The sequence below is a fragment of the Centropristis striata genome, chromosome 9, assembly GCF_030273125.1.
Source record: "Centropristis striata isolate RG_2023a ecotype Rhode Island chromosome 9, C.striata_1.0, whole genome shotgun sequence".
In the NCBI taxonomy this organism is placed as follows: domain Eukaryota; kingdom Metazoa; phylum Chordata; class Actinopteri; order Perciformes; family Serranidae; genus Centropristis; species Centropristis striata.
The window spans coordinates 19524251-19651182 of NC_081525.1; the positions used below are offsets into that span (position 1 = coordinate 19524251).

Sequence of the window (126932 nt, forward strand, 5' to 3'; positions counted from 1 at the left end):
TAAATGTCTCATTTTAACTTGACGATCAAATAACATTATTTTTTATGCTGAATTCTTAATGTTTTCAAACCTATTTTCATGTCAGAATCTTTGAAATATGTAACTTCTTTATGTTGCAGTTATTATCTAGTTGAAAAGATCTCAAAAATGTATTTTAATCTACCAGAATGGCCATTAAAAAAGATCTATACTGGATTGATTCACTGTAATGTCCACCAACTAAACGGAAGGCAAATTATATTGTTGGCTTATTTCCATATTAAAGCAATAACCTTGTCTGTAAATACGTATATATATATATATATATATGTATATATATATATATATATATATATATATATATATATACGTATTTATATACGTATATATATATATATATATATATATATATATATATATATATATATATATATACATATATATAGTAGCTCAACATGTCTATGCAACATACAATTTTATTTATTGTTGTTTGCACTTAAAAAACATACAATCATAAAATAAAGAACAGTAGAAGAAACAGATAAAATGTGCAGGAAAGATCAAAAAGGGCAAAGGGTTTATAAGCGACCCTCCCTCTTAAACCTCATAACTATACTTTACTTAAATTACATAGCTAACATTGCCAATCTGCAATCATAACATATTTTCCCGGTACTTGAGGAAAGACAGTAATGTCCAGGGACATGTTGACACGAACAGGAAGATGACATCCGCCTGCTAAAAGACCCGCAAAGACCTGCAATAAGATTTCCCAATCCCTACAGTGTGTTCTTTGCCTGAACAAGACCGATGGTGTACATGTTAATTCTCCAAAGAAGATATCACTGCATGTGCTGTGTTCAGAGGCTTACGTCACAGGCAGCAATAAACTATGAATTTAACTGTTGATGACAGTAAACGCCTCATTCACCAGCTGGGAAATCAAGTGCTGTCTCTGCACAATAACTTCAACACAGACAGTGTTCCTCAAGGCGTTGTGACTTTCTTTTCCATCATGTGTTTTACTCACTGTGTCGACTCTGTTGACAGTCACTCATAGAGTCTCAACAGCCTCTATGGGCTTTGACTGGAGATGGTTAATCACTTTTATTGTTACAAGAAAATCTGAATACATTGCAACACTGATAATAAAAAAAAAGTGGAAAAAAACTGACAAGAATAGATGAAGTCTAAGACACAAGTAAATGGACAAAATATTGGAATTATTACATGGATTAACAATGCCATCTGCTGTCCTGAAAAAAAATGTGTATAAGCAACATGGCCTTTGCAGGTATAATCTCAAATGGCACATTTTAAAGGTTAAAAATGTAAAAACCTTTCCACAAAAAAATCTGCTTGCAGTCTGCTTGTGATATACTGGTATGTTGCACATTTATATCCATGTGGTATCTGTAACCTTATTCCATAATAAATATGGTTATCCTACTTAAGAGGTGTAACATATTATATGTATGGTACCTGGTACCTGAAACACCTGTATCATATACCTTTAACTTGTTATAAAGTTTGCATATTGCTGTACACAACTAAGATAAAGGCAACTGACTTTCCTCCATCTGTAGGACTCATATTACATAAACCTTGTTTGTAGTGCTCAGCTTGCACTGTATTTTAGTCCATCTCTAATTCAGTATTTTATGAATTGTTATTGCTTCTATAGGAGTCAGTTCATTCTGATAAATGTGTGAAAAAAGAGCAGAATTTGAGACCATGATGTAATCTGTTTTCTCACTCAGCCGGAGGGCTCACTTTAAAGAATATACTGGAGATACTGGTATGATGTGAAACTAGAAAATCTAAGGAATCTATAGGCACCATGCGCATCAGGATATCGTGTCGGGAAGTTGTCGAAAAATGCTTCAAAATTAGGCTTTTTTTAGGTTTTATTCAAAAAAATTCAGAGCAGTGAAGCTTAAAGTTGAGAAAAGTTTGAGAAAATGCTGCAGTTGTCGCCAATACATGTTTAAATTAAATTACATCAGTTTAAATTCAGTTTGACTGAATACTGTGTTGGTCAGTCTGTAGGTTTGATTCTCATTGTGGAGAAATAAAAAGACTGAAGTGAATTTTCTCTTATTTGACAATTATTTGTCGACACAAAATGCAGTTAAACAGTTAAATAGCAATAAATTGTATCGCAATACTTGCCATATTGTATCGTGACTCAAGTATCGGGATAAAATCATATTGTAGGGCTTCTGCCGATTCCCACCTCTAATAGGTATACATATTTTGGATATTTTTAAATTATTATAGTGTGAGGAATGTGTGGAAATGTTTTGTGGAGATCAAGGCCTATGTATGTGCCTATGTACTATGTCGTTTTAATATGTTAGAATATAGGCTGTGTGGTAATCAGTGGTGGATGAAGTATTCAGGTCCCTTGCTTAAGTAAAAGTACTAATACCACAATGTGAAATTACTCCACTACAAACAAAAGTCCTGCATTCAAAACTTACTTGAGTAACAGTACAAAATGTACTTAAAGTATCAAAAGTAAAAGTACTCAGAATGGACCCACTCAGATTGTTTTATGTATTCCAAATATATTATTGGATTATTATTATTATTATTATTATTATTATGATGCTTTTAAGTAAGCAGCATTTTAATTTTGTAGTTTTGTATTTTGTAATTTTGTAGGTATGTGCTCATATTATCTACTTAATATGCTGTTATGAGGTAAATTTAAAAAATAGTGTAGTCATTTTTAATTGATTATTTTTTTATGTTAAATCTTGACCTGAAAAGTAACTAAAGCTGTCAGCTCATTGTAGTGAAGTAAAAAGTACAATATTTGCCTCAAAATGTAACGGAGTAGAAGTATAAACTTACATAAAATAAAGTACAAGTACCTCAGAATTGTACTTGAGTACAGTACTTAGTAAATGCACTTAGTTACTTTCCACCACCGGTGGTATTTTTTATTAAACACAAATTACTATGTCAAAAGTAATCAAAAAAAGCTTTAATAATGAAGGTCCGTAGAGTAGATTTTGTCACAGACCACAAGATCAGGTTAAAAAAAAGGAGAAAAGTAATTTACTTTACTCAGTATACATAATGATACTTTTTAAAAGGTGTTTGTATAAAATCTAGGCTCCACAGGCCTGAAGAAGCTGGATGCCGCAGCACCGTGCTTCCTCTGTGGGGGGATCAGGGTGGATGTTGACAGTGTCCCGGTCACATGACAGCTCCGTCTGTGAACCAGGAAGCGAGAGGGCGGTGCTTTGCCAAGGGCTGGTGGGCTGATAAAACAAGGTAATCGCTGCTTATAAATATATAACGTTATCGCTGTCAAAATACGGATAAGATTGTATTTCGATTCAATATTCACAGTGGTTTGGTTGAGTATTTCGCTGATATAGTCAAAACCGTTGCCTGTTTTGCGCCACTAGCTAAATCGATGCTAACAGTGGCTAGCTCTCTCAGGCTAGCAGCCAGCAAGCTAACAGAGGACAACAGAGCATTTATTTTGGGAAGGCTCTCCGAGTCCTTCATTTCTCACAGTTCAGCATTTCCTATACAAAACTGGCAGTTAGCAGACTTGTAAAAAAATAATTTTAACACTGTGTTATTGTGTTTTCCGGCCCCTCTGGTGTTTAGTTAACGGCAAAAGGCGCTGATATTCTGTGTTTGAAGTGCCAATAACGTTACACAACGAGTATTAAGATAACTTGAAAATAATTTCCATCAGGACATCAATAATCTAACAAACCAAAGCAAACAGCGGTTGTCATGTCTATGCATGCAATTAAGGAAGTGCTAGCTTGATATGTTCGTCACTTACTTTATTTTATTTTATTTGCACAGTTAGAATTACATAAAATGACAAAGATAACAAATAGTGTAAAGTGCAGGGAGAGGCAGAAAACCAAGATGGGCTTATTTAAAGCCTCCACCTAAAATTTCATAGTTATAAGAAAGTAATAAACTGATAATAGAAAAAACGTATGTATAACATCAACAAGTTATAATGACCATAACAAAAACAATAAAAAAACACAAATGAATATGTTAGAAAAGTGTATTTGTGTGTGAATTAGAATTTTAAAACAGCAGTTAAATTAGCTTTTGGACTATGCTGTCAGAGACGTCCGCGAATGCCCAAATTACAGTAAAATTATGTATATTTGTCTGTTAAGGAGTAATACGTAAAATACACTTATGTTGCTGAGTTGTGTAGGTTATTTACATTATGCCAAACTTTTTCCAAACAATTTTCCAACCCAGAGAAGTGCGTAGTTCCACTCCTGGTAAAAAAAAAAAAAAAACTAAACAATGAACACTTAACGAATCCTAACTGGGAGAAGTTGACTGCAGGTGCTACAGGCTAGACCATATTGAAGCTCCGTCTTTTGTTATTATTTTGATTGTGAAACCCCAGCAACATAAAATGACATATTGTGCAGTTAAATGGTTTTGCTTACCTGATACAAGTGTTTATGCATGTATGATGGATTTGTGTCATAAAATGTTAAACACGAAATGCCTCCTATGACAGCATCCACCATGACAGCCATCAAGCATGCTCTCCAGAGGGACATCTTCACACCCAACGACGAGCGTCTCCTCGGCATTGTTAATGTCTGCAAGGCAGGGAAGAAAAAGAAGAACTGCTTCCTGTGTGCGACAGGTAACAGAAACAGTTGAAATTATTTATTAGCCATAAAAGATTAATAAAGGTTTCTGAAATAATGCGTTGTTCTTCCAGTTACTACAGAGAGGCCTGTCCAGGTTAAAGTGGTAAAGGTGAAGAAATCTGACAAAGGGGACTTTTACAAACGTCAGCAGACATGGGAGCTCCGAGATCTGACAGAAGTAGATGCCAAAGATGCAAGCAAGGTCAAAAATAATATCTTTTAATTTCACCCATAACCATGTTCAGTTGTTCTTAATGTTCCCTTTCTCACTCATTGAGCGCTCTTGATCTCTCTATCTGCTTATGGTTTAGGAAAATCCTGAATTTGACCTTCACTTTGAGAAGGTGTACCGCTGGGTGGCCAGCAGTACAGCTGAAAAAAACTCCTTCATTTCCTGTATTTGGAAGCTGAACCAGCGATACCTGAGGAAGAAGGTGGAGTTTGTGAATGTCAGTTCTCAGCTGCTGGAAGGTGTGGAAACCCTCTATCCTTACTGTAGCCACCTCTGTGCATGCCTCTTCTCATGATTTGATTATATTTGTTTAAAGGCTTGTTTCTTCCTCCTTAACCAACAGTGTTGACCCTAGTGTGTATTTGAGGTATACTTATGTAGCCCAGAAGTAAGAATCTCTGCTGGATTTTGGTTCAATTTATTTATTAATGGCACGTTTTTAAAAACAAGTATTCAACCTCTTCTTTGTATCTTGGTTTGTGGTATGCCTTTCTGTGTTAAATTCTTTATTCTCACTTTTTCTCTCTTAAACTTTCTCTGGCCAGAACTTCCTAAAGCGGAAGGTTGGTAGGACTTAACTTCCCCCTCCTCACTCCTCTTCATTGTTACCTCATGACCCCAAACCACCATTCTCATTAGAGACTCTCACCTCCTTAAAGCTCCTTCTGTGTGAATTTTCTGACACTAAAAAGGGATGGGCATGTTTCATTTTTTTTTCAATAATCATAACACACATTTAGGTCATGTTTTTACCTCACTTTTAGCTTTTTTATGTGTCCATTCCACCTTAATTCATAGGATTATCCACTGACATGTCTCCATGAATGTACTCTGTATGTAATTTGAGTGAAACTTGTAGCCCACAATGTTTCTGATTGTTCAAGAGCAGAGTAAAGTACAGTTGTATGTTAAGTTGTTGTACTTAAATTTAATTTTCAGATGTCTATCATTCTTCTTTATCTGCCAAAACAAATTTAGAGAAGTTTAACTGATAGCAGCCATCTCTGACTGTAGTTATACTTTTTCCATCACTGGTAGAAAATGAGTAGTTGGTGGTTAATGAGTTCAGTGCGTTTTAAGAATCTTCCGAAAATGCCATTGCCCATCACTCAATGTGTTTTTGTCCGTAGATGTTCTCACGAGAAGTGTGTAAAACCTGATGTGTTGTAAGATACCAGAATGTGTCTTGAATTCAATTTGTGCTCAAGTCTTCAACACACTTTTCCATCTCTGTTTGTGGAATTAGAGTCTGTGCCGAGTGGCGAGAGTCAGAGCGTTGCCGGGGGAGATGAGGACGCTCTGGATGACTACCAGGAGCTGAGCACCCGTGAAGAGCAGGACATTGAGAGCATGATGGAGATGTGCGAGTACGCCGTCTCCAATGCCGAGGCTTTCGCAGAACAGCTCTCCAGGGAGCTGCAGGTTCTAGACGGGGTGAGTGAAGCGACTAAAAACTGATCGTATTGTTTTTTAATTATCCATAAGCAGTTTCATTGTGTTTTTGGTTTTGTCACATTCTACTCACTCTGGCCTCATTCATTGAATGACTTGGTCTCAGCAGAGTCATTGATGGCTTCCCAGTTGCTCTGAGGAACTCAGAATTTGATGATTTTCACAGCATGTGTTTGGTGCAAAATTATTGTTTTGGCAAAAAAATTAATGAGACTCATGGAATAAAGTGACTATAAAATATCATTATTTTAAGCTTGGATTTTTTTTTCTGACTGAAGCGTTCATCACTTATTCTTCATTGAAGGATCATCAGAAATGTGAAAATCCAATGATAATTTCAGTTTTTACGGATCCTTGATAAATGGTGTAATTTTGGCATATTTTTAAAGAAAACATGGCTAATATATTAATACCTTTTAAATATTTCTTACTTTAAGGCCAATATCCAGTCCATCATGGCGTCAGAGAAGCAGGTCAATATCCTAATGCAGCTGCTGGACGAGGCGCTGGGTGAGGTGGACACCATCGAAGGAAAGCTGAGCAGCTATGAGGAGATGCTCCAGAGCGTCAAGGAGCAGATGGACCAGATCTCACAGAGCAACCGCCTCATCCAGATCAGTAACACCAACAACGTCAAACTGCTGGATGAGATCCAGTTCTTAGTGGTGAGGACCATATTTGAGTCCTATGATTACTGAATTGAGTTGCACATTGAAGGACTCAGCTGATTTTAAGTCTTATTGCACAAAAAGTAATTGTGACATTGATTTAAAAAAAAAATGTTGTGGTGCATAAATCTGTTTTCAGAGGGTAGATATTTGGGACCAGGCTCAATTTAATTTAATTTAATATAATTGAACTAAACTACAGTAAACTTATGTGAATTTCGATGAATTGGAATGTAAATAAACCATCATATTACAACATGTGAAGCCTTAAAAGTATACTAATTTAAATGCTACATTGTTGGATTTTGGTTAATGACTGCATTGTGTCTTTCCTTCTGTAGAACTACATGGACCTGTCAAAGGGACACATCAGAGCGTTGCAGGAGGGAGACCTGACCTCCCCTAAAGGTATTGAGGCCTGTATCAATGCCTCTGAAGCTCTTCTGCAGTGCATGAACGTGGCCCTCCGACCAGGTTAGTTTACACCTATACTTGATAATCACTAAATATGCTGTTTCTCACTATTTGTGAGCAACTCAAAGACGTTATAAATTATCTTCGTTGTGGTTACAAGCAGTTTCATACAATTGATGTGTATGCCGATTTCTTACAAATGTTGATGTATTTTCTTAACCTGTAAATGCCTTTCTGAAATTAGTGATCAAATGAGAGTTATGTCTTCTTCCTTTCATAGGTCACGACAAGTTGATGGCTGTGACGCAGCAACAGCTCCTGTTTGCTGAGCTGAGAGACACCTTCGCTCGCCGCCTCACCAATCACCTCAACAATGTGTTTGTTCACCAGGTAACAGAAGCACAATTTTTTAGGAAATCCTGCATAGTATGCCTTTACGGGTGTATTTCATCGACATTACATTTTCTACAAAAATCAGTGGTGACAAAACTTCGTTGTTGTCAATCAACTACATTTATGTGACAGCTGTAGTTTCTAGTCAAGTAAATTAAGCAATAGAATTATTAATTAATAATGTCATTTAAAACAATATATCAGTTACTCAAGATATTTTGCTGCAGAATTAGTATTTTTACTTTTGATACTTAAAGTACATTAGCCAGTAATACTTGTTTGCTTTGAACTGTGCAATTAAACAGGATGGTTAATTTTTGGTTTAAATTATAAAGTTTGTGTCAGCTAGTGAAGACTCAGAGCCTACAAAAGAATTGACTCTACATCGTTAGGTAAAGACCTTTAACTGAATTGTCTCACCAACAAAATGGAGGGAGCAGGACTTTAACTTTTTTTTTTTTTAGCATATTTAAGAGTAAGTCATCCTCACACCTTTCCACTGTTGGCCTGCTGCACCAAGCAGTCTCTCCTGTTGTTTTCTCTCTTTCCTTCTCCCACTTCACGGACTTCCTGTTCAGCTGTGACTCTCTTCCTGGGCTTCTGTGTGTTGTTCCCTTCCAGTTGTGTCACTCCTATTCTTGACTCTCAGTGTTGCTCACTTTGAATCATCCCACTCTGCTCTCTGTCTCTGTGTCTGTGTCAGTTCAACCACTTCAGTCACTTCAAAATGACCATCCCTCAGTTCTATAGGTCCTCCTGTCTGTCGCTTCCAGTGAGTACCCTCACAGCAACCCCCACGTGCCCCTCTTTGCTAATGTTTGACCTTTCATATCACTCCAACTTACATTTCATTACCTCAGAGACCTCAGGCCTTCCATATCCTAACGTAGCCTATTATTTATTGCATGGGATATATTTCTAACTACTTAACATATCTCATCTGATCTCAGAGCTAAAGAGGCATTGCTCATCTTTCTCCTTCATCAACGGTCTGCACTCAGCTGAGAGCTCTTTTTGTGTTTGGGTGTTAACTTGGCTTTGTTGCAAAAAGTCTCATATCATAAAATCCTGTGCCTGTCTGCTCTGCGTGCATGTCTTGTTGCACAAGCAGTAGATACTGAACAACATAACAATGAGGGGAAGTGAGGAGAACATCAGTGTGGCAGTAAGAGTTGAGCTGAAGAAGTGGTGGAATTCTGACTTGGACAGTGTGTTGTTTGCCTTGAAAACATCTGGTTTTGTGGTAATTTGCAGTAACATCCTATCTTCAGATGTTTGTGATAGGAAGATAAGTATTCCTCATGTGTTATGTGTATATTGCTAATTGTCTTCCCTTACTGTCATCCAGGGCCATGACCAGAGCTCCACCCTGTCGCAGCACACAGCTGAGCTGAGCCTGCCCAAACACAGCCCCCTCCACAGGGACCTGCTGCGCTACGCCAAGCTCATGGAGTGGCTGAAGAACACCCACAGGGAGAAGTACGAGGGCCTGTCCAGGGTCAGTACTGTTATCTGACAACATATTTTAAGTTATAGTAGAAATTAGGGATGGGAATAATTAATCGATGATCGATTAATGGTTGTTAAGAATTTGGTTGATCATGTGGAATATTTAATTGATCGGTGTATTTTTTTTATTTGACTTTTATCTATGACTGCGTATCAGTACTCACAGAACTGAAACACGGCTGAGCGTTCAGTTCTGCAGCCGTACATGAATAAGTCAATGAGCTGAGAATTAAGTTGGATAAAGCTACAGTTTGCAGTATCATCTCACTTGAGTTAGTTTTACAATCCACAGGAAGTCTCTTTTCGTCCTTTCAAAATAAAAGTGTCTGTTATCAAAACAGGCTTTTGCATAGAACTGTATATATATCTTTTATTTTGCCCATGTATGCATGTTTTTATACATACTGGAGTATGTATAAAAACATAGTGATTCATCGATTAATTGATCGTTAACGTTATAGATGCTCAAGTTGGCAGGTTTCTTCCAAGCGCCCATCCCTAGTAGAAATACACATATGCACGTTCTTGCTGAGAGTTAGATGAGAAGACTGACACCACTATATACTATATTGTGATCCCTAAGATTTTAGCCTTAGTTGAATTAGTGACATGCAGCAAGTGTGGTTTAATAATACAACCAACACACCTAGAGCAACTACTTTGTCATAACTTAAATAATATTTGTAGTTATAGAGTTAGATGGAATTAAGTGTATTTAATGAAAGACGGCTTCAAATAGCTCTAGTGAGGTTTTCTGAAATTATGCAAGACTTAGCATGCAAGAATAATTTCCTCTGGATTCATCATGTGTGTTAAGGCGGGAGTGACAGACTCTGCATTTGGCCTGACACAAATAGCATCAAAATGGGGCTTGATTTCATTAAAACTTAAGGATTATAACTTCAGACGTGAAGCTACAGGCAGGAGACAGTTAGCTCAACCTAGCATAGTGACTAAAGAGCTTTCCCTTAATCTACAGTCACCAGACACTTAGAAGTGTCTCATAGATTTAGCTTCATATTAACCATAACTGAGCTTCTCATGTACCTCGTAAAAGTAGTTTAATAAATGTAGAATTATTCCATTAATACTGACTACTCAAATTTGATGTTTTGCATCTAAACAAATGTCATCTCCTCTTTTTTTCTAGACCTATGTTGATTATATGAGCAGGTTATATGAACGAGAAATCAAAGACTTCTTTGAGGTCGCCAAGATAAAGATGGCGGGTACAACCAAGGAGGCGAAGGGCAAATTTGGTAAGAGCTTTGATTCACAGGCCTGTTGGAGCATGTTTGTCTTCTGCAGTTAATGTTATTTGTGGGTGCATTTGGGTTTCGAAGTAACATCTGTTTTTGTCTTTTTCCTCCCATTCATTTTTTTATACCATGTACTTTACTTAATGGCAATGGTTATTTACCTGCATCTCTAGATTATCTTGTCCAGTATTTGTATTGTACTGTCATACAGATCTTGATGAAATATTCTTATATAAAAAAGGAAACAAGGTCTCATTCTCATTCTTTCTACCTTTCGTCTGTTACCAAAAACTTTATCCCAACTAATTTTTGCTTCCAAAGTCCTCCCTCTTTGTTTTAAGCTTTTAATTACATTCCTTCTTCCGTTTGTACAAGGACTGTTGAATGTTCAATTCTCTTTTCTATGTTTAAAAAGTGAAGAGGACTCTTGGTTGAGCTTTGGTTTTTGGCAGAATTATAGAACTCTGCTTTCTGCATTCTGTATCACCTTTTCCTGCTGAAAACAAAAACAAAAAATTGTTTTCCAAAGGTTTGTCCGAGCCACAAGCATACCTGTGCCACTGCAGTGCACGTCAGCATATATGTAACTTTGTACATCTAACATCTAGCCTCACCCTCTTCCATGCTGCATGTTTAAGCCTAACCTGTCTCTGTCTTTGATGCCTGCCTTTCTAACTGGCTGCAGCCACGCTTCCGCGGAAAGAGAGTGCACTCAAACAGGAAACAGAAAGTAAGTAAGACATTTGGATAGAGCTATTCCACTGTCAGTAACTCACGCTTCTTCTTACCACTGTGCCTTAAATATCTGCACTAAATGGAATCCATTGCTAAAAACCCTTTGCTACCCTGATACTTACCACTTAAAGCCTTGCCAACCATTGCCTCTCCATGTACATGGTTGGTTTTGTGCTAAATCCTCACAATGCAGCTGAATGCATCATCACATATTCTGATTCTATGATAAATGCCTGAAAAAAAGCTAACCATTGATATCCAGATTTTGTTTGATGATTTGATTATACAATAATGTCATAATTGACCTCCATAAGCCTGCAGTTTTACTCACCCCGATGAAACACTTGACATTGAATCACTGTTTTTGTTGTGCTGCGTTAGGCCTTCACGGCAGCTCTGGGAAGCTGACAGGCTCTACCTCAAGCCTGAACAAGCTGACGGTGCAGGGCTCCAACAGCCGACGTTCCCAGTCGTCCTCCCTCCTGGACATGGGCAACATGTCCGCCTCAGACCTGGACGTGGCTGACAGGACCAAATTTGACAAGGTGACACTGCCAGAAATGCAAAGATTTCTTATTTCTGCCTGAGTCAAGTCAAATACATTTTGATCGGCAATGGTGCCTGTTAAACAATGAAGACACTCTGCATTTCAATGTGTAATGGAAATAAAACTTTGTCTACATATGATCTGTATTGTGAATTTAAACGGCTGGTGTTTCCTTTCTTCTTTGCAGATATTTGAGCAGGTCCTCAGTGAGCTGGAGCCTCTGTGTCTCGCAGAACAAGACTTCATAAGCAAGTTCTTCAAGCTGCAGCAGCACCCGACAGTTACACCTCCTCTTGCTCAGGTTAATCTGCTGTCAGACATTGTAAAAAGCTGTGACAAGGGCATCATAGAGTATGCCACCTACTGATGTGTAGCCTATAGAAAGCAAATTAAATGACCTATTTTCGTAGGCCAACCTGGACGTCGCATTGCCAGGCTTTCTATTATGAATTTTTGCATTGGATTTGTTCAGCAGAATAATCTTCACAAATGAACACCACTTTTATTAAGCCAAAAACATTAAACGAAAGTAAAAAGCTAACGTTATGCTTGCAAACTACTCCACAGTGGCATTACTTCAACTTCACTACTGTTATGCTTCAAACGATCTCCGACACACTTAACCAGCGATTCTGACAAGCTACCGAAACTGTAGCCTAACAAACTGTTTATTAACCTCATCTACAATCTACAAGAGCTTGCAAGAGCACTGAAAAACACGACTAGAGGCTGTGTTAGTGGTTGTGCTCATGTGTGGTGACGTCTGAATTTTTTCTTGCCTGAAAGTGTGATATAATACAGCAATAACAGGTGCAGCATCATTCATATATATACGTCAGCAGATGTTTGTTTGGATTCTTCACGTTTTATGTCACTTTTCTTCTCAGCCCGAAACTGAGGAATTAGATGGAAGCACGCCATCAAGAATGCCTCCCCAGGCTGAACACAGACACTCCCTGTCATCGGAGTGAGTAGTTTCACATCGTTGGGTTCTGCTGCAAATATAACCCATCTTCACTGCCAAAAACATTATTCATATTTCCTGTGAATTGCCCCATTCTCTGTGTTTCACATGTCACTGATTTATTTCCCCTCAACTTTCTGTCTTCGCTTTTTTTTCTTGACTCAAGGAAAGACATCGTGCGGCTGATGATGAATAAGATCTTCCAGAGCATCGAGACGGAGCTCAACAGTCTCATCGCTCTGGGTGACAAGATTGACAGCTTCAACTCTCTCTACATGTTGGTGAAGATGAGTCATCACGTGTGGACAGCAGAGAACGTTGACCCAGCTTCTTACCTCAGCACTACTTTGGGAAATGTGCTGGTCACTGTCAAGAGGAACTTTGACAAATGCATTGTGAGTAGCATCCAAATGATAAGGAAGATTCAAATCTTTTGAAAATTGACAAAATATGGTTAAAGGGATAGTTTGGAATTTTTTTTAGGTGGGGTTGTATGATGTACTTTCTTATCATCAATTTATTGCCTACAGTAGTTGGCGAACTTCATTCACATAGAAAATCTTTATAAGTGTCTATATTTAGAATATTTCTGCCGATTTACCTTGCCACCAGACAACCCAGTTTAAGGTTACGTGGGGGGAACTGATGCCATTGTCTATGCTCTCTACAAACCAGACTTCATTGACGAAAACACAAATTTTACTTTGCAGAACACAGGACTTGCTGGTCTACAGCTGCCTTATTTTTGTTCTTTCGCTTTTTTGTGTGACTTTTTTTATTTAAAGGGTGAGTTTGCATTCACCAAAGTCACACAATGAAAAAAACAAACAAATCAATTGAGGCAGCAATAGACCAGCAACTCCTGTGATCTGTGAGGTAAAATTACAGTTTTTGTCAAAGGAGTCTGGTGGAGAAAACATTTATGGATGTATTGGCTTCAGTTTTCACTTTCGTAAGCCTAAACAGGGCCGTCTGACAGCAAGGTAAAGCATTGAAATGATTCTAATGCTAATGTACACTTAATATGATATTATATATATATATATATATATTTTTTTTTTTTTTTTTTTTATTTATTTTTTTTTTTTCCTAAAATATGTTTAGCTGCTGCTCCACTTTACAACAGTACAATGCTTAGCTTCAATGCCTGTACTCCAATCCAAACTGCCCCTTTAAGGTCTAATACATATGCTATGAATTTAAAACAACCTGTCTTTTCTTCACAGTCTGGTCAGATCAGACAGATGGAGGAAGTTAAGATTTCCAAGAAAAGCAAAGTTGGTATCCTGCCTTTTGTTACTGGGTTTGAGGAGTTTGCTGAGCTGGCTGAAACAATCTTCCGTAACGCAGAGCGACGAGGGGACTTGGATAAAGCTTACGTCAAACTTATCAGGGCTGTCTTCATGAATGGTGAGAACACTGGTCAACCTACTAAAAGGCTATATATAATGTTGTATTTTATCGATGCTCAGAAACATAAATATTATTTGTGTTTTTAGTGGAGAAGGTGGCCAGTGAAAGCCAGAAGACGCCACGTGACGTTGTGATGATGGAGAATTTCCACCACATCTTTTCCACACTGTCACGTCTAAAGATCTCCTGCCTGGATGCAGAGAGACGAGAGGCCAAACATAAATACACAGACCATCTGCAGTCCTATGTAATCAACTCTCTGGGTCAGCCACTAGAAAAACTCAATGTAAGTCTGAACTTCTCTCTGAGTTATCATACAGTTTTGTCGGGTTCCTGGACATGAATAATGGTAAACTGTTTTCTCCCTCCTGCAGCATTTCTTTGAAGGAGTTGAGGCCCGTGTGGCTCAGGGTGTTCGTGAGGAGGAGGTGAGCTACCAGCTGGCCTTCAACAAACAAGAGCTGCGCAAAGTTATCAAAGAGTATCCTGGCAAGGAGGTGAAAAAGGGACTCGATAACCTTTACAAGAAGGTGGACAAACATCTGTGCGAAGAAGAAAGTCTGCTACAGGTGAGAGATCAAAGGTTTTATGGGATGAAACTGCTCAGCTGGTCAGAATTGTCACATTCCTTATCCACTCTATGAACTGTTGCACTTTCTGATTTACTCCACCAGGTGGTGTGGCACTCCATGCAAGACGAGTTCATCCGACAGTACAAGCACTTTGAAGACCTGATCGGCAGATGCTACCCTGGATCTGGAATCACCATGGAGTTTACCATCGGGGACATGCTGGAGTATTTCTCCAGCATTGCTCAGTCTCATTAGTTTAGCTGCTATGCACTTTTCAATAGTGATTCACTACTGCCTCAGATTGACTGATGATACACTAGCTTCTCACTAATTATCCTGTTTGTTTTTTGTACATTTCCTCTGTCAGTGAATTTCAATTAAAGGGATTTCTATAGCAGCGTATTGCTGCCATGTCAGAAAATGGTAAACGGATCAATAACACCTCACAACATGAGAGAAAGTTTATTGTTCTAATAAAATGTTTTTCACGTTATAACAAGATATTTTATAATGGCATTCAAACTCATTATGTTAAAATAAGAAACATTTTTGTTGTTAAATATAAGATTATACCATATATCTTATATATACCATGCAATGTTTCATGTTTCAACATAATAAATGATTGTTTTAACATAAAAGTTTTGATGTTATAACATGATAACTTACTGTTTTTACAAAAGTTTTAATGTTATAACATAAAAACTCATTGTTATAACATTAAAAAATGCATGCCATAAAATCATAACTTTTGAAGTTATAATAAAACTTTTTTGTATAATATAATGTATTATTATAAAACATGTCATGTTATAACGTGATAACTTATTGTTATAACTATAAACCATATAAGATAAACAGTATATTGTTATGGCAGGAAAGGTTATATGTAATACATTTGTATGTAGTGATTATAACATGAAAACATGTTACAACAAAGGTTTCATGGTAGTGAGACGGATCCATTAGTTTTCTCCTTTTTCTGTTGTGGCAGCAATGAGCTTCCATAACAGTGCTGCAGATATGTCTGCACTATGTGCCTGTTTTTTGAGATGCAACAACTCTGCTCTATTTGTTTATGTTCAATGTTTATTATTTCCTTTATGCCATATGTACATAATAAACTTGCTGCTGCCGGCCTATTCAATGCTATAGTGAAAATTTGTAGTTATTGTGTTCTTAACCCTCTGGGGTCTATGATCTTGCCGTCCTGATCAGTTCATGTGACGTTTAACAAAAAAAAAACTAGGTCACATGGAGCGATGCTATCAACTTCACTCCAAAGTACAGACTTGAACCTTTATCTCAATTTTTCTTTGACATTCCTAGGTCATGTAAAACCAAAGATATGAGTTTTAATTTGATATATTTGAGCATTGGTGTAGCTCTCTGTGTAATTTCGCGCATAGTTTGTTTTGAAGAGTTGCAGCTAACAAGCGGGAAAAAAACTAAATATACATGTTTTTATGAGACTTTTGTATATAGTTTTATTATATTTATTTTTTTACCTTTTCATATGTTTATATTTGTATCCTATGTTCATATTTTCAAGTTCCAAAAAAGTTCATTGAGCATATTGAGGTTTTTATCGTAGTAAATAGTATACTTTTTCAAAGTAGGTTAAAGTGAGAAAATAACTGTCAGGTCATATAGGTGAAGAAAAAATGGATACCAAATATGGGTATAGTAAACATTTTTATGTGGTACATGAAGGGCAAAATCAAAAGTATTCAAAAACGGCCAAAATAGGCTCAGACCCCAGAGGGTTAAGGACATGACACGGATATTTATTTTGCAATGGCAAAGTTAAACCTATGAGTTAAACCCATCTGTGCCGACCCCGCCCTCCGCCGTTTGTACGGACAACGCCGGTTCACAGATCAGGCTGCCCCGAACGTTCCACAGACTCACTTCCATGGTGACGAATCCAAACTGAAGATCATCGGCGCTCTTTTCAAACTCTCCTACCGCGGAAACATGTTCACTTCAAGAGTTGTTTATCATCAAACTTTAACCGAGACCTACATTTAATGTCGCAAGGAATGTAGTGTGAAAGTTGTTCCAGGAGAGACATAACGTTATATGTCGGTGATGTTTGAGCCAAGTTGACGTTCGGCTTGTAGCTGTCAGGAAGCACGGTAGGTTGATGCTAACTAGCTGCCATTAACTGGTTAACTATAAACTGGTAGCCAAATTATACTGGTTAATGCTAACGCTAAAGTTATTGCTTAAGCTAACTCAGAAGTTAACTACGTAGTGCTTATATTGGCTTATTAGCCTCTAAGCTAGCCCTGTACCGTTAGCCAATATTCCCTAGCTAACTAGATTAGCAAGCTTAACGTTAACTGTTTACGTTAATGTTAGATAGCCACTTCATGTTTATGTTACCTTCTTAACCCAGTTTACGTTATTTGTTTATTTCACGATAAAGTAAATCTCTTTCTGTATTAAATGTAAGCTAGCTGCTTTACTAACTAAGCTAATGTAACAGTTTGTGTTATAGTAACAACTTCAGTGCCACATCACAGCCATGAACAACAGCGCAGAGAGGAAATTCGTCAATCTGAGGAAGCGTTTGGATCAGCTGGGCTACCGACACACACTGGGGATAGAGTCACTGCCGCTAGTGGAGAAACTATTCAGGTTTCCTTCAATCCTTCTGCACCTGCTCAACTTCACCCCTTTTGTCAGCTAGTCAATTGCATTACAGTGGATGAGCTATAGTTCAGACTTGTCTTCCTCTGTGTTACAGTGATTTGGTCCACACAACAGAAAGCCTGCGCAATGCCAAACTGTCAGCAGGGAAAACTGAAAAAGAAAGCAGAAATGTTGATGCTCTTCTCGAGCCATACAGGGCAGAAAATGCTCGGGTGGTCAGGGAGAACAATGAGCTGCACCTTGAACTTCTCAAGCTGAGGGAGGAGAAGGATCGTGTTAGCAGAGGTAAGCAGTGATAACCTCCCTCCTCAGTCCAATCTGAAACTTTCTTGACCAGCACATACAAAATTGGGTTTGATATTACATATTCTTTTCTTGGTCCAGAGCTCAAGACCCACATCAGGAAGCTGGACCACGACACATCTGACCTAAAGTTTTTAAATAATCAGTATGTACACAAAGTTCGCTGCTTGGAGAAGGATAGCAAGGCTAAGGCTGAGCGCATCCAGCAGCTGCAGGAGAAGAACATGCAGGCTGTGGTGCAGACACCAGGTAATAGCAGGGGTCTGACCTTAGCTCTATGACGACATACTGAAAGCAACCAAAGTTTACCATAACTGAAGGTCTCTCCTCTCCTCTCACACACAATCACAGGTGGAAAGAAGCGCAGCATCCCTTTCAGACGACAGAGAATGCAGATTGATGAGCTCATTCCTTCCTCCTCTACATCAGCTTATCCTGTGTCGCAGCCTGATGATCCGTATATAGCTGACCTACTGCAGATGGCAGATGGAAGGTTTGTTTTATTTTGTCACAGCTGAGATGCCATTGATAGAGGTGCTAACTACTCAGTGGATGTGTTTATTGTTGATGCTTGCATTGGCATTACTACTTCAGTGACTGTCTGACTCACTGCAAATCTCATTTGTAGAATTCATGAGCTACAGGAAGACATCATAAAGGTCAAACTAGACATGGAAAACGCTCAAGAATATATAAAACACTTAAATACACAGGTAAGAAATGGATAAAATGGAAGCTTAGGAGGCTTTAATACTTTGACCATTAAAATGTTATTTTAAGACGTAACAAGATGATGTTTTACTAACATTTCTTTTAGGTGGAGGAGAGGGACAAAGAGATTGAGCGTTTAAATCACACTCTTCATGGAGGACGACCTCATGATGTAATTTCCCTTGAGGCTCAGAACATCAGCAACGAGAAACTGATCGCTCATCTTAACCTTCAGGCAAGCATTGCAATAATACAGGTTATTTACCAGAATGTATAAATGCATATAGCATATTTCTGAAACATGAGGTGCTCAGGGATACTTCAACAGTGGAGTGGTAAACTTGATCTTGAGCCTAGTTCCTGTGGAAGAAAATGGTCTGCATGGTTGCAAGTAGCCTCCTTACAGACTGTTATTCTTGCCGCTTTGTGTTCGACAGATTGAGTACCTACAGGAGACCAACAGGACACTGGAGGAGAAGGTACAGGGACTGCAGCAGAAGAAGAAGGACGTCTCCACCGAAGTGGCCAATCTGTCTTTAAAGAACCTGGAGCTGTGTGAGGAGCTGACACACATAGATGACCTCGCAAAGCGGCTGGAGATGGACAAGGAGCACGTGTTGGAAACTGCTGACATGGAGCTGCAAGAAACGAAAGTAAGAAATCAGGAACATAGACAAAATAAAAATCGTATGTATTAATTCAATTTTCAATTGCCTGAGAAATTCATCAAACCTGAAATGTTTTTAACAGAAAGAAATCCTAAGGCAACAGAAAATCATAGAAGACTTGGAGGATATTATCACAAAAACAAGAAGGGTATGTGCAGTATAAACAGTAAACTACTAAATTTTTGCATATAACTGACTTTCTTCAGTGAACATAAACTGTTGTGTCCTGCCAAAAACCTGTCCTATTACATAAGCTAAAAAACAAAATCTGTTGGAATGACTGAGTTCAGGAGCAGTCTGAAGGTGACTTTGAAAAAGACCGCCTCAGAGACCAGCTGGTGGAGCTCAAAGAGCAGAATGAGAAAATGGAGGGACTAGTGAATTTCCTGGAGGAGGAGAAAATCAGGCTGCAGGACAAAATAGAGAAAATGATGGCAGCTGGTAAGCAACTGTTGAAACTTCTTCTAGAAGCAGCTTCACATTGTTGGAATTAGTTTATTACTGATTTTTTGCTGTTTTCTAGACAAAGACCTGGTGCTGGAGTTGGAGACTATGCGGGCTAAACATGGTGTTTGTGGAAGGGAACGCTCTCCATCACGACTAGATGCATTTGTGAAGAGTCTAGAGGAGGAGAGGGATTTCTTTCGTCAGGAGGCTGAACGCTACAAAAGAGCCAGAGGGGCTGGTGGTCTGGATATAAGCCCCATTCGTAGTCCAGGAAAGGGAAGGAGTCCTTGGTCCAAAGCAACAAGGGTTAGAGACCACAATTTAAAAAAACAAAAAAACATCCTTGCTATTTATCTTAGCAGAAGATGATACTCTAAACTGATGAAAAGGTATCAAATGTCATCACATTTTCAGGGAGGTGTTGCAGAGACAGAACTGCTACGTTTAGTGCAGGAAAGAGACGAGCTGAGAGCTGCTCTGCTGGACTTTGAGAAGCACATGGAGGACATCCAGAACAATGTGAAGGGTCTCAGCTCTGAGAGAGACCATTTCAAAACACTGTTCAAACAGGTGAGTTTTTAAAAACTTTATTCCAACCAGTAGAGGATGTGTTATTTTACACTTTCAAGCACCAAAGTTTTTGTTTGCTCAGGCTCAGGAGGACTTGAAGCTGGCCCATAGCATTAATGTGTCAGCTGACCTCATGGAACTGAAGGAGGAGATCAGACAGGCAGAGATAAGAATCCAGCAGGTGACGGCTGAAAGAGACACACTGATGGAGAGGTTAAAGGTAAGTCCCAAAGCAATGTCTATACATCATTTCTGTGCATCATTATGGTTTAGAGCAGCAGCTCCCAAACTTTTTTAGCTGCGCACCCCCTTCTATGTCTCCACCAGGTTGACGCACCCCCAATCCCCCACACCTTCAAAAAAACAAAATGCAATAAGATTTTCTTATAGCCATATTAAAGGAGGCATGTTTAATCATGCTCAAATGTCCAGAACACACATATAATAAAATAATCACCACCACAACAATGCGCTCTCTTATTTGAATTAATCTGAAACACAGTTTCAATATAATGCAACAAAGTTATGTGCAAGTTTCCACTTTTCAGAGGAAATGGAAGAAGATAACTTCTTCAATGCTTCATTATAAGATGAAGTGCATTTTGGAAAAAAATGATCCCCCTAGCAGCAGCTCACGCACCCCCAGGGGTGCACGCACCACACTTTGGGAATCCCTGGTTTAGAGATACATTGGATTTTCTACAGTATAATGGTATACCTCCAGTAAACATCCAATTCTTTGATTTAACAACTACTGGTCAGGCTGTTAGAGATAGTATTGTTATTCATTTGGTCAGTCAGTTGGAGTTTAGCATATTTATAACTTTAAATTGCTGGAATCTAGCAGCTGCAATGATTAAAAATCAATTAGTGGATGGACAGAAAGTTAATTGGCAACAATTTTGATAGTTGACCAGTCAATGAAGTCATTATCGGACAAAACAAGAAAACATTATCTCCTGGTTGCTAACTGTTAGAAAACACAACAATTAAACTTCATCCCTCCTCCCCGACTTAACAAAAGTGGAAGTGAACCCTAGATTCACTCTCGTTTTGCAGCTAGCTCTGTCCAGTTGACGTTTCACCTCGCCATATTTGTGGTGCTGTGTCTACTATTTTTGTAGCTTTGTGCCCAAAGGGTGATGCCCAGAAACATCCTGAACACAGCCCAATAAGGGGATCATGGGTGATCATTGATGTAATCCTGCATAATACACCTTTAGTAATGATGAAAATAATCTGCAAATCTGTCCTTTGGCTCAAAAACCACTTTAGTAGATTGTAAACTAGTTTTATAACCTGGAATGTGTTGATGCGAACGCATGCAAAATTTTGCAGGTTGTCCAGTCTTCAGCTCTCAAAGACAGAAAAGAAGAAGACAGGAGGATTCTTGACCTGGAGAATGCTGTCAAGAGTGTAAGCCTGTTGTGTATTTGAGTTTATCTGTTCAAACGTGCACATAATATCTGAAATATGAAAGTCCCAGGACACGGTTATTTTTCACTTTGATCCTAAATGCATTTATGTTGTTGTATGTTTACCTGGCACATTGTGTGTTTTGGGGTGTAGTTGGAGCGGGAAAGGTTGGATCTGCGGTCACAGGTGTGTCTTCTGAAGGAGAACAAGGAGGCTGCTGAGGAGGAGCTTAAGGTTCGGTCTGCTGTTATAGTCCAGAATGCAGAGGAGGTTTCTCATCACAGGGCGGAGTCTAATGCTCTGAGGTTTGTGATGGAAAATGTCAAATACAAATATAGATTAATAGTATGACTATCAAACAAAGATGTGTCATGTGGAGTCCGGTTCATGTGTGTTAAATACATATTCTGAACTGAAAATGATTTTTGCCTGTCTGTAGGCTGCTCCAGGAGCAGATGGAGCAGTCACTGTCTGATAGCCAACATAGGCTGTCTGTGAAGATGAATGAGCTGCATGCTGCCCATGAGCAGATTGAGAAACTGGAGGAGACAATAGGTAAATATTTGTGGATTTTATGAGGTTGCCGCAGATGGTGTTGTACTGTTGTTCTTTGTTTTGTTTTTTTTCTGCTGCTGCTTGGCTGCAAGCTTGACGTTTGTTTCTTCTGACAGGGGGGCTGAGTCAGCGAGGCTCCAAACACAAGGAGGAAGTGGCTGTTCTTCAGAAGTCCATTTCTGCTTTGGATAAAGAAAAAGATGCCCTGCAAGACGAGGTGGATCAAAAGACTGAAAAACTGGTTGTTCTGCAGGACGAGCTGTCTAAAAAGGTAGCCACAACCATCAAACATTATCAAGATCACAAGCTTTTACTACAGGATAGGTTCACATTTGTTTAAAACCATACTCTTGTGTGCTTTTTGTACAATGAAAGTTATTGCTCCCTGTTATCATTCCTTTTGTACATAATGGGTGTCAAAAGATCTGCTGTTGAAGCAATTTTGATGTGCAGTAAGCGATGGGGGGACAGAGTTCTCAGTCCTCTTTCTCTCCTCCTCCTCCTTCACTTCCTCCCCCTCTTTTCTGCAGTCTTAAGTTTAACCAGGGGTCACATGGACCCTCAGCAGTTGATGTCAGTCAAATCAAGGGGGTATGGTATTTTTAGTTGACATTTTGTTTCTATCAAACAGTAAAAAAAAAAAAGGGAGATGCTTTTGCACTAAAATGACGTGAGAAGAACCCCACTTGACTGGATTTTAACATCAGATGAATATAGAATTTATTTCTACATGGATAGACGACTGTGGATTTTGTCCCCCATCACTTACATTGGATTCACATTAGTAGGGGATCTCTTTGTGTCCAGTATGGACTGGACGAATAATTACAAAATTATAATGAATAGTAGTACACACACTCATACACAGGGGCGTTTGCACGCGCAGGCATGGACTCACACACATTTCTACACTTGTTTTATTTTAATTTAAAATTTTAATATTATTATAATTTTGCTTTATTTTAATGGTATTTTTTTCTATTTCATAGTTACTTGTTTTTAATTTAACTTATGAATTTTAATATAGGTAGAGGCCCTGTATAAGCCGTTTTGGGTTTCTTGCCGCTAACTTGTACCTTTCTTTTGTTGTTATTTCTTTATCTTTTACTTTTTGTCTTATTATTGTGCAAAATAAAAACTTAATTCCTTAAATGCACATTTGGACAAGTAGGTATTGTAGACTTTTTAAAAATGAACAGAGGTTTCAAAAAAGATGATAAGTTGTGCTTAAATAGTACTTATAATGCATAATTACTTGGTGTTTACACAGGAACAGACCCTTGAAGATGTGAGGCTCACAGTCACAAACCTGGACAACTCATTGGCGTGAGTATTGTCGTTGGTTTAGAGATCATTGAATCATTGAAGTGGGGTTACATGAGGTGCTTACCCAAAGTCAGCTAGTTACCAACAGTATATATAAAAAATTGAACTATCCCTTAAATGAGCTGATGTGTAAATCGTAAATGTATTATCCTTGCAGTCAGCTGCAGGGGGCGTTAAACAGCCGTGAGAGGGAGATAAGCAGCCTGAGGAGGCAGCTGGATGCCTGTCAGGAGGAGCTGGCTGCACTTAGGAGAGACAAAGAAATCACAATCAGAGAGAACAGGAGGCTGCAAGATGACCTGGCTACTATGACTAGAGAGAATCAAGTATGTAATAAATCATACCGTCATTGATTGTTTCTTCTGTGTTAAATACGAAGGAATTAACAGCAGCTTCTGTTGTGTTTGTGCAGGCTGTACATGTGGAGATGGAGGAGGCTTTAAACGAGAAGGATGAGCTGAAGTTGCGGGTCCACTCTTACATTTCGGAAGTTTCTAGAATAGAGAAACTGATGGCCACAAAGGCAAGAGAAAACAATACTTCCGTAGCAGTATATAGTAAATGCTGTCATCCTGTACAGCCAGTTGACAGCTCTGTGTTTACCAACAGGAGCAGGAGAACAGGGACTTGCTGGATCGTTTCAAGATGGCTAACTCTGAGGTGGAGGAGCGGGAGCAGAAGTTGCAGCAGGCTGAAGGCCTCAATAACTCCATCCGCCTGGAGCTGCTCTCCTCAGACACAGAACGCAGACAACTCCGCGATACTGTTGGCCACCAGGGGAGAGAGATCCAACAGGTGAGGGGAATAAGCAGCTGAGGCATCTACATGGTGGAGTAATATGCACTTCCAACAGCTATTCCAGCTTCACTAGAAATGTAAAAGTAGTATACAGCAATGTGAGATCAGAGGTGTGAGTGTTTACACCAGAGTGTGATAAATGTACCTTTCACCCTGCTGTTTTCCAAGCATGTGCAGGCCCTGCAGGCTTATGAGGCTCAAGTATCGTCGCTGGTGCGTGGGATGTCCCGACTAGAGGAGGAGCTACACAAAGCACAGGACGAGAAGGCCGCGCTCCTCTCGGATCTGGCATCCGTCAGGGAGCTGTGTGTCAAACTGGACTCTGGCAAGGAGCTAACTGCACGTCAGCTCACCTCCAGAAGCATGGACCTGGAGAGAGTGAGGCCTGCTTTACTTCTACTCAACTTTGGTTACATCCAGTTGTAGAATATACAGTACAAAAATTATTAGACCACCATTGTTTTCTTCAATTTCTTGTTTAATTCAATGCCTGGTACAACTAAAGGTCCATTTGTTTGGACAACAACAAAAATAGATCATAAGAGTTTAATCTAAGAGCTGATATCTAGCCATTTTCCATGGTTTTCTTGATAATAACCAAAATCATTATTGAGAAAACATTGAAAATGGCTAGATATCAGCATCTTATTTAAACTGGTGTGAGCTGTTTTTGTTGTCATTATATTTCTCCAAACCAATGTACCTTTAGTTATAACAGGCATTCAAATGAACAAGAAATTGAAGAAAACAATGGTGGTCTAATATTTTTTTCCATGACTGTTCTTCATGTAGCAGTTTTTTTATTGGTGCTTTCTGTAAATACAATCTGCATGTCTTCTAGATCACTGGAGAATTGGAGGATGTTCGGTCAGAGGCAGAGCTATTTAAGAAACAACTTGCCAGTGAGAGACTGACTGTCCGTAACCTTGAGACACTTCTCTCCACCAATCGGCACAAGGAGTTCCAAACCCACCTGACAGCTAGTGAGAGAGAGTCGGAGCTGAAGGTCCTACGTGACAGGCTGACCTTGGCTGACAGCAAAACGTAAACAAATAGAGTTCAATATATCGGATTGAACTTGAATAAACGCCTTTTTTCAAGTGGTTGATTATGGTTTGTTTGTTTGCTTGTGTAAAAATACACTCAGTGTGGAGCATACCAGGGAGGTGTCCCAGCTCCGCGGCAAAGTCTCTCAGCTGCAGACGGAGATGGACGTTCTGAAAAGACAGTTGACCTCTGAGCGCTTTGAACGGTGAGCTGACTCTTCAACTCTGACCCCAGCACAGAAACCAATTAGTGCTATTTACATTAGTAGTAGGGCTGAACGATTATGGCCAAAATGATAATCACGATTATTTTGATCAATATTGTAATCACGATTATTAATCGCAATTATTCATAATGTCAGGGAAAACATCTGCATTTTTATTGCATTACTTTCAAACAAACAGTAAGAACAGTTTTTAGTGTGTGCACAGTGTCTGGTGCTTGTTGTAAACAAACATATCACTAAGTGAACACCTCCTGCAGCAGCACATACACACTGTACTGCTACAGAGCTAACTGTTAGCCTATTAGCAATTTGCAGACTGGATGCTGAGGGCTTAACATCCCCTCTGCAGCTGGGAAAGACTGCTGAAGGAGGACTGTGCCGCTTTGACTTGTTCGTACTAGTAGTAAGAAGGAGTCTCCAATAACATCAGAAAAAGACGCTGGATTTGTTGCCAGTCGCTTTATTGAAAAAAAAGTTGCTAAGGGGGTCTGAAAAGTCACTAAATATAGTAACAAAGTTGATAAGTTGGCAACTCTGCTTCGCCGGCTTTTACAAATGGCGCGTGTTGTTGTGGCGTCGAGTATGAAGTCACATCCTGCTTAGCGTTCTATCCAATCAGCAACCAGGCTTTTTTTAGGGGAGAAAAACGGCCCTGCCCCCTGGTGGTTGGTCGAGTACTGGTGTAGAAAGTGCTTGATTAGATATGCAGGAGAGCCGCATTTTAAAATGGAAATATCGCCGACGATCAGGTAAATTTAATCATGGCGGCCAAAATTGTGATCACGATTAAAATTCGATTAATTGTGCAGCCCTAATTAGTAGTGTAGCTGATGAAACAAACCACATTATTTTCCGCTTTTTAATTTGGAGCAGCCTGCAGAATCGCACCTTCTTGATGTTTGAAGTGGCAGATCATTGGATGCTTGAAAGAAATGTTGATAATTTTTTTCTTTAAGACAGTGGTCTGAGCTTAAGACTAAGTACTTATTTTGCAGCATTGTTTTCCAGAATTACATCCACTCAGACTTCTGAAATTTTTGCTTAAAAATGACTAAAACATCTATAATTATGTTTTATCAAAAGTGTGAAAGTAATTAACGGGTAATTAGTAGCTTTTCTACATGCTGTAATTACAAGGATGTAACAACACAGTGGAGGCACCAATAACACATTTTGTGACTGTCTAATTGTCTCTGTCCTCAGTGAAAGGGCAGTCCAGGAGATGCGCAGACGGGGCATGTCCTTCTCGTCCCTGCAGAGTTCAACGTCCCTCGACATCTCCAGCAGTCCTCACCACACCTCCCCAGAACGCTCCATCCTCCGAACTCTTAGCCGCTCCACTGACAAGTCAGCAGACAAGTGAGGCTTTGGACGTGAAGATGATTCAGCAAATTTTTTTTAGGGCTCCATTGTTTTTGGTTTCAATTTTTTAATCCGGGATTTAGCTGTTTATTTTTAGTATTAAACATGAAGCACATGCATTTTTCTGGTAAATACAAAAAATGATGAGCCATTACAATTTTTTAAAAATCCATCCATAACTATTATTAACATCCTCTTTTTTTCTTTCTCTTTACAGAAGTGTGAGCTTCAAGGATTAACCACTAAAGACACAGACAGATGAAGGATTTGATGAGTGAGTCCGAAACCACGAGAAGCCTGTGCTTTAAGTTTGAGTCTGGACGTGAATTGTGAAGGTCATTCATTAGCCTGTTACATACCTTAGTGCCACTTAATGCCCCAGTCCAGTCTGAGGCACTCAGGATAAAGTCCTGCCCAGGTGTTTACTAAAACTAATGACTGTGCTAACATTCAAATGTTATTTTTTTCCATCCAAATATCCAACTTTTCATTGACTCTACTTACATTACTGGATGCTAAGTTTCCTCTCTGTCCATATGTTACACAGTCCATGATGAACTTAGGATTCAGTTTGAGAATACAGTCATGGAAAAAATGATTAGACCATTGTTTTCTTCAATTCTTGTTCATTTGAAGGCCTGGTACAACTAAAGGTACATTTGGTTGGACAAATATAATTATAACAACAAAAATAGCTAACAAGAGTTTCATAATAACCAAAATCATAATCAATAAAACCATGGAAAATGGCTAAATATCAGCTCTTAAATTAAACTCTTTTGTTATTATCATTATATTTGTCCAAACAAATATACCTTTAGTTGTACCAGGCATTAAAATGAACAAGATATTTGAGAAAACAAGGGTGGTCTTATCATTTTTTTCCATGACTGTAAGTTACGTCTTCTGAAATTAATTTTGTTCTCAGCAACTATAACCTCATACATGTAGCAATAGAAGTATTCGTTCAACCCTGTGGTTATGTGCATTATGCCTAATATTCATGTTTTTTTGTAATGATGCTTAAATTATTAAATTATTCCTAAAATAAAATGATGCCAAATGACAGAAACTGCAGTTATTTACGTCACAAAATTTTAACTTCTGTTTTATTACAAGATAAAAAGTCCAAGGAAAGATGAGAGAGGGAGGGGAAGGAGAAGTTTTCAAAAGGTTGATTTTAGAAAGCAGACCCTGCGAGTTCATGGTTTGTTGTTTGTTGTTTTAGCCTGCTAAACCACTAAATGCCCACATAAGCTATTAACCCTTTACATTCTCAAGCAAAATACCAAGTTTGGTATGCAACAATCAATATATACTGAATTGGTTCATTTACTGTAACAGTGCATGACAGGAACACGTTAAAAAAGAGATTTTCCTTTTTTTTTATCTTTGTCTTCAGCTGATTTCCAGCTTTAGTGGTTTTGTAGTCAGGTGTCCATCTCTTCTAATAATCAGCATTTTGTGATGATATTCAAACATCTCAAGTAAAAAAAAATCCGTAACAGCTATCAAAATACTGTTTCTTCCCTATGAATAAAAATAGTAAAAAATTGATTCTCTATCAAAAATAATCTCAGAACTATAATACATTGCAAGTTTAATGCCGGCAGTGTTCAGTGGTTGTGTTGGGAAGAGGATAAGCAAAGAGGGAAAAGTCTAAAATGTACTTGGGCAGGAGTTCCCTCAGTAGCTTCTGTGGTAAGGTACACAAATAATAGTGTAACGTCTCCGTGGTGACCGGCTTGTACCACGTTTGCCTTTCTGGGAAGCGAACGTTAGGAGGCGCTCCAATACGCTCGAGCACAAAGTCAGAATCCCTCTCAAGGTGTTCATAGGAGCCGATGAAGTCGTAGGACACAGCACAGGGTTGGCACAAGTTGTACATCGGCATCCAATGCTCGTTCATGTGCTCCACGTCCTCATCTAGCAAGTAACGGACAAACTCCGCAAATGTCACATCGTTTCCTCTTACTGGTGCGTCCTTGGCCCGACCTTTTCTGTATCGCTTTACGATCTCCACACCGTACTTTTTCTGGTAGGACTCTATTTCTCCAAACTTGTTCCTGTATGCAGAAAGCATGCGCTCCATGGGCTCCCGCACAAACATGAACTTGAAATAGTTCTTGAGGCGGTAGCGGATCTCCTCTGGTTTAAAAGAGGACAAAAACTGCAGGTCCCTGCGGTGGTCCATCTTGATGTTGACTTCCACGTTCTCCAGAGCTCCGTTCAGAACCTTCAGGACCCTCTTCCAGTTGGAGCAGGCCACCTTGGGGACGTAGCAGTAGAGGAAACGGTACTGATCGTTCACCAGGATGTGCTGTAGAAGCGTCTTTCTCGGCAGGGGGGGCAGGGACCAAATGCTGTGTGGCATGTTCTTCTGGCTGCACATGGTCCTGATGGTCCGGTTACGGATCTCCTGGAGGATCTAAGTGTGAACACAAATCAGTGACTTTAAGGTGCATTCTGCCAATATTACACATGGTTTGTGTGACTGTGAAAACTGCTGAATCACATAAAATCTGATAAAAATCACCCTGACTGTCATGAAAGTCTTCTCATCTTGAGCTTAAAAAAATGACTTTTTTTAAAAGTGCGGATATTTTGATACTGATAACTTTGTACATTTGTACATGTACGGCTCTGCAGCTGGGAAAGACTGCTGCAGGAGGACTGTGCCGCTTCGACTCGTTCTTACTCTTCTTAACAAGCCGCCGGCCCCCGCGGCTCCTTAAGAAGAGTAAGGAGTCTCCAATAACAACAGAAAAAGTTGCTGGATTTGTTGCCAGTCGCTTTTTTGAAAAATAGTTGCTAAGGGGGTCTGAAAAGTCATTAAATATAGCAACAAAGTTGATAAGTTGGCAACTCTGCTTCACCGGCTCTTACAAATGGCGAGTCTTGTTGTGGCGTCGATTACTACGTCACATCCTGCTTAGCGTTCTATCCAATCAGCAACAGGCATTTTTTAGGGGAGAAAAACGGCCCTGCCCCTGGTGGTTGGTCGACTACTGGTGCAGAAAGTGCTTGATTAGATATGCAGGAGAGCCGCATTTTAAAATGGAAATATCGCCGACGATCAGGTAAATTTAATCGTGGCAGCCAAAATCGTGAACACGATTAAAATTTGATTAATTGTGCAGCCCTAATTTCAATCAATATTTAGTGCAGTGATATTCTTTACCTCTCACAGATCATGGTTCTCTGAGGATAATTCACTTTTTTTCATAAAAAGTGCATGTTAAAACTTTTTATGTACGTTAAAAGGACATGCATATAAACATTTTTTTTTTACTTTGAAATGGGTCAATTTGACAAGCAACATTAAAGGAGGGTGAAGTAATTACACTTTATTACACCTCATTTCTTTGTGATTTAGCCAGAATTAGTTGGTACACCTGCCCAGACAAACTGATTCTTGTTCAGTGTCTTTTTCTGTACCACCATGTTGTGAAGAGGAGGGGGGAAAAAATCTAATTTCTGTGCCTAAGGAGTTTCTGTGCCTGTTACCATAACCGTCACCTTAACAGAAAGCCGGATGTGGGCATTTGTCAGGCAAAGGGGGTCTGATGAAAAGACTATGAAGTTGTTCAATAGTTCAATTTTAACATCTATTTTGTTTGTTTGTTTGTTTTTGGAGTTGCCCAATGTCATGTAAGTGCAATACTTAACCGCTGGAGTGGCCACTTTAAAGTGAGGTAATGTTTGCTAGAGTTATAAATAGAAAATGAAACAAAACTTTATACACACTTCTTTAGGCATTTATAAGCAGTCTATGGATTTTTGATTCAACTATTAAGTCTTGCATGAATTTAAACATTCTCAAATTAAGATGACAAAATAGACATTAGTATTTTTAATGAGAACAATAAAGCATAACGTTTTAGAAAGCATGTTGTGCTTGAGGTTTCCCTTTAATCACCAACTTGCAGTAATTTTCCCCCACTGCATACATCAGTTACGAAATGGCTCTAGAGCCGTTAATCCTGCAGTTTATGCCTCAGATATTGTAATATTGTGAAATATATCGAGTCACGAGAGGAATTAAAATCGCCGCTGGCTACTCTAAACCTATTCGCTGAGTATAATTCACCCATGAAACTCCCAAGACTTGATGGTGTAACTAACACTGCCATACCTGGGAGTCCACGTCCTCAGCACCCGGGCTGTGCTGCCCAACCTCTCGGATGAGGTCCAGAGTCTTGCCGTTACCCCGGGGTGGAGGCGTCCCCATGCCGTTCAGCATTCCTTTCTCTATCATGAGCAGCAGGCCTCCGGATGCTACGATCACCAGGAAAGTTAGCACCGACGGCAGCACGGTGGAGCTGCGGCGGACGGAGCCCCTAAGGTTGAGAACCGAGCCACTGCGCGGTTCTCCGACCCTTTTCACCCCGAAGTCATGCCTGCGAGGAAGCATAGTTTGTGTCCTGTCTGTTCAATACCTATTGACTTTTTTAAAAGTTTACAGTTATCTCACGTCACTGCGTAAAAAACAAAACCGGTTACCTACCACCACGTACCATACTTAAATTACAAAAAAAGGGGTGGGGGCATAAATTCTGCTCGCGTAAATATAGCCATTTCCGTATGTACTGTCAAAATAAAGTCGTTTTGACCAACACGTTTTAGGTTCCTTGATTAACACAGATGCCCTTACTTTCCTATCACAGGATTATCTTCAAGTGAGGAAACTAACGCAAAGTTAACTTCAATAAAAAAAAATTAAAAGACCCCCACTTTCAAAATAAAATCCTCCCTGGTGCGTTCATTACATTGATAAAGCATAAACAACTTAATTAACAACTCGATTTAATATGTAGGTCATTCACTATACTTCACGATTCACTCTTTTATTTTATTTTTATTTTTTAAGCAAAATGACTTGTTTTCGTCAATGTGTGTGAGCCTTATGTTTACAACAGGGTGTCGTGAACGGGCTTCTCCTCAGCACCTCCTTCTTGGATATCTTGAGGTACCCCTATGCCCGCTGGGAAATGTAGTTCAGCTTGCTTGCCTCAGCGGTTAACTATAGCCCAGCGGATTCAGTCTCCCATTGGTCCTTACTTTAAAAGTCTTTCAATAATTAAAAAAGGCCACTCAACGACTATGGAGCAATTCATATATTTATACAGTTAATACGATAATGTTAAGCACAATAAAGTTGTATACAGACCTAATATTCTTCAGATCCACATTACCTGACTCCTCTCAGTGAGGAGGAGCAGCAGCAGCTGTCTCATTCACCCATCCTGCTCGCTTGGGTGTTCTGTTTAAGGGTGTTCAGAAGACCGATCATTTTCTCGTTAAAAGGCCAACAAAATGCCTCCACAATTTTTCACAAACAACAAATGTAGTAATGGTTACTACACATGTTAATAACTCTGCACACTGTGTCCAGGTTCAGGCTCTTTTATCCATGATAATACACAGGGGATATATTTTGTTTACTATAAATAATCATAAATAGGAATACTAGGTCCACAACTCTAAAAAGCCAAATATCAACCATTGTGTGTCATAACACTTTTACATCATAGCTGGGGCTAGCTCATTACATTAGCTGTATTTGGTGCTGTATTTAGTCTCTTCCTTGAGTTCATAAAGTTTATTACCATAAACCTGGAAAAAATGTCAGATTTTGATATTAATCCTTCCTTAATCCACTTCATTGAACTGTTGGTTCATTTACATTAGAAATGTTCTAAATTTTGCCATGTGCTAAAATGGTCTCTTAAGAGTTAAAGGGGCATTTTTGAAATATATTTTCATTACTTAATGTAATACAGAAGTAATGGGTCAAATTATAAATCTTAGTTTATGCTTTCAGGTTTGGAGATTATCCTCCATGCAGTCCTTTCATGCAGAGATCTTTAAATCATGACTAATATGTATTGTTTTGGATGATATTATTTGTTATAAAACATAAAACAACGTCCACATTTTGAGAAGGTTGGGGGGGATGCATGCATCAAACAAACAGGCCTTTCACCCAGAAGAGCAGTAGTCATGTTTCCATTAACAAATTCCTCTGCACATTTTAAAGATTCACATGACAAAGGCTGGACAGAAACCCCCAAATTTGATAAAACTTTCAAAAATAAGTGTTTACTCTTACTTGAGGTGGTTTTTGTCCCTTCAAAAAAATTGCTCATGTGCTAAACGGGAGATGGAAATGATTTACCCTTATTCTATTTTCCTAGTTCTGATGTCGCAACATTCAACTCGTATGACTGATCCGCTGTTTCAAAGGTTGTGAAGTAGATATTTCTCTTTCGTGCAATCTCTTCTTCTTCTATTGTTTACTGACGGATTAGCCTACAGCAATACATTACACTGCTATCTTCTGACCAAAGTACATTTATGCAGCTTTGTTTATTCACTCTAAACCAGTTGATGGAAATGTCCCTAATTTGCATTTTCTTTAATGCAACATTTCAAAATTCTGCTCCGTCTTTAATGGATGCACGGCTAGAGTTTGTGTCTGGTCTGAAATCAATAGTCAACACTGAATAAGTTTAGCTTACATGTTACTACATTAGTACATAACAAAGTCTGGTAACTAGGTCATGTTACATCTGTAACAAGTGTACTTATTTTAACCCAAACCATGATCTTTTCCTAAACCTTACCAAGTAGTTCCGTTTCACATTGTTAACCACGTTTTTAAAACTGCATCTGTTTCATGACGTTAACAGTCACAGCCTATATGTAGGTTTGGGAGTTACTTGAAACCTATTCTTGTGTTGCTGAAAACCCAAGGTGACATGGCGAAATGTTTTGTGTGACAAAGAGTTTAAAACCCAAAGACATGTTTGCAATAATATAAATAAAAGAAACGCCTGACAGATTATAGGCTGGAATTATTTGGAGCATTTTTGCCCGAAAAATGACTTGAAAGGCCATAAAAACGTTGCAGATTATTTTAATGTTGATCGAGTGGCTAATTGCTGCTGCTTCTGTATCTGTATGATGAAGACAGGTGAACCTAAAATGAAGATTCTTCTCCAGCAATTATTGTTAATTTAAACCAGCCTTTTCACTGGGATCTTCAATGAACTTTTGATGTGGCTCTCGTGTGTTGTAGCCAGTGCACAGTACAACCAGAGAATATCCTGCTTCATCCTTTGGACGGTTGTTATAGGCTACAGTATATCATCAGCTGCAACAATGTGGCTATTGTAGATCTTTTATACAAAACAGACCAAGTCGCAGCAGTCATGGTTATAAATAGGCCTACAGTTGTACGATTAGGTCACAACAGTCCCCACACAGTAACCCACAGTCACAATACACCCCAGTAGGATTAACTCTTTCAGGAATACACGGTGTTTTTCTCTCCTCGGGGCGGTTACGGCGTTTCCATTCAGCTCCTCGTTTCTTTAATTACTTCCGAAAATGACGATCTTACGTTACAGTAACGTGCTCGCATCGTGACGGGAGCTCATGTGTTGGCGCTGCACTGTATGATCGCCTTTCTCTCGCAACGCCACACCCTCCCCATCTCCATCTCGTGCAGCTGTGCGGGACTGACGGTGCGTGCGTCTCCCTGTCGGGCACCCGCAGCATCAGCAACACAAAAGGGTCGGAGCAGCCGGAGCTGGGCTTTACCTCAGCAGCGATCACAGGGAGGAATCGCGTTCAACATAAGGTGCTGCGATCTTTTCCTCTTTTCTCCCATATTGTTTATCTTTTTACCGATTGTTCTCCATTTTCACGACGCTGATGACCTTGTCACCGTATCCCACCTCTCATTTCTCATTGACCCGCTCACATCTTCTGCTCCATCCTTCACAGATGTGTGTGTGTGTGTGTGTGTGTGTGTGTGTGCGTGCGTGCGTGCATGTGTGTGCGGGCGGGCGGGCGCGCGCGCTGTAAATGGGCTGGGACTTGCAATTTGATCCGACTTGAAATGCGCAAACGCCGATGTCAACAGGCCAAATTGTAATTAATCGGCATTTTTGCAAAACATCTAAAATCATGCTAATCAATTTTATCGCTATTTGGATTCATCTGTGTGAATTTGTGAAAAAAGCAAAAGCCAGATTCTTTGTTCTCTGTGCGCCTTATACTCTGCAATTAATAGACTGTAATCCCTGTGCGCCAGCATCCGCTAATCTGCCGTTAACGGTTGCGTATTGATCCGCGCCTTTAGGTCTATGTTGATGTAGTGTTTCACCAGCGATCCGTGGCTTTCTCCAAACCATCCACCATTCAGCCTTTTTTTGCACGATATTTGAGTCAGCTGGAGAGCCATGCACAGGCCATATGGTGCGGGCCTACATGTGCGAAAAAAAGATATTCTGCATTTATTTTTCCACGCATCATTTAAAGGCTTTTAAACCAATGCTGCATTACTGTCATCGTCAGTGGAGTCTGGTGCTGAGACATAGAGGCAGGGAGAATAGATGGCAATGTGCCAGAAATGAATTCACAGGCTGCTGGTGTTTGATTTATGGTGCTGGTTTGAGTAAACTGGTGTGTTTTTTGGTTGGCTGCTTCAGCACCTGATTGACAGGCAATACTAGGGAATCTTAGTTATGATCTATAAACCATAGATATAAAGAGTAGGTGTATGGACTGATGGTTGAGTGATGACACGTTAAGACAGAGCTGTGCTGTGTGCCATCCACGTCTGTGTTTTTCAGAAGAAATGGGGAAGAGCTCTCATAGTAAAGACTACGTCACCACTGATTCAAGAGTAGTGTTTTATAAAAGTGCTGCAATGTTCAGCTTCATAGCCAACCTGAAGGGTAAACAATAAACATGTCATCACCACCACCCAAATGGTGACTAACGGACAGTTTTTCTCAGACATCTGTGGAGTGCCTTGGCAATGCCAGACAGCATCCATTTTATTTGAGTCATTTCCCACCTTTGACCTCAGATAAAACTGAAGCTATGCATTTGATTTTAATCACTGTGAGGCAGACAAAGACAGTCTGACTCATTGTTTTCTGTGTTTAAATGCCGATTGATTTGCAGTCACATAGCCGCACATTTGACAAACACAACTGGAAACTCCCAGCTTGTTAAAAATATGGAGCCAACATTCAAATTCAACTTTAACCACTAAAAAGTACTCATTCTGTGTTGCATTGGCCCAGTCATCTGCATGTTTTGTGTGTAAAATTGTATATGCAACGAAACCAACAAATATAGATAATGTAGTGATATTAATCCTCAGATCTAACCTAGTTTAGACAGTATTTTATATACTTTTGGGCAGATAACTGCATTAGTATCAATATTCTCCTTATCTAAAGCACAATCATTGTAATTACAGTCTACCATTCAATTTCTTATGAAGTCAGTCCTACTTATTCCTGTAGTGCAAGTCATTATCAACTCTTATAAAGTAGTCTGTAACATGTAGGCCTTAGTAAGGCAATACATATTTATGTAACACACACCTCTGCTCTGACTAATACACTATCCAGTATGTGTGCTAATAAAATTGCTGATATCAACGTTTATTTCACTGACGTGTCTGAGGCATTTAGGTCACCTCCGAAATGTCACAGTTTATCCAAAATAACAATGACATGCAGCAGGCTGTAGATCAAGACGGTGTCAGAGTGATGATGCTTGGATTGCCACTAAAACTAGGCTCTTTTTCCTGTTACCGCAGAATAAAATTGATCACGTTTAAAAAATGTGTATATAAGTTAAAGATATAATATGCAGGATTTCCTAAAACAAACACAATCTCTGAATCATCACCTATGACCCAGTAGAAGCGTGTATCTGCAGAGACTCTGCCCTCTGCCTGTGTTTTCTCTTGTCATTTTGTTGTGTTCAGGACTTTTCTGGGCGTCACCCTTTGGGCAAAGAGCTGGCAAATAGACATGGCACAGAAAAAACAGGCCAGTTTTCGGTATTTGACGTTTTGTTAAACCACAGATACAGTCATCTGAATCTTTTTTTGTTTTGTTGTGTCCGGTAACAAAGCAATGTGATGCTATAAGTCACGTAGGTCTGCTGGTGGGAGATTGAGAGGTGGATGGCACCAACCAACTCAGGACTTTAATTGGAGAGACTGTTGTTTGTGTCAGGTTGTTGCATGCTTTGTCCAGAAGTCATGTTTTTGTGTACTGTAGTTGGGAGTTTTGTCTGAAATCAGTGGTTTTGTTTAAGCCTTGTTCTTTTACGTAACTTTAACCAAGTGATGTTGTTGCCTAACCCCAACCATAATTATTTTTAAGTGTTTAAGTTGGGTTTTAGTGGTTCAAAAACAACAATATTATTATTTCATTCATATTTAACATATTTGCGGTCCAAAAATGTAGCTATTCAGCAGATATGTGGTTTGAAGAAACATTAATGGTAACTAGACTGCATTTAGTGACTGTCTCACTAATAGAGACCACTTGAAGCACACATGCTGTAGGCATTCCATTCAGTGGGTGACTGCTCTACCATTTGAGCCACAGCCGTCCCCAGAAATGCCAATATTTATGCTGGCGACTGGGTGGAAAAAAACAAAAAAATATCAGCCCAGAGACCAAACGCCAAGCAGACAAAATTTGTTCCAAAATGAGAGTGATTGTGACATTTGCTCTCTTTGTTGAGCCTGTGAGGAGGAAGGTCTCAAGTTTGAATATTGTGTTTACAAACAGTACGCAACAACTCCTGCACAATGTAACATATTATAATATGCAATTTTATATTTTATGATATGAAAAAAATCTGCATATTTATGCATTTAGTCTTTTCATTTTCATGAAAATTCTGAATGACTTGTGTAGCACATGGCTACTGAGTGGCTGATCTAGTATCATTGAGAATAGCAAGGCAGCAGTTGACCCAGGCCTCTTTACACATGAAGTGTCATTAAGACTCATCCCGTGTGGATGCGAATACCTTTGTGCATGCCTGTGCTGCTTTACTGGGGTGTTTCTATTTCTGCACAGTGTCAGTCAGAGGAGCCGTCTGTGTTTGAAGTGCTATGCTGCTGTAATATAGGCGGCATCCAGGTTGGTGAAGCCCCATCATTACCATATCCCTGTGAGACTGCAGTGTGATGCTGCCAAAACTAGAGAGTGGGGGAGCTGGCCTTATTACACATTAATACTGTGCTGATGCACACAGACATTATGATTCCAGATCAGACTCATATTTTAAAAAAGGAATATTTTATTGGGGCTAGCAGAGTCAGAAACCTATGGTGCTGTTTTTACTTTTAAAATTAAATAACTCCTATAAGACTAATATATTTATGACCATGCTATTAATAAGTGGTTGTGGTGCACCGCATTACAAAGCATTCTAATCACACATGTGCATACACGGTTACTGTTAAACCACAATGAAAGCCTTTGTCTGCGTCAGCCAGTAGAATTGATGAATGCCACTCTGTTCTCCTGCACTGACTATCTGGCGAGGAAACAAAGTGTCACTTTGTGCCTCCTCAGCACAGCAGCACTAACAGACACAGGAGAACGCCCATCTCTCCTCGCTCACACTACCGCGGTCCCAGCTGACACGCCTCCTCCTCCCCTCAGACTACATGTGCTCCACTCCAGCAGGCATCATGAACCCACACTGACACCACTTTTCATTCCAGTATGACTATGTGGCTGCGCCTTAGAACAGCAATCAAATTTTCATCCATATAGAAATATCAAAGGATGTTTACTCCGTCACTTTCTTACACGCCCACATACACACACATTCAGACACACACACAACTAAACCCTCACTGCATCTGACACCTGACTCCAGGTAATGCCCTAGATCCACAGTGACAGCAGGCAGGTGGAACGGCCGCATAGATACCCTCGCACACAGAGCGACTGCAGGACGGTAAGAAGGCATTCTTATACAGAAAGTTAAACCGCTGATGAAGTGTTAGGTGAAGGTCTCCAACATAGTTTGAAGGTTGACTTTATACATTCATTCATTCTTGATTCTTTGTGTATTTTCTGGCTCTCTGTGTGCAAAGCCATTATGAGCAGCTCATGTTGTACAGTGTGACTCAGTGAAGTGTAAAAGTATTCCTGTACTTTTAAAATTTTTGGTTTATGTCAACTGTGAGTATCATAAGTCACAGTGTTTGGGATGCTCAGGTAGGAGAAAAGTCCTTTCTGTTGTTGTTTGTTTGCATACTTGAGCATTGTCACTTTACTGTTAGCTAATGTGGAAAATATAACCATGGTCATGTGATACATGTTGCGTGTCACTGTGAAATCCATTGTTTCTCCACATGCACCCTGTGGATATCTGGAGAGTGGACTAATGCCAACAACACCTTACAGCATGATGCCTGAACAAAAACAGAGCATTATATTATTCATAAAGGCAGTGTTTATTGCAGCTTTGTCAGGCTGCATCGTCTTTTGTGAACTGATAGCTACTACTGGTGTTTGTTTAGTACCTCTAACCAGGTTTTTGCTAGTGGGATGGCAATGTTAGTCGGGTGGTTCACCGCTTTGATGCACATTGAAATATCTCATATATTGATATATTTTAACATGCACCAAGCGGTGCAACAAAACAAACAGTGGATAGATTGCCATGAAGTTTTATACAAGCTGTCATGTCCTCACCAGAGAGAAATCTCGTAACCCATCAGCTCATCAGACCAACAATTTAGCACTGGCACTTCAGCTCTGGAGGCATGGGCAGATAACTCTGGGTTGCTGGTGCGGTTAGTGGGTATCCGGATAATGGATGTGCATGCCAAGACTTCCTCTTCTGTGCACTGGTCATTGTTTACAGTCCAATCAGGGTTCCTGCAGATCCTTAAAAGGTCCTAAATGGCATTGAATTAATGAATCTAAAAGTTGTATTACATCTCTATCAACTTTCAGAGGCTTTAAACATGCAAATAAATGGGAAGTAGAACTTTATGACCTGTTTTTTTAAACTGACTTTACATTTTAAAATGTCAAAATAATCAGAAAACATAAATTCTAATTTACAGAATACCTCTCACATGCAGGTCAGGATAGTGGGACCAACAACACTCATTTTGCTTTTGTCTGGGATGCTCTGAGCAAAGGATCCACTGTCTGCTAGCTAGCTGTCCCTGAAAGATTTTGTGGCATGGCTGAATCTGGTACAAGGCTATGCATACAAGGTTCAGTGTTTTTCAAATTCAAATTTTTTCAAAGGGAATCAAGGCAGTGGAATCACACATGCAGAATGAGAAACACAAAATCACCAAGAAAACTCACCAACAAACACCAGTTCTGTTCTACTTTCGTCTCCCCCACGATACAAAAAACATAATGTATTATGTTGCAATAAACATTAACGCAAAATTGACCATAACCTCAAGTAATTCATTTATGTTCCCCCTTGAATTTTGGTTGTTACATTTAATTCTAAGCGGCATTTAAAAAATCTTGAATCTATCCTTGCGTCAGCTGTAGGGGTCCAATTAACAACTTAAACACAAGAGTGGAGTTGTAACTGAAAGGCATCATATGACTGGATTGGGCGGCTGTGGCTCAGCTGGTAGAGCGGGTTGCCCGCAACCGAAGGGTTGGTGGTTCAATCCCTGACCGTCGCAGCCTACATGTCGAAGTATCTTTGAGCAAGATACTGATGCTGCGTTCATCAGTGTGTGAATGAATTCCCAATGGTGGCAGGTGGCACCATTTAGGGTATCCTCTGCCACCAGTATGAATGTGTGTGTGAAAGGGTGAATGCGCTTTGAGTGGTCGCAAAGCGACTAGAAAAGCGATATATAAGTGCAGGTCCATTTACCATTTCACAAGTAGCTAGTTCAGATAAGTAAGCTAAGCGACTAAAAAGCTTAATTGTCATCACTCGAGAGCTGATGGGATCAGAGATTGCATTTCAGCAACAACATTTTACCTTGCCAGTGGTATTTTGTGATGTAATTTAAGCATGGAGCCTCTCTTGGAAGACATTCATAGTGAGCGCTTGGCTGTTCACATGAAAAGCGACTGAAATAGTCGTGTCAAGAATGAAAAGAGTGAACTGGAGTGAGGGGTTCACACAGCTGACTAATGACAGCATGAAGTGGGTGGGAATGTTGGCTTTGGAAAGTTACATAAATGCTCGGACATTGCCCCCCAGTTCTAATGTTGAAAAGGTCCTTTGACCATTTGATGAACATTTCTGATGAAGCACGCTGGCTGCTATATTCTTGTGGTTACACTGTTCCTCAGCTGTGAGTGAAGCTGACGTAGGTTTGGGTCTGACATGCTGAACTGAACTTGTTCACTAACAAAAACGTGTGACTGTTTTTCATTGCTGCATGAACATTAGCTGTTGGTGCTTTGCAGTGGTTTAGTGGAGGTGTACACAGGTTTACAGGGTGTGCCTACCTTTTTTTGTTACGGTGTACACAGTATACCCACCTATCAACCAAAAAAGACATTGAAATGTATAAGAGAGTATATTTACTTTCTCCAGTCTACATTTGGACCACCCTTTCCCAAAAATGATCTTTTTTTAATCTTTTGGTTAGATATGATGTTGATCTTTTTAGAAAGTAAAACTCTTGATTGGAATGTAAACAGGATTACTGTGGGAATTATCGGTTCAAAGCACCATGTCATGACTTGCTTTACTCACTGTCTTGGCAGCCGCAGTGTGACTGGCTGAGAAAATGATAAATCACCAACACACCTTATATTTATTTTCCATATTTGTAATTACCCAACCCTTTTGCATGTTAAACAACAAGCTTGGATACTCCCTCGCTGTCCTTTGTGCTGCTGCTGTTGTTGAAACAAGCACACGAGTAGAAACACATGCAGGTGTGTGCCAAGTGAAGTATTTCTGTCTGTTTGTTGTGGTAAGGATCTGTTGTGTGAGTTTATTCTGTGTTGCGTCTGTCTCCTTTGGCCTCTGCTGCTGCTAGCATGTTGCCATGGAAACCAAAGGCTGCTCCAACTTCCGAGAATGGTAGAGATTTGGGACAAAGAGTTGTTGTTGTTGATGATGATGGGTTGTAAAAGTCTAAAATGATAACGGTAAAAAAAATTACTTTTTGCGAAATATATATTCATCAGGTTTGTCACAAGTGCTTCCTCATCCAGCCTTTTCCATGTCACCCCTCACGCCATGCTCATGTCTCCCACTGTGCACCTGATGTTAACAGACCTAACAAACCAAAACCTGCTGTTTTATCTCTGTTCTGTATTTTATTTCACCGTTTTCTCCCAAAGCCACAGCGGAGGCAGCAGCGGCACTCGTCTGGGTAAAACGAGCTTTGTGCAAAAGGGCAGATCGATGTTCCCTAAGGTTTTACTGCAGTGGTGCACAGCCATCTCGAGCTGTGCAGCTGAAATAGGTAAACTGTTACACGGCCCCCCCGCCACGTTTCGTCTGTCTGCTTTGTCAGCAAGCTACTTGTGCTGTCAGGTTATGGCACTTAGCCGCTACAACACTAAGCCATGCCTTTGGACTTTGGTAGTTGTCCGGCCCCGCTCTGGTGCAGAGCCGTGTCGCCACTGAATGAGCTGCTGGGTCGTTGGAGAGCGCAGCATCGTGTTATGTCGCTGCCATACTATGATGCAGCTGTATCCTTGTCAAAGGCATTTCTCTGCTTCTGTAGAGCACATGGCTGCTCCTCGTGCTTCTCTCATCCCATCTCTAGCTGCTCCCCAAGTCTGTCCGCTGCAGCAATAGAACACAAGAAAACACTTCTTAGCACTCAGACACTCGCTCAACTTTAGGACATGCAGCCAAGTCAACACATGTAAATAAACAAAGAAAATAATCCACAATATCTCTCTTTACACCAGCAGACACAATCACACACTGTCTGTGTTCACACACCCCAACTACCAAACATGCTTGTTTGCTCCTTGTTCTGCACTGGCAGGACAAAGAGCCTTTTTTTAGGGCGAGACATTTCTGAGAGAGTCTGTCCAGCTCTGTCCCCCCTGAGGAAGGAAGCCCACGGCATGCTGATCCCGCTGGAGACAGCAGGCCCTTCTCTCTCCCGGCTCTCTCAGTACTGTCTCACACTCTGTGGTTTTTACACCGCCAGCCTGGTTGCTCACACAACACACATCTGCCCGCTGTACATCAGAAAACCTCTGGCTCGGCTGACATGACAGGTGTTTGGGGAGGCGGGTTTAGGAAGGCTGTGGTTTGTTGGTTCCTGTCAGTTTATGAAAAGCAAATAAGAAGTGGTTTGTGTGATTATTTCTGCTGTGTAGCAAAGGGTCATCCTGTTGTTCAACTCAGCAACTATATGTCTTTTTTTATTCGTAATTTTATCTCTATCTGCATCTTAGCTGTGTTGTCATTTCAGATGTAGAGCTGTCTTTTTAGTTCCTCCATTTCTACATCAACAAGCCACAACAAAGTGTTCTCAGAGGGCTCATTTTGCTTTTAAAACAGCAGAGGCTTTATCATGTCCCAGACAAGCCAGTCACCAAGGGGCATTCTGCAAAAAGCTAACAAAGCTGAGCTTTTTCATGACAACGCTACAGGGGATGGAGAGCAAAATAAAAAGCAAGACATAATGTCCAACTGCAGCTGTGCTCCAGCACTGTAAATATTCAGTGCCCTGATATGTCTCTCCTCTCTTCTTCCTCGATTAAACGCTCACTCTTGCTCCATTTACCCCCCCTCCCTCAGTAAAGATGATAACAGCATCCACATGCTCACTTCCTTCTTCTCTCACTGCAGCCAAGGTGTGCAGTGACCATGGCAACGGACGCCACGGAAACTAAGCATGACATGCTTTTAGAGGTAACCGAATCCAAAGGCCCAGGTAAATAGGAAAAAAAAGAGTGCTTTTTGCGAAACATCTTAAAGAGACAGATTCATTGATCACATCATAAGGGTGAAATTACCTCTTATAGTGTCTGTTTAATGTGGGTTTACTGTCTCTTTAAGAACCGCATGGTGTGGTGATGGGTTTGAAATAAGCTTATAGGTTTGTGGTGTGCTCTGTCCACGTTTCTGACTTCTCTGATCTTTTCTTTTTGAGCTTTTGTTTGATCCCTTCGAGCAGTTTTCTCTAAAGTATTTTTATCCCTTGAGATGCAGGTGCAAATACAGCATCAAGAAGTAACAAACAACCAGTTTTAGACCATTATCTGATCATTAGTTTAAAGAAAATAAATATTACATTATCTGTCCATTATACATTAAATTGTGAGTGTATCCTAAGTCTCCTTAATTACATTGCTTCTCTCACTTGCATCTTAGTCCCTCCCACCAAGGATGCCTGGAGAGACGCAGGAAACCATGCGATTAGAGCGGAAGCGAAGAAATGTGTGTTTTGGGAAATGAGACGTCCTTTCCTCTGAAATGTCACATGAAGGGACAGCGGCACTTGGCTCTAACAGCTGTAGAAACTATTTATTAGTTTTTCAAAACCCAACAAAACTCCAGTAATGTTGTAATTTATTAGATCAGTATAATCAGCTGCAGTGTCCAATTGACCGTTTTCAAAAGCTCCGCCCCCTTAGTTACTGTTGCTATGCCCGTCAAGCTTCCAGGAGTGTCAGCAGCCAAGGAGCAGACCGGCACTGTTTTAGCGAGTGTTTTTGGAGTGATACCTCCACAAGGTAGGCTGTCCGATCACAAAATCTAAGGCTGTATTTTGCATCATGGCTCCTCAGAGATCCCTCTTCTCTCCTCAATACTCGCCCCTCAGAACAGAAATAACAGTTTTGAGATAGAGAACTGAAAGGACAGAATTGGGATGCACTCTTTGTTCTCTTTGGACAAAGCCAGTCTAGCTGTTTTCAGTGTTGATGCTAAGCTAAGCTAAGCTAACAGATACCAAAGTGGTATTGATGTTTTTATCTAACTTTCTGCTACAAAAGCATATTTTTTTAAATATAAAATGCTTCCCTTAATGACAAAGGGAATCCGTGAATTTGCTCTTTAATATTATTATTAGAACAATGAGCTGCGACAATATGGGCATTTCATTTTTGGTTTGTTGAATAATTCAAAATCAGGCCTTTTGAGCTGGCCACCTGCTGTGTTTTTTCTGCTGCTAGCTAGCTAATTTGTCTTGACCAGATGTGAAATATTCCCAGATCAGAGGACTAGGATGAAAAACCAGCAGGGGTCTGAGTCCAGAGGACCAGGGTCAAAACACACAGCACCACAAGCACACAGGAAGCAGGAGTTAACCCCAGTGGTAGGCTGGGTGCTGCTCAGTGGAGTGCTGCTGCTGAGTCGTCTGTGCTGCAGAAAAAAGTGTCCTTTCTCGTTACACGCATGAGTGTGTGAGCATGCCGACGGCAGTGCATTATGGGCTTCATACCAGAGTAGGAACACTGGACGGGCACGGATGCTGGAAGAGCATTCTGCTGGGAAACGGAACAAGAGTGTTGCAGCATAATATCACTCACGGCACTCGGACAGAGACGGAAAGAGTGGCTCTGACAGTATATGAGTTCTCATCAAAAGACACATTTCCAATTTGTCAGCCTCACAAAACTTCAAATCACCTGCATGATAGAATAAATGTTATTTCTATTAAAAGAGAGTTAAATGCATTAAGAACAGTTTCTGAAGTTTTTCCACCCAAAGCAAAAAACGGACAAATTTTTAGCGAACCTACCTTCCTATCTCATCCTTCTCACGGGAACACCCCAGGGCTGTGTTCTGAGCCCCCTTCTGTAGTCTCTGTGCACACATTACTGTGTAGCCAATTTTGACTCCAACACTGTCATCAAATTTGTTTACAACACCCCTGTGGTGGGCCTGATCACAGATAACAATAAATAGGCCTGTCTCAGGGAAGTGGGGGACCTGACCTGCTGGTTTCAGGAAAACAACCTACTTCCAAATGTCAGCAAGAATAAGGAGCTGTTAGTGGACTTAGGTAGAAGCAGGGAAGGAATTATGACTCTCGTTTAATATCAACATGGCTGGTGCTGAAATTTTTGTATGAGTCGATACATTGTTTTTGATCCTGCATAGTATACTTTTAAATAAATTACATGACATTCTGAAAAATACTTTTATTCACTTACTTTTACTCACTCAGTTAGATGTCAAGATTGATGCCACACTTGTCTGTTCAGTCCAATATAAAGCTACTGCTGACTCTGTCTACATTGTATATAATGTTCCTGGAGTTTTTATTTTATTTTTGTTTTAATTGTTAATACTTTTTATATTCTACTTTTTTATATTGCAAATTGTTAACAATTTACTTATATTTCTAGTTTATGCTGCTGTTTACTATTTATTGTTTTTTGCTATCCACTTTGCTGCTGTAACTCTTGACATTTCCCGGTTGTGGAACTAATAAAGGAAATCTTAGAAGCACGCCCTGCATGAATGGGGATATATGGTTCAAAAGTCCATCAGTCTGACAGTTTTTTATAACATACTATTACAAAGATTAGAAGACAGCATGAGGAGAAGCCGATTCATATTCTGCATGAAAACAGTAAAGATCATAGGCTAAGCTTATTAAATAAATAACTGGGCTTCAAAAGAACTTTGTTTCCTGAGAAATTAATTAAGAGACAACACAGACAGTAGTTCTAAGCACTGCAAAATGGTCAAATTATTGCACATTATGGCAGTTTTGAGGTTATTGATCGTACAGAGGGCAGATTATTGTTCAAATATGATAATAATGGTACATTTGGTGAAGCTCGTAAGCTGTTAGTAAGTGATAAAGTAGTGCCATTTAGAAAAAAAACCCTCTTATTCTCCATTTTCAGTATTCTGTATTTGTCCCTTTCACACATTTTGAAGCATTTATAGACTGATACTGTAGTCTTTGTTAGAAACAAATGAAAAAAGACATAATCATAACAAACACTTCCCACGTTCTCTACGTATTCATTTTTTTTGTCGGTATATAAATACATACGCAGCACTTAAACTCTCCCACGCAAAAATAAAAAACAGACTCGAGTCGAGCATCTACGTGGGGGAAATTAGTTTACTGTATCATTTCCCATGATGCCTCTGTTACAGCGAGCAGCATGTGACGTGAAATCCCACACCAGTTGCTACTTATAGCTCTGAAAGGGATACCCACAGAGCCCTGAGAACGCCTGTCTGCACAGTGGTGTAGAGTAGCTTTGTAGCTGTGTAACCTCACCCACTTAGTTCATCCAGCGGACCTCCACAAGTATACAGACAAAAACAAAACACACAGACTTACATAGACACACAAAGCAGTGCTGAGAAACAGTCTTTATTCAATTAAATACAAATATATTTGTTTACATTTTCAGATGACATCATGTCAACAAATGTCATCTTTGGGGTTCTGTGGAGAGAATGTTTTGCCTTTTTACTCATGGGAAAGTTCAGCTATTGTTTAAGAGTTTATAACTTCCCAGTACGGAAGATGATAAAGAAATAAAGATATCAACCAAAAGTCCAAAAGTTAGTTTTAAAACTTTGGCATATTACTTCCTCATGAAACAGCACCAACAGGGTTTATAACCAACTGCTCTGTTTTATGATCTAGGTCAGGATGGTTGATGTATTTGGGAATCAGTGGTGATTTGTGTAATTAAGTAATAACGAAACATGCTCCCGCATTCATCTTGTGGAGTTGTTATCTATTGAATTATTGCAGGTCAAATGTGACATGATGAGTCACACATTTGGAGCCAGGGTGTCCTTGTGGGTTTAAACTGCTTCCTTTTCTCTCAGGATCAAACATGTGTCTGTAGTTCAGAGATCTGTTCACCATTTCTGTAAAGCTGCTCCGGCTGTGGGTGCTCCTTTTTTCTCTCTGCGTGTTGTTTATCCTTCCCACTTCCTTTTAAATACCAGTAAGTATGAACCAAAGAGCCAAGGTTTTCTTCTCATTCCATCTGCTATTTTGATTTACTTTCCTCTGATTCAATCAATTGCATTTCATTATCTACACACACGCGCATACAAAAACACGCCCAAAGCACTGTCCTGCTCGTTATCTAGCCCCAGGATCGAGATAAAGATTGATGATGTGATTGCATGTAGCCATGGTTGTCATCTATTTTCTTTTGCCAACAGAGAGAAGACGACAGGGCAAATTCCAGCCCTTCAGACGTCTCTTCGGGAAGAAGAAGAAGAGGGAGGCGAAAGGGGGCTTTGATGGAGCAGAGCTAAAGTCGAGTTTTTCTACTGGGGAAGTGTGCAATGGAGTTGTATCTGACGATGAGGAGTCCAATAAAAATCTGAGGTAACTACACACATTAAGATGAATTTTTACACATATCTGTTTGGGTGAAACTCTTGTCATTTTAATCATTTCTGATAAAAGCTGCAACTACAGGTCTTATTAATAATTTAGAGCATATATCTTTCTTGCTGCTTTCATCCAGAAAGATTTTATCCAAGAAACAATTTGGCTTCTTATCAGATTTCTTTCACTTTCAGGAAAGAAGAAAGTGTTTTAACACACACTCATAAAGTTATGGTTGCACAATTTCTAGAATAAAAGGGCGAGGCTCTGCTGATGTGTAAAGCAGTCATTCATTTCTTTGATTTATGTTATGATTTACTCCTGCAGGGAGTTGAATCCCATCGGATCTCGAGCTCTCTCACACGACAGCATCTTCATCCCAGAGGAGCCAGCGGCAGAGGCCAGTCCAGACCACAGCATGTCGCAGGAAAACGTCTCAGATAAAGTTAGGAATCTGCAGGTAGGGCCTTGTAGTGGTGTGCTCAGGTGGTGAACAGTCATCTTCTGGCTATTTACTATACATAATGTGTCACCTTTTCTGTTGGTCAAACAGAGGCAGATAGCACAAGGTATAAAGTTTGGCCAGAGGCCTCCTTCTCTGAGGAAAAGTGAAGGAGATGAGGGAAGTTCAGATGAAGAGGAGGTTCCCCGGAGTCCTCTGAAGGTTTTGGCCCAGGTAGAAGCCGAGCCAGCAAACACTGAGCCAAAGGTAACTTATTAACTCATTCTGATGACAGTTTGGTTCCATTTAAATTGGCAACTCTACCAATTTTACACATCAAATTCTGTCTACTACTGTGGAAAACAACTATAAAGGCTTTTGTGGCTCCACAGGAGGTGGAGTTAGAAAGAAGTGAGTTCCCCAGACCTCTGAAGCCCACTCTTCATCTCTGCTCGAGGCTACATTAGCTGCAAGTTCACATTTCACCTGAGCTAGCTCAAAGTTCACACCGATTCAAATGAAATAGTTCACCTTCATTTTATTATTTTGAATTTCAAACTACATTCACATTCCCAAAAATGAACTTGCTCAAATTCATTGCTGATGTGACTGACATTTGGGCTTGTTTTTTTAAACGCTGCTGGGCACAATTTGCCAAAAATTTTTAGATTTTTCAGTTAGAATCTGTGTTGTTGTGTTTGTCTTTCAAATGTTGTGGGTTCAGCAGTCCCTGAACAGGTGTTGTGTGGAAGACTTTCCCCGATTACATGTTTTAGAAGTCCTTATGTTTTAGGACATTTATTAGCAAACTGATGCATTCAGCTGACCGTTCACCAAAAACATGAACATTCATGCACAACACTGATCAGCATACAGGGGCATGTCTAAGGATTGGCATATGGGGTAGCACTGGCCACCCCTTAAATCTGATTGGCCACCCCCAGGCGCCAATCAGGTGGCCACCCCAGGTGGCCAATGCTCTCCTGTTATTCTAAATTACGATTGGCTGTCTGCCTGGTCAGAGGCGAGACCTATGTAGCCTCCTTTTGGATGAAGGTATATTACATATTTTATATTATATTATACTACATTTGTATTGTGCCACTGTTGTGATTGGTAGGTCTTACATTTCTAAATAACAATTTTCTACACAGGAATGTAAACTAAATTATAATACATTAATGCTATAGAGGGTTTTCACGACACGTCATCAGACTGGCAGTCGCCATATTGGAGGTACTCCACACAGGCACAGGCAAAAGTTATTAAAACCAGGTAGAGGAATACCAGAAGTTATCAGAGGAAAGGAGGCAAAGCTCACTTACTCTTGTCAGGTCAGTGAAATGTTGATTGCTATTTTAAATACCCTCTATAAATAAAGCTGACATTGACATAATTGTATTCATATCAAGCTACTGCATGTGGCATTAATGACTTAATATGTTATTCTCATCGTTCTTAACATGTAGAGCTAAAATGTGCTGTTTTTCATGGATCCAATGAGAGGGAGCCAACTCATAGGGATCTGCACTGCCAATAATCCGTAATTTCTCAAAATATCGCACCTTATCTTCTGTTCCAAGTCCTTCCCTATAAGCCTTTGAATCTTGGACGCGTTTTGATGAGCTTTTATGTTGTTTAGACATGGTTAAATTCACCTTAAGTATCCAAAACATACAATTCTCCATTGTACTCTGTTCAGTTCTTAACACCGAGTGCCCCCAACATGGCCGCACATCCAGGTTACGGTCCAGAACGTGGTGTCGGTGAAAACCCTCTATTATGATGTTTGTGTGCGTACACACATGCGTCATACAACCCCTGCACAAGTCTGTGCCCCACTTGGGTTACCCCAGTCCAATAGTCTGGACACGCCACTGCCATCATAATGCACACTAATCTCTGACTGAATGGTTGGTAGCCAAAGTTGCATTATGGGTAATGTAGGGGCTAGGCTTCGATAAGGAACAAGAATGCCTTGGATGTAAAAGGACAATATCTCTGGCAGTCTGACAATGTTATATGCAATGCTAAATCTGTGGACTACTTTGAAGCACTTTTTGAATAAAAGTTCTGTTGTTGTGACAAAAGCAGGTCCAGGGGGCTCAACAAGCCGGACCACACAGCCCCCCAGTGAAGTCACCAAGGTCCAAAAGAGTTCTTCCGCCCACTGGTACTATCGAGTCCATCAATCTGGACGCTGTTCCACAGTCTGTTCCTCGCTTAGACAACACAGCTGCCAAGCATAAACTGTCCGTCAAACCGAAAAACCAGAGGATTTCCCGCAAACACCGGCGGTTTACACAGGTGAGTCAAAGTCCACCTCAAATGTTTCTTAGCTTGTTATTGACTTATTTAGTCACATTTCCCACATTTTGTCGTGGTTAAGAAAATGATAATCATATTTCCACATCCCCAGGACCTCCAAGAGGTATCTATTCCTGGTGTGGTGCAAGAGGACCTGGAGGCAGCAGGCGTCTCCACAGACGACCAGCGCAGGGTGTCCGTTGAGTCCCTCGATGGCTTCAAGAAGCAGAGACTCAATGAGGAGGACAGACAGGAGACAAGGAGGAAAAGGGAGCTGGAGGAACAGAGGCTCCAACAGGAGGAGGAGGAGAGGAGGAAGAGAGCAGCGGAGGAGCTCAGGCTGCGCGAACTGGAGGAGGAGATGTGTCGTAAACAGCGAGAGGAGGAAGAACGAAAGCTAAGAGAGGAGGCAGAGAGGAGGAGGAGGGAGGAAGAGGAGAGTAGGATTAGGGATGATGAGGAAAGGAGGCGGCGAGAGGAGGAAGAGCGGAGCCGGAGGGAGGAAGAAGAAAGGAGGATGCGAGAGGAGCAGGAGCGCAGACAGCAGGAGGAGGAGCTGAGGAGACGACTGGAAGAGCAGAGGAGGAAAGAAGAGGAGGAGGAGGAAGCGAGGAGGCAGCAGGAGATCGAGGAAGAGAAGAAGAGGAAGCAAAGGGAGGAAGAACAGGAAAGAAGGAAGAAGGAGGAAGCAGAGAGGTTGCAGGAGATTGACGAAAAGAAAAAAGTGGAAGCAGAGGAGAGGAGGAGGAAGGAGGAGGAGGAGCAGAGGAGGGCAGAGGAGCTGCGCTGGAGGGAGATGGAGGAGAGACAGAGGCCTTTCTCTTTCAAAGTTTCCTCTGGAGAAAAACAGATTTTGTTCCAGAAGGTCAACCTGACGCCTGTTACGCCGGCCTCCAGCCACCAGAGCGGAGCTGCAGCTGAGCAGAGAGAGAGCGCCAAGGCTTCGTCTTCTGAAGGACCAGACCTGCCCACGTCTCCATATGTCCCCCACACAGCCATCCTAGTGACAGGCGCACAGCTCTGCGGGACAGCCGTCAATTTAGACCAGATCAAAGACACCGCCTGCAAGTCTCTGCTGGGTTTGGGAGAGGACAGGAAGGCGCAGGGAACACCGCCGACCAAGAGCAAGACTTCACCGGACCGCAAGTCCGGCAAAACCAAATCACTCAACGAGTCCTCGCTCTCTACAGACCAGTCCGTCTTGGCAGAATGGGCCAGCATCAGATCAAAGATATTCAAGGGGGTGGAGGAGGGGAAGTACGACGATAACAATGACCCGAGTAAGAACCCGCCTCAGTCCAGCAGTGAAGACACGCCTGCCTTCTCCCACACCAACCTCAGGAAGACCATGTCTGCCAGCGCCAAGTTCTCCATCACCCCTGCAAAGAAGAAGTTCGGAGATTCAAACAGGAACTCTGAGGTGTTTGGTGTGGATGATAAGGAATCAGGAGAGGAAGGTGCTCTGTCTGAGAGCCCCGTCTCACCAGCTCCAACCAGTAAACCTCAGACCAGGACGAGTAAAACTGTCCGAATTGTAGAAAGAGGGTCAGAAGAGTGTATGTTTGCCAAAGACCTCCCCTCTTTCCTGGTTCCATGCCCCAAACCTGAGGGCCCCGAGGTGAAGAGCAGGGCTCAGAGTGAGGCCGAGGTGTGTGAGAGTAGAGAGGAGGGAGGGGACAGAGGCCAGGATGGGGAGGACAAGCCCTCACCTTTTGGCATAAAGCTGAGGAGGACCAACTACTCACTCCGCTTTCACAGCGATCAGTCCACAGAGAAAAGGAAGAAGCGGTACAGTGCCGGAGACAGCTTTGACGGCGTCCCTTCACCTCTCACCCCCATTGAGCCAGACTCTGACACCTCCTCTGTCTTTTCTGACAAATCCACAAGTCCCACATCGCCACAGAAAGAAGGCGCGGTGGGCAAGTACTCACATGCTTCAGCCTCCCCCGCCGTCCCTCGGGCTAAACCGGGTAAATCTACCAGCCCGACCACACACAGCGAAAGTGAGAAAGTGCTCTCCAAGCCTCCGCTCTACCGAAGACCGACTACGTCACCCAAACCTAGTGGAGCAGTCCCCACGCCTCCCCCCTCGCCGCTACCTAAAGGGGTCCACGGGTCTCCCAGTGATGCCGCCGTCCAGAGGACAGAGTCATGCAGCCAGGAGCAGACGAACAAGAGCGAGGAACCATCAGCAGTGGCCCAGTTACAGCGGAGCAGCCAAGGCCAGGTCCAAGGGGAAGAGGAGCCCAAGGAGAAGAGATCCTTCTTCCCCTCCATTAACATCCCCTGGAGAGAGAAGGGGGACAGAAAGGCAGAACTCATCAAGAGAGGTCAGTGTTACTGTGATCAAGCACATCTTTATTTTTGTTTTCAGCAAAGTATTGTAACATACAGGTGCATCATAATAAATTAGAATGTCATGGAAAAGCACATTTCCAGTAGTTCAAGTCAAATAGCCCCAAAGAAGTATTGACAGCATATATTTCAAAGGCCAACATTTCCATATTAAACATACTTTTTAATATTGGTCTTTTGAAAAAAGAGACACTGAATTTTAGGTCTTCATTAAATGTAAGCCAAAATCAATATAATTAGAAGAAATTGAATAAATTAAGACATGAAATGTTTCATTCTGTGTGTAATGGATCTATATAATGTGTTATTTCCACTTTTTGAATTTAATTACTGACATAAATAAACTTTTCTATGATATTCTAATTTATTGAGATGCACCAGTATAGAGCCTCTGCATGGCTTAGAGGAATCGTTCCATGTTTTGGGTATCTTTGTCTTGCCAAGATTTACATTAGAAGATCGATACCACCTGTCTGTAGGGCAGATATTAAGATTAAGATTTGTTTTTACACACACACACACACACACACACACACACACACACACACACACACACACCGTAACAGCAAGCAATGAATTTGTCCTCTGCATTTCATCTATCCTTGGGTGGGCAGTACATTTCTGCGCCCAGGGAGCAGTGGGGGGTTAGGTTCCATGCTCAAGGGCACCTCAGAACTTGACTTGTCAGTTCTTGGATTCAAACCGGCGACCCGACCAGATTCTCCAACCTCTAGGCTGCAGGCTGCCAATGAAGTTACAGCAACAATATTTAAAAGGCAACTTTTGTGTTTTCGTCCTTGACCCTATTTTCCCATGTAACTAATAGGGGCAACAATTAAAAAAAAAATTGGTCCAGTATAGGAACCAGCATCCAAAAACAAGCTGCAACTGCAGGTGTAGTGTCAGTGTAACGTTATATGCACTAAAAGTGCTTGTTTTTACTCAAATTGTTGACAACATTATGGAAAGAGGCCTTCAGAGGAGAAAACATTTTTCTTTTTGTTTGTTCACTGCGACTTTTTTGTTATGTGGCCTAGTCTCTCTTGAGGAGAAGTCACATTCTGAAATCTCAATATCAGGCATCAACAGGTCCCGCTCTTCACAACACAGGCATTGTTCCTCTGTGGGTGTAGGGTCACAGCAACCACAGGAACACCACCAGTCTCCTTCACTCTGCGGCCTTGCAGCAGCAGCTGCTTCTTCTCCCTGCTCTGCCTGTCACCCCTGTCTCTTCTCCTCCTCTCTTCAATTTGCTGGAGCTCTTCATCTCTCTACTGCGCTACATCCACAAAATCAGCACACGGACAAAACTAAAAACATTTTAAAATGTTTTATATGGCACTAAGCTACGCTTAATGTACTCCAATACAACAGACACCCTGACACTCCTCTACAAATCACATTTCTTCTGGCAAAAAGTCACCTCTCACGAGACTTCAGCACAAGACTTCCCCATCTTTCCTTAATGTTGTCAGATACTTTTTAAAAAATCTGAAGCGTGTCAGTGACAAACAAACTCCAAGAAATTTTAGTGGGTATTCATTCATGAAGCACAGATGCCCCGATCACATTGCAGCTGTTTTGCAGCTGCTGTCTGCAGTGTTCTCGCTCAACACTGGACCAATTTTTTTTTTTTTATTGTTACTGCAGCTTTTACTATGAGGTTCAAATCAAGAGGTTCATATTCCCTTGAAGCAGAACTCCAAAGATCCCAGGCCTGTTGCACACAGCACCCGAGGGCACCAGTGTCACATGTAGCTGATTATACACACGGTTGTGTTGTTTTCTTGCCAACCAAAGCAGTTTTTCAAACCTGAGCACCAGTATTTTTTTTCCTTTGTCCTGGAGAAATTCAAAATTCCCCTCCAATATTTTAGAATGTTTAAACTGTATGTCAATAATGTGTTCCTCTGCAGAAAAACCCTCACTACAGAGCAGGCACTCCCTGGACAGTGCGAGGGTCCAGGAGAAGGAGGCTGGGCCCTTATGGATCACGCTTGCTCTGCAGAAGCAGAAGGGCTTCAGGGAGCAGCAGCAGAACCGAGAGGACCGTCGCAGCCAAAGAGAGGCCAAACTGGCTGAGAAACAGGCTCGAGAGAGAGACAGTGTATGTGACCCAAATCCTCTTTACACACTTCTTAATATTCTGTCTGATATTCACTCAATCTGGCAGTTTTCTCCCTCTCATACAGTCACTGATATCTCCTGCAGGTTACTCTGGTGAGCCCCACAGAGAGCAGAGGAAGTGGGAGCACCAGTCCTTCTTCCAAACCTCAGACCCCTGAGGAGCCCAAGAGACCTGACAGCCTCCTGGGACGCTTTGAGCGCCGAGAACACCTGAAGAAAGCCAACACTTTACCCAGCTCTGTCACTGGTAAGAACGTCTAATAATAATGAAGCCATGTATTGCTGAAATGATTATTCCAATAAAAAAAGCTTAAATTAAAAAATGTGAGGATGAGATTTTGTCATATTCATTTTTTAATGTATTTGTCTGACAAATCAGACAAAATAAACATGTTTAGGGAAATTGTGACATTTTTCACTATTTGCCCACTATCTATCTATCCATCCATCCATCCATCCATCCACATGTGTGTGTGCGTGTGAGTGTATATATATATATATATACACACACATATATGTGTGTGTGTGTGTGTGTGTGTGTGTGTGTGTATATATATATATATATATATATATGTCGTAAAGTCAATAGAATATTTCGGGTATTGGGTCTGTTTGTTGGCCAAAACAAGACATAAAATGGGGTAGGATATAGTAAATGCCTTTTTTTTTATCTGAAGATTAGTTGTTAATGAATATAATAGTTGCAGCTCATTAAACTTCTTTCATAAAATGTATCTATTTGGTGTAAACAAACAGATTTGTGTCTCATTATTTATTTTCTGTGATCTGTTGTGTCAGTTGAGATTGCAGACTCTACACCGTCGCCCCCTGCTGTCAAGGAGGTGTCAAAGCGCTTCCCCTCCAGTGACTCTCCGCAGGTGTCCACAGAGCCGGCGTGGCTGGCCCTGGCCAAGCGGAAGGCCAAAGCTTGGAGCGACTGTCCTCAGATCATCAAATAGCACCGCCTCCACCACCGACACCACCCCCCGGCCCAGCCTCACACTGGCCTGCATTAAGACTGCACACTGCCCACGGACTCCACATCTGTCCCTCCCAAAAACTCCCCTTGATCCTGACTGTGAAACAAGTAAAACCTTTCATCACCTCATAACCCCCCCCACACACACACACATACACACTGGCTGGTACTATTATCATGTTAAAGTGCGCTTCACATTCAAATACTCCAATACAATCGCACAGATATATGTAAACAATTGTTGCGCGCATGCACATACTGTATACAAACACACAGTATATCGTCCCTGTTGCAGTCCGGGTGGGCAGCAGCCAATCACAACCATGGCTGGCCATTGCAATAGCCAACCCCCAATTTTTATTTTTTATTATTTTGTAGCCAACTGTGTCACCATGGTTGTAAATAAATCATTCACTCAACACAATAAAAGGTGAAATACTTCTTTAGTAGAGAGGTGAAGCTCTTACATATGACAGTGTTTAATCAATCAGAGGGTAACTGTCTGACTCGTGTTTTAAGGGCTACCAGTAACAATAACTCGACATGACCTTGTCGGATGGGCTGATGAAGTGTTACAGGTATTATTTATGTAAAAGCAGCGGATTTATATATGTTGAAACGATACTGTATCTCCTCTCTGAGCCTTCTCATGTACAAAAGAAGCCTTTTTTTTTATTTACTCATACTCAAAACCTTAGCATAAAAATCCTCACTGTGTCCGTGATGACTGTGATAGCTGTCAAAGAGGCTATTGTACAATTTTTTGCCATTATAAAGTAACTGAATCTGTCATAATCACACGGTGGGTGCACCTAAACACAGCACTGAAGACCACAAGTGTTACTGGGCATTTACAGTGAACTGCACATTATCCTCACAGCTGTGGATACTTTTTTGCTTTGCTAACAGACAGAAACACAACACCTGCTTGCTGTAACATACAATTCTTGTAGCTGTCCTCCCGTAACGCACTTGTGTTTGTAGGCTTACGCCAACACTTCCTGGTAAATGTGATACGATCTTACATAATAATGTAAGCATTTCCTCTATGAATGAAGAAAAAAGTTAAAAAAAAAAAACGAACTCTCCAGCGATCTCATTTCCTGCCGCTCACTTAATGATCTGTATGTATGTAATTATGTACTGTATGGAGGTCAAAGGCGTCACCAGAGCTTCGGTCAGAAAGAGTCACTTTGTCATTTTGTTTCTAACGTTGGTCGTGCACAATAGTGTAGTGTACGCAGTGTTATATGTAACGAGAAAAAAATGTTTGGTATTATTTGCACTTTTTTGTCCCACTTAGAGATATTCATGAGAAAATTCTTAAAGAGACACAAAATGTTATGAATAATGTAAATTAAATACTGATGTCTGAACTGGAAGACTCATTATTTCCCTCAACGTTAATTAAAGTGTATTTCCCTGAGCACGCTCTGCTCTGACACAGATATAAAAGCCACCAGTGTTTATTATAAAATCAGCACATAAATACAGTCATGGGAAAAAATATTGGACCAACCTTGTTTTCTTCAATTTCTTGTTCATTTTAATGTCTGGTACAACTAAAGGTACATTTGTTTGGACAAATATAATGATAACAACAAAAATAGCTCATAATAATGATTTTGGTTATTATCAAGAAAACCATGGAAAACGGCTAGATATTAGCTCTTAAATTAAACTCTCATGAGATATTTTGGTAACGCTTTATAATAAGGTCCTTAATAACCATTAATTAACAAGTAATAAGGCATTGTTCTCGCTTTAGATCCAGTAGTTGCAAAAAGCATAGTTAACTTATAGTTAACTTATAATAGATGAGCAATAAAGTATATTTTAATATCAATAAGCAAACAAAATAAGATTAATAAAGGCATGGCAAAGACATAATGGGTGGGTCATGGGTGTTTGTAATGCCATTATTAACACTTATATAAGCTTATAAACACACAATAATGTTAATAAGCATCTTGTAAGGACTTACAAGGGCCTTATTACTTGTTAATTAATGGTTATTACAAGGACCTTAATATAAAGCGTTACCGATATTTTTGTTGTTATCATTATATTTGTCCAAACAAATGTACCTTTAGTTGTACCAGACATTAAAATGAACAAGAAATTGAAGAAAACAAGGTTGGTCCAATAATTTTTTTCCATGACTGTACAATACATTTCATCCTTCTACGTTTCTTCTTTGACAGTCAGCTTTAAACAGTACACATAGTCATTGCGGCAGCCGACTATGAGGGAGTGCTGGTGCACCACCGGGGATGAGAAAAGCTCCCCAGGTAGAGTAAAGGAGGCCAGCATTTGTCCGTCTTCTCCATCCAGGATCCACACGGTGCCGTCTGTGGAGGCCACCGCCACCAGATTTCCCCTCCTGCCCACGACGGAGCCATCAAACACACATGGACTTGAGTACACCTTCCCCGTGGTCTGGAAAGTCCACACTAAAGAGCCATCGGCACAGTTCAGACAGTACAGGGAGCCGTCATGTGATCCACACAGAACCCTCTGCTGGTCTGGAGTCACACACGGAGAGGAGAAGACGGGTCCTTTTGTTAAAAGCTGCCAAACCTGCAGAAAAAAAAACACACGTTTGAAAAGTGGCTCAAAGATACCGCAACACAGCAGGTAAAGGAGAAACAGTTGTGCCTCTCACCAGTGTCCCTGTGTCGCTGAAGCAGCAGATGTTTCCGTCCACCGAGCCGATCACCACGTGACCCGAGGAGGCGTTCGGCGATGAGAAGAACGGTTTGTCTCTGCAGGACGACCACAGCACCTGTCCGCTGTCCTGAGGGAAGAGAAACACTCATCAGACAGCAAAGTGCCCCGTGTGTCAAACACTTTGTTCAGACTGCAAGCAAAATGGCAAAATTTGATCTGTTTTGCACAAACACTACCGCTCAAAAGTTTGGAGTCACTTAGAAATGTCCATATTTTTTAAAGAAAAGCACAATTTAAAAAAAATTAAATAACAGACATACAGCATGTTTTTTGTTTTGATCTTATTTATTTTTGTTTTTTATATTTATTTAGATGTATAAATATTATACACTATATATTATTTATCTATTTATAATTTAATAATGTTATTTATTTAAATGTTTGAAATGTATTTATTTAATTGGTTATCCAGTTAAATTCTATTTAAAGTAAAAAAAAAAAAAACATCAGTTCACACTGGAATCTGATATAGGCCACATTTTTTGTTAAATGTGAAGAGCCAAATAAAAAAAAAATCAGATCTGAGCAATTAATCTGAAGCACTAGGTTTGAAGTGTCATCACAGCAAAATATCCCGCAGTGGATAAAATGACCAAACTGTCAAGTGAAGTTCAGTATTGTGTTTACTCACAGGGTTCAGACAGAGGAGGTGTCCTCCCAGTGACGCTGCATACAGCAGTCTGAGTGAATTGTGCAGGTAGGGAGAGGAAAACACGGCTCCACCCCCACAGTGACGCCTCCAAACACACTGCCGGACCTAAAAGAACACACATCTAACCTTATAGCATCAGCAAAAACATTATCAACACTTGCTTACAGATCATTCATTGAATCCACTCTCATCTATAATTTCAATCAACTTCCTCACTACCACCACCAAAACAAAACTCATCCGCATAATAAATCAGGCCACAAAAATAACCAGAACAGCCCAACTCCCTCTGACTGAACTGTACAGGCCATTCCTGGCATGTATCAGGAATGGACAGGAATGTGAATATAGGGATCTGATAAAAGCCTTCAGTGACTGGAGTCACAAGAACTATCTCCTACTGAACACCTCAAAGACTAAGGAAATGATCAGAGATTTCAACAGGTTCAAGCCCCTCCTTCAGCCAGTGAACACCTGTGGGGTGGACATCGAGGTGGTGCCAAGTTATAAGTATCTAGGTGTATACCTGGATAATAAGTTGGACTGGTCCCTAAACACTGATGCTCTCTACAAAAAGGGGCAGAGCCACCTCTTTTTCTTAAGGAAGCTCAGATCTCTGGACATCTGTAGTAAGATGCTGCAGATGTTTTATCAGTCTGTGGTGGTAGTGTGTTGTTTTATGCTGCAGTCTGCTGGGGAGGCAGCATCAGACACAGAGATGCAAGGCGGCTGGACAGACTGGTCTAAAGAGCTGGTTCTGTGGTTGGAGCCAGGTTGGACACACTGGAGGAGGTGGTGGAGAGATGACCTGTCAAGATGTTCGAGGCCATCCTGAAATACCCGGATCATCCGCTACACAAAACCTTTATGGACCAAAACAACAGCAGTGGACGACTTCTCTCTCTCTCTGTTGCAGGATGGAGAGATTCAAAAGATCCTTCGCTCCTACAGCTACCAGGCTGTCTCATTTTTCAAGAGCTAACAGATTAACTGAATTTTCCCTACCTACCTACCTTACCTAGGTTAAATAAAGTAATTTTGATGATACAGAACCCCACTGGCCCAGAAAAACATTTACAAGAAATCATTTATCCCCTCTGCAATAACTGTCCTAAACAGCACAAAATAGGCTGCACTGTTTTTATCAGCTGTTGTGTGTGAATGTGTTTAAAGTGCGTTTTAATTTGTGATGAAGCCGTGTCAAAGACAAATTTCTGTTTTTACTGTAGAACAGACAATAAAGTTATGTCTTATCTTATCTAGATAACTTTAGCTATATTGGAACTGGTATTTTAACTAAGAACAAACATGAAATGGCATAAAACAAGAAGCCACTGGCCACATTTAAAAGCTTCCTACCTTTGGGTCCAGGGCGTAAACATGCCCATCATGTGAGCCCACGATCACCAGACCTGTGAGGGGATCCACAGCAGGACAGCTCTTCACAGCGTCTCCCGTCTCAAACTTCCACTGTGTCTTTCCAGTTAGTGCACACAGGAAATACACGCAGCCATCGTAGCAACCTGAGAAAATCCAAAAATAAATCCTGAGGGCCTTGCCAGTGAAATACTGGTGCATCTCAATAAATTAGAATTTCATAGAAGGTTTATCTATGTCAGTAATTCAATTCAAAAAATGGAAAATAATACATTTTATAGATCCATTACACACAGAATGAAACATTTCATGTCTTTACTTAATTAATCTCTTCTCACAATAATGATTATGGCTTACATTTAATGAAGACCTAAAATTCAGTGTCTCAAAAAAATGTTAATATTACAAAAGGCCAATTTTAAAAAGTATGTTTAATATGGAAATGTTGGCCTCTGAAAAATATGCCCATCTATATGACTCAATACTTGGTTGGAGCTATTTGACTTGAACGACTGGAAATAAACTTTTCCATGATATTCTAATTTATTCAGACGCACCTGTATTGTCACACAGTATTCAGAGACACTAACCTATTATCACGAGGCTCCCGCAGTGAGACACCGCAGCCGAGGCTTCGATTCTGTCCCCAAGGACTCGCTCCCACAGGAGGCTCCCCGTGGTCAGGTCTAAAGCCTGGATCCTGTGAGAGTGGGAGCCGATGAACACTGTTGTTTCACCCTCGTCTGACCTCAGATCTGTTCTGTGTCGCACTAGAAGCACGGGAGAGGCGTCCACACACCTGCCTGTGTCTGAGGACCAGCTCAGACTGAGGCCCACAGCATCACCTCTGTGCTTCTGACTGGGATCCTTTTCTCTCACTGCATCAGCCTCAAAGTTCTTATTTGACTGAGCAGTCTTCATTTCTATCACCTCACCTGCTCGTCTTAGAACTTTAACAGCCCGTGTCTCCCCCTGCGGCCTCTCTGCTGTACGATCCCTCTTCTTGAGCACCACAGAGGAGGCGCCAGCGGGTCGTTTCTTGGCCTCAGACGGAGATGACTGGCTGTTCTCAAGTGGCAGTATCAGTGTCACTCTCGCAACATGGCGCAGTACGTCAGAGAAGGTCCCGTCAAGTATCACCTCCAAAAGCTCAGCTGAGGTCCCTCCCACAGCCGTGAGGATGTCTTCCTGCAGGTGAAGAGCCTTCAGAGAGTCTCCTCCACTCAACAGGAAGTTGGATTCCTCGTCGATGGTCGCATCTTCAGGAAGACCAAGAGTTTCCTGACGATAGATTGATGTGTCAATACGTTCAGTAGGACTGGCCAACCAATCACATTTTATTTTCAATTATGATTTTAGCTTCTTAGAATTCTAAAAAACAAGATAATCAAGATAAATCAATTATTGTGCCACATTCTGTTGCAAAATGATGCACTCGTTCTGTCTTGTGTTATAAATCCAGCACACTTTTTACATCGATGCGCTTTTACATGCTTTCACTCAGTTTTGACTGGAATATGTAAAATATATGTTTACCAGAATGTTGAGGGTTTTGTTGTAATTTGTGGTAGTGCACTAAAACAGATTAGGTATCATTTAATTTAATCTAATTAATATTTTTTTAATTATATTTAGTAGCTTTCAGTAGGTTGCGACGGTGCACTAACATGACAAAATTGTTGATCTTATTTATTTTGACCTAATTTACTTCATATATATATATTTTTTTTTTCATTTTACAGCATGTTTTTTGTTTTGATCTTATTCATTTTTATTTTTCATATTTATTTCAATGTATAAATATTTAATAATATTAATATAATATATTTATATAATAATAACAATAATTATTTTTTATTTTATTTTTTTTCACATTATTTATTTAAATGTTTTAAATGTATTTATTTTATTGGTTATCCAGTTGAATTCTACTTAAAATAAAAATAAAAAATAAATATAATATATATATATATATTTTAATAATAAAAAAAAAAAAATAAAATAAAAACTTTTTTTTTTAAATCAATAAATGCATTATGTTTCCAAAGTCAATGTAATTGTGTTAAATTGGAATCTCAATATTAACCAAAATATTCGTGATGACGATTTTTCCATAATCAAGCAGCGCTAATATTCACTCATCAAAATAAACCAGAGCGTATTTAAATGTTGTCAAAGTAGTGAAATGACCCTACCTGCCACAAGGACTGCAGAGTTTGCTTTAGTCTGGTGACGTCTCTCCGTGAAGACTCTAAAGACCGTCTCTGTCTCTGGTATATTTTCATAAGCGCCTCCATGTCCACTTTGCCTGCCGTGAAACAAACAGACAGTTTGTGATGTGTCCTTATCTCCTCTGTGACGAGATGACTGTGTGTCTGATGCTCACCATGAGGAGTCAGACACAGGGCCGCGACCGGCACCAGCGTGTCGGGAACGCTGTAAGATGGCAGCAGCAGGGACAGCTGGTTCAGGATGAGTCTGCTCACATCTCCATCTGCGCCGTCTGTCTTCTCCTGGCGCTGCTGTACAGGAGAGGGGAGGACGTCCCGCTGCTCAGCCGAGGCTGCTCGCTCTGCGTGCTTCTGTGCAGGTGTGAGAGGAGAAGCTGCTGTCTGCTCTCCAGATGTGGACACCACGATAAAGGCGAGCAGGCGAGTGTTTTCATACAGACCCGCGGCACAGGCCTCAACCTGAGGCAGACTCAATATGAGCTGGAGGAGCAGACATATGTTAATAAATCACCTTGTCATATTTCAGATTTAAATAAGTGAATCCTGCGGGGAGATATTTCTCAACTAGGCATTCATTCATTCATTATCCTTAACCGCTTATCCACACTCGGGTCGCGGGGGTCAGGAGCCGATCCAGGCTGACATTGGGCGAGAGGAGGGGTACACCCTGGACAGGTCTCCAGACTATCACAGGGCTGAGACATAGAGACAGACAATCATGCTCTCATTCACTCCTACAGGCAATTAAGAGTCACCAATTAAACCTAAGTGCATGTTTTTGGACTGTAGGATGTAGCCTGAGAACCCTTGAGAACCCACGGGGAGAACATGCAAACTCCACACAGAAGAGCCGCAGGCTGGAGTCGAACCGGCGACCCTCTTGCTGTGAGGCAAAGTGCTAACCACTACATCCCAGTGTTGCCTCAAAAAGGCATCACCTTAAAAATTAAGAGCTGCCATAAGCTCTTTTTTACATTTTAAAATCTAATTTAGGGGGGAGTTTGCATGTTCTCCCCATGTCAGCGTGGGTTCTCTTCGGGTACTCCGGCTTCCTCCCACATGCAAAAACATGCACTTAGGTTTAATTGGTGACTTTAAATTGCCCGTAGGTGTGAATGAGAGCGTGATTGTCTGTCCCTATGTGTCAGCCCTGCGATAGTCTGGTGACCTGTCCAGGGTGTACCCCGCCTCTTGCCCAATGTCTGCTGGGATAGGCTCCAGCCCCCCGTAACCCGAGTGTGGATAATCGATTAAGGAGAATGAATGAATGAATGAATGAATGAATGAAAAACTAATTTAAGACTTTCTAATGATCTGGAGGAAGCATCTTACATTCTGCAAGCTGTCCAAGTTCACCCGTTTCCCGTGGCGTTTAATCAGCCTGTCTCTCCGTCCCAGGTAGAACAGCTGCATGTCTTTAACATTCACCCAGTCTCCAGTAGCTCTCATCGTCCCAGGGACAGCGGTCTCCTCGTCATCAAGGAGGCACACTCTGTCCTCTCCACCTGCACCAGGGATCATAGGGATTATGTGAATTTTAATTACAGGAATAACATTTGCACATATGTGTGTCGATGAGATGTTTCCCACCTATAAACACCTGCCCTTCACCCTCAGTAACAACACGGCCGTGTTCATCTCTTACTTCCACCACTGTGTCCATCAGAGGCGTCCCAAGAGGCACGAAGGACGGCGTGCTGAAAAGCATGCAAAGTGAAAGAAAATTGTACTTACTGCAGCTTGTGTAGATTAAAATTTAAACAGCACACTTACAGGTTGTTGGACTGCAGTACAGACTCTGGTATTTTGTACATGGAGGCCCAGCAGGACACCTCAGTGATACCGTAAATATTGTAGATTTGGGTTTTGTTGTCCTCGTGCTTCCAGCTCCGCAGTAGAGCTGGCGATGGGCAGGCCTCTCCACCCAGAGCCAACACCCGCAACAAGGAGCAAGATGACAACACTTCCTGTTTTAGGATACGGTGCCCGAATCGGCCAAGCAGTGTCGGTGTGACCTGTGGAAGCAAGGAAAAAGCCCACCTTATAGAGAGCGAAAAAGTCGACCCAAGCAAAATGTCCAAGGTCTTTAACATGCAGTCAAACAGAAAAGGTTTGATAATAAAACGTTCTACTCTTGATCAAATCATAGATTTGAGGGCAAACTTTTAACAATGCAAGGGAAAACTGTTTTAATACAAGTACAAGTTCAAACACATTTCAAACAAATCCAAAAGTTTTGTTTTTAAATCCAAAAGTTTTGTTTTTAAATCCAAAAGTTTTTGGAGCATTTGAATACAAACATTTTGTTTGCAAATTCATTTTTTTTTTTGCTTTTAAGTCTTTTTTGTGCTTAGTTTTGTTGTCAAATCCCAAATTTTTGTTTACAAATCAAATTTTTTTCTTTTAGATCCAAAAGTTTTGCTTTTGAAGCCAGTTTTGTTTTCAAATCCATAAGGTTATTATCATTTTTTAATACTAAAACATTTTGGATTGCAGTTTCTGTGTGATTTTCTGTTTGGTTGCATAATAAAGACACAAAAGTAAGTGTTTCTTCTATACACCTGCCTGTAGGACTGTCGTCTTGTGATCCTCGAACAGCAGTCGAGCCAGTCGACTGGGCATTTTCTTGATCACAGATGGGATAATGAGGAGTCGAGCTCCAGACGATAAGGCCAGGAATATATCCACCACAGAGGGGTCAAAGGTTAAAGGTGAAGCGAGGAAAACGACATCATCTGCACTCATCTGAAACAAAGATCTGAGCCAAGAGAGGTGTGCTTTTAATGTGTATCAATGTAATGTTTTAGAAAGCAATAAAGAGATAAATCTTCACCTCAGGTGCAGTATATTGGGGAGAATACACTTGTGTGGCACTCTCACAATCTTGGGAAGGCCAGTTGTTCCAGATGTGTGCAGCACATACGCCAGATCGCTGCGCCCTGCAGCTGTTTCACAGACACCAGCACCATCTGCTGTCTGAGCTCTGGTTTGTTCTGGTCCTCGTTGGTGCTCAGCGACTGGCAGCAGCTCCAGTTGTATTAAGGTTAGTTTGAACTTGGGCAACACCACACAAACCTCCACACATACGTATTTGGCAAGAGCTGCCTGGAATCGCTTTATGGGAGGAGGACAGAAAATCAGAGGGAATATTTATACAAAGCGGGGACAAAGAGGGAAGACAGATCATAAATTCATGTTGATATTAGTGTACAATGAATGCTAATATAAATGCTGCTCACTTATGTAGAAAATCATTATCACATTATTTTGGTCGATATTAATATCACCATTATATTACACAATTACTCATTGACTTGAGAAACATCATGCATTTATTTTACTTTTTTTTTAAAAGTATTTTTGAAGGAGTGAATTTTCTTGTATTTTTATATCTGAAAAAAAACACATTTAAAAATATACGCAAGTAAAAGAGATACATTATTAAAATAAATACATACAATCTAAATGTGCATACACATTTAAAGAAATAACAGAATAAAATGTAAAATAAGTAAGGTCAAAACATATAAGATCAACTATGTTGTAATGTCATTTCACCACCATAACCTACTGAAAACTACTAAACATATATTCAACATTTAGTTGAACGACTGAAAAAAATAGAGTGTCATTGGGGGTTCAACAGAAAGTGTTTGCCCCAGGTCGCCCTGAAAGGTCAATGTGGGCATGTTTTCAAACACAGGCCCTGAGAGGAAGAATACTACATTTGCACAACAAGTCATATATTTAAAAAAACATTAAATATTGAACCTGCAGGAAGTCTGTCTTCACAGCACAGTACTTGAGGCCACACTGCTTCATAACTCTGGCAGTGAGGAGTCCGGGAGCTTCTGGGTCCAGTGGGACATAGGCAGCAGGTGACTGCAGGATCCTGCAACACAACACAGGACAGTTTATCAGCCCTCATGTATACTCACCTTAGACATGACTTAGTTCAGATGGCAGACTAATTTAAAATTGTTAAGTCCACACATTCGTATATACACTGGTCAGAGCTTAAGGTTAAGAATAAACTTTATTGTCCCCAAAGGGAAATTTGGCTTGGGCACTGTGCATTGTTACTTCATAAAAAACATCACATCACACAACACAAAAGAGAAACATTACATTACATTGACAAGAACCTGAGAAGCATTAATATGGTACTACTTGTCTTACTGACAGCCAGTGGCGGATCTACACAGGGGCCTACAGAGGCCACCCACTGCCCCTGTGAGGACCCTGCTGTGGCCCCTGTGTCAAATTAATAATAAAATGATCAATTTATAACGATTGAACCACGGAACAATTCTTACCTATTTTTTGTTCAAACAATATCTCATTGTACACAAAAGGAACCCAGAATGAATGTATGTATGTGTGTGTGTGTGTGTGTGTGTATATATATATATAATATCATTCTCACTGTACTGCACTTTCAAAATAAAAAAGTAATTGTGCACAAAAATGAGAAATGTCACTGTCGTACAAAAATTATTGTTATTGTTGGTAAATCTCATTGTTTCAATTAATGTATTTGTATCTTCCAAATATACTTAAATGAGATTTTTAAATAAGCTAAAATAAAGGTTTTGAATGCTTAAATATCATCTTTGCTGTTTTTTTAAATGTGCCCTTCGATTAAACACTCGCCCCTCCTTGGCCCCCAAAGTAAAATTGGTCTAGAACCGCCCCTGCTGACAGCGTGCTACTCAGTATTCTGTAAGTGCTGATATGTTTTTTTTTCACATTGCTATATGTTAAATAAAGTGCATGTGCTAAAGTGCTAGAATGCTTATTGCACGTTGTTCTATTGCACAAAGATTACAAGTAAAGTGCTGAGTGCTCACATATTTATTGCACATTGCAGCAATGTGCAATAAATATGTGAGCACTCAGCACTTTACTTGTAATCTTTGTGCAATGTCATTGCTCTATTGCACATAGCTGTGTTTTGACAGTGAACTCACCCCAGAATCCAGACAGGGATGAACAGATCATCACAGCAATACAGGCCAATCACTCCATTATAAGGAGAGCAGTTCTTTTGTAGCACATGAGCCAGCTCACTGGCCAGTTCAACCAGATCTCTGTAGATCAGGGACACCGGGCTCCCTGGCTCTGACCCGCTGTCGTACCTCACAGCCTCTCGCTCAGGGTGCAGAGACGCAGCGTCGGACACAAGCTGCTGCAGAGTCCGAGCAGCCATACTGATGAGGCGTTCAAGGAACACCCACTCATCCTCTCATATTGACGACTCTGGACGAAAAATAACAAATCGTATTATAATGCATATGTTGTTCCTTTCTGTTGTCTTTACTCATCAATGATTCAGACAAGTGAGATGTTGTTTACAGCCACACAGCGGCGGAAACGTGTTACTGTTTGTCGCGTGAAGATGACGTCCTGCTACTGGCTAGTTCAAATGCTTCTGTTATACTCGTCCATTCCGAAATCTGGAAATCCAATTATAATGATCAGTCAAAACAACTAAATACAAAGCAAAAACATAGCACTTTAAGGTCTGTTTTGTTTTTGTTTTTAATAAAAATGTTTTGCTATTTCTTCTTAAGGTACGTTTTTACTTTTATTGAAATATTAAAAAGTACTATGTGAGGAAGCAGGATTTCCTAACATCAGTGAATGCCACTCTATCCAATGTGTCCAATCATCTGTCTCTATTTGGCAGAGAAACATTTTGAACCTAAACCGTCTTTTGTTTTAACATCAAGTAGCCTGCTACTTCTGCGCCCTGTGAACATCAAGAAAAAGTACCTTTTTCATGCAACATGGACGATATTTTTGAGACAGGACTGACAGAAAATAGCTTAAACTACAAAACGTCTCTGGGACGAATCATAGAAAAGGTGAGTTAACGAGGCTTTTACGTTACCGTGAGCATGAAGTAAACGATGGTGGCTTGAATGAACGTAACCTTTAAAACATAAATAACCAAGATGTGAGTTTGCCTAATATTACCTCTGCAATTGCTTTCAACAGTATTCAAAGTCCGAATACCAAGGTGGGGGGATGTTGGTGGATTTCAACCGCACAAAAGTCAAAAGTAAGTTGACATAAAAAAACCTATTATATAGTTTATTAACTTAACCCATGATAAGAACCCATGGTGACACCCGTGTAACAAACACTTTAAATCTTCTATAATCTCCCATATTCAGCTTTATGCTTCACATTAGCTCATTAAATCCCTAAGCGACGCATACTCAACACCCTGGTGTGGTGGTCATGTTTTAGACAAGAAGTGACCTCTCTAAAATATGTGTGACTAGAAACAGAAATGTGAAAAAGTAGCTAGTTTTCAAAAGCTTTTTTTTTTTTTTACGAGGCTAAGTGTAAACCCATTTAACAATTATAATCTGTTAATAGGGTGTCCTTTATTGCATTTAACTTGTTCTGACCATATTTCCTGAACAAATTAAAGTCACAATTTTGATATATGTTATGGAGATGCAAACTAAAAGGCAAATTATTTGTTTTTATTTATTATTGATTTATTATTATTTTACTTAAAAACAAAGCTGAGAAATAATTTGTTGTTAAACAGCACTATTAATGTCACAATTTTGATAAAGGTTGTGGAAGGCAAATTTGTGTTTCTGCAAGCAGAAAATGTCTTGTTTTTTTAATTAAGAAATATTATAAACAAAAATACCATAAACACCCATTGTAACTTATATGTCACATCACAGATCTTTGATATTTAGGGATAGTATTTTTTATTTTAAAAAATATCAGAAATGTGTTCTATGTGTTCCACTTGCTCTGTGGTATATCTCCTTTAATTTTTCTTTAAGGATAACTGGGTCTGGGTTCTTATGGGTTAACTTAGATTTATACATTAAATAACGTGAGCTAAAATTAGGTTACCACTTTACTACGGAGTCTCGTAATTAGTTAAATATTTAAGACTAGCTGGTTACTAAGGTACCAGCTAATGGGGATCCTTAATAAACAAATAAACTTTATTCTCGTAATTAATTTAATATTAACGACTTAAATCTCATAATATTTTTCTCTCTCTAAATGTGGCCCCAATACTCCGTCGTACCACTCAGTTTTTTTTGTAAATAAACAATATTTGCTTTGAAGGCTTTTGTCAGACTATCCATTCTTGATTTATAAAGAATAGGGTTGCAAAGGGGTGGATCATTTATGGTAAATTTCCAGAAACTTTCCATGGGAAGCTAAACTGGGGGATTTTGGAAGTATTCCAAATCGGAAACTTTCCATTGCAATTAACTGGTGGGGGTACTTTAAACGAACTGTATTACATCCATTAACATTAATATAAACTTTTCCCCAACTGTATTTAACTTCCATGTTAAATTTTATTCCCATAAATTCCTGCAATTTTTCAACCCTAGGAAAGAACAGCAGATTGTTTGGTGTTGTTTTGTCAGTGATTTGTTTCCATCCCTGCAGTTCAGGAGTTGTCACATGGCCTTGTCTCAATGTGTATGTTTTCTGTCTTGACTCCTCTATGATGAAGCACTTCTACAACAAATGACGCAAGCAAGTGTCATGGTGAACAAGGTGGAATCAAAGGTTTGGGTCGCTATGAATATACTTTTGCAGCCACATATAGCAAAATACAATAACCTGATTTAGAAAGCAGGTTTATCATCTGCCATCAGACTGTGAGTCCTCAGTTTATACAAATATTTAAAATATGAACAGCTATTATAATCAAACACTTATTTTTTCCTCAGAGCCCGACCGATTTCCCTGAGGATTCAGTAAACTGTAAGTATCCATAAGCTAAAACAAGAAAAGCAATTTACAGAGATGTTTATAAGTTGTATATTTATTAAACTGATTACTTTGGTATTTCTTCCCCCACAGCCCAGGACACTACAGGAGATGATCAGGTAAATTTACAGTGTTTATTTCAACAGTTCTGTCTTGAATATCTGGCATATCTTAACTTCATTATGGTTTGTTTCCAACAGTTGGACTCAATGCATCCAGAGTGGGAGGTTGATAAGACTTGTGCTTCCCCCTCTCAATATTTTGCAGATGATGATGGTAAGGGAAAGAAAGCAACTGGCATGCTTTTGCAGAAATTGAAATGAAAAAGTGACTTTTCTTCTCCTCTTTTGCGTCCTGCAGGTCTGTCTAGTAATGACTTGACTGTGAGCTCGTTGGATAAGAGTGTAATTGAGGTCCAGCCTGAGGACCAAGATGAGGAGCTGGAAATGACTCTGAAAAGTAACGGCAGCTCTTTGGTGGAGCTCTACCCCAGCATGATCAGTCGGATAGGGAAAGCCTGGCGTCGGCAGCACGTCTCTGAGGCCGCCGACTCGGTGCTGAGGAGGTACCGCAGGTGGCGCCAGCAGCCAAAGAGAAGCGATCTCAGCAGCACCTTCGTTGTCACGCAGAGACAAACCAAGAGACGCCCAAAAAACACGATCAGCCAAGCGGCGCTCAGTGAGATCACCATCAGTCCTGCGAAAAGGCCGTACATGGGGGCCCAAACCCTTCAGTCTCCCATGAAGGTGGTCAGTATGCAGGAGTCTCCACTGAAGAGGATGAGAAGAGAACAGCACCAGCCTGTTCTTGTGATGGACTTCTCCAGGCCCTCCATTCCAAACGAGACCTCGCTGAATGAGACCTTCAATGTGTCTGAAGTATCCCAGCTGGAAGAACGGCCCTCCATCGTCATGTTAAGTCCTTCACGACCTTGTTATCCCACTGGAAGAGCCTCCATGGAACCGTCTCCCAGGCCAAGAAGGCTTTCTCTCACTGCATACTCACCGCATACTGATCGCTGCTCCGTGTTCGCTTCAGAACCCGCAGCTGCTATGGAAAGGTCAGACATCTACGGCTCCCCGGTCAGGCAGAGTCCCTCACGAGAGAGGCTGATGAGCGGCCTCAGTCGATCACCTCATGCCTTTTCCAGAAGCCCCAGAGCTCATTCTATGGAGAGCTTCTCCACAGAGCCTCCAAAGCCCAGATTCACATCCATCCCTCCACAAAAGCCAATTGTGCCCCTGAGGATGCTTTACCCACAAAACTCTCCTCGCTGCCTCTTCCCACAGCTGCGTTCACCTCAGCCAGAAGATCGCCACAGGCTGCGACGCCATCTTTCCTTTGACTCCTCCCTGCCAGCTAGTCTCTCCTACTCTCCCTCAAAGAAGCTTGACAAGGAATTTCTAAAGCTCTACCACAAGTTTGTCTGCCAGAGCAAATCATCCTTCTTTAATAAGCACACCTGCCGCATCTGTGCCAGAAGTTCGGAGGCCAGCAGAGGCCCCTCCTCCTCGTCTCTGGCAGCTCTCGCCTTGTCGCCTCAATGCTCGGTCCTGAGGAAGCGCCACAGGGAGCTAGACTGGGACAAACGGCCCCAGTCCAAACGATTCAGGGACGAGTACTGCCCGTCCTCCCCAACGTCCAGATTCCACAGGAAAGAGATGCCGAGGCGCCGTCTCTCCACATCTGATTATGAGCAGTCTGATGATGGCTTCTTCTACAGCTCCACTAATCCAAGCATGTTCCAAAGATCCGGTCCCCAGCAGCGCTCTGCAGATCAGGAGACCTGGATGAATCGGCGCCACTATGTGTCTGCAGCTGATTTCTCTGGCATGGGTGAGCTTCCTCTTTTATAAAAAAAAAAAAATCACTATATAATACTCCAGAAGACTTTATTTATGTCCTGTATACTGTAAACCCCCTGAACCCCAAAATCCACCAGCGTGTTTTCTGTTGCTCTTATGCTTCATGTACCAAACTGACAGGAAAGCTATTAAATCTGAGTTTTAAATTATTAAAATGTATTCTATAAGGCTCATTTAAAACTTTGCCAAAAAAGAATCGGTTTGCACTAACCAAATCCTGTAAAAAAAAACAAAAAAAACCCCATTAAAATCTTAAGCCCAACTGTGAAACAATGAGTGACTCGGCAGAGACAGTCACATGACTAAATTCAGTGAAACTTCGACTGAAGTGCAGGCTGTTTACACAGAGCATATAAATTGTAAATGTTCCGTTATTTTAAAGGACTAAAATTCTGATTACTTTTTTCACGATGCTTCATTCAACAGGAAGTTCACTTGAGAGCAGAATGGCCAGTTGCTCCTCTCCCAGGTGATTATACTGAATTATGTTTGCTCTGGCCTCTGAGCATTCATTTGTTTCTAACTGTTCTCTTTTCTTCAATATTTGCAGAAAGTGGTGATGACCAGTGGCGATGCCACAGAAGGACTATCATTTTGTCATCAAACAAATGTAAAATAGTATTGTGTTATGTTACATTATTTTCTCAGGTAATACAGCCATGTTTATTTCTGATCTTTTTATTGTTAAATGTGTCAATATGCTGTTTCTGAAGGAAAAAAATACTTATTGTGATTGCAGTTACTCTGTTTATTATTTCATGTTTTTATTAAATTCATGTATAGATTTAAAGTTCAGAAAACAGACTATTCAACAACCAGACCCAAAACAAAGAACATAATTGTTTTTTAGATATAGGTAGAAAAGTAAACTTGATAAAGAAAATAAAGACACCTTTTTGGTCACAAGCCTTGTGCGTTTTTCTGACATGACATATATATCTAATGCTCCTGATGTGTTAAGTCTAGTTTAAACACTTCTGAAAGAAAGAAAAAAACATTTACATGGTAACCTTGAAAAACAAAAGCATCAATGTTGTGTGGTAGTACACTTGCACATTTCTACACTACTGTTTCTAGGTAAAACTGTAACCACCAAGTCTCCAAAAGTAACATTTTCAACTCTAGTGAAAGACAGCAGGATAATGATCCTCTGTAGAGACAACTTGCTGTATAAAACATTTAGTGTCCAAGGTAGCAGTACTGAAATGCCTGACCACTTCTATTCCAGTCTACAGAGAAAGTTTCATATCAGCTGTGGGAGCTTCCAGTAAAGCCGCAGTGCTGCTGTAATGGTTGGTCATGGTGTTACCACTCCAGCTCCACTGGATATTTCCCCGTCAGGCAGGCAGTACAGTGGCCCACTCTCTTGCTGGGAGCTGAATCACTGGAAGTGATCATCTTGTCCTTCTGCTGGAGGGAGGCGATTCCCTGCTGAACGGCTGATACCAGGCCCTCCACAGTCAGATACTGAACACTGTCAGCACCTACACGGCAGTTAAAGAGTTAATTGGGATGCACCAAGCTGACTATGAGCAAGACTAAACAATATATAGGTGCATCTCAATAAATTAGAATATCACGGAAATGTCAATTTCCAGTAGTTCAAGCCAAATAGCCCCAAACAAAGTATTGAGTGCATATAGGCGGACATACTTTTCAGAGGCCAACATTTCCAGATTAAACAATTTTTAAAATTGTCCTTTTGTAATATTCAATTTAGTTTGAGACACTGAATTGTAGGTCTCCATTAAATGTAAGCCATAATCATAATTAGAAGAAATGAAATAATATAAGACATGACATGTTTCATTCTGTGTGTAATGGATCTATATAATGTGTTATTTCCACTTTTTGAATTGAGTTACTGACATAAATAAACTTTTCTATGATATTCTAATTTACTGAGATGCACCTGTCTTTCATAATTTTGCCCTGATGCATGAAAATTGTCCAAAGGAAACAATGCATTGAACAAGCTGCATTTGTACTAACCTATGTATCCAGCGATATCCTGAAACTCTGGCTTGTTGGCGATGAGCTCCTCCTTGGTTGGAATATTGATACCCATGTAACAGGGGTGTTTGATTGGTGGCGAGGCCACCCTAATGTGGACCTATCAAGGAGAAAATACGCATCAGAATTTCACCTGTTCCAAACTTGTCCATGTTGTGGAAAAATGTGAAATGCCCTGATTCATTTCTACAAGAAAAAAACAATTTTCAAAACCAGAGAATTTTAATTGAAATTTTAATCATTTTAATCAGAGTAACTGTCTGTTTCATTTGGCTGCCTGTCAGCGGCTGTCTGCAAGAAGCTTTAATGAATTGACTTTTCAACCTGTTTTAAGACACCTTTTTATGATGCGCTTTTTAGATCTTGGTCTTTAACTAACAGTCTTTTGGATATCTGGACAGATCCTGACACTACAATACACAATACACAAAAGTATGTAACATCCTTGATGGACAAACCTCAGTTGCACCGGCCTCCTTCAGCAGTTTTATGATGGGGGAGATGGTGTTGCCTCTGACGATGGAGTCATCGATTAGCACCACTCGTTTCCCTGCAAAGTTGTCAGTCAAAGCCCCAAACTTCTTGGCAACTCCCAGCTGCCTCAAGCGGGTATTCGGTTGAATAAATGTCCTCCCCACATAGCGGTTCTTACACAGAACCTCTATATACGGCAGCCCAGACTGTGAGGGGAGAACAGGCAGAGAAAAGCATGTGAGGACAGAGGTCCATCAGGAGGTGGGTGTATTCCAGCGTGTCTTTACAGTCAGAGCAGACAGCTTGTAGACAGACCTGCTGAGCGTAGCCCAGTGCAGCAGGAGTTGCAGACTCTGGCACAGTGCTGACCACGTCTGCATCTGTTGGAGCCTCGATGGCTAACTGCCGACCACAGCGCTGCCTGACAGTGTAGACCATCTGTCCTGCAAAACAGTGTTAGAAAATACTGATCATGCAACTTCATTTATGCCCACTTATTACAATTATTCTTTATTCTACAAGGAAGTCAAGCATTTAAAGGGATAGTTCAGATTTTTTTTTAACTGGGGTTGCATGAGCTACTTATCCCGAGTCAGCGTATTACCTACCTAATTTACCAAAGCTAAGCAATGTATCGCTGTGAACAGATTTGACCTAAAAAAATATATATAATCAGTTGAAGAGTACATATATTTTCACCGTTTTACCTTGCTGTCAGACACCCACTTTGGTCAGAAGCAGTTATCTATGCTTAGCCACCAGGCTCCTTTGAAAAAAAACAGTAATTTTAGCTGGCACAACATGGGAGATGTTGGTCTAATGTTGCAGTTTGTGTTATCACATGACTTTGGTGCTTTGAATGGTTATTTCTGATTAGCCAAAGTCACACACCAACACAAACAAACTGACAATACAGCTCTTTTGTTGTGTGAGGTAAAAAAAAAAATAATGCCAAAGAGATCTTGTGGCTTTTCAGACCCCCCACCGCACATCAACTACAACAAGGCCGTCTGACGGAAAGATAGCAGTGAAACTACTCCAAATGTAGTATATACCTAAAGTGATGTTGATTTTTTTTTAGGTTGGCCTTTTTCAGGACCCTATAAAATATTGAACTGCTGCTCCGTCCACAGCAGTACATTGTTTAGGTTCTGTGCCGTACTCCTTCCTGCTTCTCCAAACTGGGGGGGTGCTGACCCCCATGTACTGTAGGTAATACACTGACTATAGAGAAGTGCCTCATGTAACCCCCTTATGAATCCAAACCATCCCTATAAGATCAGAGTGATATAAAGACTGTTCCATAACTATTATTCAAACCTTCAAAAATAGAGTCTGGTCTGGCAAAGTAAACATATTCAAATATGCAGAAGGCAGGAAGGTCTCCTTCAGGGCGAGGGACAACACTCAGAGTCTTGACTCCGTGCCTGGATATCTGGACTATCTCTCCTGGCAAGACCTCTCTGTAATACCTGAGAACCAGGGAGGACATGAAAATGACCATTAGCCACAACACTTTCATTATGGTGCAGAAAATATTACATTCAGTATGTGGTAAAAAACTGACCTGGCACCGATGGACTGGAAGCTGCAGGACTCTGATGACACAACCCAGCCCTCAGTGTCCTCTTCTCCTGCACCTGGACAGGGGGACAAACAATGAAGTAAATCATCCACCAGCTCACACATGACCTTTGGCTTGAACACTGATAAGCTCTTGTGAGGCCTTGTATTTATCAGTAGTATAAGTTAGACATGTTGAGTGGACACTTTGTTGTTAAATAGTCTATAGCTTGAGACATCATTACTATTATTACCTGAACTGTGCAGTTTAGAGACAGGAACAATCCGTCCAATACAGAGGGGGCGATTTCCATAAGGGTCACGCACCGCATAGATAACATCTTTGAACATCATCAACAGAGAGTATGACGTAGGGGTCTCAGTCATCAGATTCTTAATTCTATAAACATAAAAAAAACAATTAAATAGCTTAGAAAATATTTTTTTATATTTATACAGCATCAAGTGTTAACACTGACCTGGCAACCCAGTCTGGTGCGTCCCGCTCCTCCATAGGTGGAGTCAGTGCCAGCAGTTGGGTGATGAGCTCACTGTCTGAGCTGGTGGAGAGGCCCACACCATGACGCATTACCTGCACATTTACAATGGCGTAATCAGAATTGATAGGCTTCGATGCACAGTGTGCATATATAGATGTTATGCACACTGTGTATAGCGGTTATATTAACATATGCATCATACATTGTTGGATTTTGTAACCATAAATAAAAAGTTGCAGAGGGTTATCGCAGAGGGTCATTGACATGCACCAGGTACAGCGAGTAAAGAGGCCATCCTCACCTTTTTCCGCAGGGCATGAGCATTAACCAGCTCTCCATTATGCGCTACAGCAATCCTGCCATGCAGTGTATCCACCACAAAGGGCTGGCAGTTCTGCAGCTCTGAGATCCCAGTAGTTGAATAGCGTGTGTGACAAATACCGAGGTTACCATAGCGCAGTTTTAGAAGAGCCTCGGGTGGGAAAGCACTGCTCACTAATCCCATTCCCTAAAAAAAGAGCAATCAGTGAGAGTTGTTTTTTAGTTACACAACCTGCACCAATAATACAAGTAAACAGTATCATGCAGCTGTCAAGCTGTAGAGTGGAAATCCAGGCTACAGTCTGAGTGTGATCACGTTTTAGGATATATTGGCCACTATGTGCTTGTGTGTACATCTGTGACTGATTTTATTTCTGTTGCATCTTTAACGAACTGCAGCCAAATTCTTGTGTTTGAACAGTGTGAATTAAACTCTGCTTCAGTCTAATTATACAAAGGTCTTCAAGTCAGGATCAGTGTTACCTTGTGGGTTGTGTATGTGGGTGGACTGGCCCCATCACTTGTGACAACCCCAGCACTTTCTTGACCCCTGAGTGAACACAAACAATCACATGTAACAGAGTAAATATATCAGTGGGAAGGGAGTTTTATAATGAATCATCTTTCAGTCTCTTTTTTGTGAGACTCAACATGAATAAACTTGTTTATAGTCAAAGCTTGGCATGAGCCTTGAGGCAAGCCAAACTGGTTTGGTTCAAGCAAAATGAAACAGGAACTAGGAGAAGAAAAAAAAACAAACAGAGACGTCTGCTTTGCTTCTCAGCAGTGGAGCTGCCATATACAGAGAGTCGCCTTGCTGCAGTTTCAGCCTGTATACCAAGCTGCTTCTCGGATTACAGTTGGTCCCGCCCCCTCAGCACACAGCTTAAGCCAGTGGTGAGGCTGCTTTTCAGCATGGAGGCGTTGCTTTCAGGCTTAACCGCCTGGTTGCCTAGGGAACCGGGCTGCAGAGACAGACGGATTGGGGAAAAGAAAGCGTTTCCAGGTCAGCTCAAACATGGAGAGAGGAGCAGAGAGACAAAGAGGAGGTGAAAGAGAGGTGGCAGAGGAAAAAGGCTCGGTGGAGAGGCAGTGGGGGGAGGCAGAGGTGCTGGCTCTCATGTCAATGTGGGACGAGGTGGGAGCTCAGCACGTAGCTGAGAGCAGAACCACATTTGAGCTGATCTCAGAGCGTCTGAGGAGGCTCAGTGTTGTGCGCAGCTGGTGGGAGTGTCAGGCCAAGTGCAAGAGCCTGGGACTTCAGAGCAGGAAGCCAGACGCAGCAGCAGGCACTTCAGCAAACTACAGCCCAGGAGTGGATGGAAGGCCAGTGGAGAGCTGGGAGGAAGAGGTGGAAGATGTGGCTAATCAAAGAGGAATCTACCCTTCCTCTGTCACTATCCCAATGCAGGAAGGTAAATTATCAGGTTCAAGGTTCAACCCCAAATGTAAACACATTTTTAATCAACTGACAGATCAGAAGATAAACAAGCATGTCAGTCAAACTAGTTTATGCTAGTTGCTCTAAACATTTTAAACAAAGTCTGAAGTCAGACTCGAATACATTTTCTTTACAAGTTTGAACGTATTCTTTAAATTGAGCCAAAGATTAAACAGTGTGTGTATTTGTGTACAGGTATCAAGAGTATAATCCATAGGGCTCTTCCTTACACTCCGAGTGTGGCTGAAGAGGGGGGCCGCCACTGGACGGACGATGAGGTGCGTGCACTGTTGTGTGTCTGGGCTGACCGGCGCGTTCGAGAGCGATTGAAGTGCACACTACGCAACAAGTCCATCTTCCAAGAGATGGCCCGTCAGATGCAAAGAAACTTTGGGGTGATACGCAACTGGAAACAATGTCGAACTAAATACAAGAACTTGAAATATGACTACAAGACTGCTAAAAGCGCTCACGCTGTGGGAGGCAGTGGCGCAGGAGGCCCGGGGAAGTACATGAAGTTCTTTGATGAGGTGGAAGCCATTCTGCTGGACCGGGGACTGGAAAACGGGAGCGTAGAGATGCAGAAGAGGTTGTACGATGGAGAGATGGGAGCAGGGAGGCTACAGACACCAGCCTCAGAAAGTGAGGTAGTCATTGAAATTGATGATGGTATGTATTTGTTCTGCAGTTCAGTAGTTTTGTATTTTGGGCTAAAAGAACAGAACAGAATCATTTTTTTGCTGCTTTTTTTTTCAGATGACAACAGTGATGATTACGATATGGATGCAGACATGGAAGTAAAATGGAGAGGAACAGGTACACCACATGATGCAGAAAATAGTCAATTTTTACACTTTTGGTTCCCTTATCTCAAAGTCTTATGGTCTATTAAATGGGTTTTTGGTTGGACGATTGAAATAAGGTCTGTGGCAAACACAACGTTAAGAGATTTTTACGTTTTCTTCAACAACATAAAATATGTCAGTAAATATACCATTCGAATTTTGAAGTGTAAAGCTTTTATGTGTCTTACTGTCTCATTGAGGGGATGCACAAAATGTTTCTAAGGGCCGCTTTTTGCTTCTGGTGATTGCATTTACTCTTTAAAAATCATAAAAGTGGTTCTGAACTGTGAAGAATCCAAAACTTTTGTTTGCCACAGGATTTATTTTATGCAATAATCAAATGAAAAAATCCAATTGGCTTTTTGTCAAAGGAACCAGGGTGATGCTAACTTCCAGGTCGGTCTACAAAAATATGTCATCTCTGCAGCACTCTGTAACTACTCCCGTTTACAGTAAGTGTAATCTTCTTTCTCCAATCTATTTCCATTCTCTCCAGATGCCCATCTATCACTCACAGATCCATCCAGTTCTGACCAGTTCCACGTGGTCACGGTGTCCGACACAGGCCGAAACTGGAGCGACCAGGAAGTGCGAGCGCTAATTCAAGTCTGGTCCGATGAGCGCGTGTGCAGGCAGTTGGAGAGCTCGACTAGAAAGAGAGACATCTTTGTCCAGATTTCCAACAGGTTAATGCAGCAAGGCATTGAACGTGACTGGAAGCAGTGCCACACCAAGTACAAAAACCTTAAGTACCTTTATCGTTCCCTTCAAAGAGGAAAGAGTGATGAGGCTGACCCCAGGCGCCTTATGAGGTTCTACGATGAGGTGGATGCCATTATGAATCGCACAAGTAATGGCTCACCTCATGACACCGAAACTGCAGACCACCAAGCAGATTCAAGCAGACTTATGATGGTGGAGGGCTGTGGGGAAAACGATCATGTGGATGTCTATTTGACAAAGATGAACAGAGTGAAAACAACGGGGGCATCAACTGAGGACAGAACTTGTAGTTCTGATTCAGTCTCTTCTATACATCGCGATGTTACACCAAACAAAGAAGAACAGAGGCTGCATGAAGTCCAGGACCGTCGTTTGGATCAACAGCACAGAACAACAAGTGAGCCCAGTATTATTATTTATTCATGTCTAGTAGGCAGGTGTTTGATGAAAACAATTCACACATCAGTTACCAAAATCCATTCAAGAAACCTTTTGATTCTATATCCGTCTTAGAGATGCATGATCCATATCGTGCCAATAAATTATTGGTCGATAATGGGAAATTTATATTAACCATTACCGTTATGTACTATCAACCGATAATACAAAGCCTATGGCTTTCATTGACTCAACAAGTTCAGCATCTATACACTCTGATACAGTAGGTGGCAATATGCACCTTTAAAGTTAGTTTGCGATCCGCCTAATAAACAGGTATGGAGTATACTTTGACATGTCTTAGTTAACAGATTTGTCAAAGCCTTTAATTTTAATATTTTGGCACTATATATATATATATATATATATATATATATATATATATATATATATATAATTTATTAATGAATTAATAATTAATTTATTCATTTTTAACAAAAATGTGAAATGATCGATTATCAGCATCAGCAGAAAAAAATCCATCTTGTGCAAAAAGACAATAGACTATGGCCTTCATGGCAAGATATGCCTCAAGTGACCTCAAGTGATGAATAAGAAAATGTGTTTTGAATGGTTTGTGATTTTAGCAGCTGACCCTTTAAAAATCTTAATTTAGGAAAATCCTTGAAATGGATGGGTAAACAACCTTTTCCAAAAGCTAAAATAAAAACACTGAAAACAGCCACTTTATTTTAAAGAATGGGCTGTTGTCTCCTAAGTGCGAATGTTGTTTGCAGGCTCTTCTGAAAATCGTGTAAAGAGAGAGGACATCTGTTCAGCAAACAGAAGATTGAAGAGGAAAGCTGTGGATCAAGGTATGAAATGTTCCTCCCTCTGTGATCACTTTGTATGTCACATGGTGTCCAGAATTGACTGAAACCTTTGTAATGTCTGACCCAGTCCCATGATTGGAGCCTCATAATTAAATCATGGATAAAGCTGCATTTGTAACTGCTAACAAGAAGCACAACTCATGACTCAGACCAAGAGGAAAAAACTTTGCTCATCCACGAAGATCTAAAATGTTGTGTTAGAACTTACTTTTGCAATTAACAGAATTGAGATTATATAAAGGGTAATAAATAGATTTTAAAGCTGCTTTTGTTCCCCTTTTCAGACCCCACATTCCAGACACCCATAAAAAAACTGGACTTTGGCTCAGATAACATGGAGGCCCAGTGTAAAGAAGAGCCGGATCCCATCCCGATAATGAAGATCAATTCAGTCTGTTCAATAGCCTCAACCAATCCATCCCCACACAGAGAGGTAATGCCTACTAATCCCAGGTAATAAATTGTACAAAATAGGGATGCACGATATTGGATTGTTCGCTGATATGCCAAAATGTTACAACTCATTTGGCCAATTCCAATACAAATAATTTGAGTCGAGTGTTTATTGAAGGAAGCAGCATCCTATTGTTTTATCACTTTACTATATTGGAGCATATCTGAGTATTGGCGGATATTTGACTTAATTTCTCATTTTAAAGCCAGTATCAGACAATACAGATAACATGCCAATAATATCATGTATCCCAAGTACAAAACATTGGTAAACAATTGAAGAAATGATTCTTTATCAGGCCAGAAAAGACATGTGCTGCTGTGCTGAAGACATGTTGCAAACCCACACGTTATACATCTTATTCCTTCATTTTAGGATAGACTGTGTGTCATCTTTTAAAGCTGTAACTTCTAATTAATTCATCCGTTGCAAGGATTTCAAATGTGAGAATTTAAGATGACTTTTTTTGGAGTATTGGTCAACTTAAACAAGCAATCCTAATATATATTTTTTTCTAAGTAATATTTATTTAATAGAACCACTTATTTTATGAAAATACACAAGTAAATTGCAGATTCACTGATGTCCCTCCTCATCATTACATTTTACTTGGAAATATCTACTAATTAAGACAATTAACTGGTTTAGTGAATATCACTTGGAAGGAATGATTCCGTTTACATACAAAACTGAGGACACATAATAACAAACAATAAGTAATGCACTACATGAAAAACTGCTATTTTAAAGTAAAAACACTGAATTCGTATTTCTTTGTAGAATTTATATAGATGATTGAAATAATTACAGGGTAAAAAAAAATCTGGACACTACTTGGTGTGTTATCTTTATCCGGGTTTTTATTTTTATTTTTTTAAACAAAACAAAACACTCACTTTAAAAGAGTACACACACCTTTGGTTAACTCACCTGTGCTGTAAGGCCACCAGCCCCAGAGTTAAGACCTGAGCCACCTCCAGCTGTGTGGGCCACTCCCCGGCTGCCACACATCCGAAAACCCCGCACTCTTCCCCGATACCGGACTCCTCGAACTCCATCCCGTCGCGGTCTGTCTCGTTCCTCCGGTAACCAGGCGGTCAGTCTCGTGCTTGGTTGCCTGGGCAATAAAGCTCGTGCGTACAATCTAATAGCAAAGACCGAGCACGTGCAACAAGTTGACTAAAGCGTACAACGCGGCTCGTTAAAACAACATAAACTCAGAGGACATGGTTGAAGTTTCCGCGAAATCACGAGTCCCGAGAAGAAAAAAAGTTAAACGAAAAAAACCCAAAACACTTGAGTGGAGCTTTAACAGAGGAACAGACCACTGTGAGTGATATCACATTATCAAAACGTGTCTAATCAAACATATTGAACTGCCCTATCACACGTGGTGTGTTTTAATGAGGGCAGCAACTTGTCTAAATCTGATAAATCGATTTGGTTGAGCGGCCAATTGTTTTCTCTTGATAAAATGTTTAAATCAACCTTCTTGTCAGAGAGAAAATGGGGTCAGTTTTGTGGGTAAACTCCAAAAAAAGTTGTCCTAGAAAATATTTGTAGTTGGAGCATCTTCCCCCCATGTGGTGTTTACTGCGCTGCAGTGATTGGCTGGCTAGGTGAGTTAACACATGTGATTGGTTAACAGAGCACGTAAGACAGGCTCCACTTCCCTCTTCTTCTGCCCGCACGCCTCTTGCTCCCTCTTCATCTTGCAACTTTGCGAAGTTGAGTTTTCATTTTGTGTTTCAGGAGTGCCGCTTGTTAAGGAACACCACAATGGAATCCACATCAGGTACAGCACAACAGGTAATAGATATTTGAGTGCACATGATGCATGCGAAGTGTTTAATGTTGCTCCTTTTGTTTCTGTGTGTGTTTTATAGAGCTGAAGATCGGCCAGAAGCTCAATGAGGGAAAGACGAAGCAGATTTTTGAGCTCGTGGACCAGCCCGGACTGGTTCTGGTCCAGTCCAAAGACCAGATCACAGCTGGAAATGCCGTGAGGAAAGACCAAATGGAGGGCAAGGCTGCCATCGCTAACAAAACCACGAGCTGCGTGTTCAAGCTGCTGCAGGAGTCTGGTGAGCACTCAGTGAAGTTATTTTAATTAGTAGATTAATTCAAAAGAGACTCAGGTTCTGTGTGAGTGGAGCTGTTGCATCATAACGTTACTCCCCCTGAGGCAACTTTCACACAGGCTGAGAAATGTTCTATGGGATTGCATGTGTGTGTGTATGGCAGAGGTATTTGTCTTTATTAGCACTCCCTCACACACGCCTTTTTGTTTTTGATTTTTCAATAAGTTCTTCACTAGATTAATGTGTGGGCTCACAGCCCTCAGCAGTTTGACCCTAGTAGGTAGGATCAGAGGTCAGTGAGGTGGTTGTACACAGCAGGAAAGACCAACTTTGATCTACAGTCATGGAAAAAAAATATTAGACCACCCTTTTCCTTCAATTTCTTGTTCATTTTAATGCCTGGTACATCTAAATGTGCATTTGTTTGGACAAATATAATTACAACAATAGCTCATAAGAGTTTAATTCAAGAGCTGATATCTAGCCATTTTCCAGGGTTTTCTTGATAACCAAAATCATTTTCAAGGAAACCATGGAAAATGGCTAGATATCAGCTCTTAAATTAAACTCTTATTAGCTTATATTTGTCCAAGCAAATGTACCTTTAGTTGTACCAGGCATTAAAATGAAGAAGAATTTGAAGAAAACAAGGGTGGTCTAATTTTTTCGATGACTGTATGTACCTTTTCTGTTACCTATTCATGGTTGCCTCCATTACATTTTTGGTGGTAAAAATGCCATTCAAAGTTCTTTTAAAGCAGTGATTAATCAGTCAGACAATTAGTCTGGTTGAATAATGCCATTTTTAGATAATTCACTGATTCCTGTGCTCAAACGGCCACATTAAAAATGTCTACAAGTACATCTGCAGGCATCTGCTGTAGATTGATCTTTATATATTTATCTCATTTTCATTCTCTTTCATAAACGAGGAGATGTTGCTTTCTGCTAAAATGTGCTGTTGTTTAGTGCACTAAAACTATTAACTTTGCATTCTTAAAATAAGTGCAATGCAGGCAGAGTCCAGATCTACTTAAGAAAGCAGCAACAAAGGTAAATTGTAAATGCTTTTAAGTTCAGCAATTTTAAATAATTCAATTATCTTTTATCAGAAGCCAAAAAATATCATTGGGGAAAAACACACATTAGTGGACCACTACTTTTTAAAGACCAAGTTGATACATTCCTTGTTTTGTCTGACAAATGGTCAAAAACCAGAAGAGATTTAGTTTGTATCGAGGTCAAAGGTAAGCAACACACACACTCACATGTTTAATACTGGAATCATATATATTTTTTTATTTATTTAAAAATTCTGAAACTATTGATTTTAAAAGTTGAAAATAATTTATGTTAACTGACCAAATGTTTAAGCTCTACGGAGAACTGTAGAATATTATATCACCACTTTTTCATTCTTGACGACAAAATTAAAATTCATTTGACTTTTTATTTGCTGATCTTACTTTTTTAAATGGATTTCATGCTTGTACTTCCAGGTCTGACAGGGCCATGTAGTAACAATGATGCATGTAGGAGTCATGGTGTGTCCATGTTTGATAGGTCTTAAAAAAAAAAAAAAAGCCTATATTCCAAAATAACTGCCCTTTTAAATTAAACAGTAATTGGGTAAGTCCTGTAACCCACATGCCACTCATGAGTGTGGTAATTTCTGTCTTGTGACTTGAAACTAATTCAGCAGAACGTGGCGAACCACATCTCCCTCATTTAACCTTAATTTTAGGGACATGACACAACTTTGAGATCTTTAAAGTACTGCTGTGTTTCACAGCACTGTTACAATGAAATTAGAATCATTGTTAGTTGCAGCGCTATTCCTAACCCTGACAATTTTTTTTTCTCCCAATTAATTACTTGATTTGTCTATAACCTAACTTCAAAATGGAATCCACACATTTCTTGTTACATCCACAACTCAGTTTTTCCATTTGTCAAAAATATACAAAATATTCAGTATTGATAAGTTGATAAGTTTTTACTCTTATATTTTTAAATGTGCTCAAACCAATTAAAAGTAATTTGCAGTTAATTTTTTTTATAGTTGACAATTAATCTTTGCAGCTCTAGTAATAAATATGCTCCAATTTATATAAAAACAAAAAAAAACAACCTAATTTGTAAAAATATATATTAAGATTCTGGCGTCAATTAGTGCTGTAAACCAAAAAATCTTTACATATTGGAAATTAAACAATCCTGTCGTCATATTTGTTTGTCTCCAGGCTTCTGACAGCAAAAGGGAAGAAGAGCCTAAATCAAGTGTAGTGTACATTGCTTGATGTAGATATGAATGAATTCAATAAACTTCATTTTTCTACAATTTCTTTTATAGTAACATTTTAGATGTGATGAAGGCTTCAAGACTGGGCATTTTTTGTTTTCTGTGCCTTGAAGTGCTTGAATTTGAAAAATCATTACGAACCCTACTTTTTAGCATCTGTCTGTTATTCAAATCAACACTTACGGGTACAATTCTAATTGAGTTTTAGATGTTGCTTTACTTTGTTCACAGCTCTGGACACAGTTTTGCTTTTGGAGCCCTAAGGTTCTGTATCAAGAGACCAGAATTGACCCATTTTAAGCATTTGTAGACATTTCAAATTCTGACCATTTTTGACAAAATGTTATATGTTATAGCATGATTTTTTTTTCTTTTTTTGAGGGGATCATTTTTGGACATCCCATAATAGGGTGTTTTTTCACAATTTTTAAATTGACTTTACGACTACATATATCAAGAGACCATAATTGGAGCATTTTTAGTATTTTTATGCATTTTAAATTGACAAATCGTTTTTTTTTTTTTTTTTGTTTTTTTGAGGGAGTCATTCAATGCAAGGCTGATATTTAACATCTATTCTTTTCTCTCCCAGGCATTAAGACTGCCTTTGTGAAGCAGATGTCGGACACAGCATTCATCGCGGCGCACTGTGAGATGATTCCCATCGAGTGGGTGTGTCGCAGAGTGGCGACTGGATCGTTCCTCAAGAGAAATCCAGGAGTCAAGGAGGGCTTCCGCTTCTCCCCGCTGAAGATGGAGATGTTCTTTAAAGTGAGTCTGAGACCGCATTTCAACTGGCAAGATACAGCACTTAAAATACAAGTGTCAAAATGCGTGCTTCTTTATCTAATCCGTTGCTTTGTGATGTAGGATGATGCCAACAATGACCCCCAGTGGTCTGAGGAGCAGCTGCTGGAGAATAAGTTCTCTCTGGCTGGGCTCACCATCGGTCAGTGCGAGGTGGACATCATGAACCGCAGCACTGTGGCCATCTTTGAGATTCTGGAGAAGGCCTGGGCCACTCAGAACTGCACGCTGGTGGACATGAAGGTATGCAGTGCAGCACCACCCTCTGCTGGTTAATCTTGACACTTTCCTACCGAGCTGCTTCACCATTTAAATCAACCGTCCCTGCTTGTAGATCGAGTTTGGCGTGAATGTGAAGACTCAAGAGATCGTCCTCGCTGACGTGATCGACAACGACTCCTGGAGGCTGTGGCCGGCTGGAGACCGAAGCCAGCAGAAGGATAAGCAGGTCAGGACTTCTCTTTGGTCCTGCTGTTTCATTCTGGCAACCTTTTTTAGAGAATGAAGCTGAAATGGCTTGTTTTCCTGACTTCCTAGGTGTACCGTGACCTGAAAGAAGTCACCCCTGAGGCCATGCAGATGGTGAAGAGAAACTTTGAGTGGGTCTCCGAAAGGGTCAAGGTACACTGATTCTGTCCCAATATACTGTTATCTGAACAGACTTTTATTTGCTTTCAATCCGTTATTACAGACACACATACAGTAGTTCACATGTAATTCAAGAATTGTGTTTGTGTGGCCTCCACTCATGGAGCTAATGTTGCATAGTCTCACTTTAAATAGATGTATAAACTACGGATGGGAATAATTAATCGATGATTAAAAATTCCTAGTGATTGACCAAATTCTTAATCTGTGTATTTTCTTTTTTTTCCTATGACTGCGTATCAGTACTCACTAGCTAGCATGAATACGGAGTTTCATTTTATCCAAAACTTATTTAAACACAAAACACACTTAAATATGTAAGATTACTGTGAAAACTAACCTCATGCCTCTTCGGGGGGCTAAAACGTAAAACCTTAAACTCCTTGACGTTTTCTTTACAGTTTAATCTCACTTGAGTTAGTTTTACTATTGACAGGAAGTCTTTTTTCTTCCTTTCAAAATAAAAACGTCGTTATCAAAACAGTCTTTTGCGTAGTACTGTGTATATGTATATTTTATTTTGCCCATGTATACATATTTTCATTAATACTGGAGTATGCATAAAAACATAGATTAATTGATCGTTAACGTTATAGATACTCGAGTTGGCAGGTTCCTTCCAAAACGCCCATCCCTAGTATAAACTGGAACTTGAGTTGACGAGTGCTGTGTTGTTTCTGTAGCTGCTGCTGGAACCCCAGTCTGGCGGCAGGGTGGTGGTTTTGATGGGCTCCACCTCGGACATGGCTCACTGTGAAAAAATCCGAAAGGCCTGCACCGCCTATGGGATCACCTGCATCCTGAGAGTCACCTCTGCACACAAAGGTCCAGACGAGACGCTCCGCATCAAAGCAGAATACGAAGGTGTGTATTAGATCTCACTTTCTAAAGAAGTGCAGATTGAGTCATCTGTCATGTCCTAATCCCTGTATGCTTTCCCTCAGGTGACGGCGTGCCCACTGTGTTTGTGGCTGTAGCCGGCAGAAGTAACGGCCTCGGCCCGGTGATGTCCGGAAACACGGCGTACCCCGTCATCAACTGCCCCCCTCTCACTCCAGACTGGGGTGCACAAGATGTCTGGTCATCCCTGCGTATGCCAAGTGGTAAGCAGAGCACTGCCTGTATTAGGTTTTAATTTGAAATGTCATTTTCTTCATCATAGTAAGCATGACTCTTGCACTGCCCCCCCTCTGCAGGTCTTGGCTGCTCGACAATCCTCTCCCCCGAAGCCGCTGCTCAGTTTGCCGCGCAGATCTTTGGGTTGAACAACCACCTGGTGTGGTGCAAGCTGAGGGCGTCCATGCTCAACACCTGGGTGTCTCTCAAGCTGGCTGACAAGAAGTTACAGGCCTGCAGCCTCTGAAGTGGCTCAAGACCCCTTAAAACCCTTAGTGGGCTCTTTCAGGGCTCAGCTGTCTGTCAATGTTGTGTCTTGTTAACAGTGAAACCCACTAATGGTAGATAAAATCTACATGTACTTTCTCACACATGAATCATTCCAGTTAAACAAGAGATCATTAAAAGCTTCTTAATTAAATGCTTTGGTTATTTAGTCCTTTCATGAGACCTTTTTCATGGGTACTGTTGGACATATTATAGCGGGAGAAGCATTGAATGCATTAGAAATTTCTGCACGCCATATAGGGGAGCCAGTTTCCATAAAAACGGTTTATCAAATATGCCAGGCTTTGCTTATTTAGCCTGGCTCACATTCAGTGGTGGAAAGTAACTAGGTACATTTACTCAAGTACTGTACTTAAGTACAATTTTGAGGTACTTGTACTTAACTTGAGTATTTCCATTTTATGTAACTTTACTCTTCTACTCCACTATATTTTGAGGCAAAATTTTTATTTTTTTACTCCACTACATTTAGCTGACGGCTTTGGTTACTTTTCAGGTTGAGAGTAACATAAAATATATGATCACTTTAAAGCGGTTTAACTTTTTTATTAAATTAAACCACATAACACTATATTTTAGTGGTTAAAATGAGCCCTAGCTTGGGAAAATGAACTGCTGCTTACATGAATCAATACAAATATAATGCATATAAAACAAAGTGGGTCCATTCTGCATAACAAGTACTTTTACTTTTAATACTTTAACTAGTAGTGGCGTAATCTCACATTGTAGTATTAGTACTTTTACGTAAGTAAGGGATCTGAATACTTTTTCCACCACTGCTCATATTCGGTTCCATAAAGTTATTTCCACATTTCCTGCTCAGTGATTACGGCCCTCTTATGCAGGGAACTGTGTTGAATTTGCTTCATGAAACCAAATCAACAAAAAAAATTTCAGATGATGGAAAAATAAACCTAGCATTTCTGCACTTCCTTTTATGAGCAGGCACCTGGTTTTGTGCATGCTGCTCCACTGTCATACCTTATTGGGAAACTCTTAGTTATAGTGGCATCTAGCAGTGAGGTTTATAATTAGAAGAAATTAAATACATTAAGACATGAAATGTTTCATTCTGTGTTTAATGGATCTATATTATGTGTTATTTCCACTTTTTGAATCGAATTACTGACAAAAATTAACTATGATATTTTAATTTATTGAGATGCACCTGTATTAAGGACTCATAAGCTAATGAAAAGACTAATTCTTACTTTCAGTTTGTTAAACTCTCTAACATTAATATTCAATTTCTGCCAATAATTCCCGGCTCCTAAATCTCACAAAAGTTTCACTTAGTTGTTAGAGTTAGAATATTAATTTTAAAATTTAACTATGCTTCACCTTTCCGTACAACTAAACTCACTCTGAAACACCTTGTGTCTCATTTCTTAAACATCTAAGAAGAAATAATTTGCCACACAACCCCCTGTGAAATGGTGAATTGTTGTTTTTGTATGTTACTAGCTGTTTCATCATGTCCAGTCTTTATGCTAAGCAAAGTTAACCGGTGGCTGGCTGCAGTCTTTTAACAGATCTTATTTAATCCCATTTTTATCTGTTAAACAGAATCGGTAGAGATATCTGGGCCAAGGCCGAGAGTTTACATTCTAAAATTACACACTAATTACACAAATGCTTTTGAAATGCTTCTCTTTTTTTCACACAACATATTTCAATTTGAGTGTTTCTGGCAAACAACAAACTGCTATTTAGTATTTCTCCACCAGATATATTCCTTTAAATTTGGACAAGGCAGAAAGTCAGACAATTTTTTGGCAGGTCAAACAGCTTGTGTGGGTGGATTACAGTGGAGGAATATGGACCTTGGTGTTTATGAGATCTTGGCTGTGGCCTTGATTTGGGCAGAAGTAGTATTTTCTTGCCAGTAGTCAGTCTGTGCATGTATCATTTTGAAAAGGATTTGAGGTGCTGAGATACTGTTGACATGTTTAGTGGAGTTTGTTTGACTGTCAAAGTGACTTCAAGAAATGTGGGGAACGAGTTGAAAGTCAGCAAACTGTTGAAGGTTTAAAATTATGTCACTCAAGATGCGTATCTTACATATCACAATATTCACCCATTTTTATAGCTGAAATGTCATTTACAGATTCCTATTTTATTTGCATTTTGGCCTTCATGCTCTCAATCCACACTTTACCAACAACTGCACTGTTTTGAAAATTCAGGCAACAATAAGAGCTCCTTTTAGTGACCATTAAGTCCTTACAACCCCCCGAAAATGGTCTACTATTTCTATTATAACACCACATGACTTCATAATCTGTCCCACAGTGTAAGACAGGTGCACTTCCTCTGCGTAAACTGGTTGCTCTGCTAAAGTGACAGCAACATATGAACTTGGATGAAGAGCTGCTAACCTCAAAATCCTCTCCCTTATTTGCATTTCAGCCATAGTCATGTGTTTCCATATGCTCAATTGTGGGACCTCAACTCTGCCACAAGAGGGAGCCTGTATCTGTTGACAAACCAAAAATTTTAACCTTTCAATCTGTTCCAGCAGTTTGCAGCCAAGGGAATGAGTCAGAATATCATGCCACCATTTTATTTTTTACTTCTATCATAGCACAGCTCTCCCTTTGATAACAAATGATGGGTATAACGACCTATGATGCGCTAAATCTTTTGTTCACGTGTGGGTGGAAGTGGGAGGATGGAAGTGCTGAGGGTAGAGAGTGATACAGATGAGTGTAGTGAAGCTGATATCTGACAGAATCCTCTGCATTTTAATTTGGAGTTGGATTTTGTGTTTAAAAATATGATTTGCTGCATGAAATAAGCCTTGCCATCTTTAAAATCTATATGCAGCACAAAAGAGCCACAGAGCTGGACATAATGTGTATGTCTCAGTGATTCAAGGTCTCCTTGACAACCGTAACATGGCAACAATCACTCTGTATACAATACTGTTTTCCTTCTCTGTGTCACGCAGAGCTCTGTAAGTCCAGTTTATACCTCTGTAATTCCCTGCTCTGCACGCTGGCATTTCATTATTTTCCTGCTTACAGTCCCCATGGATACCACACTAACTGAGAGTAAATGAACACAACGTGAATCATCAGCAAAGTCTAACCCACTAATGAGTTCTGAATTTGTGTGGTCATGACTTTATCCTGGGCTCGAGCTGTTGTTAAATGTGATTAATGCCTTCCTCTTCTTTGTGATGATAATAATAAAAAAAAAACTGACGACTAGTGTGATAATAACAGAACCGAGGCAAACATGCAGGGACTGTTTCAAGACTCAAAAAAGCTATTTATTTAGCTTTAGTGTGGCAGTTATGCATCACTTCTATAGTTTATTTACATGTGTTCTACAACAGTATTGTATCTTCTCTTTGCTGTTTGGTCTTGTGTACAAAATTTCTATATCATACTATGGATAAACATCACTAACATTATTGTCAATGTCCCGCCTTAGCTCTGGCACCTCACATCTTCCTCTCTTGGCCACTAAATGCTTCAGCTCTTTGTTGGTATACTACATCACTTCCAGCTACCTCTGTAAACGATCTAACCATTAAACTCCCTGTGGCGCCCGATCACAGCGCCCCCAGGTCGTGACAAGAGCGGGATTTCTGCCTCAGGAACTTGCCCACTTCTCGCTCTCGCGGGTACCGGGGCACCAGGCTGGACAGGAAACGTTTGGCGCGGGAGGTGATGCTCTCACGGCCTCCGCCACTCATGTCCTCAGCGCTGGACCCAGGGGGCCAGGGGGACTGGCCCCTGGTTAGCCGCACCGCGCACTCCAGGAGCTCCGGAGTACGGTGGTCCAAAGAGGCAGAGATCTCCAGGTACAAGCAGTTATAGAGAGCGGCACTGGACATGGCCTCTGAGGGAAGAGAGGGAGAAGATAAATGAAAGATTAACTGAGTTTCACTGAGTCTTTGTAGTTCGTTGTAAAGTAGATAATAAAGTAGACGTATCCACTGTGACATCAATCCTTGATCTACAGTCATGGAAAAAATTATTACACCACCCATGTTACTCCTTGCTTTCTTGTTCATTTTAATCTCTGGTACAACTAAAGGTACATTTGTTTGAACAAATACAATAACAAAAAAAAGAAAACCATGGAAAATGGCTAGACATCAGCTCTTAAATTAAACTCTTTTGAGCTATTTTTGTTGTTATCATTATATTCCAAACATCCAAACAAATGTACCTTTAGTTGTACCAAGCATTAAAATGAACAAGACATTAAAGAAAAAAATGGTCTAATAATTTTTTCCTTGACTGTATGTTCTACTGTTCTGAGGCCTCCAGATCAGCATTTTGGCTGCCCCTAGCGTGTTTTTTTGGAGCCAGAAGGTGGATCTGACTTAGAACATGAGGACACTGGCCTATAACTGCACCTGGTTCGAGGTAAACCAAAAACAAATTGTAAATGTACACAGTGGCAAGGATACACATTGCTACACCCCTCTCTCCTGAGTTGTCCTCTGTTAATCACAACACAACCATACTCTATAGCACACTCTGCTTTGTCTTCTATTTTACTCTAAATGGGACCATAATTTACTAAATGAACATCATGCTGTATTGAAGATGACTTGAATATAGCAGTTAACACCATCAATCCATTGGGATTTTTTTTGCTATGGTAATCAGTCAAGCGAGAAGTACAGTCATTTTCTCATTGTGTTCTATTCAATTGGACTTCTGTTTGCCTGGCCATTATAAAGTGCAGGTTTAAGGCACTTCTGCACTGGATTCACTTTTCAGACCCGAAGGCTACGTCCACCTTTTTTTTTTCAGTCTGTGGCTTTATCATTAACATAATACTATACTCCTCCTTTACCACAGTGACACAGAGACCAACAATGAAACCACTAAAAAAATCATGAATGTAAAGGAAAAGCAGAAATGTCTTTCAGTTCAGCATATTAGCCCTGCAGTCAGTTATAGTAAATTTCATTCAATTTAAACACGCAAAAAACCCCCACATAGAGCAGAACTATTGTCTGCCACTGATGGAACTGTTTTAGTTATTTTACATGAGAGATTCCTTTATTTCAGTTTTTCTTTTGTTGGCGGAACTCTGTCCGGAAAATGTGATTACACAAACTTCCATGTACCAATCAAAATTTAGCAGCATTTATTTGGATCTGAATGTCAGGAAAGTTATGGTTTTGTGGAACACTGTGGAACATTTATTTCCCCTTTGTTTCAGAGAAATCCTGTTTTTAACATAATTTTGTCATGGCAGAAAATTCCAAATACTACAATTCCCATGAGCCTCTGTTGCGGTTGCTATGGAAAAGGAGCCAGGTTGTCGTTAATCAGAGCTAAAGCAAATTTAAAAGGCTTTCTGAATTAAATATGTCGCCCTAGTACCTGAATTTACTCAAAATGAGCTGAGAAATGTACTTAAGATTCTTATTGGTTTTCAGTTTTTCAACATTTTATTCTTTAGTTGACACCTACTATTAACGGCACAAATAACTGAATGTTAGCTCTGTGATATTTTAATGTTTCTTGCTGGGAAAAGTTAAGTTCACAACCAAAATTGTTATGTACAAAGGCTTGTACCTTTGACTCTTGATCAAAGAACAATTGGCTCCCAAAATAACTCCTCCTAGAATAACTACAGATGTTCTTTTACTTTGATTGTTGCTTATTTGGTCTGTTAAATTTCATACTGTAGAGCAACACTTAAGGTTTGAAGCCCAGTTCAGTTGTTATGACTAGACTATAAGGAATACACTATAAGACTGTATGAATACGGACATGCACTCAGTGAATGCTCTCCTGCTTTCACTGTAATTGCGACTGTCTTCATACTCCCACACCACGATGAAGCTGAGACACTGACATTTACATTTTCACATATTTCACCCTACGTTAGTGTTTACTGACAGATATAAAGAGCTGAAAGTGTCAACACCAACTGTGAGGATCAAAGGCATAAACGGAAGGAAATCATAAAACAGGTGAGGGAGAGGGCAAAATGATAAAGATAAAAAAAATACATAGAAGGGTTATCATACCTTGAAAGGTGACCTCACGTGTGCGAACGAGGTCACTCTTATTACCAACGAGGATGATGGGAGTTTGGGGCTGAGTCTCTCTCAAGAGAAGTCGAAGTTGAGCAGTGCGATGGAAACTACGCCTGTCAGTGACTGAAAACACCAGGATACACACCTCACACTGCAGAGCTGACAGGTCCTGAGGAACACACAGAGGCAGACACTGTACGTTACCATACTCTAGTCAACATTTAAATACACTATGGGCAGAGACTGACTGGGACTAAAAAAAGGCCCTGGACCAAAATTTAGGCCCACAACCCATATCAATTACACATTTAAATAACCACTTGCCAGTGTGTCAAGACACTATACCCCAAGCCTACTAGACGAGATATCCACACAGAGAGAAGGAGAGACAGAGAGACTGACAGCATGTTCGCTCCCCAAAACCCAAAACTAATTTTGTTTGTTCATAGCAACAGAACCTCCAACCTCAACCTCCTCCTACTGGTCGTCCTCCACAGTCTTACTAGGTGGTTCAATACTAAGTAGCTCAGTAAGCTTTCTACATTTTAATGACTTCACCTTTCTCCTTACATTACATTACATTACATGTCATTTGGCTGATGCTTTTGTCCAAAGCGACTTACAATAAGTGCATTCATCCTGATGGTACTAGACCACAGGAACCAAGTAAGTACATAACTTTAAGAGCCAACTGTAATCGCTACAGGAGTGCTATATTTTTTTAAATTAGCGACCATGACTTAACCGAGTTATTGTTGGAAGAGGTAGGTCTTCAGCCTGCGGCGGAAGATGTACAGGCTGTCTGAGGTCCTGATGTCGGTAGGGAGCTCGTTCCACTATTTGGGAGCCAGGACAGAGAAGAGTCTGGAAGAGGTTTTGTGGCGAGCTGACCCACGCAGGGTGGGAGTCGCCAGCTGTTTGACTGATGAGGATCGGAGAGGATGAGCAGGGGTGTAGGATTTGAAAAGATCCTGGATGTAAGCAGGGCCTGAGCCATTAACAGCATAGTAAGCCAGTGCTAGAGTCTTGGAGCGTATCCAGCCACTGGTTACCATGGAGGGAGCGGAGGAGTGGTGTTGTGTGTGAAAATTTGGGAAGATTGACGACCAACCAAGCAGCTGCATTCTGGATGAGTTGCAGAGGTCGGATGGCTTTGGCAGTCAGACCTGCCATGAGGGAGTTGCAGTAGTCTAGGCGTGAGATGACAAGCGCCTGGACCAGGACTTGAGCTGCCTTCTGAGTGAGAAATGGACGGATTCTCCTGATGTTATGCAACAAGAATCTGCAGGATCTGGTGGAAGCGGTAATGTTTGCATTGAGGGACAGTTGGTTGTCGAAGCTTCCTACTTGACATTTTCTCGCACACTTCCTTGTTATTTTGTTTCAAGTTTTGTATTTCTTTTATACACGTAATAATTGATTGTATTGGCGCTAATCAGATTTTTTCCTAATGAACCACATAGGCCACAGACAGACAGGGTCTGTGGGACGGCCGTTCTGGTCTTTGACAGAATTTCCTATTGGTCAGTCTGCCTCTGACTATGGGGAAATAGAAGACAATCAAAGTATCTCTATGGTGTGATAACTATACTGAAGAATACGACTAACATCTAATTACCACTAGGGTTGGAGAGTTACGGGAAAGTTTCCAAGAAAAATAATGAACATTAGTGGCAATATTGTGGAAATAATGGGAATTAATTAAAATACAGGGATTGTCTGCCCAGGCTCCATTTACCATGGTATATGCACATAAAAACTAACCTAGTAAGCAGACATAAGCCAATAAAATCGACAAATATATATAGTTTGAAACACACTCTGCGGTATGTTAACTAGCAAATTAATTTATGGGGAAAGGTAGCCTGAAAATTTGAATTAACATTGTGCTATGGTTTTAGCTGTTTTAGCATGCTCAATCTGTTTTAGCATGCTCAGTCAGGCTACATCCCACATAGTAACAGCTAATGTTATCTAGCAATAACTAGCTGAAGGCATTACCTTAGGTTCCTATCTAGTGTTCAACTGAAATATCACAAAAACAATAAGATATATTTTCTCAATTAATGTAACATAGACTTGCAAGAAAGCTTGTGTTCATTTTGACTCAGACAGTGCAGTTGTGTGGGCTGGACATGTGATGGGAGAATGCACTGTGGCATGAAATCTTATTTAATGGGACGCTGGCCAATTATCTGTACATGTGATGGAAGAATGCTCAAATGAATGCTGAGCATTGCTTCGATTCCTTTAAATGGGCATACTTTTAACCAAAACATGCCCTAAGACCCAGTATTGCTTTTGTAGGTGTTGTTCTCCCCAAATTAGTTATAAGCTATCAAAAGGTGCCATTTTTATAATGAAACTTTGCAAATATTCCCAAATTTACCTGAGCTTTTCTGACCCTTTGCAACCCTAGTTAACGCATAGAGAAACACACCTAAAAGCAGTCAAATGTCAGACCATCATCACACACGATGCAAGAGTCATAAAGAGACACTCCTGCCAAAACTTTCATTTCAAATGGACCCGGGAAACACTTAACTTTCCATTGCTCTCATAAATATTGTTGTCAGAGAGCCTTATGTGCAAAATAACTGTGGAAGTGCTGCCTGCAGGAACAGCAGACAATTGAGTGCTCTATCTAAAATCCCCTGTGGTTTAGTGAGAAATTACTTACTGACGCTCACAAACAGTCATCCTCTGCAAGCAAGAGACAAACACAAGTCCAGGAAAATGCAATTTCTGTGAATGAATCATTTATATTGTACCCAACTGACTAAACCTCAGCCTGTCTTTGGGTTGGAACTGCCCTGGTCCATTGACTTTTCATTTCATTTTGATAAAGTCCAGAACTGAGCACAGACCAATGGCACCTTTTTCACTCTAATGATAGATACAGTTGTAATAATAACAATTATATAACAAAATTCCTTACAAGGCGTCTCACAAAAAAATATTAGACGAAGAGTAACACGTACGAATACACTCGTCAAAAAGACAGATTGTGTCAAGAGTGTGTGTTTTCAGGTTTTTTCACACATCCACCTAAATCAAAAATATTAATGCAGTCATTTGGCTCATCTGTTGTGGGCAGCACACACACTCACTCTCTCTTTCACACATCCACACACGGATGCCTCTGAACTGCACTCGAGGGAAACAAGGAAAAAGTGTGCAAAACAACCTGATAATGAGTTTTCCTCACTCAACCACTTTTTTTTGCCACAGCATTTCTCAAATCTTGGCATCAATTTTTCTTATGTCAAGTACAATAAACAATGCAATGTTCTCCAGATATACAATAAGAACACATTTGTATGCTGCATTATCAGTAAGTATTCGTCTTTCTTTTATTTTTTGGTGATCTTATTCTATATACAATATAAAAAATTATTAGACCACCCTTGTTTTCTTAATTTATTGTTCATTTTATATCTAGTCATTTTCCATGGTTTTCTTGATAATAACCAAAATCATTATTGAGAAAACCATGGAAAATAGCTAGACATCAGCTCTTAAATTAAACTCTTATGAGCTATTTTTGTTGTTATCATTATATTTGTCCAAACAAAATGTACCTTAAGATGTACCAGGCATTAAATTAACAAAAAATTGAAGAAAACAAGGGTGGTCTAATATTTTTTTCCATGACTGTATGTTATAATAGTAACCTATACAAGTGCATGCTGGGATACTGGGACTGATGCATGAATGCTGTCAAGTTTTCAAGTTTGTCAAACGGCTTAAAATAAATTAAATTAAATTAAGCACAAGGAAAAGGAGGTTAAGAATTCAACTCAGCTCCTTCCCAAAACTGTCAGAGGACGGGGCAGTCCTCTGACCCTCTGACAAGACCAGATGTATCTAAATATCACAGTGAAATGCCAGAAAGCAACTAAGCACACTGTATACAGCTGCAGAGAGGACTCAGTGGTCTAATGAGGGAGCAGGGAGCAGGGAGTGTGGGAACGGGGAAGTGTTGTTTGGCTCACCTGTCTCCAGTTGTCATAGATAATGATGGTACTCTCCTCATCATCCACGGTGACTGTGCGCACATAACCCTCCCCTGAGGACAGGGAGAGCAGTAGTTAGGTCTCACATGGGAGATGGGTGCTGTGATTTATTTACCTGCTGCTCACTTTTAACACATTCACTGCATTATACTGCTCTGCATTAGTCCGGTCAAACGCACAACTTTGTACCTTCAGAATCTACAGACGCAGCCCGGTCCATGTCCCCAGCGAGGGCCATGGCCAGGGAAGACTTCCCCACCCCGTTCTGCCCCAGCAGGGCGATCCTTAAAGGCCCATCAGGTCTGCCCTCCACAGCCAAAGTCAGAGTGTCATCCAAGGCTGGGCTGAAGCTGATTGGTGACGCAGAGGGTCCAGCTGCACCTGATGTCCAGTCGCAGTCATCATGGACTGCTTCTTCCCGTCTGAGCTGGTGCTTTATAGGCAGAGGAGTGCTTCCTCTGCGAACAGTCGGGGTGCTGGACAGCGTCATACTGTCACACTGGAGGAGAGAGCAACACACAGAGACACTCTTGACTGTATAACATTTAATGCTACACTGTAAAAAAAAAAATCTGTTTAATTTACGGTAAAATACCGGCAGCTGTGGTTGCCAGAACTTCACCATAAAAAATACAGTGAGTGGGTTTTCTACTGTAAATTTAAATGTGAATATCAGCAAAAACTGTAATTTAGACTGAGTAGTCCCTTTTTTTAGGGTAATTGTGTCCTTGTGACATTATGGTATTTCTCCTTTAATTTGACATGAAAAAATGTGTGTTTTCTACAGTTTAAAAGTTTTGTACTATTCCTTGATTTACGATAATTAAAAGCATCTACTATGGTGATATTAGATTTTTAATTTTACGCCCTATTCTGATGCAATTTGACAGTGTTGACTGTAATTTCTATAGTCTGTATACAGATATCAGGATGATGGGTATAAGGGCCAAGTCTTCCTCTTCATGTGCTGGTCATTGTTTACAGTCTGATTACCAACCTCAGACTCAAGAATGGAGTTGGAATTGATGTTGTTTCTCTGCATATGAATGCAGATACATTTTTAAAAAGCTCCTCCAATAAAAAGCTAAATTGTCATCAGACGAAAGGCGGTGGGTTTCGAGACTATTTATGTAAATGCAATCAGACCCTTCAAACGCAGTTAGTCAATACTATTCAGACTGCAAATGGAAACCAGAGCACTTCTGATAGGAAAATGTCCTGTTGCCTACATATTCTATATTCATATGCATATATCAGTTTACAGAGATTACTTGTATGATTAAATCTTCAACTTAATTTCCCAATTAATTTGAAAATTAAACTAAAGCTCCTCCAAAGACAGAGAAGACATAATCATTTTTTTCGCCCACAGGCTGAGAAGTATTCCTCATGATGAGTAAACTGACCTTTCTGTGTAATATTGGTGGAATGTCCCTTTAAACCTACAATAACCGATTTTATGGCCACTTAGAGGCAGAAACAAGCTGTAAACACACTGACAGATTTTCACCTTTTAAGCTTATTTGACAAACTTATTAGCAAATTCTATTTACACATTAGATTTGAATCGTTTTTGTGTCTTTTAGCTCTATTTTGGTCTCCACCTACTCCTAATGGAAATACCTTTAGCTGCTAATTACTGCCCACTGATTGGTAGCTAGCATACAGTTGCATATTGTGTCTGAAAACGACACCATGGATTCAGTAAAAGTGGATCAAACCTTTAAAATGATCTGCCCCCCAAAAAAAAAAAAAAATTGCTAAAGGCAACATCAAGCTGCATACAGCTGAAAGGAATTACAGTCAGCTGGTACTTCTGTTTGGGTTTATCACTATACGAACAACATTTATCACCTTACAAATACATTAATAATAATAATTAAATTAAAATAAAAAATAAAATATTGACTAAAGGCTTTTAAATGACGTTTCAATAAGCAGAAATGACTCTTCAAGTCGCCAAAAGTTGGATTCATCGATTAAAACGAGAAAGTGATTCAAATGCAGGACACCCCCTCCCTGCACCACCACCTACCTAAACACACACACACACACACACACACACACACACACACACACAATCAAAACCACGCTCACACTCACACCAGCACACATACATACTGTCAGCTCAATAACCCCCTGCATTAATTTGACAGAATATCATCAGCATAATCACATCCCACTTTCGCCCCAAACCGTATTAATGGTTAATTCATTAATTCCTGAGCTTTTTTTGCCCCGAGCTCGTGCATCCCCGTGCATCTTACCTTTGACGCCTTCTCCTCGGTGTTGAGCCTGTCTTCGGGCACATCTGTCGGCATCTGCAAACTGAAATCAAGCGACGAGGAATAAAAACTCCAGAAGACACAGAAACACCCAACTCCTCACCCCCCACCCACCCTCACCCACTTTATGAGCCCCAGCCCAAGCAGCACGGTGTCATCTCTCACCTGTCACGCGGCTCTCAGTAACTACAAAGTAAGCACTGTCTCTCTTCCTTGCCTCTCTCTCTCTCTCTCTCTCTCTCTCTCTCTCTCTCTCTCCCTCTCTCTCTCTATCTCTGTCTCCTGCACTCTCTCACTTAGTTTATCTCTCTCTACTATCTCTGTCTCCTCAGGTTAGGGCCCAGGTCCAGTTCTGCAGTCAGCACCGTCATTCATCACCGCTCTCCACACCGCCTATGACTCACTGACTTGACACGTAAAGGCTCCTCCAGATTTGGATTTTCTGCAGAGGAGAGGTGAAACTAACGACCACGAGGACTCACGCGCTGTGAGTGTGTTGCTGCAGGTGCATGCAGCTCAGTGGTAAAAGTGGAGCAGTGATGCAGGCAGGCAGTGAGGCAGGCAGGTAGGGAGCAGCACTGTGGAGAGATGCTCAGTGTCACGAAGCTCTCATTGACCCCTGGAAGAAGGAGGCGATATGGAAAGTGGCCACTAGGGGGCAGCACAACACAAGTCTTCTCCTCTCTAATTGGCTCTGCTTATGTGAGTGTGTGTCCTTGGTGGATATATGTTTACAATGTGTCAATATGGGTATTCCTTTGGTAGACAGAGGCATGACAACCCGCCTACACAGCGACAGGTCTATCAGTCTGTCCCTCCAGATGAAGACAAGCTTTTCAGCAACAGGCTCATTTACATTTTTATTAAATTAAATCATTTTCTAGCCCCAGATCCAAGGAGTGTATTTGGACATGTTTTCTGTCAAAATGTGAGTGTGGCCATGAGCTGTGGTGTGTCCCTCCCACACAAAGCCACAATAGACTCCGGCAGTGAGCAGCCAGGGCGCTATTATAGCCCTAATCCTGCTCCTATTATCCACGCCAGAGAGAGAGCGAGAGACACAGAGAGGGAGGTAGAGCTGAAGATGAGGTCATCCCAAACAGTGCACACACCCAGGGTCACTGCCTCACTATAGAGGGACAGAGATAAAGAGAGGGATGGCGCAGGGCATGGGGGCTGCAGGGCGAGCTGCAGAGAAAAGGCCGGCTGCGGAAGACTGAAAGTGGGAGATTCTCAGATAGGTGAATGAAAAAGAGGTGAGGTTAAAACCTGTGTGGAAAGTGCACAAAACACACCACAGCATGACAGGGATGGTAAAGTACTTTGTTTATTTCATATGCATGTGAAACCACACTACAACAGGAGCAGGAAACCATGATAATGGCCATCATTTTTTTTGTAATAATGTTAATTCTAATCACAATTTGATAAAATAATAAACTGTAGGAAAGTAAAAATACACCCTAATGGAATAAAACCAGTAAAGTAAAATAATTAGAATCAGTACATAAATAAACAATAAATACTGAATAAATAAGTGAATAAATAAAAGAACAATTTATTTAACCTACACCCAAACAAAATAAATAGCTCTAATGCATGAACCCTGGCAATGATTTCATGGGACAGTTAAGAAGGTGTCTCCATGAAGAGATTTTTGTTTGCATTTTAAAAAAAAATCCCTGCACCGTTTATTTTCTGTTGCATCCATAGCCCACAGTACCCGAGTCCACAGTGACCAGCTCTGTGGTGCCGCATGTTGCATAAATATGGTGATCGTCCCTGTTACAGAGGTGTTCGATATGCCCAAAAATAGCTTCTGTAGTCTGGAGAACTGGACACAACCACACAAATCATGCCACACTCTTTACGCCTGCTGATATTGGGTTTCTCTCTTTCACCATATGCAGTCACTTTAGCACACTACCAGCTCTTTGTATGTAAAAAAAAAAAACATTTTTGAGAGCAAACAGCAAGTATTTCTTGTCACTGTTAATGGCTGAAAGTCGCTATTTCCAACTAGCAAAAAGGTAGATTTTTATTGCTAAAACACAAGAGCAATATCCCCACTATTCATTTAGCACAATCACTGGAAGATTCCCATGAAAGGTATCCTTGTACATTCTTTAATCTATGATTATTCATCTTACAAAGAATAACAAGTCTTGGTGAGCTTAAACACTTTGGTAGGCAACTGTGAATTATTAGCTGGCAAATACAACTGCATGCCGTGGATACTTTGTCCAAGCCCATACCACTCCACATCCAGCACCACTGCACTACTCAGACCTCTGCAGCTTTAGCAGCATATTATAAAAAAACACAACTACACTTTGAGCCTCAACCACTCATTTGGAGAGTACATTGCAGCTATATTATTGCTTTGATAATATGTTCAGCAGTGTCAGGGACTATTGGGACTATAGATTAGTTTTATTGCAAGATAAAGCTTTTTTGATCCATTTATGACAGTCTTGTTGTCCACTGTTGCACTCGCAGCCAGTTTTTGTGCAACTATCATTCACAGTGAAGTAAAAGTCCATGAAGCAGCCTAGAGCTGACTCTAACCCTATGAATTAACAGTCCGTTCCCCTTTGATCACTCAAGAGTGGATTTCACAGTTGTATCGCCCCAAAACTGCCTGCCAAATGTCTCTTTCACTTTCTCTTGCACACACGCACACACACACACACACACACACACACACACACGCACACACACGCACACACACGCACACACACACACACACACACACACACACACACACACACACACACACATACACATCCTTGTTTTCTTCCCCAAGTCTGATTACTCATCATTGAATTGCTCCATGTTGGCTGGTTTCTCATTCCTTTGTTTTTTCTTTTTCTTCTTCTCTCTGTGGGTTAAGCTCAGAGGAAGTAATCAGGGGGCGGGGAAGGTGGGTTGCTGGTGCGGGTCGGTGGGGCGTCGCCGCCGATGCCGTGGTTCGTGCTGAGGAGCTTCTCGTAGCGAGCCTTGTAGGCGTCTCTCTCCCTCAGCACTCGAGTGAGCTCACACTGTAGCTGATCCAACTGAGGAGGAGAAAAAAAATGTTTTTGTGCTTTTGCTGAGCCACAGTCCGAAGATGTTCACTTATTATTCATGCAATAAAGTGTCAGGAATGTACGGAATTTAGGAGAGTCAAATTAGATTGGGTTTAGGATTAAAGATACTATGTGATATTTTCAAAAGCATCCTTGTTATAAATTATATCTGCATACTTTGCGGGTCTTTAAAGCGAAGCCAATGTTAGACTTACTTCAAACTGAACTCTTTCTAATGGCCAGCAGGGGGCGACTCCACTGGTTGCAAACAGAAGTCAGATTGTATAGATATCTAAAAAAAAAATTATCTAAAAAAATTACCCTACTTCTCACTTGATTTATCACCTCAGTAAACATTTTCCTAATGAGCTTATGGTCTCAATTGCTAGTTTCAAGTCTTCTTCAATACAGCATGATGTTCATTTTGTAAATTATGGTCTCATTTAGAGTAAAATTGATGATAAAGCAGGGTATGATTGAGTGTGGGGATACCTTGTGATTGACAGGTTGCTACCACGGTGGAGTGTATGTTTCCCATGAGAACTTGACCCTTTCACAGTGTGTTTTCAGTTCATGAAATTGTCACACTTTAAGTCTAAAAATGTTCAGTGTTTGATTGAACTAAAAGACACCATAAAGATTCGGCTATTCATTCTAAATTATGGATGCAACTTGCAAACAAAGGTAGCTGGTTAGCATTAGCTTTAGCTAGCAACCTGATAACTGGAAAGTCTCCACAAGACGGCGACAGCCAATCTACCACCCTCAAAGTTTCAATACCTTAGTTCACAAACTGATGGGTGACATTACGGTGACGACTGGTCAGCTTCAGCCCAGCTTTGGAGCCCTATGTCCACTTTTTTAATGCAATCTGTCCTTACATCGCTCTGTTTGTTGGTGAAGTAATTTGGCAAGCTATCCAACTAAAGAGTAGTGGAGGCAAAGCAATCGGGACCATAAATTAACATCACATCACATCCTCCCACAAAATTGTCCCTAATCTTTTCTTTAGTGTTTAAGTTATGTTTAAATCTAATCCGATATCAAGCTTGTCAGTGTTAGTTAATGCAAGCACGTGTGTGTACCTGTTGTGTGAGCACATGTTTCTCTGACTCCAGAGCGTGGCGGTGCTGTAAGCGTTTGTAGCGACAGGACTGGGCATAGCCACGGTTCTTTAGTGTGCGGCGCTTCTGCTTCAAGCGCACCACCTCATCCTTACTCACTCCCCGAAGGTGTCGGTTCAGCTCCCTCACCGACAGGCTCACCAGCTGCTCATCAGAGAAGCGGTCGTTCACCCCACACTGCAGAACAGATGGAGAAAACACACAGAGAGAATATGCTGCAGTTTAATTTTAATTGGCAGCAGGACAAATGCTGGAAATGATTGATGACTTAGATGAGTGTGAAATGATTAAGCATAAATATATGACTGGTGTACATGTGATGTGTTATGCGGTGTGTGTGTTTGTATGTCAGGGGGCACATTTTCGCACCACATGTCCATAATCTGTAATCATGTATCATGTAATCTGACTAAGTAAGGGTGACAGTTATCAGGATTACGCACAGCAATAATAGCAGATATTATCATAAGCTCACAGTGTGCTCCACATACAGATCCACCCAGACATCTTGATCGACCAGAAAAACACCAATTGATTTTCCTCAAAGCACATTTATTCATTTGAAAATGAAATAATAATTAGTTGAATTGGTTTAAAGATTACAAATCGGCTTGTGTTAATGTTAGAAATTAATTGTATTTTATTTGAAATACAGAGATATTTAAAAAATGTTTTCCAATAACTCACTTTTTAGCATGTGTAAGCAGCACATACAAAAATAATAAATGGTTTATAACACGTTCTAATAAGCAAATAGAAGTGTTATGTCTTTTTTTTTCCTTCTCCTTTTGTAAACAATAAGTGGAGGCTGGTGTATGAACAGATAATAAATGAAAATATCGTAAAGCACAGTTATTAGTATCAAATATTTCTTCATAGTGGAAGTTATTACCGCTGGCATTGTTGCCATGCAGAGAGTGATCCTTAAAGTGATGCTTCAGATAGACACAGACATTAATAACCATGTTCTAATGTCCTAATCCTAATCCTTCACTGCACGATCCCTCTCTCCTTCCGCTCAGCCCTCTAATGCCACAAGTGTCATGGTTCAATTCTCCAAAAAAATCTCCTCATGTTTTATTGATTATTGTCGAGTATCATTATCATTGGTAATTTATCTCACCTAATCCAGATTGATTGATGAGCATAACAGTAAACCAACAAAGTGGCAATCTTCGGGCCTCAACTGAAGTCAATGCAAAAAACTGCAGTTCTTCCAATGATCCGTTTGAGGCTGGCTCCTAAAGCAAGTCAATCCCTCTAAACCCAATGTTAAAATGTCCAACTTAACCACAGAAAATAACATGTTTACAGCCTATTACAAAAAACAGTTTTGGTCTATATACAGTCATGGAAAACATTATTAGACCACCATTGTTTTCTTCAATTTCTTGTTCATTTTAATGCCTGGTACAACTTAAAGTACATTTGTTTGGACAAATATAATGATAGCAACAAAAATAGCTTATAAGAATTTAATTTAAGAGCTGATATCTAGCCGTTTTCCATGGTTTTTCTTGATAATAACCAAAGTAATTATCAAGAAAACCATGGAAAATGGCTAGATATCAGCTAAGCTAGCTCTAATGACCTATTTTTGTTGTTATCATTATATTTGTTCAAACAAATGTACCTTTAGTTGTACCAGGCATTAAAATGAACAATAAATTGAAGAAAACAAGGGTGGTCTAATCATTTTTTCCATGACGGTAGATAATTTACCCGTTCAAGACAAATGTATGTAATAGTCAACTATTTATCTAAATTATATCAAGGCTCAAAGATATTCAGAATTAAGCATGCAGCATTGTTAAGGTAACATAACAATGCACTGTAAAAAATGTTTTACAGTGTTACAGTAAAACACTGTAAAATTGCATCAGAAATAGGGCATAAAATTAAAAAAGTAATATCACCTTAGTAGACGCTTATAATTACCATAAATCAAGGAATAGCACAAAACGTTTAGCTTAAATTACAATTACCCTAAAATCACAAAAAATCACCGCAAATTAAACAGATTTAAATTTTTTTTTTTTTTTACAGTGTGGCTTAACTTCAGATTCAGAGAGTATAGGCATAGCTGTAGCCTTGGCTGTCACTAATTTCATGTTATGTGTATTGTAAAATTTTGGTCGCCTAAAAATGTTTTATTCAGTGTTTGGTTGCACTAAAAGACACTCTTAGGAGTTGTTTTCAATTAAGTGTTTTTTGTTTTAATGGTTTTAAGCCTGTTTTTTGTTAGCGAAAATTAGTATTAGCATCATCCCAGTTAACAATAGTTAGCTACAGTAGGGATAGCATCACAGTCTCACCCAAATATGGTAACATCGTATCACCTCCGGCTATAAAAATCAAAGATGGCCACAAACTAACTGTCTATGTGTACCTGATTCATTTGTGGGTGGTGATGATGATGATGGCTGCCATGCATGGGGTGGTGCGGGTGATGCTGATGATGGTGATGCTGGTGGTGATGAAGGCGGCCCTGGGGGCTGAGGGGTTGTGGGTAGGGACCTGAGGTGGGGGCGGCGTTGGGGAGTGAGGGAGGGGCTGATGAGAGGAAGACGAGCGGGCGATGGCACATATCTGTCCCTTTGGGGCAGGAGATGTCAGTCCCACTGTCGCTGCTGGAGTCTCCCAGGTTGCTGCTTGAACTCTGAGAAAGACCTGGAAACTGAAGAGGGAGGGGGCGAGAGGGGAGATGTGGAAGAAGATGAAAAGGTAGTTGAAAGTGGAGACCTCTTTCATGATTCTGTATGAGAGAGAAGAATCCTAAAGCAGAAATGACAGATTGTTACCTGTGAGCTGACAGCTGCAGCAGCTGAGTTAAGTAAAGCCTCCACAGCGTCCTCACAGCCAAGAAAGCCGTTGACTGGCCCCCTCTCTCTGTCCCCTCGCTCTGGCACCCCTCCCAAGGCTCCCAGCAGAGTGGCGGGCCCCGTCACCTCTCCTCCAAACTGTTGCTGCAGTGCTGCCAGCCAGATCAGGTCCTCCAGCGAGGCCGGGGTGGGACCCTGAGGCCCACCGTGGGCGGGGCTGCCTTCCACGTTCCCCTGAGAGCCGGAGCTGATGCCGGAGGTGAAACTGTTGGAGATGGAGAGGGGGAAGGAGATGGAGGAGGAGGACGAAGAGAGGGAGGAAGAGCCCGAAGGTGGTGGGTGGGCATCGCTGAGCGTGGGCGAGGGTGGCAGCGAGTTGTAAGGGCTGGAGCTCAAACTGGAGTCCTGCGGAGGGTGGCTGGTGTACGGAGAGCTGGAGGGGTCCTGGGTGAGGCCAGATTTGGGATACACACATGGAGGAGGTAGTGGAGGAGTGTCAGATTTTACCTCAAACTTGAGGAGGTCAAAGTCGTTTAGGTACTCCATGGCCAGAGGGCTGGGGGGGAGAGAGGGCATGGGGAGGGAAGGAGAGGACATGGTGTCTGCTGCTGCTGCTGCTGCTGCTGCTGGGAGCTTCAACAGGGTTTTTCCGTGTGTCAGGATTGTTGGACAGTCCACTCCTCTGCCTCAGTGCAGCTCATAGACAGCAGCAGGGGTGATGTCAGAAAGTAGACTGCTGGATGAGTTTCCTCTGTGAGAAACTGTACGTCCCTGTGTCCTTGTCTCTGTTTCGCTTGTCCTGAAGAAAAGATGGTAAAGGGTTGGCATGCAGGAACAAGAGAAAGATATGGCGTTACTAATCTTTAAAAAAAAAAAAGGTTTTCCATTTTCTAATTAATTGTTGTTATTAAACGAGTATTCCACTAATCTTGCATAACATTGCTGGACTTAAAACTATTGAAATCGATGCAGTACAACAAGAGACATCGACTCTTTTATTCCACACATTCTTTTTCCTTGTCAAAACCTGATGCCTACATTACCCACAATGCTACTTGACCACAAGCCATTCTGTGGGAGATTGAAGTGTGTTATGCTCTTAATAGAGTCTCTAACTCCACACTGCCAGATTTCATTTTTTCATTTTCATAGTCTTCAGCACCAGGTTAGGACATTTATTAGACTTCACACAGCTCCTTCTGAAACCACAAAATGCTTCAAACAAGTTTTTTTTAACAACTGCACTCTGGCAATATGTCAAATATCTTACAAATGCAGTTCTCTTGTGTTGTTCTTTCACATAATTAAGAATATAGCAGTATAAAAAAAATATATTAATAAAAATCAAAAGCAGTTGAAAAGGTCATTCAGACTTTGTTCAACATGACATTAGACAGTGTGAGTGTGTGTGTCAGACCTGTTTGTGTGTTATATTAAGGCACTAATCTGCCGCACATTCCCCCTGTCCACCACCTTACACACACACACACACACACACACACACACACACACACACACACACACACACACACGTGCATGTTTACTTGCACAGTCATGTACAAACAAACCAGAACTTCTTCTTCTGGATCACTAAACTCTTATAATCTACTTTCAAATTCATTATTCAAGCCTATGCATGTTCACAAAATGCAACTTTTGTCAATTCATTGTTATAAAAGTGACAAACACTAATCCTCATGTTGCCTTACTTTAGCCAGTAATGTTAAATCTCATCTGTGTGAGGGAGCATGAAAAGAATGTCTCGTTTTGTATGTGAAAGAATTACATTAAAAAAGTTTGGTAATCTAAAACCCTTCACCTTCCAAGTGTTGTATTTATCATGTAAAACTGATCACAGGTTATTGCACTAATGTAATCACACACACACACAATAGAAATAACATGTAATATTTCTAGAAAGTTCTGCCTACGGGACACATAACTGACTGAAGCGCAAGAATTCACAGGGCTTAATCATTTTTGACAGAAAGATCCACAAGTCTGTGAGACCAAATCCAATTATCAACAGGTTCAGGATTTAATCCAGAGCCTGATACTTTCTCAAATGAATCCAAACACATTTTATATGACTGGAGGCGTAGAAAAAGTAAATTTATAGCTGAAGCTTATGTTGGCCTTACATTATGTATCAAAATGGTAAAACATGTTCTTTTTCTGTTATGTCTGGTCAGATTAAATATCAAGAACTTTTGTTTCGCATGGAAATGTACTTAAAAGTTATATAGTTTTAAAAAGTATACAGAATAACTTACAGGTTATCTTGTTTTAAACATGACAAATAAGTTCTAACAACTCAAAACATTTAAACACAGTGAAAACATCAAGAAATCTCCCTCAGAATATCAATGAAAAGTTAAATATTTTCAGGATTATATGTCGGTAACTACATCAGAGAAACATGTAGAGCAGCAAAGCTATGTCCTCTGACAACTCTGATTACAGGCCTTCAAATGAGTATTAAAATGAACATGTCATTAAAAGTCCACCTTTGACGAGCGCCTCGGCTGCACAGCTCATTAGTTTGGCCCCCCGTGGTTCAAAATGGATTGTAAAAGAAAGCAAACAGTGACAGGGCTTCATGGAGGCCTCAATCTGGCTCTGGACCAGAGTCACGGCAAAAAGCCAGCCCCAAAAAAGAGCAATACACACAAACCAACACAAACTCACACATACACACACACACACACACACACACACACACACACACACACACACATACCGGACAAGCATGAGAGAAATGAAATATAAAGGCCGGACATGAGGGTCAAAATGAATGAAATGATCTTACCGTCGGTCATAGAGATGAAGGATGGTTTCGAGCTCTTTTCAACATCCCAACAGCACACACACACACACACACAAATAATCAACTGACTGGTTGACTGACACGTTTGGAAAGAGACACAGAGGAAACAGAGTGTGTGTGTCTGTGTGTGTGCGCATGTGAGTGTGTATAGCACTCTGTCACTGAGTGCCACTGCCCCCTTTCTTTCTTTCCCCTCTGCTGCAAATCCCTGTTTGCAACAATCCCCTCCTCTCTCTCTCTCTCTCTCTCCCCCCTACATCCCTCTCTCATGGTTCACAGGCATGTTCACACTCTCTGGCAATGTCTCTCTCTCTGTCTCTGTCTCTCTCTCTCTCCCTCTGTTTTTATCTCTCACTGCGTCTGTCTGTCTCTTTATTTCTCTCTCTAGTCTCATTTAATTGTCAATTTCCTTTATCGTCTCTTTCTGTTTCAGACACCCTCTGATGCTACACATTTCACACTTGTTGCGTCCAGTTTCACACACACACACACACACACACACACACACACACACACCCAAGGCATTTCATCACATGCTAAATCATGTCAATTGGGAGAAACATGCCGTTGTTACACACTTGTCTGTTGGCATCAGCTCAGAGTCAGTTTGTCATCAGATAATAAGGTTTAGACGTTCATCACACAGTAAAACAAAGTCTTGACAGTTGAGTTGGACTGTAGACTCTGTACTGCCTCACAGTGGACACGCACAGCTACTGAACTGAGCCTCATGAGTCCTTTCTTTATTCAACAAGTCTGGATGGTTTAAAGTTTAGAAAACTTGTCAAGGCTGGTGAATTAAACTCATGTCATGTGTTCTTCTTAGCAGTGGTAATGTAATGTTACATACAAAAGCTCAATTACTAAACCTAAGAAGAGCTATAAGGTGCTTTTACTTGAGTCATTTTTTTTGTTTATGCTACACCACTATAATGAACCAGTAAAATATGATGCAGTAATTTACTATTAAACAAATCGGTTATGTGTCAACTACCTATATATATTGACTTTACACTGACAAAATACATCATTAAGTGATAATAATACAATTCAATACAGCTACTGATAATAATAGTTTCTTTTAATGCATCATGTCAATATTATACATATATAAATATTGTATAAATAATCAATTTGCTCGTTTCTTCTTCTATGCTTTACATTTAAATATTGAAAAAATAAAAAACCCTAATCATTTTTTTTATAAACATTTAAATGATAAGCATAATTGAAAGGAAAAGCAGCAAATCTTCATATATGTGAAGCTGGAACCATGTTGGAAATGTTTTCATATGAAAATCACTTAAACAATGAAATAGCTTCCATCAATGAATTGTGTTGTATTTATTGTTGGGTAAATAGTTTAACCCTATAAAGCCTGAACCGTGAAATAATTGCCAGAAAATTCTAAATTATCAAAACTGGAGTGTTTGTTGAACCAGCTAACATTTTTTTTTAATTCAATATCAATTTTCATATATTAATTTAATTTGGATCATATTTGGTACATCAGGTCTTTTTGTGCAATTTGTTGCTCACAATTTGTTTTTCTTGAACTCACATAATCACATAAAACCTAATATTTTTAACCAAATAAAACTTTGACTTTCCTTTTAACATTTTCCTCAAACATACAAAATATTTTTTTCCATATAAAACAACATCATACATCTGCTGATATGAAGTTTTCACGCAGCAATCACAGATCCACCAGGAACCAGCAAATCATTTTTGTTACATCTGGTATTTTTGTGAAATTTGTTGCTCAGTTTTTTTAATCATCAATTCATGTATTCGTCAGGTTTTTCAGGAAAAAAAATATCACACTGATGATGTAGAGGTCTCAAAAACTCATGTATCAAATATGATACACTTGGCTTTATAGGGTTAATTGATAACAAGGCATTTTATTTTGTACACTCTTTTGTTTGCAAAAATCTTAATTGGTTAAGCAACATATAACTAAAGCTGTCAGATAAATGTAGTGAAATAAAAAGTATGATATCTGTAGAAGTGTAAGATAACATAAAATGGGAAAACTCACCATGAAAACTGGGAAACAGTCAGGAATCAGAGGAGGAAGCACTCTATATGTGTAAGTGCAAGAATGTGGCTATTTTAACTCACAGCCATGTGTCATTTTAATTTTTTTTCTCAAAATGTCATTATTTATATAATCAAAGAAAATGTTTTAGCTATGTGCTTGAGTGTACCAGGTTTTCAGTTTGCCAGTGTCTAGTAATTAGATTAACCCTCCTGTTATGTTATGGGTCAAATTAACCGATTTCAAAGTAAAAATCAACATTCCTAAACATTTCCAATGTACATAAAAAAAAGTTTTATATGAAATCCATCCATATATATATTTTTAATGAAAAACTAGTGAATTATCCTCAATGAACCATGATCTGTGAGAGATAAAGAACACCATTGCACTACATATTGATTAAAATGGTTAGCAATGGAGTTATTAATGAAATATAAACAATGTTTATAGGGATTTTTTTCGTTTCTGACACTTTTGGATAGTTAAACATGCCCCGGGTCAAATTGACCCATGAACATTATTTCTGTTCCTGAGAAACAAACATAACAGGAGGGTTTAACCATCTGATATAATAAAGGACATAAAACTGTGTCTTGACACCAGGCTTCTTTGATGGCTCAAGAATCAATAATAATACAGGACTCACACTAATGCCCTCATTATTCCAGGGATTTAGGAGTGAAACATTTGCTCTTTATCGAATGAAACCAGTTAACATCCAGTGAACTTGAACCTTTGCTGTCAATCAGAATCAGTTAACAAATCGTACATGCCCTTTTCCTGGAAAAAGATCCAATTTTTATCTGGAAAAGCTGTAACACATTATTACTGTGGTTTCACTGTATTGAATATATCTGGGATTGTAGTTTTGGGATCTTAATCACAGTATCATTAACCATGAATGTTAAATTTACTAAAAAAAAGACATCAATAAACAGCAGTCTACATAACTTTTGTCTGCAGTGAAACTTTGTCCAATGTGTGTCCAACACTGTGTGTAAACAAAACAGTGCTGCTGTCACAAAGATTTCAATATTTTTACGAAGACGTTTGTTTTTCTTCTCACAAATTAGCACCCCCTGCGTCTCCACGCTGCCCTGTCTCTCGCAGTTAGGCTCAAAATCTGTGAATAAATTCTGTTTTTTTCGGCCTTGTTTAAGTTGAGCCGAGTGGAGAAATGCATAACAAGCATTTCTCAATGCTCCTTAAAAGCTAAACTTGTTAATCCGGAGTCTCTCTGTGTCTTAATAGTGTCTCGTTAAGGAATCAGTGAGTTAATAGTGCCTCCACAAATCTGATTTGGACTGTAAACAAAACCTTTAAGGCAACCAGACATGCTGACTCATGGAAACAGCTCAAGACTCACAAACAGGATTTCATTATTTTACTCTGCAGTTCAACTAAAATAGGGTGAGAAGAGAATATATTGAGGGATGAGAAAAAATATGTCTATATAGGACAGAAAAAATGTTACTACTCTCTTCATTCAGTTTCTCTTCCTCTCTTTCTCTGTTTTAACCTCTCTATCTGCCCATCATTTGTGTTTCCGGGGAAAGCTTAGCAGCTAAACCAACAGGGCCTCCCATGAGGGTGAGGGACAAAGAGAGGGAGAGACACAGAGGAACTTACCTCATACTTCATGCCAAACACACCAGCAGCCCTCCTGCATCTGCAGCCATACACACATTTGTCCTGCAGCTACTTAGATGCATCTCAGTGTGCCTCACATTCAGGTGGGACTCGATTTTTCACAGCCTAAGACTGTTCACTGCAGTCTTATTTCCAGAGGTATATTTAAGTAATTATCCCTTTAGGATCCCACACTGTGATTATCATAATGGGTAGAGGTAGTGGTAGTAGTAGTATGCTGATTGCAGTCAGTTTGTATACAGTTGTGTTTCCTACTGTTTGCTGGGTTACAATTGTTAAACGGCTTGTGCACATATTGTTCTTTTTCTATCCTATTTAAAAAATATATATATATTTCTCTTACTTCTGTCTTCTCTGGCATCTGACAGACAGCAAAGTAAGATTTTCATTGTGCAAGGAAATGTGTTTATATGACAATACATTTTGAATTGAATTGAATTAAACTGAATTGTGCTCATGTACAGACTTTCTGGTAAATGACAAAGAAAGGTAAAGGACAAATAGTTCTAAACATGCAGAAATTAAAAAGACAAAAAACCTCAAAACCTCAACTAATAAAACTGAAACTATCTGCATGTTAAAAAAAAAACGATGTCTCTGTGATTTGGAAGAACTGACCCTTTAAGCTTGAGTGTCCCGCAACATTGCCCAACACCCCTCAATGGGAAGCTAACCCCCCATCACCTTTTAAACCCAGTGTCATATCCTCCAGCTATTATCCTCTGAGAGGCTCTAAGGGCGACGAGAGGTCATTAAAAGGGAGAAGTCGGAGCAACTCAGGACAAGACTGAACCACAAGCAGAGCTTTTATTTCAAAAAGAGGACAAGAAATAGCACAAGAAGAAGTCAGTTATGAGGGAGTAATGATACAGGACAGAACGAATGAGAGAGTGACAGAGTTGAGGACAGTCCTGGACTGTTTTGGACAGATGGTGTGAGGTGGAGGCCTGTAGGGTCCCACTACCTCAGTCTTATCCCACAGATACATGTCCTAATCCTGACTAACTCTGTTGCAAGCAGCAGGCTTACGCGTGTCACCTCAAGAAGGGCCTCCCTCCCTAACTCCCTCGCTCGCTCGCTCCGAGGACCTGTCTCCTTCACTCTCTAGATACACACACACACACACACACACACACACACACACACACACACACACACACATTCAGATATATAGAGAGAGCACTTAAATGGGGTCTTTTTTACAGCAGACATTTCGACTCACCATTGAAAGAACATTTGTTACTATTAATATGTGCACTGGTTCAAGTGTCCCAGTAAGTCGTGACAGTGAGTCAGCATGCACAATATCAAAATCCTTACACTGAAGAAAGCTATATGAAATTTGCAGTCGAATATACCGTATACTATGTTTAGCATTCATAGATGTTTCCGTATGAAGGCAAAAATGTCTAGAAATATTTTATTTCATAGCTAACAAATGCATTGAACTTAGTATTCAGTACTCAGTATTTTTGCTCATTTAATAAAATGTGTAATCCAATAATGTTGTATCAAAATTAAAGGTGTGGTTCAAGAGTTGGTGGAGGTGAAAAGACTGATACCACCCTTGTAAGTACGTATGCTTAATATGAAGGTACAGCTAGCAGTTGGTTAGCTTAGCTCAACATAAAGACTAGAGAGAGGAAAACAGCAGACTCCATCCAAAGGTAACTAAGTCTGCAACCAGCACCTTAAAAGTTCATTTTTGAACATTGTCTCATTTGTTTAATCTGTAGAAAATACGATGTAAAAACTATTTCAGAGACCTGCAAGAAGATTGAATTGACCTTTGAACTATAGCCAGGCTAGCTGCTTCAGCCTGCTTCCAGCATTCTTCGCTGAGCTAATTGACTGCTGGCTTCATGGTCATAATTAGCCGACGGATGATTGTACTGCAAACAAGAAGCTAACGTTATAGCCAGGAGAAGGTTAGATTAACATAAAACTGGAAGCAGGAACAGCTAGCCTGGCTCTGTTCCGATAACATAGACTAGTTATTAATGTAGGGGAAAAAATACTTTAAAACATCATTTTTATTCTCTTCAGACAGAGCCAGGCTAGCCGCTGTTTTTATGCTAACAAACAATCAATCAGTTTCCTCACTCCATTTACTACTTATCATACAGACGAGTACGACACTCTTCCAACAAGTCATTCAAATCATAATAAGACCACATAGGTAATTTGTTTCTACCCTCAAATAGTTTCCTCAGGAGTATTTCCATTATAAGCCCTTAATGGATGCACATCAACACGTCCTCATGCCTAAACATTGTTGTCAATGTTTGAAACATGTCATTAGGATTGTGAAACGTAACTGTTTCATAAGGTTTAGGCCACAAAACTAAGATAAGAGATAAGATAAGATATAACTTTATTTATCCCGCAGTGGGGAAAATTAGTCATCACAGCAGCTCAAGATACAGACTAATAGATACAGAAGACAGAATCAGAATATAAAAAACAAGACATATACATATATTCTTTACACATTCTATACATACATTTCTGGTATTTGGCATTTATTATTAATATATATTTTTGTATTTGTTTGTTTTCCTGAAAGTACTTTGCATTTTACAGATATTGCACATTGGAGAAAATACATTTTAGCACGTTAAACAGGTTAAACTCAAGTGCATATCAATAAATTAGAATATCATGGAAAAGTCCATTTCCAGCAGTTAAATTCAAATAACCCCAACAAAGTATTGAGTGCATATAGATGGACATACTTTTCCACCTTTTTTAAATAAATTAAGACATGAAATGTTATATTCTGTGTGTAATGGATCTATAGAATGTTATGTGAGTGTTATTTCTACTTTTGAATTGAATGACTGAAATAAATAAACTTTTCTATGATATTCTAATTTATTGAGATGCACCTGTAGGTTGTTGCATATAATGAATAGCAATGAATAAATCTATTTTAATATTTGCAGAGATATACACAGTATATAATAAGTTGTATATGACATATATAATAATATAGAAAAAATACAGAAGGCCTAATATAGGCCTAATGTGGTCGGATGTAAACAGAGATAGTGCAAATAAAGCAGGAAAGTGACCTGGTGGAACAAACAGTGTTGTATTATGTGGTGCTGCTGTTAAACAGTCTGATTGCAGCCGGTATGAACGACCTACGGAAACATTCTTTCCGACACAGTGGCTGCCACAGTCTGCTACTGAAGGAGCTGCTCAGAGCTCCCACAGTGTCACAGAGGGGGTGAGAGGTGTTGTCCATGGCAAGAAAGCAAAATAGGAGCATTACCCACAATGCCAAAGCATTCCTTTAAAGTCTTCTGACATGTTTTTTGTTTACCCACTATGACTTGAAACATTACTGTAATATCAGCAGGTTGTCTCACGACTATGATTTCTTTCCCTTCTGATTAAATTCAGCTATCATTTAAAAAAGTAAACAAATGAAGCCTGCTGTGAATTTTTCATTAGGATCAGATGTATTCAGACACACACTGTTACTCATGACTTTTTATTAAAAGTCTGCCTTGAGGAGTGTTGATTGTTTATCATCTAACTTCCTCGCTCCCCCCTTGTCTTGGCCGGCTCTAATCTCAGTGTTTTTGTAATAGGCATCTAATCCATCACTTCAACTGTTAAGATTTAAACTGCCCATTTAAGTCTAACTTTGAGCTTGTGTAGCTACAGGATTACACATTCCATACCTCTTAAGCTATTTACTGTCTTTTATTGATTTTCATCCCAGACCATTTGACCCGTGACCGTGTTGTTTGTGTTTGTGTCTGTGCGCTTTAGGTGATTTTACATGTGCCCTCCACACGTAGGGTCTCACTGTGAGTGGACTTATCAGGCTAGTCATAGGATTAACACTGATTCTCTCCCTGAAACTAGTGTCAGATTAACAGATACCCGTGCATTCATAAACCATCTGTAATGTAGACATAAGCTGTCAGTACCCCAGCTATGACCTCACCCACACCAGCCTCAATGTCTATCCCCACCTCAGATCAATGGACACAATCATGATCATATCACTTCCATTTAATAGCATATAATCATATAATAGCTTGGACATTTTATGGGGAATTTCCCAGCTTATAATGATCATGGATACAGTGATCAACATGCTTGCATGGATCAAAAAGTTTGGGACAATATCATTCTTGCTCTTTGCTAATACACTGTGCTGTATTATATTGAACTCGTCACAGTCATGGGCGGATTATGAGAGAATGGACCCCTGGGCACTGACATGCAAAAGGCCCCCCACCCACAGAGGAGCCAGAAAAACAGACTTTGTTTCTACGTTGTTTGGTGTCTCTTTTATGTAACTATTTGTCTTTTTTTGGTCATTTTGTGTCTCTTTGAAATCATTAGGTGTCTCTTAATTCTGTCTCTTATTCTGACTTTTTTAGGCATTTTATTTATTTTGTTTTGGTAATTATATGTTTTTCATTGGTCTTTTGGTGTTCTTTGAAGTGATTTTGTGTCATTTCTAGTCATTTTGTGTCCCTTTGATCATTTTGTGTGTCTTTGAAGTCATTTTCTGTCTTTTTTGGGCATTTTCTGTCATCTTCTGTCTGTTGTTTTGCAGGTGAAGGTCATGTGGGCCCTGACACTTTGGGCCCCTTGGCCTGTGAACAGTAGGCACATTCAGTAATCCATCTGTGTACACAGTACATTTTATTTGCATAGTATTTTTAAAAGTGCTGTAGTGTATTTTTGAAACTGTCAACTGTCAAAGCTGACAGTTTCATTATTTTATATTCATATAATAAATATACAAATGTCAATTGGATGATAAGCTGCATGACAAAGAAATTGGTTATAATAATAATCACCTGTATAGAGTGGTTAATTCGACCCAGATAGACGTGAACACTTTGACTGTTATCTGCAAAAATAAATAAACTCTTCATTTGCCTTCATAAATGACAAAATCTTGCTCGTAAATCACCATCACCCCCATACATCTTTTCGCTGCAGGGCTCTAAATCCAGACAAACAACCTCACACATCAACACGGACACATTCAAGCAAACATGAAGTATTAGACGACTTTAATCTCAAAAAACACAGATGAACAGAGATGGAAATCGGGGGTGGCAGCAGACATAGAGGTTAGGGAGGATGAGGAGGAGGAAGAAGAGAGGGATGGACAGATTAAGGTGGTCGATACTTTGGCTCCTCTCCCAGACTAAGACATGACACTAAATCTGTTAATTCATCCCCCCACTCCACCCCTCCTCCTCCCGTCACATCCTGTACGGAGAGTTCATTCTCCCCCCTCCATCATCCTCTTGCAGGATTATGATTTCTTACTGCAATTTTTACTGCAACAAACACTTCATATCCTATACAAATGAACATTTGTACATTCTCAGAATTTTCAAGTATATTTGGGAGGAAAAAAAGTTATATTTGCAGTAATGATGAACTTTAGTTAGAGTTTAGTTGGAGGAGGCGTTGACGCGAGGCTGTAGCTCCTCCGCACTACACCTGCAGTTATGTTCAGTGCAGCTGCAACATTATTATGCACATGGATGACTAGCTGTGCAGCATTTTAGATTTAATGACTATTTGTGCTTGTGTCATACGTAAATGCATGCGCGTATATACACATTAGTATCACAGTGTGTGCTCAGGTGTGTGTATATGTCAGTTGTCTGTTTATACAGTCAGCACAACATTCAGAATATTTATAATAATAGAATCACGTCATTCTTAAAATGTATCCATAATCAAATGACACAACAGGTGAAAAAGACTAATAGTTATCGCCATGACCCAGTGGATTACTTACGTCAAGACTATAATCTTTTGTATTACAACTTTTCTGTAATTTTATGTTTAAATACAAATGAGTCATTATCTAATGCTGTGTTTGGTGAATTTAGGAGAAATCTACAGACACAAATAGACAAATATTGGTAAAATTTTCACCTGAATGTGAATGGTTTCTTTCCGCTAGTCTGAAAGAAGAAGACATGTTATGGAAGCAAAATAGCCCAAAATCTGAAAATAGTCTGCAGTGTCTCTTAAAATGCACCAGGGCACACTTCCTCCTGACTGTAATTACATAATAAAGTTACATAACCCTGATTAGCTGGAGCCAGTCAGTGTGCAGGTCGTGAGTACTTGTTGATGAGCTGCCACACACCTGTGACTGATGCAGTCTAACAAACAGGCTGCGGGGCCATAAGGTGACTCCAAAGACAGCCGTCCCTGTCAGCCATCAGGGAGACGGTCCCCATGACGACCTAAGCTGAGCAGCTCAATCATGACCTTTTGTAGGCATGGTTGTAATTACATTAAATTACACTGCATCTTATCATTGTCTGCTTTCATGAGTCATTTCCCGTGGAACTGTTGTGGCACCAGCATCCTCCAGCAGGCCTGCTGCGAGGAGCCACATGCAAATACACTTTCACAGCTTGTTCCTGCTCCGGCAGCACGAAGGAAGACGTTAAATAACCACATTCGGGATAAAACACAAGTTTAAACAGAAGTAAACTGTCATATTCTGTGTTTTGAGCCTGGTCTCGAGAGTCATTAAGGCCTTTCCTCTCACACGGTGGATCCTCCGTAAAGCCGGAAGCTCGAGGAGAGGATTTGGATTTCTGGAGGTATTGTGTGAGCACAATAATGCACATTGCTACGGACTGCCTGCATCCTTTTATTTTCACGCATCTTTCTCCTCTACCCACACATGTTCTCTCTCCGGCTCCGCTCTTCCCTCGGCCTTTATGTGATCATGTTGCTTGGTAACTGCAGAAGAATGATGAGAAGAGTAGGATGTGTTCGGGTGCCTCCTGTGTGATGTGCTGTGTCTTCACATCAGCTGTAAAGAATATGATGTATCGGGGCCACAAAGAAACTCAGTGTAAAATATTTCAGCTCACATGTCAGGTGTAAGGATGCAGAGGAAATAATCCCTTGAGTGCAACTTGAATTTATAAACTTAATAGGATCTGGAAGTGTATTTTTTCTAAATAACAGCATATATTTAAAAAAACAAAAAACTTGCTTGTAAAGTGAAAAAAAAAAGTTTTAAACAAAAGAAAAGAAATCAGAATCAGATTTTTTTATTTATTTTATTTATAGGTTTTCACATACAAGGCATTTGCTGTGGTATATTTGTGCAAAAAAAATTAAACAAAGTACCAAAATATAGATATACAGTCATGGAAATAATTATTAGAACACCCTTATTTTCTTCAACTTCTTGTTCGTTTTAATGCCTGGTACAACTAAAGCTACATTTGTTTGGACAAATATAATGATAACAACAAAAATAGCTCATAATAATTTAATTTAAGAGCTGAAATCTAGCCATATTCCATGGTTTTCTTGATAATGATTTTGGTTATTATATATATTGTTACTATATTATAACTCTTATGAGCTATTTTTGTTGTTATCATTATATTTGTCCAAACAAATGTACCTTTAGTTGTACCAGGCATTAAAATGAACAAGAAAAAGGGTGGTCTAATTTTCTTTTTCCATGACTGTAGATTAAGGCAAGTACTTCAGAAAAAAAACTTAAAATATGTAGAATAGAATAAGACCAAAACTATCTAAAAAATATAAACAATATGGAGTTTCATAAATACAAGTCAATCTAAATTATCTTAATTCTTGTATATGGAGTTAAAACATGTGACTCCCACAGTATTTAAAGTCTCCATGCTCCCCTTCCTGCAGTAACTTCCTTGACAAGTCATCAATAACAGTGGGCACATTCATTTTGGGGAACATCATTACATGAGAGGACTCACCACTGTGGATTCCACATTATATTCGAGGTGGAGTGGGAGTAAAAGTTCAAACCAACACTAGGGTTATATTTCACTCTCCTGTTATGAAGTCATTGTAGCGAAGACTGCCAATATGCCGCCTGTAATCTCGCCATAAATCTAAATTTGAGAAGTTAAATTGCTTCAAGGGAGATGTGCTTGTAGCTCACACACTGGGCTGAGACAGGCCATTAAATCATCTTTCATCTGGAAAACTGCAGTGATTAATTAACAAGGATACGGAGGCTGAATGACTGAATAAATCAATTAAAGTTCACACATACACTATCTCCTTCAGCCGTAACATCTGGGGGAAAACTGTTGTGGAAAATATACATGTGTAATATTTAGTGAACACAGCAATTAGTTTCAGTCATCTAAAGAAAAAAAAAACTGCTTAGCATTTCCCCCAGAGGCTGTTTGCTCGTTAAAGACACTGACTCGGTTTAAAAAACAGTCTCTTTATCTACATTTCAACAAACTGCAAAGATTTCCTTCACTGTGGCAGGAGCTCGTATCTGACTCATTACAGCATCTTTAGAGGAAAGGTCACGGCACGGTTGCTAATGACAACCCGCGAGACTGCTGCTCCACTCAAATCATCGTGTGTGTGTGTGTGTGTGTGTGTGTTCCTGCCTCATTTGTAGGGATCAGTCGCCCCCTGCTGTTTCTCACATTCTTTGACTTCTCCATACATGAAGTTGCCATGCCAACCGGAGAGGTGCTTTTCTGAAGTCGGGAAGTAAATTTAGCATCCACCTGTGATCACCAAAATCTGATCAGTCATTGATTTTTAGCTGTTTTTTTTTGTTTGTTTTTTTCCAGCTGGTAACCGTAATTTATTTCATTTTCTTTCACGGTGATAATGAACTAATTAGACATTAAGGGGAGCCACTGCAGATGAATAGGGTTTAAAAAATAAATAAAAATAGATTCCCCAGTTTGATATTTACATTAACACATATTTTTTTGCATTACAAGTTTTCAGAAATGTTATGTTTAGATATGCAAATGAGATGTGCACTCATTAAATATGCACTAATTTGCATCTTTTTTCATATATCTGAACATTGGATAAAGCAATTTTTAAAGGTGAAATTTTATTTCATTTATATATTTTAATATATTATATATATTTATGATATTCTATTTTTTTAGAGAAGGAAATTAGGATAACTCCTTTTGTCATTTCATCAATCAGAACATTCTATCAAAAGCTATATAAAAAAAAATGATTTTCATTATGTTTTTAGCAACAAAATATTATATAAATCAAGACATGAACGATGTATAGACAAACCCCTCTGTAAAAACATGCAGAATATAGCTCGGAATAAAACTGGTAGGCTAAGTTTGGTGTCTGCGGAGCTGAAGTTGAGGTTTATGGCCCAGAGCGTGAGAAAAAAACTCATTTTGAGAAAACGGTCTTATATTCCTAATGGAAATGACTATTTGATGACAAAATATTGAATTTAATTCATAGCAACAACAATATATAACACATATAATACATAACATTGCAGGAGAGTGGGATCTTTCTAACGATGCCTGTGATTACGAGGTTTAGACTATGCTTGCGGTACTATGTTGCAATAGAACGCTGACTGTGAATTTAAGAAAAAAAATCTACAGACGCAAAGGGATCAAATATAGTAAAATATACACCTAAATGTTTGTTTAGGATGTTTTCTTTTCTTTTTCTTCCCATTCATTCTGAAAGAAGACATGGTTATAGCTCAATACTAGTGCATGAAAAAAATCGATGTTTTTGCCCTTAGTGTCTCGCCGTAAATAGCAAAAATTATAGGAATGTATTTTGCAGTTATACTGCCGGTTACAGAAAATGTATTAAAGGTTACTTTTTTTATCCCAATTTTTAGAGGATTGAAAATTTGATAATGCATAATACTTAATATGATACAGTAGGCCTATTTACCAACTACATAAAGGACATAAAGGAGCTATATAAAGGACATGGAAATCTCTCTCTCTCTCTCTCTTATTTTTATTTTTTATTTTTTACCATTATGTTAATGCTGAGACATCTTTGGCCACTTGGGGGCAGCAGATCCAAGCCAGAAACATAACATTGACATATTATCAGCACCTTTCATGTTGACTTGGGGAACTTGTTAGCAAACCAGCTGCCTACATATTTACACACCCAGCAGACACAAAGCAACATTAATTCAGCATCATGTTTCTGTCCAACTGTTGAATGAAAGTCTATTATTCAATCTCCTTTTTGCTGCGTTTTTTTTTTTTTTTTGAGGAAATACTTGTCTATTTCACTGCTAAATTGCTAAATAGTCCATTACTGTATGTTCACTAGCTTTGTCTGCCGTCTGGTGCTGAACAGTAGCACACATTTAAAAATAAAAAAAATCTATGGCGTTTAAGCTGTAAACAGCTACAGAAAACAACACTAAGATAGACGTGAAAGTGAACCACAACCGTTACGAGGCGTAAAATGAACACATAGATGTTATAGTCAATGGGAATATGTCATTCGTCATCAACAGGAAGTTTTGAAAAGCTAAAGCTAATCGGCTGCTACACATATAAAAAAAAGGTGAATACAAAAAGATACACACTAAATTAGTAAAAACAAATTAATTATTCATAATTTGCCATGTTTTTTTCATCACTAAGTTAGCATAACATTAACTAGCTAGTGTGGATGATGATAGTGTAATTGGCATATGGCTTGTAGATCTGCAGGACCTGTACCCCCATGTTTGTAAATTTCATTTGAGCCTCCAAAGATGTACAGGTGCATCTCAATAAATTAGAATATCACAGAAAAGTGTATTTATGTCAGTAATTTAATTCAAAAAGTGGAAATAACACATAGATTCATTACACACAGAATTAAACATTTCACCTCTTTATTTATTCAATTTCTTCTAGTTATTATGCCTTACATTTAATGAAGACCTAAAATGAATATGGAAATGTTGGCCTCTGAAAAGTGTGTCCATCTATATGCACTCAATACTTGGTTGGGGCTATTTGATTTAAACTACTGGAAATTGACTCTTCCATCATAAACTGCATATTGAGATGCACCAGATGTGTGACTGTAATGAGTGGCGAGCTAATTTGTAAGGATCAATGTGATTAACAAACTTTAATTTTGTTTTATCGCTCCATTGCCTCTGTCAAGAGCTTCTCTTCTTATCAGAATTTGTCTTCCATGTGATGATGAACAATTGACAGATGACTAGACCTGTGCCGCATGACGGCTACCATAGCTACTTACTACGTATGCTAAAAATGGCAGCGCAACCTCAGAATGCTCCAGGATTTTCATTCATTATGGAGCTTATCAGAGACTTGCACATACAAATAGTCATGTGATCCATTATACATATGTTGTTTATACTGTAGCTGCTTTAGGTATATTTAAACTGAAACAAATATCTAATAATATGATTCAGCTAACTCTGGGATCGGCAACCTTTACTAACAAAAGAGCCACTGTTGGCCAAAAAAAGAGAAAAAATGTCGTAATGGAGCCACAAAACTTATTTTCAGCCTTACAGTGGAGATAAAACAACCTACTAAGTCTAAAATAGTCTACCAGCATCACTAAGGAGCATTTCTTAATATGATTTTGT

The 126932-nt window shown here is 40.0% G+C and overlaps 10 protein-coding genes across 19 annotated transcripts; 5 read left to right on the plus strand and 5 right to left on the minus strand.

The window, feature by feature from the left end:
* Positions 1 to 3168: 3168 nt before the first annotated feature.
* On the plus strand, positions 3169 to 15946 carry exoc1 (exocyst complex component 1). Of its 4 annotated transcripts, XM_059341709.1 has the most exons (20): positions 3169 to 3264; positions 4508 to 4639; positions 4718 to 4848; positions 4958 to 5117; positions 5424 to 5441; positions 6125 to 6312; positions 6768 to 6995; positions 7340 to 7472; positions 7693 to 7802; positions 9154 to 9303; positions 10465 to 10573; positions 11259 to 11303; positions 11690 to 11853; positions 12043 to 12156; positions 12743 to 12822; positions 12986 to 13214; positions 14046 to 14229; positions 14319 to 14518; positions 14607 to 14801; positions 14907 to 15946. In XM_059341709.1, the coding sequence occupies exons 2-20, from the start codon at positions 4516 to 4518 to the stop codon at positions 15057 to 15059; spliced, it is 2715 nt and encodes a 904-aa protein (XP_059197692.1). In that variant the 5' UTR covers positions 3169 to 3264; positions 4508 to 4515; the 3' UTR covers positions 15060 to 15946. The 4 variants fall into 4 exon arrangements, with proteins under 4 accessions (XP_059197692.1, XP_059197695.1, XP_059197694.1 ...); XM_059341712.1 differs by lacking the exon at positions 11259 to 11303; XM_059341711.1 differs by lacking the exon at positions 5424 to 5441.
* Positions 15947 to 16703: 757 nt separating this feature from the next.
* cep135 (centrosomal protein 135) lies at positions 16704 to 27928 on the plus strand. Of its 3 annotated transcripts, none has more exons than XR_009394948.1 (26): positions 16704 to 16942; positions 17296 to 17447; positions 17557 to 17747; positions 17847 to 18014; positions 18117 to 18258; positions 18394 to 18478; positions 18583 to 18711; positions 18914 to 19129; positions 19227 to 19292; positions 19435 to 19585; positions 19668 to 19897; positions 20006 to 20161; positions 20244 to 20381; positions 21500 to 21577; positions 21731 to 21882; positions 22017 to 22132; positions 22249 to 22403; positions 23403 to 23458; positions 23616 to 23784; positions 23871 to 23981; positions 24068 to 24253; positions 24425 to 24634; positions 25098 to 25300; positions 25404 to 25508; positions 26733 to 27018; positions 27109 to 27928. XR_009394948.1 is itself a non-coding variant. In XM_059341909.1 (26 exons), the coding sequence occupies exons 2-26, from the start codon at positions 17335 to 17337 to the stop codon at positions 27128 to 27130; spliced, it is 3504 nt and encodes a 1167-aa protein (XP_059197892.1). In that variant the 5' UTR covers positions 16704 to 16942; positions 17296 to 17334; the 3' UTR covers positions 27131 to 27928. The 3 variants fall into 3 exon arrangements, 2 of the variants coding, with proteins under 2 accessions (XP_059197892.1, XP_059197893.1); XM_059341909.1 differs by having other exon boundaries at positions 26733 to 26888; XM_059341910.1 differs by having other exon boundaries at positions 17308 to 17447; positions 26733 to 26888.
* A 55-nt stretch (positions 27929 to 27983) lies between these two features.
* Positions 27984 to 31441, minus strand: chst14 (carbohydrate (N-acetylgalactosamine 4-0) sulfotransferase 14). The gene is made up of 2 exons (XM_059341911.1): positions 31027 to 31441; positions 27984 to 29319 (listed from the first exon to the last, which is right to left on the minus strand). Exons 1-2 carry the CDS (start codon positions 31303 to 31305, stop codon positions 28492 to 28494), a joined length of 1107 nt encoding a protein of 368 aa, XP_059197894.1. The 5' UTR covers positions 31306 to 31441; the 3' UTR covers positions 27984 to 28491.
* Positions 31442 to 34246: 2805 nt separating this feature from the next.
* On the plus strand, positions 34247 to 56639 carry cracd (capping protein inhibiting regulator of actin dynamics). Of its 3 annotated transcripts, XM_059340893.1 has the most exons (10): positions 34247 to 34536; positions 42032 to 42156; positions 47814 to 47982; positions 48313 to 48445; positions 48539 to 48694; positions 50519 to 50734; positions 50847 to 53064; positions 55006 to 55196; positions 55301 to 55463; positions 56015 to 56639. In XM_059340893.1, exons 1-10 carry the CDS (start codon positions 34352 to 34354, stop codon positions 56173 to 56175), a joined length of 3717 nt encoding a protein of 1238 aa, XP_059196876.1. In that variant the 5' UTR covers positions 34247 to 34351; the 3' UTR covers positions 56176 to 56639. The 3 variants fall into 3 exon arrangements, with proteins under 3 accessions (XP_059196876.1, XP_059196878.1, XP_059196877.1); XM_059340895.1 differs by lacking the exon at positions 42032 to 42156 and having other exon boundaries at positions 34463 to 34536; XM_059340894.1 differs by lacking the exons at positions 34247 to 34536; positions 42032 to 42156 and adding an exon at positions 38415 to 38690.
* A 601-nt stretch (positions 56640 to 57240) lies between these two features.
* aasdh (aminoadipate-semialdehyde dehydrogenase) lies at positions 57241 to 68576 on the minus strand. Of its 2 annotated transcripts, none has more exons than XM_059340896.1 (14): positions 68156 to 68576; positions 66957 to 67077; positions 66019 to 66299; positions 65751 to 65943; positions 64959 to 65200; positions 64776 to 64882; positions 64518 to 64690; positions 63341 to 63665; positions 63150 to 63262; positions 61545 to 62235; positions 60937 to 61100; positions 59557 to 59682; positions 58861 to 58992; positions 57241 to 58775 (listed from the first exon to the last, which is right to left on the minus strand). In XM_059340896.1, the coding sequence occupies exons 1-14, from the start codon at positions 68392 to 68394 to the stop codon at positions 58380 to 58382; spliced, it is 3303 nt and encodes a 1100-aa protein (XP_059196879.1). In that variant the 5' UTR covers positions 68395 to 68576; the 3' UTR covers positions 57241 to 58379. The 2 variants fall into 2 exon arrangements, with proteins under 2 accessions (XP_059196879.1, XP_059196881.1); XM_059340898.1 differs by having other exon boundaries at positions 58566 to 58775; positions 58861 to 58987.
* Positions 68577 to 68848: 272 nt separating this feature from the next.
* On the plus strand, positions 68849 to 73726 carry si:dkeyp-117h8.4 (uncharacterized protein LOC572032 homolog). Its single transcript, XM_059340650.1, has 9 exons — positions 68849 to 69052; positions 69186 to 69249; positions 70696 to 70751; positions 70916 to 70949; positions 71049 to 71074; positions 71156 to 71231; positions 71316 to 72791; positions 73247 to 73289; positions 73371 to 73726. Exons 1-9 carry the CDS (start codon positions 68975 to 68977, stop codon positions 73378 to 73380), a joined length of 1863 nt encoding a protein of 620 aa, XP_059196633.1. The 5' UTR covers positions 68849 to 68974; the 3' UTR covers positions 73381 to 73726.
* Positions 73560 to 83939, minus strand: ppat (phosphoribosyl pyrophosphate amidotransferase). Its single transcript, XM_059340651.1, has 11 exons — positions 83356 to 83939; positions 78175 to 78241; positions 77672 to 77878; positions 77350 to 77462; positions 77125 to 77270; positions 76875 to 76947; positions 76628 to 76779; positions 75623 to 75750; positions 75292 to 75513; positions 74813 to 74933; positions 73560 to 74304 (listed from the first exon to the last, which is right to left on the minus strand). The coding sequence occupies exons 1-11, from the start codon at positions 83481 to 83483 to the stop codon at positions 74126 to 74128; spliced, it is 1536 nt and encodes a 511-aa protein (XP_059196634.1). The 5' UTR covers positions 83484 to 83939; the 3' UTR covers positions 73560 to 74125.
* Positions 78695 to 89800, plus strand: paics (phosphoribosylaminoimidazole carboxylase, phosphoribosylaminoimidazole succinocarboxamide synthetase). 2 transcript variants are annotated; one of them, XM_059340648.1, is made up of 15 exons: positions 78695 to 79106; positions 79328 to 79801; positions 79889 to 79948; positions 80474 to 81097; positions 81876 to 81953; positions 82256 to 82404; positions 84178 to 84220; positions 84312 to 84509; positions 87401 to 87579; positions 87679 to 87858; positions 87950 to 88063; positions 88153 to 88236; positions 88947 to 89127; positions 89208 to 89366; positions 89460 to 89800. In XM_059340648.1, exons 1-15 carry the CDS (start codon positions 78710 to 78712, stop codon positions 89624 to 89626), a joined length of 3087 nt encoding a protein of 1028 aa, XP_059196631.1. In that variant the 5' UTR covers positions 78695 to 78709; the 3' UTR covers positions 89627 to 89800. The 2 variants fall into 2 exon arrangements, with proteins under 2 accessions (XP_059196631.1, XP_059196632.1); XM_059340649.1 differs by lacking the exons at positions 78695 to 79106; positions 79328 to 79801; positions 79889 to 79948; ... (1 more) ...; positions 81876 to 81953; positions 82256 to 82404 and adding an exon at positions 84026 to 84044.
* A 3117-nt stretch (positions 89801 to 92917) lies between these two features.
* On the minus strand, positions 92918 to 102232 carry LOC131977386 (GTP-binding protein REM 2-like). The gene is made up of 6 exons (XM_059340652.1): positions 102153 to 102232; positions 101970 to 102030; positions 99892 to 100201; positions 99682 to 99755; positions 95678 to 95855; positions 92918 to 93519 (listed from the first exon to the last, which is right to left on the minus strand). The coding sequence occupies exons 2-6, from the start codon at positions 102021 to 102023 to the stop codon at positions 93230 to 93232; spliced, it is 906 nt and encodes a 301-aa protein (XP_059196635.1). The 5' UTR covers positions 102024 to 102030; positions 102153 to 102232; the 3' UTR covers positions 92918 to 93229.
* A 2649-nt stretch (positions 102233 to 104881) lies between these two features.
* nrl (neural retina leucine zipper) lies at positions 104882 to 109598 on the minus strand. Its single transcript, XM_059340352.1, has 4 exons — positions 108981 to 109598; positions 108569 to 108856; positions 106141 to 106356; positions 104882 to 105043 (listed from the first exon to the last, which is right to left on the minus strand). The coding sequence occupies exons 1-4, from the start codon at positions 109596 to 109598 to the stop codon at positions 104882 to 104884; spliced, it is 1284 nt and encodes a 427-aa protein (XP_059196335.1).
* Positions 109599 to 126932: the final 17334 nt, after the last annotated feature.

Coding starts and splice junctions, on each gene's coding strand:
- aasdh (XM_059340896.1), bottom strand. CDS start 68,394: ATGGCTGCTCGGACTCTGCAGCAGCTTGTGTCCGACGCTGCGTCTCTG. Junction 62,236..63,149: donor CTCTGCAGTCCTTGTGGCAG/GTAGGGTCATTT, acceptor ATCTATCGTCAG/GAAACTCTTGGTCTTCCTGA. Junction 58,776..58,860: donor TCAGCGACACAGGGACACTG/GTGAGAGGCACA, acceptor TTTTTTCTGCAG/GTTTGGCAGCTTTTAACAAA.
- cracd (XM_059340893.1), top strand. CDS start 34,352: ATGATCGCCTTTCTCTCGCAACGCCACACCCTCCCCATCTCCATCTCG. Junction 47,983..48,312: donor GAGTCCAATAAAAATCTGAG/GTAACTACACAC, acceptor TTACTCCTGCAG/GGAGTTGAATCCCATCGGAT. Junction 48,695..50,518: donor CAGCAAACACTGAGCCAAAG/GTAACTTATTAA, acceptor TTGTGACAAAAG/CAGGTCCAGGGGGCTCAACA.
- nrl (XM_059340352.1), bottom strand. CDS start 109,598: ATGTCCTCTCCTTCCCTCCCCATGCCCTCTCTCCCCCCCAGCCCTCTG. Junction 108,857..108,980: donor CTGCAGCTGTCAGCTCACAG/GTAACAATCTGT, acceptor CTCCCTCTTCAG/TTTCCAGGTCTTTCTCAGAG. Junction 106,357..108,568: donor ACCACCCACAAATGAATCAG/GTACACATAGAC, acceptor TCTGTTCTGCAG/TGTGGGGTGAACGACCGCTT.
- exoc1 (XM_059341709.1), top strand. CDS start 4,516: ATGACAGCCATCAAGCATGCTCTCCAGAGGGACATCTTCACACCCAAC. Junction 7,803..9,153: donor ACAATGTGTTTGTTCACCAG/GTAACAGAAGCA, acceptor ACTGTCATCCAG/GGCCATGACCAGAGCTCCAC. Junction 12,823..12,985: donor AGACACTCCCTGTCATCGGA/GTGAGTAGTTTC, acceptor TCTTGACTCAAG/GAAAGACATCGTGCGGCTGA.
- paics (XM_059340648.1), top strand. CDS start 78,710: ATGGAGAGAGGAGCAGAGAGACAAAGAGGAGGTGAAAGAGAGGTGGCA. Junction 79,949..80,473: donor AGTAAAATGGAGAGGAACAG/GTACACCACATG, acceptor CATTCTCTCCAG/ATGCCCATCTATCACTCACA. Junction 88,064..88,152: donor GCCAGCAGAAGGATAAGCAG/GTCAGGACTTCT, acceptor CTGACTTCCTAG/GTGTACCGTGACCTGAAAGA.
- cep135 (XM_059341909.1), top strand. CDS start 17,335: ATGAACAACAGCGCAGAGAGGAAATTCGTCAATCTGAGGAAGCGTTTG. Junction 22,404..23,402: donor AGGACGAGCTGTCTAAAAAG/GTAGCCACAACC, acceptor GTGTTTACACAG/GAACAGACCCTTGAAGATGT. Junction 24,635..25,097: donor GAAGCATGGACCTGGAGAGA/GTGAGGCCTGCT, acceptor CATGTCTTCTAG/ATCACTGGAGAATTGGAGGA.
- si:dkeyp-117h8.4 (XM_059340650.1), top strand. CDS start 68,975: ATGGACGATATTTTTGAGACAGGACTGACAGAAAATAGCTTAAACTAC. Junction 71,075..71,155: donor ACACTACAGGAGATGATCAG/GTAAATTTACAG, acceptor TGTTTCCAACAG/TTGGACTCAATGCATCCAGA. Junction 72,792..73,246: donor AGCTGATTTCTCTGGCATGG/GTGAGCTTCCTC, acceptor TTCATTCAACAG/GAAGTTCACTTGAGAGCAGA.
- chst14 (XM_059341911.1), bottom strand. CDS start 31,305: ATGCTTCCTCGCAGGCATGACTTCGGGGTGAAAAGGGTCGGAGAACCG. Junction 29,320..31,026: donor CTGAGGACGTGGACTCCCAG/GTATGGCAGTGT, acceptor GTTCACACTTAG/ATCCTCCAGGAGATCCGTAA.
- ppat (XM_059340651.1), bottom strand. CDS start 83,483: ATGGAGTTCGAGGAGTCCGGTATCGGGGAAGAGTGCGGGGTTTTCGGA. Junction 77,879..78,174: donor CCACATACACAACCCACAAG/GTAACACTGATC, acceptor CTCTTTTTTTAG/GGAATGGGATTAGTGAGCAG. Junction 75,514..75,622: donor CACTGGGCTACGCTCAGCAG/GTCTGTCTACAA, acceptor CTCCCCTCACAG/TCTGGGCTGCCGTATATAGA.
- LOC131977386 (XM_059340652.1), bottom strand. CDS start 102,023: ATGCCGACAGATGTGCCCGAAGACAGGCTCAACACCGAGGAGAAGGCG. Junction 100,202..101,969: donor CCGAGGAGAAGGCGTCAAAG/GTAAGATGCACG, acceptor TCTCTCCTCCAG/TGTGACAGTATGACGCTGTC. Junction 93,520..95,677: donor ACGTGAGGTCACCTTTCAAG/GTATGATAACCC, acceptor CTCTTCCCTCAG/AGGCCATGTCCAGTGCCGCT.